Source organism: Panthera pardus, unplaced genomic scaffold (genome assembly GCF_024362965.1).
Source record: "Panthera pardus isolate Hobbes unplaced genomic scaffold, ASM2436296v1 HiC_scaffold_1, whole genome shotgun sequence".
Taxonomy (NCBI): Eukaryota; Metazoa; Chordata; class Mammalia; order Carnivora; family Felidae; genus Panthera; species Panthera pardus.
In genome coordinates, this window is record NW_026526654.1 from 83,812,002 (window position 1) to 83,918,045 (window position 106,044).

At 43.6% G+C, this 106,044-nt stretch overlaps 2 protein-coding genes across 3 annotated transcripts; both read right to left on the reverse strand.

The window, feature by feature from the left end:
- Nucleotides 1–17,677: 17,677 nt before the first annotated feature.
- Nucleotides 17,678–66,448, reverse strand: LOC128776435 (protein POLR1D-like). 2 transcript variants are annotated; one of them, XM_053900695.1, is made up of 3 exons: nt 66,341–66,448; nt 37,787–37,861; nt 17,678–19,503 (listed from the first exon to the last, which is right to left on the reverse strand). In XM_053900695.1, exons 1-3 carry the CDS (start codon nt 66,364–66,366, stop codon nt 19,176–19,178), a joined length of 429 nt encoding a protein of 142 aa, XP_053756670.1. In that variant the 5' UTR covers nt 66,367–66,448; the 3' UTR covers nt 17,678–19,175. The 2 variants fall into 2 exon arrangements, with proteins under 2 accessions (XP_053756670.1, XP_053756671.1); XM_053900696.1 differs by lacking the exon at nt 66,341–66,448 and adding an exon at nt 47,209–47,333.
- On the reverse strand, nt 64,788–66,449 carry LOC109266130 (RNA polymerase I and III subunit D). The gene is made up of 2 exons (XM_019447898.2): nt 66,341–66,449; nt 64,788–65,366 (listed from the first exon to the last, which is right to left on the reverse strand). Exons 1-2 carry the CDS (start codon nt 66,364–66,366, stop codon nt 64,991–64,993), a joined length of 402 nt encoding a protein of 133 aa, XP_019303443.1. The 5' UTR covers nt 66,367–66,449; the 3' UTR covers nt 64,788–64,990.
- Between the last annotated feature and the right edge of the window lie 39,595 nt (nt 66,450–106,044).

A 106,044-nucleotide genomic window follows, 5' to 3' on the forward strand; every position in this document is an offset into this window, starting at 1 on the left:
CAGTGAGCTTGAAGAAATGTCAATAGGAACTTTCAAAACTGAAATGCAAAGAGAAAAAAAAACACACAAAAAACTCCACCAACCTAGAATTCTGTATCCAGTGGAAGTCTCCTTCAGAAGAGGAGGATAAAAACCATCTCAGACAAACAAGAGTTAAGGGAATTTGTCACCCATAGACCTGCCTTCCGAGATGTTCAAAGTTCTTCAGAGAGAAGGAAAATAAGGTAGGTGAGAAACGTGGATCTAGATAAAGGAAAGAAGAATATTAGAGAAGAAATAAAGGAGGTAAAAGAAAATATTTTATGTTTCTTACTCTTAACTGATCTAACATGAAACAGTATTTTCAAAATAGTAATAGCTGCAATTATTCAGTGATTATAGCTTATGGATATGGGAAATAAAGGATAGCAAGGTTATAAGGGAAGGGGAAGGAGAATTGAGAATACTGTGATATAATATACTTTCACTACCCTTAAAGTGACACAATGTTACTTAACGGTGGATTTAGATTAGCTCTAAGCGTATTTTGCAAATTCTAGGACAAATGCACAAAAAGGTTAAAGAAAAAAAGAGGGGGAAGGACAAAGATCTAAAATCACTAACATAAGCCTCCGCCTTAGGAGACAAGAGAAAGAAGAGTAAATTAATTCCACAGTGAGCAGAAGGGAGGAAATAATGAAAATTGGAGCAGAAATCAATCAAATTAAAATGAAGAGATCAACAGAGAAAACCGATGAAACTGAAAGCTTGTTTTTTGAAAAGATTAATAGAACCGATAAACTTCCAATTGGACAGATGAAGAAATGAAGAAAGAAAACACATATCGCTAATATAAAAGAAAAGTGGATTATTACTACAGATCCGACAGACATTAAAAGGATAATAAGAGAACATTATGAGCAATTATTCCTATATATCTAAAAACTTGGATGAAATAGTCCAATTCCTTGGAGAATACAAGTTATGAAATTGATATGAGAAGAAACAGAAAATCAGAATAGTTCTGTATCTATTAAGAAATTGAAATGTATAGGGGCACCTGAGTGGCTCTGTCGGTTAGGCATCTGACTCTTGATTTTGGTTCGGGTCATGAACTCATAGTCCATGGGTTGGAGCCCTGAGTCAGGCTCTGTGCTGACATCTCGGAGCCTGGAGCCTGCTTAGGATTCTGTGTCTCCCTCTCTCTCTGCTCCTCCCCCACTCACGCTCTGTCTCTTTCTCTCTCAAAAATAAATAATAAACATTTTTTTTAAATGAAAAAGGAGAACATTATGAACAATTATTCCTATAGATCCAACAACTTGGGTGAAATAGTCAAATTCCTAGAATGGTACAATTTACAAGATTGGTATGAGAAGAAACAGAAAATCAGACTAGTTCTGTATCTATTAAGAAATTGAAATGTATAGGGGCAGCTGGGTGGTTCAGTCGGGTAGGCATCTTGATTTCAGCTCAGGTCATGATCTCATGCTTCGTGAGTTCGAGCCCCACCTCAGGCTTTGCATTGATAGTGCAGAGTCTGCTTGGGATTCTCTCTCACTCCCCCTCTCTCTCTGTTCCTCCCCCCCCCCTTGTGTTTTTTCTCTCTCTCTCAAAATAAATAAATAAACTTAATAAAAATAGAAATTGAAATATATATATATACACACACACACACACACACACACACACACACACCTTCCATGAAGAAAATTTCAAGCCTAGATGGTCTTACTGGTGAATTCAATAAAAATGTATAGAAAAAAAAATCCACTTTTGTACAAAAGTCTTCAGAAAATTGTGGAGGAAGGACCACTTTCCAACATTTCTATGAACCTGGCATTATGCCAATACCAAAACCTAAGACGTTACCAAAAAATTAAAAATTACAGACAAATTTCCCTAATGAGCAAACATGTAAAATTCCTTAACCAAATAATCACATCCAACGGTATATACATATCCATCTGAGTCAGATCAGGAGACAGAAATTACACATGTAAACGGGGAAGTTAAAATTTAAGACATTATTAAGGTGAGATAGGAAAGTAACTATAACATGTAAAGAGAATTGTAGAGGGTAGTCTAGGGCTGAGGGAAAATATCCAAGGAAGGTCAAATAAGGAAAGGTGCCCCCCTTTCTAGGGCTGGCGTTCAGACTTTGTTGGAGAAGGTGTGGCTGTGGCCCACTGAGTTGCCTCGGCAGATCCAAAGTCACTGGGCAAGCAGAAAGCAAGCCTCCTGGGTGAAGGTGAGCTGGGGCTGGTGGGTGGGCACACAGAGGGACTCAGGGTGCCACCAGGTGCACAAGGCTTGGAGTGTGTGGCGTTCACATGGGGTAGCTTTGGGGGCACAGATCAGCTGTCCCCAGCTAGTAGGCTAGCAGAGGGAGTCAGGGCATCCTTGCAGACACAAAGCCTGGAGCGCACAGTGTCCATGTGGAGAGGGCCGAGGGAGGGTACGCCCCGGTCTAGGCGGGGTCTTCAAAGCACCAGGGGACCTTGTGAGCACGCGGCTGGGGAGGAACAGCCCCAGATGTCATTGCAACCACCTCGCCAACTCTCTGCATAACAGCTGGAACTCTTAAGAGAACGCCCCCTGAGTCCTGCACTATCTGTCCCGCGGACAAAGGTTAATATTGTGCTCCCTGCAAAGAAGCGATGCTTCAAAGAATCCACTCTGTTATCGGGGAACATTATCAAAAGGTGAATTTGGAGCTGAGAGGCAATGGATTGATAACTGGCACCGCCCACCTCTGGCTCACCGGCTTCGTTACGCGCTAGACTACACATACTTAAACTTTCTCATGACAACAAACCGATTTGCTATTTCTACCTGTCAAGGCACGGCTGTTCTCTTACAAGGGAAGATGTTTTTACCCTCACCCCGAGTAAGAAGATGCACAGGCCCAATGTCGTGGTACCCACCTCTGGCTGTATTGACTTCTGCCCCAGTTCATTTGCCGTCCCACTAAATATTGTGTTACCTAAAGACTACGTAACCTCCAAGAACGCGTATATAAATGAAAATGGGAAGAAGGAGAGAGAACAGATAGGTGAGTACCTATAAATTAACATGTGCATGTAACAAGAAAATGCACAAGATTGCTGCACCTTCTTCTCTGTAACCAGTCACGAAGCGGCAGTTGGTGTCTATGGTTTCCTTCTTTGTTCGATATTGCTCTGGCTTTCAGCTAGAACCTCACCAGTTCCACGTTCTTTACCTGGCCTAATCCCCCAAATCCTCGTGTCGGCAAGGTTTGGGTTCTCAACCATGCTGTCTCTACGGTGGCTGTGGTGTTCCATTAACCTTCCTAACCATAACCCTTGGGCATGGAAGTACTGAGAGGTGCTACAGAGTCCCCGGGGTTGGAACCCCACACGTGCCTACACTTTCTGATCGGCGATCGGAACCGGTCACTCCAACCGGCAGGCTCACACCTTTCCCATTCTCCTTTTATGCTCTTGGGTTCGATGGCAAAAGAATCCCACAATTCTCTGGGGGCATTTTCATCTTCCAATTCAGTGGAACCGTTGTTGCGTTCGCTAGTGGAAGCAAGTTCCCGCCTCCTCTTGCCCCCCCTGGGGAACTAGGATCTGCAAACCAGCACAGCTCAAAGTTGCCAGGGAGCAAACATTCTGTGAGGAGGCTATAGTGAGAGGATCCCGTCTCACTCCAACCCTTGAGTCCCAGATCTGTGCATGCGGGCTCTGGGGGATACAGCATCATGTGATGGTCTCCGATTGGAAGCATAAACTGCATTCTGTAAAATAGAATCCCACACTTTCAGGGCATTGTTACTCAACGGGCTCCATACATGAAACCGTAATTCCCATTTATGCCTTTAAAAAAGATCAACCAACGAAACAAAAAAACCCCTTGTATGCACTTTAGCCACACAGCAGGGACTCTCCCCAGACTTTCAAGATAGAGCAGAGATTAATGTGTTTGTAGAAGTAACCAGTGAAAAGATAGATGCGGGAAAACCTGACCTTGGGGAAACGGATCTTAACATAAATCTCAAACTTAACATTTCTGAAACCTAGCTATTGTCAACCCCAAACTCTTTTTCTGTTCTAGTCTTCCCGGATCTCAGCAAATGGCACCACCGCTCACCTAACTGCTCAGGTCAAAATCCTAGAAATCATTCTTGATTCTCCTTTTTTTTTTTTTTTTTTTCCATCTCATATCTTCTATCAGAAAATTTAGTTCTTCTAAATCACGTTCTGTCCATATCCACTGTTATCACAATGCCAGAACCACTATACCTCTAACCTTTGATAACCTCCTTCCTGGTCTCCGTTTCCCCTCCATTTCCCACTTGACAAAAGAGAGTAGACTTTTAATCTGCAAACAACTCTCCTGTTTAACACCTTCAATGGTTTCTGTACTCTAGGAGTATAATACAAACACCTCAGGGTATTTTCCCTTGCTGTTACCCCTGCCTGGAACTCTTTTCTTCCAGATCTTCACTTGCTGGCTCCTTCTGCACAATCACATCTTAACGAACATGCCACAAAGGTTTTCCCTGATCGCCCTTTCTAAAAATAACCCTTACGCATCCCGATGCTTTAACTTCTACTTGGATTTATTGCATTAAAAAAAAAACATAATTATGTGACATTGCTTTATTTTTGTCGATTTATTTACAGACTGTTTCTCTTTGCTAGAATGCACAGTTTATGAGAACACGGATTGTATCTGTTTCATTTACCGTTCTGTCCCCAACACCATCCATCCATGGTAATAACCATCGCATCCAAAGCATTAATGGAGATGTGTCTTCAAAGACTATGGATAACGTTCTAGATTGTTTCAAGTATCGATAGTTTATTCCCTTTGAAGTATGGAAAGTTTGTTGTATGTCAGCTGTACCTCAATATAGCTATTTAAAAGCGTTATTGGGGAAAAAACTAATGTGAGGTGATAGATACCAAGCTACTCCCTTTGATGTTTCCTGTACGCAAATTTTTCTAACAAAGTATTCTAAGGATGGAGATGCCCAGATTTTTCTTCGATATGACTTTTACTGCTCGTTAGAAAATTTTGCGTGACAATCAAAGGAATACTGTAGGTATTTACATTTTCTATAATTTTATATAAATGGAAGCAGGAACTAGGTGCCCATTTTTGGTGTGACTTCTTTGACTTAACATAATATTTTGATTCGTCCACATTCATGCATCCATGTGAGTCATGTTTTTACATGAATCAATATTGACTTAATTGCTGAGTAGTACTTCATTGTATAGATATAGCATAATTTGGTCATCTGTTCATTGTGATCTGTTATTGATACACATTTGGGCTGTTTCTGCTTTTTAAAGCTTACAGCAAACAGAGCTGCTAGGAATGAATATTCATGAATAGGTTTTGGTATGAACATATGACTTCATTTCTCTTGGGTAGAATACCCAGGGGTGGGATGACTGGATCGTACGGCTAGTGTATGTTTAACTTCTTTTTTTTTTTTTTTTGAAATTTATTGTCAAATTGGTTTCCATACTGTATGTTTAACTTCTTAAGAACACATCAAACTGTTTTGCAGAGCAGTTGTACAATTTTACAGCCCTGCGATCGACGTGTGGGAGCTACAATTACGCCACCTCCTCACTAACATTGGGTAGGATCGATATTTTTAATTTAAGATTTCTTAATGTACTGACATCTAATTGTTTCACATCAGACCTAGTTGTTGAAAAGACTCGTTCTCCACTGAATCTGTTTTTAATTTCTTTAGTGATTTTTGTTCACTGTATTTTTCAAGATTTTCCTTTGTAGTTGCTTTAGGGCTTACCATAGACACCTTAATTGAACAGAACCAATTGAGAGTTTTACTAACTTAATTCCAGTGAGAATCAGGTCCGTCTCTTTTCCCCCCTTTTGTGGTATTTTTGTATAAATATTACATCCATGAGCGTTACAGACCTGTTGTTATTACTTTATATATTTATGACTTTTAAAGAGCTGAGAGAAGAAAGGAAAACAAGTGTATATTTATGCTTTTGTTATATTAACATCCTTATGTACTATTTCTGGTTCTTCTCATGTGTTCTTATGGATTCAAGTTATCATCTGGAGGCATTTTTTAGTACAATACAGCTTTGCCTCCACCTATCTTCTCTGTGCTGTTGTTGGCAAAATTACTGTATTTCTATATGTTATGGTCCCAACAATACATTACATATACATTGTTTTTTTTTTTATTTTTTAATGCTTATTTATTTTTGGCAGAGAGAGAGACAGAGCATGAGCAGGGGAGGAGCAGAGACAGAGGGAGACACATGTCTGAAGCAGGCTCCAGGCTCTGAGCTGTCAGCCCAGAGCCCGACGAGGGGCTCGAATTCACGGACCGCGAGATCATGACCTGAGCTGAAGTCAGACACTTAACAGGCTGAGCCACCCAGGCGCCCCTATATACACATTGCTTTATACAATTGTTTTTCAAATAAGTTAAGAGGAGACAGGAGAAGAAATAGGCGCTTTTACTGCCTTTCATAATTACATAAATTGCTTTTACCAGTGCCCTTGGTTTGTTCATGAGATTTGAATTGCCATCTGGGGTCACTTTCAGCCTGAAAAACTTCCTTTCGTATTTCTTGTCAGTTGAGTCTGTGAGCAACAAATTCTCTCACTTTTTGTTTATCTCATAATGTCTTTATTTTGCCTTCATTTTTGAAAGATGGCTTTGCTACATATAGGATTCTTGACGAACAGTTATTTTTTCCTTGCACTTTGAATATGTTAGCCCACTGCTTTCTGGCTTCCATTGCTTTTGAAGAGGAGTAAATTAATCTTATTGGGGTTTCTTATCAGTGACGAGTTGTTTTTCTGTTGCTACTTTCAGGATTCTCTCTTGCATTTAAGCTTTCTGTATTTTTACTGTCTGTTTATGGATCTCTTTGTGTTTATCCTACTTGGAATTTGTTGAGCTTCCAGGATGTGTAGGTTATTGTTTGTCAATAAATTAGGAAGTTTTCAACCATTACTTCTTTAAATATTTTTTTTCTTTTCCTTTCTCTCTCTTCTCTTCTTCTGGTGGGTTTTTTTTTTTTTTTTAATATATGAAATTTATTGTCAAATTGGTTTCCATACAACACCCAGTGCTCATCCCAAAAGATGCCCTCTTCAATGCCCATCACCCACCCTCCCCTCCCTCCCACCCCCCATCAACCCTCAGTTTGTTCTCAGTTTTTAAGAGTCTCTTATGCTTTGGCTCTCTCCCACTCTAACCTCTTTTTTTTTTTTTTCCTTCCCCTCCCCCATGGGTTTCTGTTAAGTTTCTCAGGATGGTGTTTCTATTACATGTTTGTTGATCTGCTTCATGCTATCCTACCTTTCTCTGAGGCTCTACTCATTTTTCTTCATTCTTTTTTCTCTCTGTGCCTTGGATTGCATAATCTCTATCAACCTATCTTCGAGTTTGTTAATATTTCCTTCTGCAAGAAGTTGAGATCCTCTAGCATATTTTTCACTTCAGTTATTATACTTTTCAACTCCAGAATTTTTATCTGAGTCCTTGAAAGTAATTTATTTCTTTATCGAGACTCTTTGATGTGACATTGTCACAATTCCTTTATAAAAATCCCTTTATTTTGTAAACCACGGTTTCCTTTAGTTCTTTGAACGTATTTATAATAGCTACTTTGAAGTCTTTGTCTGTTAAATCCAATATCTGGTCACTCTCAAGGGCAGTTTCTGTTGCCTGCGTCTATCCCAGTGTATGAGTCATATTCTCCTGTTTCTCTGTATGGCTCATACTTTTTTTGTTGGAAAGGGGACATTTTAGATAATTTATAATAGCAATTTTGGGTTCCGGTCACCCCCACCCCTGCCACTCAGTGCTGGTTATTGTTATTTTGCTTGCTTATTTGTTTAGCGACTAGCTTTTACTTTAGTGATGTCTATTCACCAACACACACACACACACACACACACACACACACACACACAGTGTTCAACTTCCGATGTTGGTGTGCAGCCTGGGATGAGAGTGGTTTGCCAGGGAGTTTCTCCCCCTGACCATACTCAGCTGGTAAGTTCCACAAATTGTTGGATAATTATTCTATTGTTTTCAACAACGTTCTGGGACATAAATTGTTCCACAGACAAAACCAACCAAATTCCAGCTTCTCTGAAGGAATACTTCCTGCAATCAGTGTTCGATAAAATAAAAGGGCTCCTCCCAGCTGTCTTGTCCCTGGGGTTCTTTCCTGCAAACCAGCAGTCTTCAGTTTAGCCCGTATGTGCAACAAACCTAACGGTGTTTTTCCAATTTCCTTTCAACACAACATCCATCATTTTTCAGTGCACCTTAAGCCTTGAACTTCTCCATATTTCGCTTCAAATGAAGTCAGTTTCTTTCTTTCTTTCTTTCTTTCTTTCTTTCTTTCTTTCTTTCTTTCTTTCTTTCTTTTTAAAAAGCTGGCTTCACACCCAGCGCAGAACTGAATGTAGGACTTGAACTCACGGTGCTGAGATGAAGACCCGAGCTGAGATCAAGAGTTGAGGGCTTAACCAACTGAACCACGCAGGCACCCCGAAATCAGTTTCTTTGGGAAGAGATTAGGAGCTATCTATTTGATGGCCTGCTTCTTCCTCTAGGCAAAATCTCTGAGTCAGGACTCTGGAGCTAGGGTGGGGACATTGGTATACTTCTCTCTGAATGATGCTCCCACTTTAGGAGCTGAGCATGAGGTAGAGGTGGGACAGTGGCCTCAAATCTTCTTGGCTTGCCTTTCCTGGCATGGAACCACAGCCTTGTGAACCAGGGCGAGGGCAGTCAGGAACCCAGAATTCTCAGTGGTGACATGCCCAAGGTGGAGCCTCTGTGCCACCAGTGGGAGGGGACTAGTCAGGAGAAGGGAGCCCAACCTCTCAGGCAACTAGCTCAGAACTTAGTCTCGGCAACAGGTAGCTGGGACAGGCTGAAAAATGCTGCCGTTCTATTCCTCCTGGGAAAATAGCTTATTGGCTGGGAGCTGGGGGCAAAGTAAGCCCTGTGTTCTTGTCTGCATCAGTCTGGAGTAGAGTTTCTATCTTTCTGAGCTGGGAGGGAGGAGGAAGGGAGTGGTCTTGATTCAGAAACTATAAGCTCTCACTGGTCTTAACAAATTTTTGTGGATTAAAAACATGTTTCTTTACTTGTTGTCGTGCCCTCCGACCACTTCTAGAGACTTTAGTTACTTATTAAATAATTTTCACTGGGGAAATCCTGCTAGCTTTTTAAAATAATTTTTTAAAGTTTTTATTTATTTATTTTGAGAGAGACAGAGACAGCATGAGCTGGGGAGGGGCAGAGAGAGAGAGAGAGAGAGAGACAGAGAGAATTCCAAGCAGGCTCCGTGCTATCAGTGTAGAACCCGATGTGGGGCTCGAACCCATGAACTGTAAGGCCGTGACCTGAGCCCAAACTGAGAGTTGGACACTTAACCGACTGAGCCTCCCAGGCGCCCTTAGTTTTTTTGTTTTTTTTTAATTGGAATTGCATTGGATTTATATAACACGTTTTGGGAGTATATATCTAAAAAATATTGAACGTTCCAATTCATGAACATATCTCCACTTATTTAGATCTTTAATTTCTCTCAGCTATGTTTTGAATATTTCAGTGTACAGATCTCGCACATCTTTTGTCAGATTTATCCCTCTCCTTTTATTTCTTTTTTGATGTTTTTTAGATTTTTAAAAATTTTACTTTTGATTGTTGCAAGTATTAGGAATATAATTAATCTTCGTATACTCATTTTATATCCTGCCTCCTTGCTAAACTTGCTTAATGGTTCTGGTAGCTCTTTCTAGACACTCTAGGGTTTTCTATGTAGAAAAGCATGTCAGTTGAAAAAGCAAGAAAGTTTTCATTCTTCCATTCCAATCCGAATGCTATTTATTTTTTCTTGAGTTATTGCACTTGGCTAGGCCCTCCAGGATACTGTTGAATAGTAGGAGTGAAAGAGGCATCCTTGATCTTACTGAGGACAGCATTCAGAGTTTCACCATTAAGTAAGAGTAAGGGGAGAGCATAATTTATGCCTTTCTTTTCTTTTTGTGCACTCTCCTAAAATATCAACCGCGTATAACTATTGTAACAAGTGCCAAAAGTGTGTAAAAGAATCGAAACCCCAGTGCCTCATCCTGACGCTGCCCAGTTCTTTTCTCTTACATGGGCTCAAAAGGGACTCATGGAGATGACAGCTGTAGCAGGGGCCTCTGACTCCATGCTTGCAAAACTCTCACTCTGGACGACCCAGCGTGCAAAGAAGGTCATAGCTGGTGGTTCCCCGAGGACAAGAGGATGAGGGTATTGGCAAGGATCTTTCATTTTTGAAAGATATTTTACCTGGGTAAAGAATTCTAGGTTGACGATTGTTTTCTTTCTTTCTGTGTTTCAGAGATGTTTCGCTGCCTTCTGGCTTTGTTTCTGGATGAGATATGCTTTGAACTTTATATGTGCTTCCCTGAATGTACCGTGTCTTTTGCGGGAGGGGCTGCTTTTGACATTATGTCTTCATCATTGGTTTAAAGCAGTTTGATTTTGATGTGCTTTGGGGTGGTTTTCTTCCCTTTTTTTTTTTAATGCTTCGAGTTCATTGAATGTCTTATGTCCACGTGTTTATAATTTTCATTATATTTGGAAATTTTGTGGACAGTATGTGTTCATCTATTTTTCTCTATCCATCACCGTCTTTGAGGATTAACATTTTTTTTAATGTTTATTTATTTTTGAGAGAGAGACAGAGACAGAGTGTGAGCAGGGGAGGGGCAGAGAGAGAGAGGGAGACACAGGATCGGAAGCAGGCTCCAGGCTCCGAGCCGTCAGCACAGAGCCCGGCCGACGCGGCACTCGAGCCCACGAACTGCGAGATCATGACCTGAGCCGAAGTCGGACGCTCAACCAACTGAGCCACCCAGGCGCCCCAGCATCTTTGAGAATTTTAAATACAAGTGTATTTGGCCACTTGAATTTATCTCAGAGCTGAATGATGCTCTGTCCTTTTTCAATCATTTTTCTCACATGTTCAGTCTTTTCTACAGTTTCGTGAACATATGGAATAACATTTACTGTCCTTAGCTACTATTCTATCACCTCTCACATCTCTAGGTCATTTCCTGTGGGTTCATTTTTCTCCTCATAACGGCTTGTATTTTTCTGCTTCTTTGGATGTCTGTTGATTTTTTCTTTGGTGCCAGACATTGTGAATTTTGCCTGGTGGTGCTATTTATCTTTGTATTCCTATAATCATTCTTGAACTTTGTCCTGGAATGCTATTAATTTGCTTGGAAACAATTTGACCCTTTTGAGTCTTGTCTTTAAACTTTGGTGGATTCAGAGCACCATTTAGCTTAGGGCTCAGGTCGTGACCTCACAGTTCGCGAGTTCGAGCCCCGCGTCGGGCTCTGGGCTGACGGCTCGGAGCCTGGAGCCGGCTTCGGATTCTGTGTCTCCCTCTCTCTCTGCCCCTCCCCTGCTCATGCTCTGTCTCTCTGTCTTAAAAATAAATAAAACATTAAAAAAAATGCTTTGTGGGCTTCGTTGAGTCATGGAGGCAAGATATATCTAGAGTGACTTATTTGCCTGGAACAATCCAAGTTTACGCCTGCTGCCTTGATGTAATTTTCAATAGCACCCCTTTCACGTAGAGGTGCCTAGCCTTGGAACAAGAAATTATGTAGTACCCTACTCTACCATATTTGAGTGTGCTTCCCTACCCACTCATTGAGAAATCTGTAAAGCTAGCAAGTCTGAGTGGTACCAACAGCAAGAGAAGGCTTCCTAGCTGTTTCAGGCTGCAGTGTGGATTATCCTCAGGCCTTACGATCTAGCGAATCCAATGATATTCAGTGCGTCTGTAGCAAATGGAGATGCTCTGTGAAGCCTGGGGCAAACTCAAATGGGAGAATTACAGTTTAGGTCACAGTGTTTAGGAGAAGAGCCACACTGCCCTGGGCAAACAGCTACCCTCCTGTTGAGAAAAGGCTTCCGGATTGCAGCTGGGTCTGGGTAGAGACAACACACTGCTCCTATAATCCCGAGTGGCCCTATGACCTGAACTGCCCGTTATGAACTGGATGTCATCCCAAGGTCAAACATTTGGGCATGTGAAGCAACGCCCCAGTTTCAAAAGTGTTAATATGGGGGTCAAGTTCAAGCAGGTCTTGAAGGCTTAGGTAAGATTCAGAAGCAAGTGCCTTAGACTGCCAGTGCTCCTACTCCTGCTGTCCCGCCCCTCTTCTTTTGTTCACCGCCCCCACCCCCACCCCCGCCACTTTCTGGCCTCGTAACAAGCTCTCTCTGCTGGTCATAGGAACTCCTGCAACACTCCAGCCACACATGGATGAATCCTTTCTGGCTTCAGAGTTGAAGTAGTTTGTCTGATCGGCCCAGCATTGCTCATATGCCCACCCCTGTGGCTGGGGTCGAATCTGTCACAAAGCGAAGACTGGGGAGAAGTGATGGGCAGAGAAAGTCCTTTCGGTCCTCCCCTGGGTCGTGCATGCATTCACCGTTCCCAAAGTGTCCCAGTCTCTCCCGGTGTAACTGTCCTACAAACAAACTCTCTTCTTCACTGGTGGGAGAACCAGCAGTGTCACCCCCAGTCACTGCTTCTGGAAGTGAGGTCGTGGGGCCAGAGGGCTCCAGGATCTCCAGCCCATTTCGCTTTACTTCCTGCCCTGTCTCAGTGTTCACTCACTGCTGTAGACTCAAGGATAAATCACACCGAGAACCAAGACATTATATTCAATCGTAAGAGGGAAGGGAAGAAGAAAGAGACCGAAAACTCAAGGAATAATCTTTGATTCTTCATCTGGTGGGTGATGTCACCCACACAGCGGCTCCCAGCGGAGGGTGTGAATGGCGCCAAGATCCAGCTTGCACTCAGCTCGCCAATACACAAAGTCACAGACGTTAGCGATGCCATGTTCTCACTCACCCAGAGGCGTGTGTCATACGGACTAGGCGTGTGTCTGGCCTATCTGGCCATGGCTGTTTAAAGCTTCAGTCACCCTCCACCAACCTTTATGCCTAAACATGATCGTGCACAGAGGTGTACCAGGATTTCTCTTCAGCTTCCTCCAGTTCCCAAGATATGATGTCAGTTTCCTTTTCATAGTCATGATCAAATTCCCAGTTCAGCGGTTGCAGCTGAGAAGAGGCAGACCTCGCATAGGGCCGTCTTAACTTCCGATTCAGTGGAACCACTATTATGACCCCTGGTCGTACTGATTCTCCCCTGAGTACTAAAACAGAGCTGTGGAACTCAGAGACTTAGGGCTGGGGAACACCCGTTTCTGAGAGTGAATCATTCGTTTTAACTTCGAGGTTTGCCACATCTTCCTAGTGGTTTCCAGACCTTTTGGTGTCCAGACCTTTTATGAGAGAAAGAGTAATTCATTGGTCACTCATTCACAGCAGGTACCCCATCCTGCAAAAGAACATCCCAACCTTATAACGAATGGACGGGACTGACTACAAGGCAACATGGGAAAATGAATGTAATTAACATGTAAGGAAAGAGCTTTGTTATCTACATTTTTTACATTGATATTATTGCTGTGTTTGTCAATATGGTTCTATAACAGTGTTATTAAAACAAAGGCAAGAACAAAAAGACAACTAATTGAGGATAGTTTCAGCAAATACCTAAAGATACATACTAAATTGGATGGAAATCTCAGTATGTGGCTTTTAGAAGTAGCATTTCTTTGTCAACGAAGACCATTTCAGTGAGTCCTGGAAATACGGAGTCATTTTACCCTCTTGCGAATTGTTTTTCGAGAGTATTTGTATCAACATACTCTGGTTAGCAGAATTACTTTTTAAAAAGCCCAGCTATTTTGAAAAAGAAAAAAATCCTTTTAGTTTGCATTTTTTAATTTATTGGTGAGTTGAACATTTTTCATGTGCTTACTGGATGTTTGTATTTTCTTCTGAAAAAATGTTCACTTATTTATTTTCGAGAGAGAGAGAGAGAGAGGGAGAGAGACAGCAGAGGAGGGGGAGAGAGAGAGAGGGAGAGAGAGAGAATCCAAAGCAGGCTCCGTGCTGTCAGCCCCCAGCATGGGGCTCGATCTCGTGAACCATGAGACTATGACGTGAGCTGACATCAATAGCTGCTTAACCGACGGAGCTGCCTAGGTGCCCCTGGATGTTTGTATTTTCTGTGAACATTTCATCTATTGATAACTTTTTTAAAGCATATTCTTAGTGTGTTTCTAGTAGTTTTACGTGATCTGGCCATATATGACGTATTGTCTTCTGTGCTTATGTTTGAGATTCACACACATAGTTTTGAGGTTCACTAGACACATACGTATTTTTAGAACTTGTCACAGTGAAAATTTTGACTTCAAAAAAACATTGAAACTGAAAGCTTTTGTGCTGCTTTTGTGCTAATGAACCACCACGGACCGCTTCCCAAATGTAGAAAATTGGAATGCCTGCGGGCAGGGCCAGACAAATTTGGAGAAGCAAACAGTGAGCTTCAGGAATGCCCTCTACCTTTAAATGTGGTGGATACGACCGTGGCTTATAGACGACTTTGAGGCCGGGAGTTAAATTGCTCCAATCTGGGCCCAGCGTGTGCTGGTCCCATTTGCTTCGCTCTCGTACGGACAGAGTGAGTGAGTGAGCAAATGGACGGCTTGCTCTCCACGTAGGATATAGGATTAAAAACCAGGCTTGCAGTTTTTTGTTTGAAAATCCACACTGACCTTTGAAAGACTATCCTCCCCGACTGACAGGCCTGTAACTTGGGAGTAAATAGAGGCTTGTAACTGGGCGGTATATACTAGTTCATCTCGAAGGAACCACATGCCCGGGGAGCGAATGAGAAAAAAACCATCTACGAAGGATGGCGGACAAGCGCTGAGGGCGAGCTATCCATCTGGCTGGTGGAGAAAGATGTTTCTTGGGTATTTCATAAGGTATATTTATAGGGTTCATGTTGCACACAGGGAATTTTCGTGTTACGAAAACCAAAGGTGAGAGCTACAGGGCTAGACGGATGGGACAAATAGCTCAAGTAATTGACGATGCACCCAAATCTGTTTATTATTGGCCTTTTCATGATAATGCCCAGGGCCTTCTACTGAGATTGATAGCGTGGTGACCCAAATAGAAACGACTTAGTTATAAAATTCCCCTGAATTCTGCTGTGTCCTGTTGGCGGTTTTAATGTAGATTAAATAATTTACATTATAAAATAAGTATTAAATAATTAAATATTAATAATAACTAAATAATTCACTTCTTTCCATGTCCCCGTGGGCGTGAGTGCATGCCTCTTAGCAGCCTTTTCAAAGCAGAACGTTCTGCAAACTAGCCTTCTCCGATGAGGGCAGGGCTTATTCCAAGACCTGCTGACGCTCCCTGGGTGATGGGGTGTTATGTAAGGTACCAAAGAGGCCTTGAAGCGTAAGATTTCTTAACTCCCAAGTCTTGCTATTCTTGTGGATGGAAAAAAGGAGGGGCTGGATATGAAATAACCTAAAATCTTTGCTTCACATGGGAGTGTAATTCCCCTTCGATATTCCCGTCAGCTGCCATATAACCATTTAACCAGAGAACTAAGTTTTCCTTGTGGATTAGACGGCTCGGCCGGCCTGCAGTAAACGCTGGCCCGGGACACGTGTTCCTTGGGTGGGGCTTGGGCATTCAGGCCGCCAGGAGTCCATTTTAACCAATCAAATGCGTGAGTTATTTAAGCTCTTCAGGCTCTCAAGTTGGGACTCCTTGGCCCATTACACACCGAGACGTCCCAGTCCTGTGTTTGGAGAGAGCTGAGTTCAGATAGGGTTTGGCATAACGTACAGGAAAAGAATGTAGGTTTGTAGATTCAGACAGTCCTGGCTTCAGACAGCCTCTCGGCCCCTTCCCAGATCCGTGACCGTGACCGGTGCAAACTGTTTACCCTGTCCTGTTTCCTTAGTTACAGAATGGGGCAGAGCACCTTCCTTGGACCCAGATAGAAGCTTATCTTAAACGTTCTTGCTACACACACACACACACACACACACACACACACACATACAAATGGGTAACTGTCAGATAATGTACGTGCTAAGTAACCTTCTTGTAATCATTTCACAATGTTTACTTCTGTCAAATCACCACATTTTACATTCTACACTGACACAATGTTATATGTTAACTGTATCTCAGCAAAGCTGGGGGAAAAAGCCTGACAAGTTTGGCCCATGGGTGATACACAGTGTTACTGTCCACATAGTTTAGTTCAGCCGATCAGTTCCTCCTGGTGATAATATTTACAAGTTTAACATTCCTTGAGAGAGTGTGAGGCTTCCCTTCATCAGGGATTCACCTTATGGGTTTATTAAACAAGCACTGACTATGGGCCAGCTACTCTTTAGGATCCGAAGACAACGGCAGGACCTCTGGAATGGCGGAGATTATGTCAGTACGATATAAAAATGTGAGTGACACGCTAAGTCACATCGATCATCAGCGAAGGAATGATAAATTCTCCCAGGAGATTTGAGGCAGCTCTGTACCCCCCGCCCCGCCCCTCCTGAAACAAACCAACGGGAAAATTCAAAACTCCACAGCCACCTTCCAGACCCCACCGATCCTTCCAGAATCCGACCTGAGGAAATGTCCTTTAGCATTCTCAGCCTGCTCGAAGAAAAACCACCCGCTCTGGCTCCCTCTCCCAGGACGTGTGGGCCATTTGGGAGGACTGACACTAGCAGGTCAGTGGCCACGGCCGAGACCGTCACTTTTGGTTCACATGTCTCCGAGACCGCATTTCCTAAAGCAACGAAAACAGAAAATGAACTCTGTGAAGTCGCACTTGTGCTCAAGTCTTGCGGCTTCCCAGTGGAGGCATGAAAACTTAGGGCTAACACTTGGTCCTTCTGTCTCTACTTAATTGGGGACTCAGTCCAAACATCTTAGTGTACAGATGGGGACGATGAAGGGAAGTGACCAGGTAGGGCCCTCCCCCCAGCCAGCCAGCCAGCCAGCTGCAGAGGCAGGCTCAGACTCAACTCCTAGAACTCCTCTGCTGGGCTTTGTGAGTTCCACATACAATTATACTGGAGAGCAGACAGTATCCGGGGCGGAGGAGGCTCTCCGGGGTGGGGGTGGGGGTGGGGGGGCGGTGGTAAGCGGAGAAGTAGGAGGTGGCTGGTGTGTGTGACATCTCAGGACCCATCGCTTCTGCCGACATCCACGGTCCAGATATGGAACAGGAACAGATCAATTTGCTTTTGACATTTCTATACAGGAAACCATGGCTGCTCTTAAGTTTTAAAGATTCTAGTAACATTTTCGGAGGTGGAACAATTCCTTTTTTTTTTTTTAATGTTTATTTATTTTGCGAGAAAGGAGCACGCGGATGGGGGAGAGGCAGAGAGAGGGAGAGAGAGAATCCTAAGCAGGCTCTGTACTGTCAGTGTGGACTCTGAGGGGTGCTTGCTCTCACGCTTGGTGAGATCGCGACCTGAGCTGAAACCAGGACTCTGAAGTTCAACCAACTGAGCCACCCTGGTGCCCCTGGGAACAATTTCTTTTAAAGGGAAGGTGATTCTGTAGAAGACTCATCCTGGAACACAGTTTAATAAGAAAGGTTCAGTATGGTTAGGCTAACGAGCCTTCCTGTGTTAGAATGTGCTCGTTATAACCATCTTCTTCTAAAGAACAAGAACCTGGCAGTTTGCTCTAAATACGGAGAACGTAGACAGTTGAAACAGTACAACTTTATTTTACTCAATTATAACAAGATTTTTCAAAAACTCACAACGCTACGCTATTTCTGGCATTTAAATAGAAAACATTGCAAATTTAGCACAAATAATGTAAGCGAATGCAGACGTCGATTTGGATAAAGTCCTGAAAGCAACGTGTGCCGCTGCGTCGCTACAAAGTCATAGGATGAGGCCCTGGGGTCTCTGGTGGGAGGCGGGAGGGTCAAGCGAGGCCTTGGGTTCGTCCCTCCTGCGCTTTTAGCTCGGAGCAGACTGAGGATGTGGCGGTGGCTCGCTGGGGAAGCAGCACTCGGTCTAGTCTAGTTTCTCTATAAACACCCCAAAGCTAACTTTTCGGATGTGCTCCTTTCTGACCCTGAGAAAGGGCTTTTCTTGGCTGCCAGGAAGCAGGGAACAGGCTGTGGCGGGTGATTATCTGAGAGCAGCCAGGCATAAGGTCAGGCGCTATGGAAAACTGGGAGGGGACCAGACAGACAGATTCTTCTTCCTTTTGTGGGCTGGGGAAGACGGGACTTCGTGGCTTTTTCCTGAGTATGAAAGGAAGGACGCGGGTTTGCAAAGTCTGTAATTGTACGTTCATTTGGGAGACACCCTGATACCGAACAAAACAAAAAGCAAGAAAACAACACCGAAACCAGAAAAAGGCGTTGTAAACACACTTTTATTTAAAATTAAGGTTTCGGAAACAACTCTACTGAGGGTGGTAATGTAGGTGTTTAGCTCAAGAAGACACAGCACTGAATAATTTAACCTTTGAGGGTTCTTTTGAAAGCACCGCTTAGAACGCACACGTTGCCCCCAAAACTGACTATGGAAAGGTGGTTCATCTGGGGAATGAGTCTGAGAACGCACAAGGCAGCGACAGAGCCACGTTTCCCCCCCTCTGGCTTTTGGTACAGAACACCAAACCCAAAGCCCTGTGGGCACCCTCCCCCACGGCTCGCTCGCAGGAAAAGGAAACCGGCAAGGAGTCTCTCGCTGCGTTTCTTCCTGGTACATTTCCAGCCCTTCCAAGGGCCACACCTCGGCCTAAGCACGGTTCCTGGCCGGCTGACTTCTGCCTCTGAAATTCAGCCTCCAGCAAGATAACGTTTAGGATTTACAAGTGGTTTTTGTTTTTGTTTTTGTTTTTTGGAGAAAACTTGAGAAATGACCACGATTGGAACACATGAAACAAACAAACAACCCTGGAACCAGTCGTAACCATCTCGGGGAACTTTGTTTCCGTTTCAGGTTTATTTCGAAACCAACTGGCGGACGAGAGAGAACAGAAACCACACGCGTGCGCGGGGCGCTGCCGCGGTAGCCGAAACCTGCCGCGCCGCCTGCAGACGAGTCCCCGGGCGCGGACGGCCGTGTCGCCGCCGCAAGGGACCGGCGCTAAAAACCACTCCAGCCCGAGGCCCGTGCCCCAACCCCGCGTCCGCACAAGCCCCAGTCCCGGAGGCACCGGCCGCGCGGTCCCGGCCTCACCGCTTGTCGGACCGCTTCTCGTACCTCGGCGGGCCCCTCGGCGGGCCCCTTCCCGGGCCCCTCGCCAGGCCCCTCGCCGGGCCCCTCTCCGGGCTGCTCCGCTTCCGCGGGGGCGAGGGGCCGCGCGCGCCCCGGCCCTGGGAGCGGGGCTTGTAAGGGTGGCCTCGGTGCCCCTTGCGGTGCTCTTCCTTCCGGCTCTGGCTTTTCGCAGGTGCCTTCGTGGCCTCTTTCGGCTCAGGGTCCTGCTCTTTGTGGGAGGGCAGCGTGTTCTTAATCGTGTTAATCAGAAATCTCTTATTCGCGCCGGCGAGGGGGCACTTCATCCTGGGGAGGGAAAAACACAACAGCGTCAGTCCGCGCAGCCCGCGCCCACGCCGCGTCCGCCGATCGCAGCTCGGGCCGAGGGGTTCTGTGAACACGCAAGCGAGTTTCTGAATTTGTTCGGCTTTCCTTGCATGCCACCTAGTGTAAACTCCGAGCACCAGGGGGAAAAGGCAAGACGCTTGGAATTCGGAGACGGCCGGCGGACCCCACCGGAACGCTTCGGCCCCCTCTTCTCCCTGGGACTCACTTTCCCCCTGCGACACAGGGGCCACACGGTGAAAGAACGGAACCACTCAGTCTTTTCCCCTTGAATGATCAACGCCTGATTTGACTCTAATCTGCACGGCGAGCTGCATTTATCAGGGCTTGGTTTTCATTACCAAAGAGTAAAAAGAAGTCCCTCTTGGGCAACAGAAAAGTATGCCTTGCCGTGTCTTGAGTACTGGAGCCAAATGCTCTGTTCTGGAAATAAAAATTGCCCAAAGAATCCATACAAATGCACTAATCGCTTTTTACCTTTAAAAACAAACATCTCTCACACTTGTCACATTAGGACGCTACTCTGTGTTCTCCTGGGGAGCACCTCACACAGGCCCACCCTCTGGGTCAATTTCTGCTCCGGGTACATTGAAGTAGCTCGTGATTCAAGTTCACCCAAGAGACAAGATGTAGCTAATTAAATTACTAGTTGACAGGCTTACGTATACACTGCAGTATTTTTTTTTCCTTTTCACGTGTACTAAATCTCTCATTTTGGAGACCCCCCCCCCTCCCCGCAGGTGAGAGCCTGCATATTTCTCTTGGCCTTGAGCTGTCTGCCACGTGATGGGCTATTTTAGGAGGCTGATCCCCTCCCCCCCCCATCACGTTTCTCAGAGCGGCTGGTACTAAACAAAAATGAATGCAAGATTCTATCATCTCCCATGTTTGTAGCAAACCGATTCAAAGAGAAGCCCGCACGATGACTTCAAACTCAATCTACGGGCACCCCACTGGAGTGACCTTGTAGCTCAGCACCCCCCACCCCCATCAGTGAAAAGAGAAGCAGACATCAACCTATTGCCACTTACAGGGAGGTCAGACCTCCTCAAGCAACCAGAACGGCATCGAAACCGGAAGTGAAATGACAGGTGGGGGAAAAAGAAAAGGAAACGTCTCCTGTGGCAAATGAACAGCTCTTGAGCCCAACGCGGACAGAGAAAATACCTGACAAGAATCAAAGGTGGTGTGGGCACTCGTCGGGCCAGGCGGGGCTAATGCTCAGGCCAGAAGTGTCGAGGGAAAGAACTAGAACAGGGGGGAAAGGAAATGCAGGCAGAGAGGAGCGCGGCAGGGGCGGTGGGAACCCTTGGAGGCGGCAGCAATGGGGGCGGTTTTGTTTTTCTGGTTAGCGCCGGAGTTTAGAAGCCACAGGACATGAGCTGAGGGGCAAAGAAGAAAGGCAGTGACAACGGGGAAAGGAAAACCAGCTCCGAAGCACAGGGGGTAGAACACCACGTGGCTCCCGGTGGCCCCGTGGGGCTTCACGGAGCTTCCAGAAAGAGCACACCAGCCAGCATGACACCACCTCAGGAGTCCCGAGGTGCAGCCACCTGCCCTGTCCTGGAGCCACAGCCCTGAGCAATAAGGGGGCATCGATGAGAGGCCACCCTGCTTGGACCTCCGTGGCACCAGAGGGTCTAACTTCAGGCACCGTTCCGGAGCAGAAACCTGAACCCCTGCAAACTCGGGAAAGATGTGGAAGAGTACCACACGCTGGTGTCACCAAAGCGGCCAGACTGCGGGAGAAAGCGGCCCCTCAAGGTGGCGGGTGACAAGCGACAAGCTGAGAGTGCCCAGTGCTTCCGGCAGGAGCGGGGTCACTCGTCTAAGTGGACCGCATGGGTCTCTTGCATATGGGGGGCTACGGACGGCTGGCTCTGGAAAATTCTGGGCTACGTTCAGTGGAGCGTGCCAGGCCAGTGCCGATAAAACCGGTCAGCTCTTCTCGGGATTAGACCAAGGGGAAAAGGCCAGCACTGCCAGATGGGACAATGACCCAGGATAGCAAAACAAAACCTTTGGTAACCCTGGTGAATTCTGCTTGGTTTTGCTGTCTTCCACGTAAGGCCATCTCCACCCCCACGGGCTTGCCGGAGATGAGCACAGCTCTTCAGCTAGGGACACGCAGGTTCCCACCGAGAGAGTGGGGGCCGAGCCGGAGGGGACAGTTCCTAGCTTCCAGCTGCTTGTGGGACCCACTGACTCAACACAGCGCCCAGAAGGACTGTTCAGAGAATGATAGGGCTTTCTAGGGTCAAGTCCACAAGAAAACTGGCCTTCACAGCTTTTTTTATTTTTAATGTTTATTTACTTTTGACAGAGAAAGACAGAGAGTGGAGGAGGGGCAGAGAGAGAGGGAGACACAGAATCTGAAGCAGGTTCCAGGCTCCGAGCTGTCAGCACAGAGTCCGATGTGGGGCTCGAACCCACAAACGCTGAGAACGCTGAGATCATGACCTGAGCAGAGGTCGGACGCTCAACCAACTGAGCTACCCAGGCGCCCCCATTCACAGCGCGCATAGTAAGTGATTCCACATGAAGACATTGTAACATGTGCAGTGAGGACATCAGGGTGTAAGGAGTGCAACAGTGTTCCTGACATTTGAGGAAATCTACACGGAGAGAGCTGCCCCAGCCTCCAGGGTGTAACTCGTTTTGCTGAACCTCACAGCCCGGTGCTTTATTGCTACACGTGCATGCAACACGGTCCCCGGCTACGCGTGCATACAACACGGTACCCGCTGAGCACACATGCTCTGAAATCTTACCATCTATCCAACTGAACCTTGGGCGTGTCATGTGATCTCCCTACTGCCTCTTGCCTGTTAAGTGTGGGAAATGACTGCAGATCCTGAGAGTGAGAACATGGAGAGTGCTCAGAAGAGTACCTAATGTGTAACAAGCGCTTGGTAAATGTCAATGTCAGCGCTGCTTTATATCCTAGCTCTGCTAACTAGCCGTGTGACCCTGCGCAAGTTACTTAACTCCTCTGTGCATCCGTTTTCCCCATTTGCAAAGGGGAGTGACAGAAATATCCACCTATTGGGAGGACTTACTGAGACAATGCATAAAGCACTTAGCACAGTACCTGCCTGGCACACGGTAAATCTTCAGTGCATATTACCTATGGGTCTATAATTTCTCATCCACAATTCCCAAGTGTTAAAACCTCTGAAAATCAAGTTCTTTCTATGATGCCGAAAACCTGGCCTAACTGGACACTGGGCTATTTATGTCTAGTCTTGATCCCATTTAGTAGAAGCATTCAGAGGTTTGGGGGCAGACGGGATAACGTGTTGAACGAGCACCCCTGGGGGTGTTTGTCATGCACACTGGATGTGCTCAAGTACCTTGCTAAAATGGGAAAACATTTAAATTTAGAAACTTATCAGGATTCAAGGGTTTTAAACAGGGAATGTGGACCGACATTATTCTTCTTCATTCTCTCTGCATGCCACACTCACATCCGTTAATTTAGCAGGGATTTCTCCTTGATGGTGACTCAGGAGAACCTCCTGAAGCCTCAAATCACCGGGGATAATAAGTTAATCACGAACAGAGTGGGCTACCTGATGTTTCTCAATGAAAAAAAAAAATTAAAAGAAGGAAAAAAAAAAAAACCCAACCACCTGAGCCAGCAAGAAAAGCTTAACGATATTTTATAGAAATTTTCGCAAAAATGGGTAGAACTGCAAAGGTTTGGTATTTCTACACCCGGAAGTTTCCCTTTCCAGAACATCTCAGTCCCCCACTGGTGTGGGGGGGGGGGCGGGGGGTGGTCAATGGGCTACGGGGTATCCCTCTGAGCTTATAATTTGCATTTCCTAAATTCTGTGAGCTCTGCAGATGCTTTTCAGATAGAACACGGAGGGCCGGGGTATGTAGGTGGCTTCTGAAGTCTGTCCCAGTTTTGAAATTCTCTGCCCGCAGTTATTTTTCTCTCAAAGTTTTGAAAAGCTATCAGCCAGGATCATGGTGCTTAAAGGCATAACGTTTTTCCTTTAAAAAAATTTAAGTGCGTGTGTAGAGTTATTTTTCTCAAAGTCTTGAAAAGCTATTAGCCAGGATCATGGTGTAATAAGACATAACTTTTTCCTTTGAAATTCTCCGCTCGTGGTCTGTATGTTAACCCTTTAGAAAACGACTCTTTTCTCATTCATCCCATTTGAAAATTCATTTCACCCATCTCTCCATCTGGCGTCTCAGCTCTCTCTTGGTGCCGCTTTTTCGTGTATTTGACATGACACGATGAGCTGGCATTAGGTGCCAACCATTCCAGGGTTTTTCACATCCGCACTGGGGTATATAAGGCCTGCGCCTGGGGCGCGGCTGCTCGATGTTTCTGCACCGCCTACGTCCCTGGCTATGTCCCAAGACGCGCTGCTGGGGTTGGGGACCGGAGAGGCCACGGGATGGGGCGGCTGCTTCCCTGTCTGCAGCTGTGATCCGTCCAACGTCAGTGGTCTCACCCTGGCTGGCTGCTTTCATTTTGGGTTTTAGAAAGCTATCCTAGCTGGCGTGGGAAGAGCCGATTTAAGGCGCCAACGATATAAATGGATATAAAATCCTAAATATAATGAGACTGGTTACAAGTCCACTGGAGAGTACCCACGACAGCACTTCAGGCTTAAGATCCAGCATCCTCCCTCTGGCAAACTCTGAAAGTGACGGGCTTTGCTTCGCTTGCAAAGCCGTCCGCGCAGAAGCTGTGACGAAGGTTGCTGCAAGCCGGGGGAAAGGCGGATTTCTAGAGAATCTGCTATGAGACAGACTCGGACTGATTGAGGCCGGGATTAGAAGCTTTTCATCTCTCCCTCTCCTTCTGAGTGCGCACACTATGTAACCTGATTTGCGAAATAAGGCACATCCTCCTGGTAGTTATCATGCTCGACTTACGAAAAACAGTAGACTATAAAACAAACCAAGAGAACAGAAAGGGGAAGAGATATGTAATTCTTTTGCTGACGTTAATACTTTTTTAAATACTGATTTTTTAATACTTTTTGTCTCTCTACTGCTGAAGGTGGGCAGTCGTGACGTCTAACGTGCTACGGAGTCAGACCTGACACTTTTGGATTTGAAAGTAGTTCCACGGGGGCGCCTGGGTGGCTCAGTCAGTTAAGCCTTAAGCATCCGACTCTTGATCTGCGCTCGGGTCATGGCTCAGGTCATGATCTCGCGGTTGGTGAGATGGAACCCCACGTGGGGCTCTGCGCTGACAGCACTGAGCCTGCTTGGGATTCTCTCTCTGCCTCTCCCCTGCGTACGCGCGCGTCTTCTCTCTCAAAGTTAAGTATTTTTTAAAAATAAAATAGTCCCACGAATACGACCCGTCAGATAGTGACACGCGATCACCAGCCATGGAGGCGAACAATGCTGACGCGAACTTGCGTGAAGTGACTGCCATCCATCACATGACTGACGCGACCTCGTTCCGTTTCTCCAGCCATCAAACACTTTATGGGTGGACAAGAGAGGACGAAAAGCAACTCGTCAGAGATCCCGAGCTAGTGGGATGGGAGCCGGGGGTCTGACGCCAAGGTCCACCCTCCGGGATTGTCCCAGACAGGGAAGAAGGAGCGGAGAGAGAGACACATGCGTGGTGTAACGGGGTGGCAAATCAGCAGGGCAGTCAGGCGAGGAAACGTAGGCGCTAAGCCCATCAGCCCGCTTGCCGCCGAGGCCGCTTTGTCCGGCAGGGGCACCAAGAAGCGAATCTGGACGTGGTGCCAGGTGGGGAGCCGCTGACACGGACAGGGCCGCGACAAGGGCAGACAGCGCCCTAAACGCACTCGATTTTGAGATCGGGGACGCACAGCAGGCATCGCGAAATCATGATTCTTACTTTTCTGGTGAGGGAAGCCGAAGCCAAGTTCCCGTGTGACGCTCCCCAACTCACTCCTGTGTTCCGTGGCCACACTCACTCCCACGCCAGCAAGTGGCCCTCTACCTGCCGCTCGGCACGTTCCTCGGGGCCATCATGGATGTGAGTGAAAAGGACCCTTAGAAAGAAGTGGACTCCCAACGCTCCAGGAAACAAGGGAAATATTTTTAATCTTGACGCTGTGGTTGATTGCAACTCATTTTGTTGTTTAAAGCTGCCACAGCCACCACAACCACCCAGGGGGCCTACAGTTTGCGATGTGGCAATCAAATGCCTCAGCATGTGGCCACCCGAGAAATCCTTTTAGAGCGTCATAAGCCCCATCGCTCAACTGCTAATTCTTAATTACTCTGCGGTGCGGACAGCAGTCCTGAGGCCCAAGGTAGGTTTTCAGCTACTCTGTCCCCAGTGCTGTATCTAAAAGTAATGTGAGATAGGTGACGTGTATGTACATATATGGTTATGCTATTAATTAATTTTTATTTAATTCTTTTTCATGTTTATTTATTTTTGAGACAGAGCGTGAGTGGGGGAGGGGCAGAGAGAGAGGGAGACACAGAATCCGAACCAGGCTCCAGGCTCCGAGCCGTCAGCACAGAGCCCGATGCGGGGCTTGAACCCACGAACCGTGAGATCATGACCTGAGCCGGCGTTGGCTGCCCAACCGACTGAGCCACGCAGGCGCCCCGCTGGTAATTTATTTTTCAAAGTCTGAGAAGGCACAGGGTAGGTCCTGCGGCAAAGACAAAGGCCAGGCTATCTGTCCACGTATTTATGCTCGTTGGGAGACCACCAGGAGGAAACAGAGGCGTGTGACGATAAACCTCAGAAGCCGGAATGGGAGCGGTGGTGTCCCGGGATGCGTGACAAGCCTGCTGTCCTTGGCTTCCTGCTCCCCGAGCCGCACACATCGTGTCCACGGCGATCTCACCCAGCGGGGACGCACGCGGGGCTCTCCGATTCACACGATCTCACGATTCACTCGATTCACTCGTAAGTGGATGTGGAAGGAATGCGGGAAGCTGGGGCAGGAAGGCGCAGGAAGTATGACACATCGGCATCCTGCCGGACAACAATCCACAGAAGAGAGCTAGTGTAGGACACGAGCGTTGGGCCAGGGACGAGAAAGCAAGTGGGGACCCAGGCGTCCGCAAGTGGCTAGCTGGGGCCGCAGGAAACCCCTCTGGGCCCCATGGTCTTCGCTATAGAGTAGAGGTTTTGGATCTCGTGGCCCTGAACTACTGCCAAGAGCCTCATCCACGAGTCACTCTGAAATGCGAGCCCTTCCTTCCCTCCCCGCTGAGCTGTGCTCACCTGCTCACTTGTCCGTGTCTACCAGTGGATTAACACCTTTAAAGCCAGGAGGGAGTCTTCTTTACTGCTGCCTGAGCCGGGCCTCTTACTATACCTACCGGTTGGGGCTCAGGCAAGTGAATTAAAAAAAAAAAAAAAAAAGCCTGCAAAAAGACTCGAGAAATGATCCGCTTTCCGGTATAAAGCTGACTACATACAACAGAAGAACGACGTACAGGATTTTTCACCTTGTCACCGGACCGACTCCGGGCCAAAACAGAAAGGCACCCAAAGATGCCACTCGCCTTAAAACAACCAGGTGAAGAAAACCGAAGAATCGTTTTCTGTCCCACTCAATCCTTGTAACCTTTTATACCGGAATATAAGCCTTTCCCAGGCTAAGGCTGAAGTTCTGCGAGCCCTCGCCGCAGAAATGACATTGGGCTACGGATCAGCTGATGTGAATGCGACCAGAATAAAAACAGCTTTGCAGACCGTGAAGCTGTGCAAATTGCTGAACTGTGTGCCTATAAATTCCTTTACGTTGACTAAAAGGATCATATGGGCCAATATTTCAGCCTCCTTGAGGCCTCTGTTAAGAACAGCTTCTGAAGAGATTCTTTTGCTGAAATACGTGCACAGACGTACAGAGCACCAAATGGCCTCTTTCTTTACAAAATAAAAAATGGCATTTCCACTGCATTTTCTTTAGTTCAGCAGTCTCTTTCTGGCAATGGCTCAACGACCTCGCTAAGATCGTTTCATGGAATGTCCAAGAGGGGAAAAAAATGGCGACCTAGTTCTATTTTAAATTTTAAGGCAAATACGGCCCATTCTCACCGTTACTATCTAACATAGTACTGGAAGTCTTAGCCTCAGCAAAAGACATAAAGGGCATACAAATCGGCAAAGAAGAAGTCAAACGTTCACTATGTGCAGATGACATGAGACCCTATGGAGGAAACCCGAAAGACTCGTTTCAATTCCTTAATTTTAATCAACGTGATTAAAAAAAAATGCTAGAACTGGTATGTGAACTCAGTGAAGTCATAGGATATGAAATCAACGTGCAGAAATCTGCTGCATTTCTATACACCAATAATGAAGCGGCAGAAAAAGAAATCAAGGAGTCAGTCCCATTTGCGGTCACACCAAAAACAATAGGAATAAATCTAACTAAAGAGGAAAAAGACCTATGCTCTGAAAACTACAGAAGACTTACGAAAGAAATTGAAGAGAACACAAAGAAATGGAAAAACATTCCATGCTCATGGATAGGAAGAACAAATATTGTTAAAATGTGGATACCACCCGAAGCAATCTACGTATTTAATGCAATCCCTATACCACCAGCATTCTTCGCAGAGCTAGAACAAACAATCCGAAAATTTGTGTGGAACCACAAAAGACCCCGAACAGCCCAAGCAATCCTGAACAAGAAAAACAAAACTAGAGGCATCACAAGTCTGGATTTCAAGCTATATTACAAAGTTGTAATCATCAAGACAATATGGTACTGGCACAAAAACAGACACACACATTAATGGAACAGAATAGAAAACCCAGAAATGGACCCACAACTACATGGTCAATTTATCTTTGACAAAGCAGGAAAGAACATTCCGTGAAAAAAAGTCTCTTCCACAAATGGTGTTGGGAAAACGAGACAGCAACACGCAAAAGAATGAAACTGGACCACTTTCTTCCACCATACACAAAAACAAATTCGAAATGGATGAACGACCTAAATGTGAGACAGGAAACTATCAAAATCCTAGAGAAGAACACGGGCAGCAACCTCTTTGACCTTGGCTGGAGTAACTTCTTATTAGCTGAAGGCAAGGGAAACGAAAGCAAACATGAACTATTGGGACCTGGTCAAGGTAAAAAGCTTCTCCACAGCAAAGGAAACAACAAAACTAAAAGGCAGCCTGCGTCATGGGAGAAGATATTTGCAAATGGCGTATCTGATAAAGCGTTCGTATCTAAAACCTATAAAGAACTTATTAGACTCAACACCCCCAAAAACAAACAACCCAGTTATAGATAGATAGAAGGTATAGAATAGACAATGTTCCAAAGAAGACATCCAGATGGCTAAGAGACACATGAAAATATGCTCAACATCACGCACAGTCAGGGAAGTACAAATCAAAACCATGACGAGGAACCACCTTACCTACGCCTGTCAGAATGGCTACAATTAACTCAAGAAAGAACAGGTGTTGGCGAGGATGTGGCGACAGGGGAACCGTCTTGCACTGTTGGTGGGAATGAAAACTGATGCCGCCAATCTGGAGAAGAGTATGGAGGTTCCAAAAACAAAAAACGAAACAAACAAACAAAAACAACTAAAAATAGAACTACTCTGTGATCCAGCAATTGCATTATTGGGTATTTACCCAAATGATACAAAAATACAGCTTCAAAGGGGGCGCATGTACCCCACTGTTTACAGCAGCACCGTCAACAATAGTCAAACTATGGGTAGACACCCAGACACACACACACACACACACACACACACACACACACACACACACACACACTATATTCAGCCACCAAAAAAATGAAGTCTTGCCATTTGTAATGATGTGGCTGGAGTTAGAATGTATTATGCTAAGTGAAGTCAGTCAGTCAGAGAAAGACAAATATATGATTTCACTCATATGTGGAATTTAAGAAACCAAACAGATGAGGGGCACCTGGGTGGCTTGGTAGGTTAAGCGTCCAACTTTTCGTTTCAGCTCAGGTCATGATCCCACTGTTTGTGGGTTCGAGCCCCGTATCGGGTTCTGTGCTGACAGCATGGAGCCTGTGTGGGATTCTCTCTCTCCCTCTCTCTGCACCTCCCCTGCTCGCACACACACACACTCTCTCAAAATAAATAAACATTAAAAAAAAAAAAAGAAAGGAAACAGATGAACATAAGGGGAGGATGGGGGAATGAAAGGGAAACAAACCACAAGAGACTCTTAGAGCAAACTGAGGGTTGATGGAGGGAGTGGGGTGGGAGGTGTGCTAGATGGGTGAGGAGCCTTAAGAAGGGCACTTGCTGTGATGAGCACTGGGTGTTGTGTGTAAGTGGTGAATCACCAAATTCAACTTCTGTGGCCAATACTGCACTGTATATTAACTAACTAAAATAAAATTAAACAAAATTAAAATAAAATATATTAAGCAAATATAAAGGTCTTCTAGATGCTTAGAAAAACAAACCACGGCCCACTAGTAAGCAACAGGTTGTCTACTCCTTTAAGATCTGTCCAAGAAGGTCTGCTTGACAGAGATGGAACTTGGGGCTCCCGTGGCTGGGCTGGCTGTCCAAGTGCCCTGGTGCCGTCTGCCCGTGGGAGAGGTGTGAATTCTTCCTGCAGGAGGGTTCCGTTCTTTTTAATAAATAGGGACTGGTAGAGTGGTTTTCAAATTTGTGTGCGCTTTAGAATCACCTGGGCATCTTTCTGAAACCCTTTGGCTCAGGCCATCCCCAAACTCATAATTTTTGGTGGCGGGACACAGACATGAGTAATTTGGGAAGCTTTCCAGATGATTTCAAGTGTGCAGATGAGTTTGGGAACCACTGCATTCGTGGTTAAAAGTTTTTATTCACACACACACACACACACACACACACACACGCTTTAGACGGAGGGAAAACCAGGTGTTCTCCCAGGATGAGCCTGATGGGGAAGATGCTCGCTGTGCCAGCACCAGGGAAGAGAAGCAAGTCGTGGCTGTCCTTCAGTCAGACCTCTCTGCATCGCCCATAGCTGCTAGGCTGTGCTGGACCAGAAGCTGCCTCCAGGAAAAGTACCTACGTGAATGTTTGAGTTGCGTGCGAACTAGCTGGTTATTCAGAGGTGAGTGAGCCTGTCAATTCAAGGAAAATAGCTTGCAGGCTTCATTGCCAATGATAAAACTGGAGTTTTCAAGTGAAAGAAAATTAGATTTTTGGAAAACTGGGAACTTGATAGTTCCCAGAGAGTTATAAGACTCTCTGATGAGATTAGTGGTGATATTTATAAGTGTACTTTTTAAGTATTCTATAATGTGTTGTCATTAGAAGATGACTCATGAGCCAACATTTTTGAGATGGCTAATGAAGGATGTTACAGAATCACGTATGGGGAGAAGACCCAGTTAAAGTGCAAGGGAGACCAAGCGATTTTATTATGACAGAATATGAAAAGTCTGCGTTATTAAAAAGAATGTTAAGAATCTACTACTCGCTGAGATTACTTGCAAAATTTTGATGGAGGATTAAAGAATACCATAATTTTCTGGAAAGGCTATTGAAATACTTCTTGCTTTTCTGGGCATATATTTGTGTGAGGTTGGATTTTCTTCAAATACTTCAAGCAAAACAACAGGTTGTAGAAGCAGACGTGAACTTCCAAGCGTCTTTTATAAGTCAGACATGAGGGAGGTTTGCAAAAATATTAAACAATATCACTCTAACTCAGTATTTTTTTTCCACAAATGTAGTTATTTTTATAAAAGGCATACTATTTCCTTTTAACATGTAATGGGCTTATCATTTTTTATTTTATTTTATTTTTTATTTTTTTAACGTTTATTTATTTTTGGGACAGAGAGAGACAGAGCATGAACGGGGGAGGGTCAGAGAGAAGGAGACACAGAATCGGAAGCAGGCTCCAGGCTCTGAGCCATCAGCCCAGAGCCTGACGCGGGGCTCGAACTCATGGACCGTGAGATCGTGACCTGAGCCGAAGTCAGATGCTTAACCGACTGAGCCACCCAGGCGCCCCAATCATTTTTTAAATGAATAAATAAATCCTTTTAAATTGCTCAATTTAAACTTCAAATACAGTCAACATTGATAGATATAATCCACCAAAAAAAATTTTTGGGGTCCTCAATAGTTCCTAAGAGTATAAAAGGACCCTAAAACTAAAATGGCTCAGGATCACCGTTAAGACAACTGAAAAAAATGTCAGCAATGTCAGCAAGAATTCTTGTCCTGTAGACTAATGGGAACTTAACAAGTTTCAAGCCCTATTCTCCCAGGACCCATCTCTTACAAGTCTGGAATGTTTCGCTTTGCCTGCCATCTTTTTTTTTTTTTTTTTTTTTTTAAGATTTCTTTATTTATTTTTGAAAGAGAGAGAGAGAGAGAGAGAAGGCGTGAGTGGAGGAGGGACAGAGAGAGAGAGATGGAGACACAGTATCGGAAGCAGGCTCCAGGCTCCGAGCTGTCAGCACAGAGCCCGACGCGGGGCTCGAACCCACAAACCATGAGATCATGACCTGAGCTGAAGTCAGACGCTTAACCGACTGAGCCACCCAGGCGCCCCAGCCTCCCACCCTTTACTCCCTTTTCAACATGCTTCTGCTTCCTTCATGGGAAGAGGCTGTCAACTGTCCCCGACTATCCATTCTTCCTTTTTTCTAGAGTAAATGAACCCCAGATATTTATCTGGCACCTGACTACCTGGAGCAAAACAAAGACCGAATTCCTGACCTTGTAGTTGGTGAAGGCATGGAACAAAATTCTGGCCAGTGGAGTACATGCGGAAATGGTGGACACAACTTCTGGGCAGTGTCCTTAAAGGGGCGGGGGGGGGGGCGTGGCTTCTTCCTTCCTTTCTGCTAAGTGAAATGGAGTGGGCCAATACTAGACCATGTGGAAAAGAATCCCACTCTGTGGTTGGAAGATTTAGAAAACTGGAAGGAACCTGGGTCCTTGACAACTCTGGGGGAACTGCCAGCCTAACCGATGTGACACCCAATGGGCACATCCTTCCTCCCACAAACGTCAAGATGACCCGCGCGTGGGGTAACTCTCTCCAGGGAGAACGGAGCTGACACTGATAAACCAGTTCTCTCACCATCGGAAAGTTCTACCGAGTCAGTAAGTGGCAGAAAGGTTGTCAGGATAAACGACTTCTATTTGGAGAGCTGCCTAGAAAGAACTTATGCCCTTGAACATTGCGAACACAGCAAGAGCCCTGACTGATACTTTCATACTCACTTGTCGGGCCATCTGAATTCATGATTTAGCTCCGTACTGATTCTCTCACTGAAGGTATGAGATTGGACCAGCGGCTACAGTCAACCTGATCACAGTCCTGCCTTATACCAAACACCAAAGTGGCCTGCCCCTAACAAAACCGGTACTAATTTGATTCACTTTAGAAGAGGCACCTTATCTCTGTAAAGGACAGAGGGCTGGAAAGAAGATAAGAGCAGATCTAATAACGCTGACTGACTGCTCCATGCCAGGAACCATGCAGAATATTTCTGTCCACTTTATCTCACCAACTTGAGTAACTATCCTTCTAGGAAGTGGGTATTTTACTGAATCTAAGATGATTCCATATGTGACATACAGATTGACTCACACTGGATTACTTCATTTTGTATCATTTCAACCATAAATACATCACAATCAATTTCTAAAAGATAATATCTTCTGAAAAATGAAGTAACAGCAAAACCATTATCACACCTAAAAAAATCAATATTAATTACTTAATGTCATCAAATACCCCAACTGTTTCATAAATGTCTTTTTTTTTTAATTTTTAAATGTTTGTTTATTTTTGAGAGAGAGAGAGAGACAAAGCGAGAGAGAGAGAGAGAGAACACAAGCAGGGGAGGGGCAGAGAGAGAGGGAGACACAGAATCCAAAGCAAGCTCCAGGCTCTGAGCTGTCGGCACAGAGCCTGATGCGGGGCTCGAACCCACGAACCGTGAGATCATGACCTGAACCAAAGTCAGATGCTCAACCGATTGAGCCACCCAGGTGCCCCATAAATGTCTTTTTATAGTTAGTTTGGACAAGGATCCAAACAAGGTATACATTTTATCTGACGTGTCTCAAGTCTATTAGTTCATAGGATTCCCCTCCTTTTCTCTGCAAGTCTTTTGTTACAGGGAATCGGGCTGTTTGTCCTGTAGAATTCCCCACATTGGACTTTTGTGATTTTATTCCTATAGGTGTCAGTTAATGTGTTCCTCTGGCCTCTGTATTTTGTGCAAGCTAGTAGTTCTGACCAGAGATGGGATCAGATTGGGGTTCGATCTCTTCGACAAGGATGTCTCCTAAGTAGTGGCCTGGTTTTCCGCATCGTTTCTCAGCATGAAGACGGGTCCGTGAGTTCAGGTGTGGGTCCGCCTGACCTGTCCCAGAATGGTCCCCAGCAAGTCCGCATCTGGTCAGTGTAGCGGCCGGTGACCTTTGCCTAGGTCCAGTGCGTCCTTAGGGATTGCAAATGATGCCATTCTTTTTCTTTTAAAATTGGGTTTACGAGACAGAATGCACACAGAATACAATTTATCCTTTTAAGTAAACAGCGTTAAGAGTTTTGACCAACGTACGAAGTCAATCAAGACGTAGCGCGTTTCTGTCACCCACCAAGGTCTGCCCTTAACCCCTTCCTTCTGTCCCCATGTCCTGGCAACCAGTGATCTGTTTTCGGTCCCTATCGTTCTGGGTTTTCTAGAAGGCCACATCAATGGAATCTTACACTGTGTATGGTTTTGTGTCTGGCTTCCTTCACTTGGCAGGCTCCTGGGATTCAGCCATGCTGTGTGTTCTTTCTCGTCCTCTTTATTATCAAGGAGTGTTGAATGTACGGCTAGAACCACGATTTGTTTATCCGTTCATTAGTCAGTAGACATTTCAGTTGTTTCCAGTTTTCATTTACTCATCTATTTATTTTTAAATGTTTACTCATTTTTGAAAGACAGAGAGAGACAGAGCGCGAGCAGGGGAGGGGCAGAGAGGGAGGGAGACACAGAATCCGAAGCAGGCTCCAGGCTCCGAGCTGTCAGCACAGAGCCCGACGCGGGGCTCGAACTCACGAACCATGAGATCATGACCTGAGCCCAAGTTGGACGCTTAACCGACTGAGCCACCCAGGCGCCCTTCGGTTGTTTCCAGTTTTGAGCCATCATGAACAAAAGCGCCATAGACATCACTGTGCGCATTTGTGTGGGTGCCTAAGTTTTCAGTTCTCTGGTAATTGGTTAGAAGAAGTCTCTGTGGTGAGTATTTATAAGAAACTGCCAACTATGTTTCGCAATGGCTGTATGATCTTACATTTCTGCCAACAGTGTGTGAGCATTTTAGTTGTGCCACATCCTCGTCTTTATTTGGGACTGTCAGCCTTTTTTAATTTTTATTTTGGATACTTGAGTGCATCCCTAGTGGTGGTAACTAACTGATGTTTTCATTTGCATTTTCCTCCTAACTAATGATTTCAGCATCTCTTTTTTTTAAATGTTTGTTTATTTTTGAAGGAGAGAGACACAGAGTGTGTGGGGGGGAGGGGCAAAGAAAGAGGGAGAGACACCGCTGAAGCAGTGAGCATCTCTTTATATGCTGACTGGCCAACCCTGTATCATTTTCAATGAGGTGTCTGTTCAGATCTTTTGCCTATTTTTAAATTGGATTGTTTGTCTTCTTATTGAGTTGCTAAGAATTCAAACGGTGATCTTATTCTAGCATTCTTTTATATTAAAAAAATTTTTTTAAGTTTATTTGTTTTGAGAGAGAGAGAGAATGTCCAGGAGGGGCAGAGAGGGAGGGAAAGAAGAAAGAATCCCAAGCACTGTCACAGAGTGGAGCCCGACGAGGGGCTCGAACTCACCAACCGTGGGATCACGACCTGCGCTGAAATCAAGAGTCAGTCGCTAAACCGACCCGACTGAACCACCCAGGCACCCCACGATGTCCTTTTACATTTAATAGTTGCAGTTCCACAGGGGAGTTTTCTTTCATCAATGATTTGGTGACCCCGCAGCACAATGTGTACAGGGAACAGGATAAATGTTTTATTCTTCCTCTCTCTTTGCCAATTTTATGGACAATGATTTGGTTCCACAGCATTCTCCAAACGGGACCGCTAAGTTTCTTGTTGTGATTATCATTATGACCTTGTGGATCTGAACACAGTTGAGGTATCTCGGTCTTTATAGCTTTATTCTTCTTGGTGATCAAATTACCCCATCTGGCGGGAGGGATTTCAAGTTGTTTCCTGAGTCTTTCGGCCATCACTACAGTAGTCTTCGAGTGTTTCTTTGCTTTCTCGTATGACAAGATTCTCCGGATCCTCGTATACATTCCCTGTCTGTGTAGTAACGGTGTAACCTTGCCCGCAGAGAGGGCGGACTTCTGGGAGGGGATCTCAGTTCTAGGAGGTAATGTCACACACCGGACAGAAATGTCTTTGTCTAGAGTGGATCTCAGGATGGGGCAGGCCATGCCTGATGGTCTTAGAGCGCAAGCTGGCCCTGCCAAAAACCCCCAACCATGTGATTTTGGGCGGGAGCTTTGGGTCACGGGGTCTTGGTTAACCCTGGACACCGAGGCCAACCACACGAGCAATCAATCATGCCTAAGTAATGAAATCCCAATAAAAACTCTGCATACCGAGGCCTGGGTGAGCTTCCCTGCTGACGATATTGCCATGCATATTGTCACACCTTAATGCTGACTCTATGGGGAGAGGACAACAGAAGCTTCATGTCTGGAACCCTCTCAGACAATTCCCTTTATGCCCCTTACTTTGGCTGACCTGAATCTGTGTTCTTTCCCTGTAGTAAGCCGTAACTGTGAGTCTCACAGTTTTCTGTGAATTGTAGGGACTCATCAGTGACTCAAGGAAGCTGAGGGTACGTTGGGAACTCCCTGAATTTGCAGGTGGTGTAAGAAGGGAGGGCAGTCTTGGTGACTGTGACCTCTAACTTGCAGTTTGGTGAAGCCCAGACACTGCTTCAGATCTGCAGTCAGTTATCTCTCTAAAGCATGGCTTTGTACTGATATTTCCAATTCGAATTTAGGATTATAGGTTTTTTACTTTGATTTTACATTTGCACCCCTTTGACGCTGGACATCTTGGTATTTAGAGCAGGTAAATATTTGCTTTATCCTGTTACATAGTATTTTCCGAATAACATCATCATATTTTTGACAACATGATGATGGAAAACAATTTAAGATTTCCTGGTCGTTCTTTTCAAAATGCAGTCACATTTCAGATCATGCATAGTAGTTCCTTTATGTGCGGCTAAGTCATTCACTAAATGGCTTTTTAGGTCTATTTGTTTTATTTTGCTTGATTTTTAAGGATTGACTTTTCCCTTTATTTACTTAACTTTTACATTTTACGTAAATCACGTGCATGGTTCTAAGAGTCAAATCTACAGAATGAGGTGTGTTCTGAAGCCTAGTTTTTCTCCTCATTTTTAGATTCGACTCTTTTCTGAATCACCCACAATCCTCCATTGTTGCGGATTTTAAATTCTAGATAAAAGATCTAAACTCAGCATATTTAACACATGAATGCCTATGTTATTGCTAAAGTGAAGCTTAAAAATGCTTAGGACTAAATTCTTAAGGGTAAATTCCTCTTTTGTTTCTAAACTTTAAGTTTTAAAGCTCTATTTTGTATGGAAACTGCAAAGGCAACTTAAGTTCTACCCAGCCGAACTGTCACATAGTCGAAATACTTACGAGTAGAATTTAAAAAATAAATTTCAATTTGCCAAGGGCTAGAATTAAAACAGAGATCCTTGGGGCGCCTGGGTGGCTCAGTCGGTTAAGCGTCACACTCTTGATTTCAGCCCAGGCCATGATCTCACGGTTCAGCTGACGGGATTGAGCCCTACAGAGCCCACTTGGGATTCTGTCTCCCTCTCTCTCTGCTCTTCCCCTGCTCTCTCTCTCAAAATAAATAAAAAGAAACAAAAAAACAAAACAGAGATCCTTAAACAATGAACACTGATACAACATTACTCTCGCATGGCGCCTTTGGGCAGAAGATCTACATATCCACCAGGGATTTGGGATCCAAAGGGATGACGGAGCCTTCACAGATGCTCTCCCTCCATACCCCCAGCCCTCTTCCTCAGGGTCGCAGAGTCCCCAGAGCTGGCCCTCAACAGGGTTCCCACTCTCCTGCTCGCCTCTGGGGGATTTCCTCTACAGCCACAGTTTTACATTCCTTTCACCGGCTACAGATTTACGTATCCACATCTCCAGCCGAGACTTTCTCTTTGCTACTGTTCTGTTTTAAGGAAGATCACTCAAGAACTTACCAACCCATAGGTCCCATCGTTTCTGCTCTCGTTTTGCCACGTTTTGCCTCTTTAAGCAATTCTTCAATTGCTTTCCTGATGGGGAGAAAAACAGAGTTGAGAGGTAGTCACACGACTGAATTCTTAAAAATCAGTTTATTCCACATATATGATCTTGTGGAAAGAACAGCTTTTGAAACACAGAATGCCAAAACGGGGGAGAAGTTTTTTTAGATTAAAAAAAAAAAAAACATGGCTGACAGTTTTGAGCAGGTAAAAATTAAAAAAAGAAACTTTGTATATGAAGGGGAAACACACTGAAAATTAAAGACAAAATGACAAGCTGTATCTGTATTTAAAATGTTCAAATGCACTCTTATTCTAAGAAATACTAATGAACTCAACTCTGATAAATATATTTCTACCCATTAGTTAGTAAGAGAGTAGAGAAAGGAGTACTCTTTGCTCGACTAATGGGGACTGAAACTGATAGAACACTTCTTTAGGACAATTTGGCAACATGACAAACAGCCTTCAAAAGAAGACATACCTGCTGACCTAAAAACTCTACTTTATCCTAAGAAAATGGGGACAGTGTATATTGGATAATTTTTATTTCAGATTTCTTTGCATGTATATATTACCCAGGAAAACATTTGGACGGGTGTTATCAAGATGGTAAGAGGAGTGTCTGGGTGATTTTAATTTTTTTTGTTTGCTTTCTGTATTTTCTATTTTTTCTAGAGTGAATCTGTATTATTTGTGCACTTTTTAGCAAGATTTTGAAAAAATAAACCCAGAAAACATACTTATCAATCATATTCTGAGACATTACTCTTTTTATTTTTAACTTACATATAAATATATTATATATATTATAATTATATACATATATATATAATTTACTGTCAAGTTGGCTCACGCACAGTATATACAGTGTGCTCTTGGCTTCAGGAGTAGACTCCTGCGATACATCACTTACATACAATGCCCAGTGCTCATCCTAACAAGTGCCCTCCTCAATGCCCATCATCCATTCTCCACGCCCCTCCACCCCCATCAACCCTCAGTTTGTTCTCTGTATTTAAGAGTCTCTTATGGTTCGCCTCCCTCTCTGCAAATAATTTTTTTCCTTCCCTTCCCCCATGGTCTTCTGTTAAGTTTCTCAAGTTCCACATATGAGTGAAAACATACGGTATCCGTCTTTCTCTGACTTATTTCACTTAGCGTAGTACCCTCCAGTTCCATCCACGTTGCTGCAAATGGCAGGGTTTCATTCTTTCTCATTGCCGAGTAGTATTCCATTGTATATATACGTACAAATCTTCTTTATCGATTCATCAGGTTGATGGGCACACGGGCTCTTTCCATAATTTGACTATTATTGATAGCACCGCTATCAACATTGGGGTGCGTGTGCCCCTAAGAATCAGCGCACCTGTATCCCTTGGATAAATTCCTAGCAGTGCTATTGCTGGGTTGTAGGGTAATTCTATTGTTAGTGTTTTGAGGAACCTCCACACTGTTTTCCAGGGCGGCTGCACCAGTTTGCATTCCCACCAACAGTACAAGAGGGTTCCCGTTTCTCCACATCCTCGCCAGCGTCTGTAGTTTCTTGAGTTGTTCATTTTAGCCACTGAGATCAGTATGAGGTGGTATTTCATTGTGGTTTCGATTTGTGTTTCCCTGATGATGAATGATGTTCAGCATCTTTCCCTGTGTCGGTTGGCCATCTGGAGTCTTCTTTGGAAAAGTGTCTATTCATGCTGAGACATTACTCTTAAGACACTGTAGAAGGTGCTATGGGTAGTAAAATAGGGAGATGATCATCCCTGACTTTAATATTATTTACAATATGTAAGCGGTAAAGTGAAAGAAAAGAGAGGGATAAAGTTGGACACAGATACAGTTCAAAGACAGAACTATACACCTAATCACAAAATTTGGAAACTGGTTATTATACACTGATTCTCTATAAAAATACTTAACCATACTGTTGTACTACTTTACATAACCCTCAAACCGTGTTAATATTCTGTGAATATTTTATGATGCTTATTTTACCGAAGCAGGCACACGGCTTAAAAAAAACAAGTATTATTTAAAAACTTAAAATACAGCAGCCCTCTTGCCTCAACCTTCTCCACCCACTAAAAAAATCCATTTCGACCCTTAAAAAAAAAAGAAATTCTGTTTATCCTGGTATTTATCACCATATTTCTCTTAGGGTGCCGGGAAACTATTTTGCCACCCTCTTGACCTTCAAAAAACACATCTACCTAGTTTTGTATCATTTACATTTTTAATAAACGCTCACCAATAGGGATGGCTTTTATTTTATTTATTTATTTTTTTTAAATTTTTTTTTTTCAACGTTTTTTTTAATTTATTTTTGGGACAGAGAGAGACAGAGCATGAACGGGGGAGGGGCAGAGAGAGAGGGAGACACAGAATCGGAAACAGGCTCCAGGCTCCGAGCCATCAGCCCAGAGCCTGACGCGGGGCTCGAACTCACGGACCGCGAGATCGTGACCTGGCTGAAGTCGGACGCTTAACCGACTGCGCCACCCAGGCGCCCCAGGGATGGCTTTTAAAAACTGCCTTTTCAGTTCACTGAGCAGCTCGACACTTTCTGCTCCACCCTCGAGAGCCCACTTGACCGGGTCCGTGAAGAACGAAACACTGACCACCTTGTGCGCCCTCTCACCCCCCGGACTCACTCGCTCGGTCAAGATTGTGTTTCACAGTTGAGCCTCAGGGCGTCATGAATAGTTAAGTGCATCTGATTACCACGTAGCATCTGTCGGTGGGGAAGACCCTCCTCTGCCCTATGGTCCTTCTAGCTGGACTTAGAATCAAATTGACACGAGACACGTTAGTAGGAAAAATATTGAATTTAATAGCATACATAAGGGGAATCCACACAGACATAAAATTTCAAAGACAGTGAGGCAACATGAAGTTCATATGGGAGGGGTAGGGCCTGAGGATACCAAGGGGAGGAAGGCTATTAGCAGGAAGGTGAGAGGAGGGATGTGGAAAATCCTTTCCAGTTTGTCCAGAGTTAGGCAGTTGAGGGGAGTCCGAGAGCTTTTTCTGTGTCTGCTGGGTTTCGATTACTTTTAACTTGAGATCATCTTTATGCCAAAGTGGCCCATCTTGGGGTAGCCTGCCCTTGACCCCTACACAGTACTTCTTCCATCTCTTTAATAATAATAACAATAATAATAATAATAATAATACATCCTATTGATGTCATCTGAGGGCTTTGTCTCATTCAGTATTTCATGAAAAATGTATCCTATCTAGCTCCAAAGATCCTTTTTCACCTTAATATATGTAAGTTAAAAACTGAAAAGGTAAAAATATTCCAAATACGCCTCCTGCCCCTTCCCATCGGTAAGTGCGGTACTGTATTTTTTTTTTTTTTTAATTTAAAAAATATTTATTTTTTGAAATACATTTTTGTATTACATATTATGTATACGCTTTATATACATGATATATAAAAATACGTGTATATTTCACGTATATTTATTTTTGAGAGAGAGCGCGAGCGAAAGCGGGAGGGGCAGAGAGAGAGAGGAAGACGGAGAATCCCAAGCAGCTGCATGCGGACAGCAGAGAGGCGCTCGAACTCTCAAGTTTCCAGATCATGACCTGAGTGGAAGTCGGAGGCCTGGCGGACTCAGCCACCCAGGCGCCCCAAGTGTGCTAGTTTCTAAATTAAAAACAGCTGATCATCATACTTAGACCCATCCATGTGTGCCCTCTCCTCCTGACAACAGAAAGTTAAAAATCTTCAGGGAAAAGTCCGTTCCCCAATTATGAACAAACCGTGTATCAGCTGCAAATAAACGAGAATGCATTTTCCCAAAAAAACCCAGGTTAAAATGTTTGCCTGGCTCTCTTGGACCAACCCACAAAAGCCTATCTGGGTCAGAACACGGTTGAGATGCTGTACGTGTTCGGGAAACAATACCCCGTCCAGAACCGTGCAGAGATCCCGAGGGCACATTCTAGGCACCTTCGAGAGGCGGACCCTGATTTTTCTACAGTTTTGACTTCATGTAAAACCATTTCCGGCACCGTCATGAACTTTATCTGCCCCGATTTCTCGGAGATCTGATTTACAACCGCGGTCAAAGAGAAAAGCAGCTGTAAGCATGAGAAAGGCTGCTGGGGCAGAAGGAATTCCCCGTGGGCCACACTCAGTCCCCAGCCAGCGTGGGAGGCGGGACCCCACTGCCAGGGCTGGGGTGCGGCCAGCTTGCTGTAATTGGTTTAACAACAGCTGACGTTGGCGTTGGCGTGGAGCTTCGCCTTTGGCCAGGTGCTGTCCCATCTGAACACGACGACATAGTTACAGCAACTAGTTTACAGGTGGGGGAAGTGTCACGCTGCCTAACGTGCCCGAGACGGCCCCTGCTAGTGATCCTGGGGGAGGTGGGTGGGGAGCCTGGGCACTTACTTGGAGAACCGCAGAGGCGGAGGAAGGAAGGACCGCGCACTATTTCGCCCTAGGAATGTTGAGCATGTGCTACCTCCCACCCCCAAATTCTCCTGCCTGGGCTTTCCTTCCAAATAGGCAAAGAAAAGTCCCTAGCAGTCACGTCTGTTGCCCTGAAATAACAACATCATCTTCAAACTCAACGGGAAAAGACTAGGAAGTCGGGTAGTTTGCCTCACTGCTGACTGTAGCCTTTGGTTTTTCCTGAGACTCTTGCTGACGAATTCTGGGGTAAGGAAACAGTTGAGCCAGCTTCTGTTGAACGTGATCACAGAGGCTTAAATCATCAGAGATGATGATGAAACAGCAACCTCAGGAAACAAGATAGTTATTTAATGAGATGATGACACGTAAGTGAAAGCTGCCTTAAAATACGGGAAAAGCAAACAGCAGGAGAATATGGCAGGACTAAGTACACAGAGAACCCGAGCAAGTAAATAATTTATTCAGACACACGTTTAGTTCTGGGTACTTTTTATACTTAGATTCTTAACATCGCCAAGTTTTCTTTGTAAGACAAATTCATTCTATTAGAATATAAAATTCAATGTGAACAAGAAGTCCAAGAAAGCCAGCTCATTAAGCAGACAGTTTTCTGGGCACGGGAACAAACTAAAATCAATTTTCAACAATCCACGTGGGTATCATCTACACCCGGTTTTCCATCCCAGCTTAGCTTCCTCGGGCCTGCCTATTCATTCCATGAGCCAGCTGGTACATGCTTAAGGAATGTAAACTGATGATAAGAGCAGCTTAAGTAAAACCCAAGCGGGAATGCAAATCTGGTGCAAAATCATCTTAAAGCCCAAAGTCAACAAATTAGTTTTGAGTTATCTGGGTCTATGTTTCTTTTTCCTCACATAAATCAATCTGAGAGTTAAGTCTACCCTATGGAAAGGGTGGCAAGAAAACCAAGGCAACTGAAATGAAACAATAGAAATTGAGGGACACTGGGGTACCTGGATGGCTCAGTCCAACGTCTGACTTCGGCTCAGGTCATGATCTCACGGTTTGTGAGTTCGAGCCCGACGTCCGCCTCTGTGCTGACAGCTCAGAGCCTGGAGCCTGCTTTGGATTCTGTGTCTCCTTCCTCTCTGCCCCTCCCCGTTCATACTTGGTCTCTCTCTTTCTCTCTCTCAAAAATAAAGAAAACATTAAAAAAAATTTTTGAAAAGGAAACTGAGAGGCAAAGTAGGTAAGAACGTAAGAAAATGAGATCTTTCGAGGAATAAAATCAGAAAAGCTAACCATCGATTAATTGTTCAAAAAAAAGACAGAGCCAGGCCTCGGGATCTGCATTACACTGTGTCTGGAGAAATGCTGAAGGGAAGTGCTACAGACTGAACATGTGTGTTCCCCCAAATTCATACCCTGATACCCTGATTCCCGGTGTGATGGGACCAGGACGTGATTAGCTCACGAGGGTGGCTTCTTTAGCTCCACAAGTCCTGGGAGAGTATAAGGTGGCTTCTTTGGTGCTGCTAATGTTGTTTCGTGATCTAGGTGCACTCGCTTTATGACTGTTTACCAAGCTGTAAGCTTACGATTTGTGCACTTTTCTGTATGGACAATTACAGTCCAATAAAAACGATTAACCACGAAAAAGGTGCCTTTGACCAACTAACCGTGTAGCAGCTGTTGCATGATGGATGGGAAAGGCAGTTCGAAAAAGGCAATTACGTCGTGGAGGACTACCCCGAAGGTCTTGTGTTCAAACAGGCATGACTGTACGATAAACACACGCATTTAGGAAACTGGCACAAACGAGTGAACTGCCCCTGGCCGCCGGTGACTAACACACACCTGACAGGCCCAGCTAATTATCACTGCTGAAGGCCCCCAGTTCATGCTCAGGGTGCTGGGTAAAACTCAAAAGGAACTCGACTATAGCAATCTCAAGGTCTTCCCACGGAGTGGTAAGTTTCGAAGAAAGAAACGGAACAATTCACTGAATCTTCAGGAAGGATTTGATGTCAGACCATAGAAAATTCTGATAAAAAAAAAAAACAAAGAAACAAAACCAGAGACAGAGGACTCGGATCACTGCTGGACATGTGCAAACAGCGGTCTACAGGCTCATGATCAGTCAGCAGTAATTAGCAGTTAGTTGAGTGACCATGTGGATTGGCAGAAGCCAGAGGAAGAACTGGGGGTTCTGTATTATTCAGTGATTTGATTATAGATATAGAGGAAGAAATTCAGGCCAAACTCATTTAATCTCAGAAAGCCACATTGGGCGGGTTCCCCTATCAGCTGTCAAGACAGGTAAGAAAATTCAAACCGTGGAGAAGGTTTTTGAAGATAAAACTCAGTAGGAACGTTGAGATCGTCTGGGGAAATGAAAAGAATTGTTGGTAGACAAAAGATGGAGGCTGAGGAAGTTAATTCTGTAGATTATGTTAAATGTGGCCAACCTCTATCGAGTACATGCTCTGTGAGATGATTTATACAGTGATCAAGGCCCTTCCCTGTAGAGGCTTATATGAGGGACTGTATATCAAATAAACATCTGTATGTGTACATCAGAAATAAAAATTACTTAGGGGAATGTGGGGAAGGAACCTCAATATATCTTTATTTGCAATATAACAGGGAGAGTTCTGAGAAAAGCTGCTTAATTTTTAAAAACAACTTATGTCTGGGGCGCCTGGGTGGCTCAGTCGGTTGAGCTTCCGACTTCGGCTCAGGTCACGATCTCACGGTTTGTGAGTTCGAGCCCCGCGTCCGGCTCTGTGCCGACAGCTCGGAGCCTGGAGCCTGCTTGGGATTCTGTGTCTCCCTCTCTCTCTGCCCTTTCCCTGCTCACGTTCTGTCTCTCTGTCGCTCAAAAATAAACAGACATTAAAAAAAAAACCAACACCAAAAACCCTTATGCCGATAAAATACCAAAGGTCAATGGGGGAGCATGAATTTGAATGCAGGATTAATGAAACTTGGTGATTTCATGCCAACGTGGACCAAAAAATAAGAAAGTGGTAGGTCAAGCAACGCTGGGAAAAATCAAAGATGTGGACCGCTTTTTACTTTGATGACCGTAACCCCACAAGGTTGCCATGAGGATAAAGTAGTTTATTTGGTTCCAAGTGTTCCGATGAGAAGCACAAGACATAGGAGAGGTGCTTTTTGCTTGACTAAACTCCTAGAGGTCAGGGAACTTGTCTTTTGTCATCCCAGTTTCCCCCATGTCTGTCTGGCACATGGTGGGTACTCAGTTAGTTCTGGGGAAAGAATGGGTTCTGGGTGTGAGTGGGACAGGACAACAATGCAAGGATTTACCAGTAAAAACGCTGTATCGGTAGCAGGAAGAGGAGGTGACGGGGGAGGCAGAAGCGGCGGGACAAGGACGGTGAAGACAAAGCAGTGAGACCGTGCGTCACGGAGCAAAGAAACGTGATGAAGGGAACTGGCGGCCACCTTGGGCCGCGGTGAGCCACACGGCTCCTTGGGCCGCGTCCTGAGGGGGCCGGGCGTGAAGAGCAGCGCCCAAGCGCCACAGCCTGGGTGGCGTCGTGCATCAGGTCCGAGTGGGAAACCGCAGCCAAGGACTGGGGGCGCAGAGGCAGCTGTCAGAATGCGGCACGGCTGGAATTTTTCCCACCAGGATGGAGGTCTTCCCCCCCCTGGGGCTGCCTGAAAGTCTCAGCCAGCGGTCACTTCTAGAAAACACTTTGCCCTTTGTGTGCCACCAGAAACGAATGACCTTTGTTTGGCTTCTGATGCCATTCTTTTGCGTCCTTCGGAGAACGGGAAAAGCCCGTTTCATTTGTCTGTTACCGCTCTCTAAACCCCATCGCTTAGTGGAGACGCCGACTGCGCTTTGAAATAAAAGTCCTCAGGGTTGGAGTCTGAGCACGCTGACACTGCGATCCTGGGATGTCGCGGTGGGGGGCGGGGGGGGGGGGGTACTGGACCGTCCCTGCGAGGCCTCACCAGACGTCCCGTGCCCCACACGGCCAGCCCAACTGCAGCACTCTATCTGCCGTTACGGGCACGGTACGGCTTTGCTCGGGCCACGCTCCCCGTCCAAACTGTTCTGTTCTGCACTCCGGACACATCCTGGTCACCATTCAGATCGCATGTTACCTTCTCTGCAAGACTTCCCTGATCTGCCTGCTTGCTCCATAGCAATGGGTGTTCCCACTCCTTTCTCTGAGGCCCACCGAGGGACAGATAAAGTCGCACAGACGACACTCCTAAATATTTACAGGTTATAAAATAAACTAAAAACCATTCAATAACATATGTTCATTCCTCCTGTGATAAATACACCTTCATTATAATAAAACAATTTTAAAAATGCGCAAAGCTATTTTTTTAAATGACTGAAGGCAAAATGCCAGAGATGACAGTATTAACTTACTGCACACATTGATAATTCTGTTTATGAGTTGGTAATATTTGGCTGGGTACAGAAATAAAGACACACATCATTCATACATTATGTATTTATAGTCTAAAATGTATTTTCTCGCCTTGATTTTGGCAAAATCACTCTACTGGTAAAATCCAGATTTTTACATGAATTGTGTTCTCTGAATATAAATTAGATTCTATTATGTTCTAGTAATCTAAAGTATTAAAAAATACATAGCTGCATTGAATGTGGGTAAAATTTTAATATATCTGCCAAAAGGTTAATTACCTTAAATGTCAAAAACTGAAAACCTAAGTTTGGGATGCTGTAAAATTTCCCGGTAAAATACTAAAATGATGAACGAGTCGGTGTCAACCTTCTCATACGCTCTGTATCCAGCTGCACATTTACATATGTGCCAAGTATTATGACTTAAATTCCCGATGTTATTCAGCCCCCACATCTACCCCGAGCCTAGTACTATGCTGAGTCACGAGAACCTGCAGACCCATGCACCGAAACCCTCAGACAAGCGGGAAAATGGAAGCTCGGCGCGACGAGGGAACAGTATTTTCTTACGGTATAATCTGCTGCTTTTGTGGCGAGAAGGTTCGACAGGCTCACACGTCTTTTCTGTCCAACCACCTCCGTAGCTCAAATCCCTCCTGTAGGCGAAAGCAGGTTCTGCTTCAGAGTCAACAGCGGTGCGACCCGCGGATTTCCACGTATTCAACGGTTTCCTTTCATTCGACGATACAGCTCATAACACGAGGGGGGGGGGTGTTTCTCGGGTTACGAATTGCGCTGAGTGTGATTCACACACCTAGTGACGGCGGGGCCTGTGTGTGCCTGTGATCTATGGGGCTGTCTTCCTGCCCAGGTTCAAGGCAAGCCTCCCTCGCACGTTGATATAATTTAGCATGTAATATGCACCTCTGGGGGGGTGATGAAAGCTAATGGCAACAGTGGCTACATGCCACGTATCTTACGCCACGTATCTTACGCCTAAGCCTCACAACCCCACTGTGTAACTACTGGTTTACTGATGGAGAGGTAAGGAGAAAATAAGGAAAAAAGCCACAAGAGCCAGTAAAGGATGGGGCTGGGGGGTGAACTCTGGGGCCCAGGATCTTGGTTAACCCTTACATCGCTGTACTTGAAGGTGTGTTCCCAACCCTCGAGAAGCTCAGTCTAGTGAGAGAGAGGCATTTGAGGGAAGACAGCAACATTTTACTGTATTGATTTGTACTTCTGACAAGAACTGTTGTGGTGAAGGTAACACGCCGGGCCCTTCACCTGGACTTTGATATTCTCCAATCTCCACAGCTCCCATTATAGTTGACTTCTGAGGGTGGGTAGTTATTATAGAGAGATGACTGCTTCAGTTAATAGGGAATATGTGGGCTGACTCTTAGAGGGAAGCCTTATGGCTCAGTTCATAAGACACCTCATCACAGGAATGGCTTCAAAATGAAATGACCTCATTTTCAAAGTAGTTAAGTATCTTTTACCATATTTATTCTTCAATCCTGATGCAGGAGCCACCTGCAGAAAATACAGGGGTCCATTTTCAGTTTCTACTGTGAGATCTGATTACATAAGCCCTGATAAATTTTATATACTATGAAGAAAAGCATCTCTTACTAAAAAAACTTTGTGGGGGTGGGGGTAGGGACACCTCCGGTAAAATATTTCCCCGTAAGATACTAAAATGATGAACGAGTCGGTGTCAACCTTCTCGTACGCTCTGTACGAGGATGAACTTAGAAAGGAATAAACTCTAAAGAGAAAAGCCCATGAATTCTACCATTCCAGGAACGGCAGCATATCTCTTTGATGGGGCAAAGGTTAAGTTCAAAGATACACGCATGCTCTCCTGAAATATTACTAGCGAGAAATAAACCCAGACAGAGAATCTCAAGTCAAAGTTATTTGTGAGCAATCTCAATCAATGAAAGCATTTTGTTATCTCCTTAAGAGAACGGACGCATTGAAGAACAAAACTGACGAAAGGAAAACTGCAAGGAAAAAAAGTGCTTAACGTCTAGAAAGATGGCTATAGAAGGGAGCCAATGAGACAGCCAAGAAAAGCTAATATGGCAGCTGCTTAAATTTGGTAAAGGAAAGGAAAACCTGGCAGAACGCTACAGAAGCCGAAATATAAAATAAAACTCACTCTCATCAAACAGCCATTCAAAATGCAAAAAAGAAAAAAAAAATCACAACAGTGTACAAAGGAAAAAATCACAGCATAAAGCCTCTAAAGTCTGTCTGCAGAGCTCTCTTCAGGGAGGGCTGGCGTTGGGCACGCCGACCTTCGATAATACACGGCATTCCAGAAAAGCCACCTCACCAAGAGCGTGGTCTGTAAATCACTGTCTGAATCCAGCGAGCTCCGCTGCAACACAAGCGACCTGCAGTTCTCTGCAGACTGTCCTGCACAAGGCTTCTGAGCCCCTGGATCTCAGCCCCGAGGACGGCCTAGTCAGCAGAAAGCCTGGTCAGCCCGCGGAAGCTACTTCCCTCAGGGGTGCCAAGGCCGCAGTAAACTGCCCCCTTCTAGGATTAGGAAGCATACTTAGGGGCCAAGAGCCAAGGAACGGAAAAACACGAAGACAGAAAGTTCCAGAATGTGTAGGACTTCCTGGTCGTTTCATGCTCTTTGAAAAGGTGCTTTCCTTTGAAAACCCACCTTAGAAACTCTTCTCCTGGAGCAGCCATCTCACGATAAAAAACTGACCTGCCATCCAGGGAATCAGGCGCTTTTTAGGAACTGAACGGGAAGAAGACATACTGAGACGTCTAATTCTTAGAAGTCCAGCGATGCACCAGGAGGTGAGAGGAGGAGAAAGCCTATGCTTCACAGCCATCGACACAGGCTCAGTGACCACCCCGGGGCGCTCAGCGCAAGGCAGAGTCAGGCCTAGAGAGGCCCGAGAAGATGGAGGGCGCGTTGAAGAGGGGGGAACCCCCGGGCGAGGCGTGCTTTCCTCAGGCCGCGTGCACTGCCAGCCCCGGGCCTCATCTTGACCGCCCCATGTTCCCTTGGCTTTCGCACTGGGTATCAAAGAGTGCTTTGAGAGATGTAGCAGTTTCCCCTACAAAACTGGCACAGAGTTCCTGTGTACGTCTACACACAGACAGCATTTTCTACATCAGTAATTAAGTACAAGAATCTCACATAAAAATAATTCACTGAAACCAAGCAGTACGTCCCGGACTCTATAAACCCTCCAGCGTTTCAAGTTTCAGGCTGCCTTTCAGGTGCCAACTTATGTGACAATGAATCGAAGTAGAACAAGGCCATCTTCCAGCCCACGCTCCAGTTGAAAAAATCCTTGGTTACTCTGCATACGAGTGCACTGGGGGGAAAAATTCCGTACTAAGGTAGCGGTGAAAAGGAACTAATTAAGCAGGTGGGCACACACGCGAACGTACCCTTGGGAGTGGCGTCCCTCTGAGGTAAACCTTTGTAAGAGGTTCAAGGTACTCAACCTCGATGGCTCACCCAAACAAGTCGGTCCAAACGGCGCAACTGTGCGAACAAGGTCTTACGTGTCCTTCTAAAGCCCCCAGAGAGGCTTCCCTTGTGGCTGCCAGGAGCTGCCGGGTCCTGGTGCAATGCAAAGGGAAATAGGAAAGCACGGTCTGGAGGAAGTGTTTCACGATGCATTCTGCTAAATGTCAAAAAACTGAAAAGCGGACTTGGCCTGTCCCTTTACCGCTGCCGTGCTTTTACGGAGCTGCACCTACGAGAGTCACTGTGTCTGTGACTGAAATACAATCCACCCTTCAGGACGGAGAAACAGCTGTGGTTTAACCGGATGACGCGGGGCTAATGAAGAGGTTAGGACTGTGTTAAAAATGGAATAGGTATCCAACGGAGATGGAGGGGCGCAATCCTGAGAGATATTAACGTGCCGATTACCCAAGCAGCATAATCTGGCCCGTTCCCGATGTCTGATGTACTCGTGGGCGTGTAGAAAAGGGCACTGTGTTTTCAGTAGAAAAGCTCAGAACCGGAATTTCACATCTCACTTGACGCAATCAAAGCCCCAAGTTCACAATTCTCCCTTAGCATTTGCTTGATAGGAAGTGGACCGTATGCTAAACTCCTATATCGATTCCTCAAGAGCATTTCCGGAGAGGCCTCAATTCTAAGTATTTACAGGGCTCTTTTTACTATAATATGGAAGGAGAGAAACCGGGATGGAGAGACAGACAGCACGAGCCGGGGAGGGGCAGAGAGAGAGCGAGAGGGAGACAAAGAATCCCAAGCAGGATCTGCACTGCCCAGGCAGAGCCCAAGGTGGGGGCTCGAACCCACGAGGCTGTGAGATCGTGACCTGAGCCGAAACCAAGAGTTGGACGCTTAACCCACTAAGCCATCCAGGTGCCCCTAAGGAACCTTTAAATATAATAATATGTTATGAGAACGTAAAGTAAAAGTTTCCCAAATGTTAAGAGTCTAATTTTATTATTTAAAGCCAAGGAAATTATGGCTTAGAGAGGTTAACAACTTGCCTAAAACTAAAGTTATCTTTTTTCTTTTATTGGAAAATTTAACAAAATTCTCAGTATTTCTCACCCTCCCCCCCAACCTAAGATGGCATTTTTCCATCATCCTGGTAGGGATTACCAGGGGACAGACTACAATTAGGATATTTTAGCCCAGGGTCATTGCCTTTAGAGAACAACTCTGCAAAGAGCGGCACTAACACGATCCCAGTGCTACTGCGTGTCTATAATCGTGTTGTAAAACACACACAAGAAGCAAACCCCACCCAGCAATGGCTGATGGGAAACTTGGTCCTGGCCGAATTCAGGAGTGGTAAAACTAGAACTCCCTCGGCCTGGCAAATGTCTCTTCAAGTAATTTACTATGATTGCTCAATCATATAAAACCGAAAACCTACATAAAATTACCTAAATTATTCACTTCAAAGGTTTTGATAGATCAAAACCTTTTAATATGCAAACCCATGTTTTATGTTGGCAACCGGTGGGGTGCAGTGGGAGCCCACTCCACTAGCCAACTGGGTGTTCTTGGGCAAATCATACACCTTCCCTGAGTGTGTTTCTCTCCATAAAATGAGACTAAGCCCTAGCTCACAGATGCACCGTAAGGAATGAAAAAATATGAGAAAGCATAAAGGGCTTTCTTTATTTTGATCTTTCTTGGGAGGGGCAATGTAGTTCACCTAGGGATTTGAATTTGGCAAAACATTTTTCAATCTCAGTATCTCCTTCTTTAATTTATATTCTGTGAAGAAAAGCTTCCAGAATGTTCATGTTTTTAATCCTGTGTATTATTCTGTTTTGATGATATTATTTATTGGTCCAAATAATAAAGGAAATTATTTATTTACTTTGAGAGAGAGACACACACAGTGTGGGGGGGGGGGGAGGGGGAGAGGGAATGAATCCCAAGCAGGCTCCGAACCGCCAGCACGGAGCCTGAGGCAGGGCTCGAACACATGAACTGCGAGATCATGACCTGAGCTGAGATCAACAGTCAGATGCTTAACCATCTGAGCCACCTGGGCGCCCCAAGGAAATTCTATCTTTCTACAGCCAGAGGAAATTTTGTGTGCACTTGGCAGAGGTAACCAAGTCCTTCGGTGAAACCGAGTGAGATTTTAAAGGGCTAACAGGGAGACGGGCGGAGAACCAGTCAGAAGAGAACTACTTCAAAGGGCCAATGACCCATGAAACACATGATCAGAAACGAATTCTACGAAAGCCCCCTATCTTGTATGTACAAAAAGAAAGCCAGTGGTCTGGTCTGGGTTCTTCAGCTTTTCAAAGAGTTCACTGCGTTCATTCTCAAACTAGGTCTGCTCCAGGCAATACGGGCGGACAGGTTAACATCCCGGTGAACGTGTGCAACATAAGAACACACGTTCAGGATAATTCAAGCTTCAGAGCAGAGTTTCCTACCTGAAAAATCCAGATCGAGTAGAGTTATGAATTAATTGTTCTGTAAACATTCCCTATGCCATCTCTTGGTGCTTTTCAGACAGGGATTATGCAGTTCTTACTTTCTAGATCTGAATCAAGGACATGTTCAAGTCTCCTTAGGAAAATGACAAAGCCACTAGAACACTGTAAAGAAAAGGATGTGCCCCAGTCCTGCCACTTACTAGCTCGGTGGTCTTGTGATCTTGGTTACCTTATCTGTAAAATAAAGATACTTCTGTTCTTTCAGAGTTCTTACGGGGATCAAATACAATCATATATATAGTTACTTTGTAACTATAAAGCAGTGAACAAATGTAAGACATTATTTGAAGAAATCTACTCCTGAAATAAGTAAAAATTAAAAAAAAAATAAATTTAAAAAGTGGTTATAAAGTATTGATAGTTATGTGTTAACTAAAACACAAAAGTATTATATAATAGTATCTATAATGTGTATAGCAATTAACAGCATAATACATTATCTCGTGGAGCCTCAGAAGAACCCTTGAAGTTATTGTTCCCTTTCTGTTAGGCAACTAAGGCTTAATTAAGAAGTCTGACTCATCCAAGGTCAACCAGTAAAGGGTACACCTGAGTCTCCCCCAGACCTTTCTGACTCCACCTCCAGAGCCCCGTCAATTAACACACACCCTTATTTTCCTGCGTCTGTGAAGATGTTTTCTACATTTTCAGGACGAGGAAGTGCTGCTTTGGTACAACGGGGATTAAACGACTAGAACGTAAAGATAATGCCAATGAAGTTTAATAATATGGGAAACGGTACTTTCACAAACCAAGTATCAGTAAACCTGTATCTGGATTCTTAACCAGAGACTAACTCTTTGACTCTTTTCATGGTTCAGATCAGCCTCATTTCCATCATGTTGCAGCCTGGACTGGGAAATAAACAAGCACTTGGAAATAAACAAGACAAAACAAGACAGTTTTGTGTCTCGAGTCCAAGTCTGGAGCATACGTTCTCACAAAGCTTTGTCATCTTCATATGTACCTGAGGGAGGTTAACACAGGCAACATTACGGACGTAAGAAGCTGAGCCTAAGGAGTCAGGCTGTCCTGGGTCAGACCCACTTACTACTCAGATACCCTTGGGCTGCTTACTTCTCCAGGCCTCGGTTTCCTCTTCTATAAATGGGAAAAACTCTCTACCTTGAAGGAGGAGTAAACTGGTTTTCCCATGTGGCTAGGCAAATCGGTCTTCTTACTTTACGGTCACAGTTACGTGTCTGTTTGGCCATCTGCTTCTGGCTAGGGAGAAGCCCAGTTGGCTTCCTCGTGTCCTGGCTTGTTCTGAAGCACACTGCTCTCAGGTGGGGACCAATTTATTAGAACACGAAAACAAAAAGGGAACCCTTGGCTCGCAAGCTGCAAGTCTGGGCAGCCGCGGTGAACGCCTGTGGCACTTCAAGACAGACATTTTCAGCACAGTGTCTAATCAGAAGGCCCCAGAATCTCCGATTTCCTCCATCCACTTAAGAACAAAGAACGATCTTCACCGTGTCAATAAAGAAGCCAACCAACCAACCACAGGTAGCGATTTGTAGAACCAAGTCCGGAAGGCTTCGATGATAACATCTGATGCAGAGTGTGACTCCACTGCATTTACTCTGACACACAAAGAACATGATGGTGACACTCTTTATTCTTCGTTTTCAGGGAATGAAATGGTAATTGATGCTTACATTTTATATTTTAGAGTAATCATTTTTTAATAAAAATCCCGCTAAGTATTCCAAGCCCCAGAATTTGTGCGTAAGTATGCAGAACAGAGTAAGCAAGCCAACCAGGATAATAATTTTAGTTGCAGAATCTCCACGATGTGTGATCCTTAACTTGCAGTCTAAGCTCCAATTAAAATGGATTCTGAGATCCCATACAAATTAGCAGGAATGGTGGTGTAGAAATTAAGAGCTGTGGACCAAATGTTCACAAGGATCCAAGGAAAAACTGCCAGAGTCTGCTCATCTTATTGTGGAGCTAATGTGATTTAAAAAAAAAAAAAAAAAAAAAAAAAAAAGGCACACCAGACATCCAATTTTAGAATGTCCCATTTATTCTTTGTTTTTGGCCTTGTGATTTTCTGATTTATAAGAAATAAATATTTGGTCTTTATCTGTTCCTAGCACAGAACTTCTAAAACCCTTGGAATTTCCTAAATGTTGAGGGCAAGAAAGGTATCTTTTGTCATGATGAGCTCCTAGGCTTTCTAAAGATGGGGGCTGGCTAGCCCACCCCCAGCCTTCTGGGGCAGGGAGAGGAGCTGGAGATTAAGCTCAGTCACCAAAGGCTGACGAATGGAGTCTCTGTGAATACCCAAAAGGACAGGGTTCAAAGAGCTTCTGGATTGGTGAACATGTGGAGATGCGAGGAGGGAGAAGGCATGGAAACCCCCCGCCCGACCCACACACCTTATACTACGTACCTCTTCCTCTAGCTGTTCATCTGTATCCTTTATAACAAACTGGTAAACCTAAGTAAATGTTTCTCTGAGTTCTGTGAGCTGCGCTAGCAAAGTAATTGAACCCAAGTAGGGGTTTATAGGGATGACAGCCTGTAGGTCAGAAGCGCAGGCAATGGTCTGGACTCACGATTGGCGATCTAACTGAGAAGCGGCGGGGCGCACAGTCTGTGGGAGGAAGTCCCAAACCAGTGAGATCAGACCCTGTTTCGGGTAGAGCGTGTCGGAACTGAACTGAGTTCATTGCGCGCTGCTGTTGGAAAACACACACTGGAAGCCTTCGTGCTCTATCAGGCCTATAAAGACTGGGGTTCCCGACACATTTCCATCAAAGCAAAGGAGAAGTCCATTTGCGATGGCAAAACAAAACGTAAGCAACCCTGCATTAATTCACCCTAGATTTTATTTTTTGAAATGGCGTTCATTTGTGAACTCCCCAAACCTGAGACCATGCCGTAGGTATGAAAGGTAGGGCAGGTGTTCACAAAACCAATCGTGGCTGCCTTGAGGGTCAGTTCGCGATAACGTGAGAGCCACCCACTTGCACATGTGGCCTTCCAGAACCAAAGCCCTACCTTCTTAGCCATGTATAACACAATCAGTTGTTTGGGGTTTTTTTAGGTGAGCTCTGCGGACCCACCTGCCAGCTGGTATATCTACTTGGTAAGATCGGCTTGGTTCTCACTGTGCAGGCTACCCCTTTGGAACTCTAGCTTTGCCCGAAACGATCACGAGCGTCTTTTGCCTAAATGAACTCCTAGATCTGCATCTTCTCCCTGACAGTCCCAAAGGTTATAGGATATTTTAACCTTTCAAACTAAAAATTAAGCTCTTAGAATATTCATTGAAGAAAAATACAGAGTCAATCTTCTATTTATGCATTTGACAAACAGTTTTTGAGCATCTACTATGGGCCAGGGTCTATAGACAGATCAGTGAGCAGTCAGACCAAACCTGTGCTTCGTGGAGCTTATGTTGTAGTGGCGGTACTTGGGGAATGTGGGGGAGGAATAGACAATATAGAATAAACGCAATCAATAGGTAAATTCTATATGTTTTATAAGACATTAAGTGCCAATACAAAGAGAATGCCGAGGGTAAGAGTGTTGGAGAAGGGGCCACAATTTTAAACAAGGTGTAAGAATTAGAAGAAACGATACCTTTCTTTCAAGAGTTCAGTAATACATAGGTCAGGAACCAAATGAGATGCACCTTTGCATCCTTAGTATCTAGAACACAGCAGGACTTAAAATGGTAGAAAAAAATGCACATATTTTGTATCTTGCCAAAGCAATCCTATTTGTAATAAAGGCATAGATTCATTAGACAAACCGATCAGGAAAAGGATATAGTATTGCCAGAAAAGGATCCCTTAGACTCAAATCCTTTGCATTCCATCTCATAGTATCCAAAACAAAAATCCTACGACTTTGACCCCATTAGAATTCTGTGGACACAAAATCCCAAGGATAATTGGTGTCGCCCTTCCATACTGCTGCTGCTACAAAATAAAAATGTCCTTTGATCCCCTTCAAGTGGGATATATGCTGCCTTTTCTTTCAGACCAATAGGACAAAAGAGAACTGAAGCATGAGCTAAAGGTGGTTAAGGGATGGTAGGATCAAAGCTCTTGGGGATGGAGAGAAGACATTAATGAAATAGATTATAACGCACAACCGCCCTTATTTATTACTTAGGCTAAGATGCCAATCACCTCAGCTCTTCCTCCCATTGAAGCCACAGGACAGGCATGCTTTCTTGCCTCACTCAGGAATTTTTCTTTTTTTCTTTTAAGTAATCTCTCCGCCCAACGTGGGGCTTGAACTCAAGACCCTGAGATCAAGAGTCGCATGCTCTACCAACTGAGCCGGCCAAGCAGCCCAAGAATTTTTTTTCTTGAGGCTTGTTACTGTGGTGGCTTCTCTGAGTGTGTGTCAGCGGACGGGTGTACAAAATAACGTCATTACAAACCCTCAGTTTTTCTCTGCAGTTTTCCCTTTCCTCCCTGTTGCGCCAGTCATACGGGTGCTGACATTCAATCATTCGGGGCCATTCGTTTACTGAATATTAACGAATGCCTACACGGGCCTGCCATGGTTTCAAGTGCTGGGGACCCAAAGGCAAAGAGGGACAAAGCCGTTGCCCTCAGGGAGCCTGTATGCAAGTGGAGTTAGACAACAAACAGGTAAATACACAGTACGACGTGAGCTGGTGAGGAGGACCATGCAGAGATGAAGCAAGGTCAGGTCAGTGGGTAGAAAACGACGGAGGTTGGTCTGTAGGTGCTCTTGCTGTTCTAGAGAAGGCAGTGGTGGGTAAGGATTGTCCTAAGGCTCTCGCCCTCCTGATTTTCACACTCTTGTATAATCCCACCTTCAGCGTGGGCTGGACTTAACAGACTCACTTCTTTTTTTTTTTTTATTTTTTTTTTTATTTTTTTATTTATTTTTGGGACAGAGAGAGACGGAGCATGAACGGGGGAGGGGCAGAGAGAGAGGGAGACACAGAATCGGAAACAGGCTCCAGGCTCCGAGCCATCAGCCCAGAGCCTGACGCGGGGCTCGAACTCACGGACCGCGAGATCGTGACCTGGCTGAAGTCGGACGCTTAACCGACTGCGCCACCCAGGCGCCCCTTAACAGACTCACTTCTAACAAAGAGAATGGGGCAGAAATGACGAATGTCACTTCCAAGATTAGGGTATAAAAAGACTGCGGCTTCCATCTTGGGTTCGCGCGCTACTTCCTGGCCCCTCCCCTGCTCTGGGGGAAGAGGCCACGGCAGGAGGCAGCCTCAGGTGAGTGAGCTTGGAGGTCAGTCACCCCCCATTCTGGCCTCCAGGCGACTGCAGCCTGTGAGTCGGGTTCGTCCAGTTAAGCTCCAGCCAGATCCCTGACCCATGGACACTGAGACATGGTTTTAGTTCTCAGCACGAAGTTTTAGGACAATTTGTTACGCAGCATCGGGTAAGTAATACATTGGTCAAGGATGATTCTCTAAGGAAATTACCTTGAAAAGGGATAGGCCATGGGAAGACTTAAGGGAAGACAGTGTAGGGAAATAGGGGGCGAGTGCCAAGGCTCTGACACAGAAAGAAGCAAGGCGGATAAGGAAAGAAGTGAGAAGGCCAGTGAGGTCTGTCACGGGTAACGAGACATAACCAATAGGAGGAAGGCCACTATTCGAATCACCACTAATTGGCTTAAACAATAACCAATAGAACAGTAATAGTAATCGCTAGTATTTGAGTATTTAAGTACACTAGGAACCGTGCTGAGTGCCGTATTTCATTCATTCTTCACAACAACCCTATAAAGTTGGTATTAGCATTAGTCAATTTTACAGATAAGGAAACGGGGGGTCAGGAATCTTAAGACACTTTCCTGCATTCACAAGTTAGAAAATGGTAGAGCCAAGATTTAAACCAGGCCTCCCACTTCAGGGTTCTTACCCTTCCACACAGTACTATTTTGGAAGGAGGCCTCTAGAAAGAAAGCCTCTTTCACTCTTGAAAGAGGATCAAAAACAAAAACAAACAGAAAAACCCAACCCAAACCCCAAGATGTTGTTTAAGCCAACGGTGCAGTCTCCATCTGCTAGACGCTCTAGGAGGTTTGATTTTCTTGTGGAGCTCTTTTAATAGAATTGGTTGAGGCATCATCTACACCATTTTTGAGGTTGGACTCAAATCCGCATGGCAAACTGAGAAAAGCACACAGGTAGCTTTTCTCTTTGACATACGTTAAATGCCTTACATAACAAACAGGGAACCTACTGAGGGTTTGTATTATTGGATACAATATCAATATATCCTATTTCAAGCAATTTTATGCTTAGCCTGGTTTCTTATTCAGATACCTCATACCAAACCAGATCTGCTATAGAACGTGCTTCCCTTCTGGCTTATTAACCTCTGTCTTGAAGCTTAGAAAAGATTATGGATGCTCCATCTTAATTTCTTTGTGAAAAGAGGAGAAACACAATTTCTCTTCGCTTTTTATCTGTATTCTATAAATAGGAATGCTGTTTTAAAATATCTTTCTTGAAAGCAATGGCTTTAGCAGACTGATAACCTTCCATACAGGGCTCCACAAATTTGTATTATAGTGCTGCCCTGGGCTAGAGGAAACAAAAATAACAGCAATTTTTTGCTTTTAAGTTGTCACCTGGAAGAAATGAGTGAAATCAGCTTGTTTGACACGTTACTGGTATTATAATAACATTAGTAACTAACGCTGATTGACAGCATACTCTATGGGCCAGATATGCCCTAAGCACTTTCGATAGATTATCTAAATTAATAGTTATATTTCTATATGGCAAGTGTTATTGTTATCTCAATGTTACAGATGAGGAAACTCAGACAGAAAGAGGTCAAATAACTTGTCCAAGGCCACATAGTTAAAGAGTCTTTGGGCCAAGGCCAAGACCCAGGCGGTATGATTCCAAAAATGCAACCTCTTAATTCATCCGCTAAAAGATATTCAGGATCCCGAGCACATCAGTTTCTCCTCCTAAGATATACTTACACACACACACACACACACACACACACACACACACACACACACAAAGGAAAAAGGGCCCATTAAAATAAATTCCCCTAATACATATACATATCTAAATGTATATGTATTAGCCAATCTAAAACTTTTACAATATCCTACTGTCCCAGTAACTGAATATTCTTTCCTATAATTATTCTTTACTATGTAAGTACATGCACATATAAGTGATATAATTTTAGACACGGATAAAAACTACACACACACACACACACACACACACACAAACACACAATGCGGAGAAGTTTATTCCTTTAAAGAGGTTCATAATTTAGCTTTTTCACTGCTGAATCATCTCAGTTTTTAGAAAATTCTGGGTACAGTCTCATTTATCCTTGGTCTCTTTTATTTCTCTGCTCAAACGTCACCTTCTCTGAAAGGCCTTCACTAGCTACTCACTCTCTCACCCTTCCCATCCCTATCCTTCTTTTTCCATTTATACCACTACCTTAAGTCACATCACGTATTTATTTTATGTATCCGCTGTTAAAAAATAAACTGCTTGTGGGTCAGTTTGTTCCCTGCTATATCCCTACTACCTAAACTGTGCATGCATATAGTATGTGCTCAATAATATTTATGGAATGAATGAATGAATGAAAAAGAAAGAAAGGAAGGAAGGAAGGAAGGAAAGAAGGAAGGAAGACAGGAAGGTTCCCTTTGAGGAGAGCAACTTGTTGAGGGCCAGCAGCAGCAAGAGCCAGTCCGCTCAGTGCCCTGACCTCCTCTCCCCACCCCCAATCTTGTCACCTGTAGCCCTGGGTTCTCAGCCTTGTTAAAGATGTGAATTCCGACACGAGCGAGGAAACGAGGTAAGGGCGAGGTGCACACTGACTTCTGTAAGCAAGGACAAGTTGGGGAGGAGCGGAGATGATAAATCCCGCCATACTGGTTTCGGTTGTGAGGGAGTGGGAGAAAAACAAAGGGGTAAAAGACACGGAAATGGGGCCATTTGCAATCTTTAGTTTACCTTTACCGCTATACACAATCTGTCTCCAAGTATTTTCCTTCTTTCTTAGCAGTTTTCCTATCCTCCTATCTCCATTCCTACACTTATGCTCTCCTTACATTACATAAATGCCGCCTAATGCACTGTCTTACAATGTTTTCTTCCGCTCATCCATTCTGCACAGGCATGGATGAAACAAAACACAACACAACTCTGGGGGTGTCCCCAAGCTTAGGAATCTTTAATGGCCCCTTTATACTGACAAAGAGAAAACGACTTATCCTGGAACACTCTTATTTATTTTTCAGGTCTGCCACCTTCAATCCCCCATGAGGTGCTGGAAGGCAGGCTATGGCCGTCTTGTTTGCCATCCGCAGTGCCCGGGATGTGGCTGGCAGAGTGGATGCTCATGGAACAATCCTTGTTTCAGGAGCATCTCTCTCCCATTCCGGTCTGTGTTCAGCACATAATACTCTGCACTGCACGTTAAAGCACTTCATCGTAAACGCAATTTGTTTCCTTTTTCACGTGTATAACTCTGTCTGCCCTCTCCAAACCACATCAGGCTTTTTAGGACAGACTCCACCATTTCTTAGGGCTGTGCCCCTACTAGGTCCGTATCTGCTGTACAATATGGACCCCGATAATTTAGATATGGAAAGAATTCATTAAAAAATTGCAAATCGCACAATAACTGTTCCTGGATAATTTATAAAGTTCCAAATAGAGAACAACAAAAAACCCCCCAAGAATCTAAGCACAAAAGGCTGGATTTGGGGTCTTTATAAGTATTTGAAAGCACACACTGGTCGATTTGGGTATACTTCCTAGGAGTCCAGTCTAAGGGATGTTACAGAAGATTATGCCGACAAAAAGATTCTTGTCTAGTGATCTGGGGACTATCTATAATTTTAATGTTTCAAGGAAACAAAAAGAAGGGTGGGGAATGGTGGGCCATAGAACTCGATATGGTCTCATATTTCTAGAAATGCGAGACACTCTTTGGTCAGAATGGCACTAAACGGTCTGCTTTTTATGTACACTTTTTTCTTTTTTTATCCCTACAGAGACTTTGTAGGCACCTGTGTGTTATACCAACTAATTAGAGCACTTAGATGTTACAGCTATATGCAATTTATAAATAATTAGTTTGTAAAGTGCTTTGAAAATAGAAAGTGCTGTGTAAGTACTCAAATTATTATTTATTAAAAGCCTTTGGTATGTAATCACTTTATTTAATGATTGGCTCTTTAAAAGGCACAGTGCTTTACAGCTGAACGAGATTTCTGATTTTAAATCATTAATATTCGTTTCAGTGAAAAGCTATTAGCAAATCAGAGGTACGGATCAAGTTATTTTTTCGCAGTTTATATATAAATATATTTGACTCCTGTTTATCTCCCTTACCCTTTTAAGGACCAATTCAATCTTCTGTCAGATGCCACAGACTTTATGCAGATTGTTCCCACTCGTACCCGACTCTTGGTTACCCCTCCAGTCCTGCCCTCAGTCTTTTCCTTCCACCCATCTGCCTTTCTAAAGCTGTTTTGCATCAACCTGTGCATTTACGGCCACTCTAAGCAGATTCAAGATCGCAAGCCGCAAGATCAGTGATGATAAATCTTCTTCGGAGCAACGAAGCCACGTGATATGGAGGTAGTCACGTGAGGGCATTTCCCACATGTACTGCTATTAATTACTTCAGTCTATGATCATCATCCTACACCTCTATGTCCACTAATTAAGCCTTGCTTTCATCTCCTGGAGGTCTTGGTTCAGAGGTATTACACTTCAGTTAAATAACCCTGTTTCCCATCCCCATAGGACTACTCAGAGGCAAACGTTTTTGATTCTCACCTATCCTCTTAGACGTTCCCTGCATCTTCAAGGGCTAATTTCCTTGCAGTGACATTGGCTTTCCAGAATCTCTTCTGGATCACTCTAGGAGAACACTATCCTGGCCCTATGACTTTGACCTTCCCTCATCCCCGCTCCCAGTAACATTCAGCTCGTCAGTGCCCTACAGTGTACTTGCTTGATTGGAAAACCCAAACTAAGTCCTTTTCCGATATAGTGAGTGCTAACGTTTAGCCCTGTTAGGCACTAAACTAATACGCCTAGTGCCCAACAACCTGTTAATGTCAATCAGCACTTTTCTGTCCTCACGTGACTCATTCAATGCCATTTTTTCCCTCTTTGAAAGCACTGGCTTCCACGACTCTACTTTCTATACCTCACTGGCTGCTACTTTTATACCCAATCTTTAGTACTGAGCTTGCCCAGAGCTTGGTCTTGGGCCCACTTCTTTTATCAGACTCCAGTTTCTCCATAGAAATACATACATACATCATTTTTATGGCAACAACTCACTTTTTTAAAATTTGAGTGAGTCAGAGAGAGAGAGGGAGGGAGGGAGGGAGGGAGGGAGAGAGAGAGAGAGAGGGAGAATCTTAAGCAGGCTCCACGCTCAGCACAGAGTCCAATGCAGGGCTCGATCCCACAACCCTGGTGGCATGATCTGAAGAACTCACAAAGTCTCTAACTTAAATATCTTTCAGGGCCTCCAACTCACATATCTACCGTCTACCACGTTCACAATGGAATTTTTGATTCCAGTTACCTTTTCCACTTTCCAACCTATGTCTCCCCTTAAGCTTCCCATTTCAGTAATTTGGCCCCAAACTTAGACGGAGGTCATGTTTTCTCACCTTCCACATCCGATTCCTGAGGTTCAGCTCTCAAGTGTATTTCAAATCAACCCTCTCTTGTCCATTGCTAGCTTGCTGCCCTTCCAGGCCAATGACACTCTTACAGCTTCTCTGCTTCTACTCTGGCCTCTCTACAACTCACTCCTCTACAGTCATCAAAGTATTCAGATGTCATTCCCATTGTACTTAAAACCCAAACCCCTTACCACCCCAGCTCTCCTTCCTACCAAATCCATAGCGTAGGCCCTTCTTTCTCCTCCTTGCTTACCATGCTACCGAGAAGCAAATCTTTCAATACTTTTAATTCCTCAGACCGCCAGCTTTCTGCTTCAGGACCTATGCACAGCTATTCCACCAGAATGCATTCTCTCGTTTTTTGCAGCTAGCCCCTCCTCTTCCTGTAATCTCTGGAGGAGCTTCCCTGACTTCCTTACCAAGATTAGAAATTCGAAATGTCTAATTGTCGGAATTTCTAAACGTCTAATTGTCTATCAGGCATTGTGCTGCAAGCCAGTACAGTGGGCAGACAGCATAAACGCTAACAACAGCCTAGCAAATCCAAGACCGGGAAACCCAAGAGTATAACGAAAGCACACACAACTACCCAAACTAGGGTACGGAGTCGGACATGTTAAGTTCTCTCCTAGAGTACGGCAGGGTAAAAGTGTTCCAGGAAGACGGGACAGCAAAAACAAAGGCCCCAAAGCAAAGAGTGCTGGGGGCGGGGTGCTCAGGTTCAAAGGCTGCCAGAGATTTAGGGTGAATGAAGAGTCAAGGTGGGGTAGGACATGTATGAGACGAGGTTGATGAGATTAACAGGACAGCTTAGAAGCGGTTCGCTAATATTTTAAGTTAAAAAAAAAAAATCATTTTCCCAACATGGAATTTCCTTCTCCCCATCCTTAATGCAACCTTGGGCTATACCTAGATACCCACCTAAGGACTGAAAATGTTATCTGGTCACTCCAGTTTCCTCCTTTTATAATATAAACTCTCTTGACCTACTTAGATCATTTCCGACAAAATATTTTATTAGTGTCCTGAAATTAAAGCAGTAAACTGGTATCTATCCTATAAATGCTGCCACAAAGATCGTGCTAGATCCTACCTAACCTTCCTGTGAAACCATAATTCTCACAATTCTTTCAAATTATTCCCCACCCTTGCCCCTTGCCCGACCTAAGTCATAGCAAAGAATGCAATTCTCCCATGAATTACTAAAAAGTATCCAACAAGAAGCTAAACCCTCCTCCCATTTCCACCTTTTTTTTTTTAAACCAATCCCAGTCTAGCTGGGGTCAGGCTCCACCGCATCTCTCCTTCTCCCCCAATCACAGCCATGAATGCATATTGCATATTCTTTTGAATTCCCTTGATCAAAGTCCTTTCAAGGCCTGTAATTTTCTCACAGCTTACTTTCACTGCTGACTCAATTAAAAGAAAAACAAACAACCCTGAAAGAGCCAATCTTCCAGACGAAGCAACAGAAACCACTCAAATTCGTTTAAATGAAAGAGGGAATTTATTAGATGAATACAAAGGTTCTTGCGGGGATTCCAACAGCTGTAATGGGTAAGAGCTAGAAGCACGCCTTGCTGAAGACACATCGGGTCGTGATCACAAACTTCTATTTCTGGGTTTTTTGCCAGATCACGAAGACAATATCCTAGAGGACAGTCCTCCCTGTATAGTGCGTGAGGGACTAGGATGTGGACTCCTTTCTGCTTGCTTTTTGATCCTTATATTCCTTTATGCTGGCCTCAAACTTGTCAAGCACATGCTGGCAGACATTCATGAGCTCATTCAAGCCTCTCTGAAATGGCTCCACAGCTGGAAGAGTACCTCGAGTCTGAATGCGTAAGTTAATTTTGCTCTCTGAAGGATGGGTTGTAGTGTAACCACAAAATTCCACTTCCGGGTTCTTCATGATCATGTAACGAAGAGAATTTCCTAGGGTATGGTCCTCCTCGTGCAATACAAATGTCACACAGTGTCTATCTGTTCCAGCTGCCTGGACCATTTCCAGGGCTGTCTTCCTCTCGCCTTCAGCCATTGAGGTCTTCAATCCAGATATTTTTCTACACACATATTTTTTATAAAAATGAGATCATACTGAATATGGTTTTGCAACTAGCTTTTTTTTTTTTTTTTTGCATTTACTGTATCACACTGGCAACACATTATACTCTAATGCACTCCAATTACACAGAACTGTTAGGATTAGCCCCTTATTTTCCTGCCTCCACATAGTCTATCAGTAAGTATGTAATTATTGCCTCCGGTTTTTTCCCCACCCCATCGGACCGTCCACATGGCCACAGGGGAGTCCCCTTAACACACAAATGTTTGTTAAAATCTTCTTTTGGCACAGTCATAAGGAAGGGATAAGATTACAACAGGGTGGGCTCTGCTAGGGAATGAAAAGGCGTAGAAATGTTTAAAGGCGTAGAAAAACATAGATCTTTTTAAAAACAGACTGTAGATTACCATCGTGCAGGCCCCACTATGGTTTCCATTTTCAGGAGATTAACTAGAATGGAAATTCCGGGATATGTAAATCAAGCAGGAGGGAGGAAGAGAACTGAGCGCACAGAGTAATTTGGACCGCAGTTACAGGGGCTTAGGCCTGACTGAACGCACCAATAGCAGCACTCGGAGAACAGTGGCCTGGTGCGCGATCTAACGTTAGCTTTATTTACTCTCGCTGTTTTAACTGGGGGTGGGGCAATGTGGGGACTTAAGTCCGGCCTCACAACTTGTGCTCCCTCCAGGACATCTAGTGGTACTGAGCGTTTCTACTCCAAAACATCCATGTGTCTTCCCCTCTCTTCCCAGTCGGGGCCCCCTCTCCCCGCTCAGGCGCCCACTTCTCTCCCCTCCCCTGTCCTCCCAGCCAGGCGCTCGCTGTCTGGTCGGGCCGTGGAGGCGGAGGCCCCGGCCGACCACCGGCCCCTCCGCCACCCGCTCGGGGCGCAGGGCGCGGCCCGCTCCTCCCGCCCGCCTCCCCCCCCCCCCCCCCCCCCCACTGCCCACCCGCCTCCACGGCCGTTACCTCTCCAACTCCTGGTCTTCTTCCATCGCGGGGGCGGCTTCCGGGATCCTCAGGTGGTGCTGCTGGATCGGAGGCTCTAACCCATATCGCGAAACGTGCAGGCGGAGCAGGAAGGAAGGAACGACCGACGGAAGGAGCCGAAGACGGAAGGAGGGAGGAGGAGCCGCAGCGGCGCGGCACTGCCCAGCCGCTGGGCGGGGCGTGTACGTTCCGCCCGGAGGCCCCGCCCACAGGCCCCGCCCCCGGCGCGAGGAGGGCGGCGGCGAGGTCCGAGTTGCTCACCTGGAGTTCCCGGAGCTTAGTCTGTCCGCTGAGCCAGCGGGGAGAGGTGGGGTCGGGCTCCCGTCCCCTCTCGAGGCCGAGAACCGCCCGTGGGCGCTTGGGTTCAGCCCTCGGCACCTTACCCCAGGTGATGGCGAAGGGGGCGGGGCCTTACCTGTCGGCCCCCAAATCACCTTCCTTCTTAGGGCGGAATCGGGCCTTTAAGATTTGCCGCTCCACCCGTGTTACTCCCTGGCGGGACCCCAAGCCAGAAGGGGGTAGGGGGGTGGTGTTCATGGGATGGCAGGTTTAAACTATAGTTGATCGATACACCTTGATGAATTTTACAACAGAATAGGATGGGTTTAAGTCTGAGTTTGCGTCATCCGGGACCTTGCGGCTGCACACCTCAAATGGGTCAAAGGACAAGCGTTCGTAGAGGAGAGTTTGGAAGGAAAACTGCTCTTCTCCCCCCTGCCCCCGCCCTTTCTCTCTTAGGATCTTTCCTACACTTGGAATACGTACGCCCTCCTTTGCTTTGCACTTCCTTTTCCTTTTACCCTTTTAGCTTCATAAACCTCCTTCACCTGCAGAACCTCCCTCTTACCTTTGTTCCCAGGTGCTCTCCTGCCTCCGCCTCGGCAACCTTTCACCACCCAGACTCGCTCCCCGCCCTCCTTTTTCCTTTGTACCTCTCCTCTCTCTCTTCTCCGCGGGTGTTCTTCTTCGCCAAAAACCCTTCTCCCTTCTTCGATCTCCTACTCCCCTCGCCTTTCTCGGCCCGGTCAGCCCCCCTGTCCCTACCACCTTACCCCAGAGTCCTCTCACCCCCGACACACCTATATTTCTGCTTTCCTGCGCCACCTGTTCTCCTGCCCCCAACCCGATTCCCCTAGATGCTCACTGCCTCCCCCCAGCCGTTCCAGTCTCCTCGCGGCGGTCCGCGGTGAGCGCAGAGGCACTTCTTGAGCGTGTCTTCAGCGGGGGGATCAGGCGAGCGGCGGGGACAGCCGAGACCGGGTGGGGGGAGGGCCAGCGGCGAGGGCGGAGTGGGCTCACTCTAACCCGGGAGTGACGGCCCCGGCCTGGCCCGCCCCCCGAGCTCTGGGATAAGCGGAGTTTCTCTCTGGCCCGCCTCCTCCCCGCCCTACGCTGCCGCCCATTGGCCCAGGCGCGTGTCGGGTTGGGCCGCTCGGCCCCGGCGCTCGCCCCCGGGAAGGCAGCAGGGGCGGTTGAGAAGTGAAGTCTTGGCCAGAGTTTGCTTCTTGCCAGGAAATCCGCGGTGGCGGCCGTGGCGGCGGCGGTTCCCCGCGTAGCGGAGGCCGACTGGCTCCCGGCTCCCTCGGCGGGCCGCGGAGAGCGGAGCTGGCGCTGGGCTGCGGCGTCAGGAGCCGGCGCGCGCCCCGGGCGGCCGCGCTTTCCCAGTGAGTAACTTTGCCCTGCCCGCCTGGCCCCGCGCCCTGTCGCGGGTCCCGGGCAGCCGCCTCAGGTGCGGGCGGCGGCGGGGTGCGGGGCAGCGCCGCGCCGGGCGAGGCGGCCGACCTCCGCGGCTCTGCTCCTGGCTCGCCCGGGCTGCGGGAGACGTGGACCCGGACCCGCTGTGGGGCTGGCCGCGCTCGTCCGGGGAGGAGGGGACGGGTTGTCCTGCGCCGGGCGCCCGCCGCCGGCCAGGCGCCTGGGAGAGGCGGGAGGCCCCCGGCTGTTGGCGTTTGGTGGTTCCGGCCGCAGTGTTGCTGATCCTCGCGTCGTTTGCTGTTTTCAGGAGGGGAGAGGTGGGCATGAGTTTCTTATGTCGTGTGTGTGTGTGTGTGTGTGTGTGTGTGTGTGTGTGTGTGTGTGTGTGTGTGTGTGTGTGCGCGCGCGCGCGTGTGCGCGCGCGCGCTGTAAATGAGAGTGGCACTAACTGCCTTGCGTTGGATCTTGTTCTCCGGGAAAGGAATAGGGAGAGATACCCACCGTCCCAGCCTGTTGCCTACGAATTCTCACCTTTCCCTTGAGGCTGGAGCGGGTGGGACATCACACGTCTCCGAGGGGGTAGTTTCAAAATGTGGATCTCCATTTGGAAGCAGTTGCACACAAAGCACCGTTCAGGAAAGACATCACTCGCTTTCAAAGCTTTATGCCATATGTTTCAGGCGAAGGACTTTTGACGAACGCAGTGTTTCTTGTGATGTTTCAGTTTGCAATTAACATTAGGAATCAAGACGTTCGTATCTGCCCGGAGCTACAGTACACTCGGGCATGGGCTTAACTGTATAGATGCTTCTCTTTAAATCACAGAAACCAGAAGTTGAGCGTAAAGCAGTGGCAGAAGACAGTTGTGAACTCCGCTTTATGGGGACTGCCTTCACTTTAAGAATTTCACGTTCTCGCAAGCGGTAGGACTTATTTGTCAATTGGCCTTTGTCCCAGGACAGGTTTTGATTTTTTTTTTCTTGCACCTACTATGACGCAGCACTGATGAAGTTGGATCTCAGTAGATCAATTTATTTTCTTTTGACACATTTGATTCCCACCTTCACAGTCCTTTAGAAAATGGACTTTGATCTAGTATCTGTTTTGGCCAGTCAAAGCTTTGTTGAGCCTTGGAAAACAGAAGTTTTGCCTCTTTAGCTTGAAGTCCCACATGTGGGTTTTCCCAGAGGGGTAAAATGTAGGCCAAATCAGAACTGAAGTACAATAACACTACTTTTAATTTGGCCCCCTTGTGTATTAAGGTTCCTAGTTGGGTGTCTTGTTCCTCTCTCCTCATCAGGTTGGAACATTTTCATTCTTTATTTGTTCAGCACATGATAGAGTGCCTACTGCCTGCTAGACATTGATGGCAGGGGTCAGTTCTTTCCCTGAAGGTGATCACGGTCTTATTTGGAAGTCGATCCATACCTGTTCCACTATATTTTGAACACAGTGCTGTGGGGACTTACAAAAGGGAGCATTTCTGACTGAGGTTTGCTAGGGAAGGCCTCATCTAGGCACTTCTGCTTCACGTTGCTGAGGAATTTTGCCTGGTACATTCCAGGCAAAGAGACTAACGTGTAGGGTGTTGCTTTATGAGATCCACAGGGAGTCTCTGGCTGAGGAACGCAACGTTTGGGGCTGGGGTAGTAGTCAGGGGTTGGTATATTACTCCTTTCAGACGACTCAGCACTTTGCCTTGATTACAGTAGGCACTCAAGCACTTGTTGAACTGACTTGAACAGAGACATAAAGGGTTCTATATGCCAAATTAAGAAAGTTGGACTTGATCCCCTCAGTGATACAGAGCTGCTAATTTTAAGTAGGAGAACGTGTTGATAACATTTGTATTCCAGAAAGATATCTGCAGCCGTCTGGAGGATGGTGGGGGTCCACATGGGAGACAAAGAGGGAACCGTTACACTCTAGGGGTTAAGGGCTCAGGGCTTCTCAGTTCGCATTGCCTGGGTTTGAATCTGGTTCTGTCACTCACTCCGTAACCCCTTTCTTTTTTAGGTTTTTCATTTCATAGGGTTTGGGGGATAAAAGGGGAAAAAAACACGTATATTACTTAGAACAGTGCTTGGCACATAGTGAGGATTTGGTAGATGCTAGCTAGCTGTTACTCTGAAGGCAGTGGAGCAGAGGAAGAGCTATCATGGTGTTGAGGAGGTTTATTTGGTTGGATTAGGTAAGTGACTAGATGTGATTAATAAGAGAGGATTCCTAGGTCTTTTGACCTGAGTCATTGGAGTGTACTGGTTAAGCTGGCCGTGGAGTGGGTGCAAGAGTTGAAGTCCATTGCTTACCCTGTAGAATTCCCATCCTGAGCTTTGGTTTCCTAACATTTAGGAAATGATCACAGTACCTGTCTAGTAGGGTTTGAGGATCAAGTGAAATTACGCACGTAATGCCCTTGGCAGACTACCTAGCATGTTACAAGTACTCAATAAATATTAGTTGTTCCTTTAGCGATGACGACACGAATGAGCTTGTTTCGGAAGGTTGGGAGATATGAGAAGGAGCAGTTAAAAGCAACTGCTGGTAGAAATGGGGAAGAGAAGATAGCTAGTTTTAGGCCAGTCCAGTGAGGTGCTAATGAACGGTTGAGATATCTGTGATGAAGATGTTGGATAGATGTGCTGGACAGGAGCTAGGAAAAGAATGGAAAAGAGAAAGAGTTGACACAAATCCTTTGTGGGTGTGGTTAGCTTTTTGGAAGATTTGGGGAAAAGGGAGGCATTTATAACACGGCGGTGCCAGGAGTGTGGATACTGTGTATTAGATATCTCTATCCTTTTTTTTTTTTTTTAATTATTTTAATGTTTATTCAGTTTGTGCGTATGTGAGAGAGAGAGAGAGAGCTAGCAAGCGAATTGGGGAGAGGCAGACACAATCCGAAGCAGGCTCCAGGCTCTGAACTGTCAGCACGGAGCCCAGTATGGGGTTCAAACTCACTAAACTCGAGATCTTGACCAGAGGTCAAGTCAGACGCTTAACCCACTGAGCCACCCAGGCGCCCCAGGCATCCCTCTATTCTTAAAATGCATTTTGGCCACAGTCACAGGGGAACTCCGGGCTCTTATACTCTGGTTGGCTCTGTGTCCTTCTCTCCCTCCTCTTTCTTTTCTAATCGCCCCCCCCACCCCAAATTAAAATCTTTTTTATTATGCAGTGTCTTTTAACTTTTCTTTGTTTATGGGGCTAAAGTTCATTCAAGGCCCACCTTCCTATATCAAAATCCAACAAGGTTTCTAGAAGAATCAAAGGACTTGTTTCATAGGTTCCACTCAGGAAGCAGTGTTGATTGAAAAAAAAATGTGTGTGTGTGTGTGTGTGTGTGTATAATTTGACTTGCAAAATATACATATATACACACACATGTATTTTACATATACATGTATATGTACACATATGTATATATTGAATGTTGAATTATGGTTGTAGAAGATTTTGCTAGGCCTAAAATGACCCTGTTACAGGGCCTGGGAAATTTGCAAAGAAAATCCCTTTTAGTTTTCCTCTCCTATGCCTCTTTTCCTCAGAAAGTGCAAAACAGCAGAAAAATCTGTGATTATGTAAGTTTTTTCACTGGTGGAATTCAAAGAAATAACTGTTTTGTGTATTAGTCTAACAAAAATTTATTGAGGGAAATTTTTTAAAAAGCAAGTGCTCATGATATACATCACAATAATTGTCACCGAGTTAGTATGCTTTTAAAGAGGCAGGCGTTGTAGGTTCTGTTCTTTAGAAAGTATGCTTCAGATGAGCAAGGATCCCGTCTGTTTGGCTTATTGAGCAGTTCCTAAGCGCTCAGAATCATAAACAGTAATGTATGCATGAATGAATGAAATGGATCCGTTGGCTTTGAAATGTCTTGGCTCACAGATTTCTCTGAACCTTTGGAACAATCATTGGTCAGAAGGAAAACAAAAGAGGGAGTTGAGCCAGCAAGGAAGCTTGAAGCGGTTCGTGTACCCACGGGAAGATGGGGCAACTCTTAACAGAATGTATGGCTCTTCTGATTCAGTGATTTTAGTACCTACTGCTGTAATTATTGACATGAGTCCTTCCTCTTTCACATTTTACTTTGATTAGTTGTGAAGTGTGGGAGGGAGGGACAGACTTTCGCAGGGTTATTGCTTGGTTCAGAGTTGAACCGAAATAGCTGTGTCATAACTTTGTCCTCTCTTGGTCATTAGCTGAACTCCGGAAGTCTTAATTAGAAAAGCTGAAAAGATAAGAGTCTTGCGGGCAGAGAGGGTTTAAGCATAGCTTACACCTTTATCTTTCCAGCCTCAAGATTTAGGCTATTATTTCTGACAACCAGAATCCCTCAGTGGAGAAGTTATGTGTGGGAAAAAAATTTTTTTTCAAAATTGGGGTAGGAGAAACAAGAAAGAGAAAAAAAAATGCTGAAGATAGGCACTAGGCAAGTAAAAACGATATGCAATATATATACAAGTGTATATGTAGTATATATATTTGTTTACTATATGTAAAATACAATAAACAATCACGTGTCCACTTAAAAAGCATACCAACTTCCATATGTAAAACAAATGAGGTTTTAATTTTTCCTCTTAGAGTTCTTTTAAAATAACAAATTGCCCTAATAGGGCAAGTGTATAATAGGAACCATTGTAAAAAATGTGTATATCCAAGTTATGAGGACCTATATCTCACGTAAAATAAAGTCACTACAATAAAGTGGCTACAATAAAGCTTCTAAAGGCTCAGTTGGCTATTACTTTGTTTTATAGACAAAAGTAAGTCTGGGAAATAATTTATATCCTTTCCGCCACCCTCTTGTACCTCCAAATTGGGAGTTTGGCTACCAATCTAAAAAGTTAGTGGATCATCAGAGTTCTTAACACTGTTCGGTCAAACTACATAATTATTGAGCAAATAAATTGGAGTCCTTCACATTTATCTTTGCTGTGTGACCGTTGCTACTTTTCTTTCACATGATTTTAACGTTTGAACTTTGACTTTTGACTGTATTCAGATAAGCATACTTGATGTGATCAGCACTGGGCTGTATGGGCCACAGAAGATCCTCTCTGCCCTTGTACAACTTAAAATCTTAAAAGACATTCAGTCAAGTTATTAATCATCCCAAGCAGGGTGTCTGATACCTTTGACTTCTAGTACCTTCACTCAGCGCCAGTGACCTTCACTTCTACTGTATTTTAACATTATTCCAAACTTGCCACGTTAGAAATCTTAAGTGTATATATCCTGTTCTCTGACCACAGCTTCTCTCCTCTCCTTCCAGCTTTCTCACACCCACACTCTATACTACAGTGCCCTTCCTCTTCGCAGAGACCGCTTGCCAGTCTCTTCGTTCCGCCCCACCTCCCGTACCCCGTTGTATTAACATCTGTTGGCCTGGAGGTCTTCTCTGTCCAGTTTGGAGTCCCTTGTTAAGCACCTGGAATATGCTTTCAGTGCCACCTCTGCCTCTCTTGAACTTGTTTTAGTGCTGTGCCTGCCAGATCATGTCCCAGTTCCATTCGCTCTGCCTTCTCTCCCTGAGTTGCTTTGGTAACACCAATGAAAGGCTAGGCTCTCCATGCAGGTGACTGGCTCTCGGACCCCCCACCCCCACCCCCGGTCAGTTGTGTTTATTTGGCACCGACTGAGTTCTCGGACACTGAGCTGAGAATGTTCCCTCGTCGCTTACCTTCCAGAGGAGATGCACATTCATCAAGTGATGGCACTCGCTGCGGTGACAAAGTACGCTAAGCGCTTTGGAGGAAGAGTGTAGGGCTATGTTGTCCGATACTGTGGTCACTAGCCCGTGTGGCCAGTCTAAATGGAGATTTCCTGTGTGAGGCACACACCAGATTCTGGAGACTTAGCCTCCGCTTAAGGTGAAATATCTCTAGCTTTTATATTGCTTACATGTCGAGATAAGGTGATAATATTCTGGGTATATTGGGTTAACTAGAATATTAAAATAATTCATTCACTTGTTCTTTTTTTCTTTCTGTTTTTTTTTTTAATGTGGCTACAAGAACATTTAAAATGACCCGTGTGGCTCACACCCTGTTTCTGTCGGGTAGCTCTGCTGTAAGGTGTCTTCTGGGGATAAAATGAGGGGAACCAGGCTCTGGGGAGCTCGATGTTCCGGAAACGGTCCCCGAGGAATTCGTCTCTGAACAGATACCTGGCTGAGTAGGTGTTACACAGGTAAACCCTCCTCAAAAGAAGCAGTCAGAGGTGGACAGACAGCCCTTTGAAGGAGGACGAGAAGACGGACGAGAGAGCCAGGAGAGAGAGGCCTGGGATGAGGCCAGGGAGGGAGGCAAGGCCGGATCACGTAGGCCTTGTTGGCCCTAAGTAAGGACTCCGTTCTTCATCCCTCATGGGTTGTTCCAGACCTTCCCCATTGACCAACCCTTTTGTCCAAGCCCCACTTCTGCAGTCTGCAAGTAGTCTGGCCACCTCATAAACGATCTGGTTTGATCTCTCAGGTTTCTGTCCTTCCCCTTCCCAGCTGATGTACGTAAGTGTCAGATCTGTGGGAGGCTAGCTTTTCCACACGTGTTCTTGATCCCATCCTTCAAAGTCCTTCTCAGGAGAGGCTGTCTTTGGTTAACTCCCTTCTGTGTTTAATCCCTTTCCCCCTGCCGGCTTTTCCGTATCAGCTTAAATACGCTCTAGTCTGAAACCTTTAAAACAGAGCTCCACTGACATCCCCCTCGAGTTATTCTTCTTGCAGAATAACAAAATATTTTGGGGCGCCCGGGTGGCTCAGTCGGTTAAGCGTCCAGCTTCGGCTCAGGTCGTGATCTCACGGCTTGTGAGTTCAAGCCCCGCGTCGGGCTCTGTGCTGACGGCTCGGAGCCTGGAGCCTCTTCAGATTCTGTGTGTCTCTCTCTCTGCCCCTCCCCCACCCCCATTCACACTCTGTCTCTCTCTGTCTCTCAAAAATAAATAAACATTTAAAAAAAAGAATAACAAAATGTTTTTTGTTGTTTGATGTTATATTTTATTTAAAACAATATTTTTAAAAATGTATTAACATGTGGTCAACATAAAAGTAAGATATTTGACTTCTTTTCCTATTAAGTATTTGGAATCTGGTTATATTTTACCCTTGTAAGTAGCATATCTCAATGCAGACCCTAAATTTTCAGGGGCTAGAGTAAAAGGAATCTTATCAAAATAATAATTTAACAAGAGTGTTTTATACTGCTTCAGTTTTTCTTGCGGCAAAAAATAACAGAACCTAAGATTTGCCCCCTTAACCATTTTCAAGTGCACAGTACCACAGCAGTGTTAAGTATATTCATACTGTTGTACCAACAGAGGTCTAGAACTTTTCCATCTTGCAAAACTAAAACTATACCCACTAGACAACAGCCCCTGTTTCCTCCTTCCCTGACCCCCCCTGGTTTCTGTGGATTTGGATACTTTAGATACCGCATAGAGGTGGAATCCTACAGTATTTGTCTTTCTGCGACTGGTTTATTTCACTTAGTGTAAGGATCTGAAGGTTCGTCTGTGTTACGGCATGTGACAGAATTTCCTTCTTTTTAAGATGGTGTAATATTAATAACATTGTGCCTTCCTCTGTTGATGGATATTTGGCTGGCCGCTATCTCTTGGCTGTCGTGAATAGCGCTGCATTGAACATGGGTGTGCAAATATCTTTTTGACACCCTGCCCTCAATTCTTTAGGAATCTGATTCTTTAAATACCAGAAGCGGGATGGCTGGATCATAAGGTCATTCTATTTTTAATTTCTTTAGAACTCTATACTGTTTTCCATAGAGGCTGTGCCATTTTACCGTCTCCCCAATAGTATGTAAGGGTTCCAGTTTCTCCACATCCTCACCAACACTTGTTATTCTGTTTTGTTTTGTTTTGTTTTTTTGATTATAGCCATCCTACCAGGCATGAAGTGACAACTCATTGTGGCTTTGATTTGCTTTCTCTGGTAATTAGCAATAATTAGTGACGTTGAGCATCCGCTCGTTATGTTGTTGGCCATTTGTAGCTCATCTTTGGAGAAATGTCTGTTCAAGTCCTTGGCCCATTTTTTAACTGGACTGTTTGATTTTTGTTGATTTGTAGTAGTTGTTTATAATTCTGGGTGTTCGCCACTTGTCAGATACGCTCTTTGCAGATATTTCCCCTGTTTTAGGTTGCTTTTTCGCTTCATTATTGTGTCCTTTGATGTGACAAATGTGATTCTGTGTCCCATTTGTCCGTTTTTGCTTTTGTTGCTATAATTTTGGTGTTGTATTCAAGAAATCCGTGCCGAATCCACTGTCCTGAAGCTTTCCTCCTGTTTTCTTCGAGGGGCTTTGTAATTTTAGGCCTTTAATCCACCTGAATCAGTTTTTGGATATGGTATAAGATAAGGGTCCAAACAAACTATTTTGAACATACTTCTGAGACTTTGCGCATGGAAACAAGAGGAAAAGGTCTGAAATATATGGAATCGTTTTAATTCCATATGTTAAATTGAATTTAATATATGGGGGGGGATTGATGTGAGTAATTAGGCCAGGAGACGGTTCTCAAATGGTAGTGTCGTATTGAGTCACCAGTATGGAAACTGTAGTCTAGGAAACTGTAGTCAGTAGTCTAGGACTAGCTGTAGTAAAAGGTAAAATGCCTGGGAAGAAACCAAGTATCCGAATGCAGGTGATTGCATCCTCTGTCTCTTTATTACAAATGTGCGATGCTTGTGGTCAGTAGGTGCTGAGCCTACCTCGTCAGGCCATTCTGTCAGAGCCGTTTAATAAGATTTCCAAAGTATCCATAACAATTAGATCTCATATGAAATATTTATTACCCTCATTAATTTTTCTAATTTTAGGCTTTGTGCTTTCATTATAGATGAGATACACTGAGACTTCAATAGACTAATTTCAGAGTTTGTTAAAAATTAAAAAGAATTTTTCTAGGTTTCTGACCTTTTCTTTTTCCAGATATTGAGTACATTTGTCAACACATTTGAATAACGTTTTCCACCTTTGAGAGGTATATAGCATTAAGAAAGCTTTCAGGATTTATGCTGTGAGTCTGGATGTTTTTTAATCCTCTGGTAGCTTTTTTCAGAAAGGACTAAAAAAAATTCAGTGACTCTATTTTGCACGATACAGAAGGATGAGAAAATCTGTTAAACATCAAAGTTAACTTTCAACTAAAGTATATTGTGTTAACTTTTTTTTTATTGTAAAGAGTTTATGTGCTATGAAGTTGTTCAGTCTGATTTTAGTCTTTCTAAGTGTGACCATGTGACTGAATTTTCTTTATTTATAGTTTGGGTTTGCCAGAGGCAATAAATCAAACTTGGTGCTAGAGAAAGCAAAGTAGATTATTAAGTAGTTCTTAAAATGTTTATTCATAGTACACCATTCTTTATGTCTCCATAAAAAATTACTCTTCTGGTTACTTGAACCTTTTGAAAAGAAAATCGTTCTGTTAATAAAGAAATTGCTCTTAAAGTACACTAGGGTTTATGAAAGGATATCTTTCTGGAAGATAAAGCTTATTGTTTTTAAAAATAAGATTTCTAGGGGAGCCTGGGTGGCTCAGTAGGTTAAGCGTCCAACTTCATGGTTTGTGAGTTTGAGCCCCACATCAGGCTCTGTGCTGGCAGTGTGGAACCTGCTTGGGATTCTCATTCTCTCTCTCTCTCTCTCTCTCTCTCTCTCTCTCTCTCTCAAATAAATGAGCTTCAAAAAAAATAAAAATTAAAACTTTAAAAATTTAAAAAATTCTGGGGTGCCTGTGTGGCTCAGTTGGTTAAGCACCCCACTTTGGCTCAGGTCATGATCTCACAGTTTGTGGGTTCGAGCCCCGCATCTGGCTCTGTGCTGACAGCTCAGAGCCTGGAGCCTGCTTCAGATTCTGTGTCTCCCTCTCTCTCTGCCCTCCCACACTCATGCTCTGTCTCTCTCTGTTTCTTAAAAATGAGTTAATGTTAAAAAAGTTTTTTAATTAAAAAAAATTCTAATTCATGTTAAAAGTGGTGATATGTCTGTTTTAAAGAACATTTTTAAATCTGATAACTCCTAGGAAGCAAACAGTACATCTATTTGATTTGCCTTGTTGCATACATTAGGACATGGGGGCATAAGGGTACATGCGGTTTCCTTTTCCCTTCTAACACTGTATTTTTTTTTTTATAATTACAGAAATGCCAAATATGGAAAATTTAGGAATTCCTATACTATGCAAAGAAAATGGAAAATGGCTAGTAATGCCACCAGTTACAATTCTTTTAAAATCATTTATTCAAATAGTTGAATATCTATTCTGTTACTTGTGTACCATTCTAGATATTTGGGATACGAAAGTGAATTATAAAAGTTCTTGCTCTGAGAAGTTAAGACTAGTCAGATTATAGTTTTATTACTGTTACCATATTTTGATACAAATATGATATCTAAGTAGTAAAACTTAAGTATAGAGAGTTTTGTGGCAAGGCGATAGTCATTATTACTATTATTCATTCATTATAGGCGAAGGATAGTCTCGAGTGAAAAAATAGTTTCAGCGTTTTTGTGATTGTGCCGGTCCTGAGATAGTTAAGTAATGATTGTGTATTTCCCCTGCCCTCCCTGGATATTTATCGAATGCCTATTGGGTGCCAGGCAGTGTTCCGGATGGTGACCATATAGCAGTGAACAAGACGAGTGGGGTCCCTGTTCTTAAGGAGTTTACGTGCTGTGGGGGCAGGAGGAGAGAGAAACAATAAACAAGTAAGCAGCTTAAGGAAAAGAATCATGACAAACGCCAAGAAGAAAACAAGGTGGTGTGGCCTGCTCTCAGGGGCCTGGTACACAGGTGACTAAGATCCGAAGCTGGTTGTCACATCTCCTCCCCGCCATTAGTTTGTCCTCTCCATCAGGAGAACCTCACTAATACTCGCGAAGAGAAACAGACCAAACGGTGGCATCCCTGCTTCTTGCCCTTGGCCTTTTCCTTCCCTGGACATTTCCACCCAGTGAAATTGCCAAGTAGCAAAAGTAGGAAGGACTTTAGAGGTCAGAAGCAAGGCATCTGGCAAATCGTTTCTCAGATCACTTGGGTCTTCACGAAGCTGAGCGTTTGTAGGGTTTGTACCTGTCAGTATCTCCCAGCGCTTACTCTTTGTGTGTTCTGAATTCACAAAAACAAACCCGACCAGTTATTAGGAGGGAACAAGGGCAAATGATTTTTATCAATCCTTACGGAATTTGCAGTTTTATCATAAAGCTGCTCCTGTCTCTTCAGAAAACCATCATCTGTGTTACCTCATAAAGAACTTTTGATTGATAACATAGTGACCAAGTATCTTTACAATTGATGTGTAAGACTTTTGTGCCCTGCTTTCTCTGGTACATAAGAATTTGGAATGTGACTCATGACTCATCAGTTGACGTTGCGGTGCATTTTTAGAAACAAAGAAGGCCACGGCAGATTTCCCTTAAGCAGCAATAGTGGAAGTAAATACAAGAAAACACAAATGTGTCTGTCTTTGTGGGTGTTGTTACAGTTGGATGTTGAATTGATTCTTAGACACGTGTTACAACACTGGACGTTTCAATGAGTTTGAACAGAATTATTATATGTCTATGTGTCTTGCAATAAAATTCTATTTTTATTATGTGGTAACTGCGTGTCTTCCATTTTTATGGTATGAACTCACTTTGCAGATAAATACAATACTTAATATTTAGGTTTGTGTTTTACTTACTTATTTTTGAAACACGGAGATGAGGCAGTGAAGAAAAAGCATCTTGGGCACAATACTTCATTTTTAGTGCCCCATAAAAATCATCATTTTTGTCGACGATGTTGTGTTTGCTTACTTTGCCTTTTAATTTCATCATGTATGTAAGAACCAAGCTGGGCCACGTTCTGCTTCTACTTTATTTCCTTCTGTACATGCTTCTGCCTTCGTATACAACCACACACATGAAAGTCAGTCTGCCTGGGAGCACCCGGCTGGCTCAGTGGAAAGAGCGTGTGAGTCTTGATCTGGGGGTTGGGAGTTTGAGCTCTACATTGGTTGTAGAGATTCCTTAGAAATAAATAAATAAATAAGTAACCTTAAAAAACAGTCAGTCTGAACAAATAGGTACTTCATGAAAAACAAGCCTCCCTCCTACTCCTGTGCCCCAGCCACTTAATTCCTTCAGAGTTGACTACTGTTACTTTTTTGTATATCCCTCTAGACATATTTTGTGCATATAAACTCATGTATGTATCTATATGGACAGATCTTTTTAGACACATACTGCTCTGTACCTTGATTTAAATTAGCTCAAAATTTGTTTTAATCTGCCCTTCTTTTTGAAATTCTGTTTTTAATGTGTTTGGTGATCTCACCTGAATTGTATTACCTTAAAAAAGTCTTTATCTCTTGAAGAACAGTTATTACCATGCAGGGATTTTTCTCAGTTGGATGGATGGATGGATGGATGGATATATATAAAGGGTTATTTGGCCTTTTTTATTTTGTTTTGCATGGAGCCCAAACCAGGGCTTGAACTCATGATCCTGAGATCAAGACCTAGGTACTTAATCAACTGAGCCACCGAGGTGCCCAATTTGGCCTTTTTTAAAACTATAAATCATGACCCTGTTGTTTACTCTTTTTTAAAGGGATAGCTGAACATAATAAAAATTTAGTCATCTTGATGATAACTTAAGGGAAAATGGAACATTTACTAGGTTCCTTTGACCTGACAAATATAGATATGCAACCATGGAAAAAATATCTATTTAGTTCACTTTAAATTTTGCTGAAAAGCTTGGTTATTAGGGAATACAGTAAAACCTTGGTTTGTGAGCATAATTTGTTCCAGAAACCTGCTTGTAATCCAAAGCACTTGTATATCAAAGCGAATTTCCCCATAAGAAATCATGGAACCTTAGATGATTAATTCCACAACCTATATATATTCATGTAAAAATGATTACAATACTGATATAACATAAAATAATAAAGAATACAAAATATAAAGAAAAATAAATTAACCTGCACTTACCTTTGAAAACCTTCATGGCTGGTATGAGGGACACAAGAGAGAGGAGGGTTATTGTGTAGGACAACTTTGACTATCACTACCGGAATCACCGCTATCTGTTGGCTCCCTGGCATCTTTTTCTATGCTCGGGGCCGTTGTCTATGCTCGCATGGATGTTGAGTACAGTACAGAATTCATACACTCTTGTCATACACTGTATATAATGTAATTGGCAATAAGGCACAGAGGAAAGGGTCTACGTCTGCAGGCAGCCTCACCTAGAAATGGAGCTAAGCATCCCTAAGCCTTCTCTTGCCTGGAAAAGCAGAGGGCCGTCCATAGGTGCTTTGAAGGGACAAAAAATACTCTAGTGCCAGTTGTGGGCACCTTCCGATGTTCTGAAAAATCACTGATTTCTGCCAAGCACCACGGCCTGAGACCGAGCCTCCAAGCACGGGAGGTGATCCCCCACAGTCCCGCAGCAAGAAAGAGAAGAACCATTGGTGCAGTTGTGATCACGTGACATCCGGCGTCATGTACTACTCGTATTGCAAGACGTCGCTCGTTTATCAAGTTAAAGTTTATTAGAAATGTTTGCTCGTCGGGGCGCCTGGGTGGCTCAGTCGAGTAAGTGTCTGACTTCGGCTCAGGTCTTGATCTCGCGGTTTGTGGGTTTGAGCCCTTCATTGAGCTCTGCTGACAGCTCGGAGCCTGGAGCCTGCTTCAGATTCTGTGTCTCCCTCTCTTTCTGCCCCTTCCCCACTCACACTCTGTCTCCCTCTCTCTCTCAAAAATAAACATTAAAAAAAAATTAAAAAAAAAGTTTGCTCATCTTGTGGAACACTTACCGAACAAGTTATTGCAATCCAAGATTTTACTATATTGTAGTATAAATTATGCTGAATTAATAGTTGTTTAACAAATCTGCTTGCCAGTCAGAAATGTCTCAGTGCATTTTACAGTGTTCATCAATTCTGCAGATTGTACCGTTACTATATTAATGTTTGTAGTGGGCACTCTTAGAGTATCTTTCATTTTGAGAAGTGTTGAGTACATCCATTTTATTCTACAAAGGGGAAGGGGAAAGATGGTCTTTTCCTTGAGTTCAGTTAGAATATGATATTAGAGGGGCACCTGGGTGGCTCAGTTGGTTGAATGTCTCTGGCTCTTGATTTTGGCTCAGGTTCATGATCCCAGGGTTGTGAGATTGAGTCCTGTGTCAATTTTGACAATATTCTACTAATCCACCAGCATTGAATATTTTTTCATTTATTTGTGTGTTCAGTTTTTTTCATCATTTTCTTACAGTTTTAGTTATATACAGGTCTTATCTTCTTGGCTAGATATATTCCTAAGTATTTTTTTTTTTTCTGATTTAAATGGGATTGTTTTCTTGATGTCTCCTTGATAATTCATTATTAGTATATAGGAACAAAACAGATTTTTGCATATTGATTTTGTATCCTGCAACTTGATTGATTTTGCTTGTTCTGACAGTTTTCTGGTGGAGTCTTTAAAATTGTATATATAAAATATCATGTCGTCTGTATATAATGACAGTTTAACTTCTTCACTTCCAATTTGGATGCCTTTTTTTTTTCTTGCCTAATTGCTCTGGCCAGGACTTGCAATACTGCATTGAATAAAAGTGGCAAGAATGGGCATCCTTGTCTTGTTTCTGATTTTAGAGGAAAAGCTTTCAGCTTTTTACTGTTGAGTATGATGTTAGCTGTGGACTTGTCATGTATGGCTTTTGTTATGTTGAAGTACGTTCTCTCTGTGTCCCCTTTATTGAGAGTTTTTATCATAAGTGGATGCTGAATTTTGTCAAATGCTTTTTCTGTATCTATTGAGAGGATTGTGTGGTTTTTACCCTTCATTTTGTTGATATGGTCTGTCACGCTGATTGATTAGTGGAGTTCAACCGTCCTTGCATTCCTAGAATAAATCCCATTTGATTATGACGTAGGATTCTTTTAATGTGTTGTTTGATTTGGTTTGCTAATATTTTATTGAGGATTTTTGCATCTATGTTTATTGGGGTTATTGTCCTATAATTGTCTTGCAGTGACATTGTCTGGTTTTGGTAGCAGGGTAATACTTGCTTTATCAAATGAGTTTGGAAGTGTTCTGTCCTCTTCTGTTTTTTTGGAAGAGTTTGAGGAGATTGGCATTAATTTTTCTTCAAATGTTTGGTAGAATTTACCAAACCATCTGGTCTTGGACTTTTGTTTCTTGGGAGCTAGTAATTGCTTCTTTGCAGAGATTGGCTACTAGAAAGTGTATTTCCCTTGATGTTTGTCATGGGCTATCAGTAAGGATTCTGATTTTACTGTTTTATCAAATCTTTCTTGTAATAATAGGTACCGAGTGAGATGTTTCCCTGCATGGGTTGTGTATTTATTTTGTATGATGTTTTTGGACAAGGAATTGCCCCCCCCCCATTAAAATTTTATTTACAAAATGGCAATTTAGGGGACTCCTTCATGGTTCAATTACTTAAGTGTTGGGCTCTTGGTTTCAACTCAGATCATCATGTCACGGTTCATGAGTTTGAGCCCCTCGTCAGGCTCCTGGCTGGCAGTGTGGAACCTGCTTGGAACTCTCTTTCTCTCTCCCTCTCTCTCTTTCCCTCCCCCATGTGCACATGCACACTCTCTCATAAATAAATAAGTAAATAAATAAATAAATAAACAAACGAATAAATGCAGTTTAGGTACAAGCATAAGAAAATGGGTTACTGCAAAAAAGATTCACTTCTTATAGCTTAAACAATGTTCCTTTTTTTTAAAGTTTATTTATTTTGAGAGAGAGAGAGTGCATGCACCCACACACAAGCAGGGGAGGGGCAGAGACAGGGGGAGAGTGAGTCCCAAGCAGGCTCCAGGCTGTGAGCCAGACACAAGGCTCAAACTCATGATCATGACCTGAACCGAAACCAAGAGTTGGACACCTAACTAACTGAGCCACCCACCCAGGCACCCCACTTAAATTTTTCTCCATAGTGACCCTTTGAGCCTTAGGTTTTCTTTTTCTTTTTTCTATTTTTAAAAAACTTTATTTGTGGAATTTTAGAGTTTTTTCCACGTTTATATTAAAATAATTAAAAAATAGAACATTTGATAATAGACATTCATAGAAAATCTGGAAAGTGGACAAGAGTAAAAAAAAATAGGTGTAATCCCTCTACCAAATATATACGTGCTTGCTCTGGTGCCCATTTATAATTGTCGGACAGTCTTCCTAATCTCCAGTGAAACGTATGATGAGTGAAGTTGATGACATTTTTCGTAGTCCCCAAGGACATGCCCTAATTCCTCCTTACCCTCTTGTTTCTTATTTCCTTGAAAGTGCCTCAGCCTGTATAGCAAAGCTTTCGTTGCAAGTTAGGGAGATATTTATCCTGCATTTTCAGCACTGTTACCATGTGTATCTTTTGCAGCCATGGGGATGAAACCTGTTGAAATAAAGAGGAGAGAGAGCGACCAGAGTTGAGAAAAGCACTTCATTTTGCAGAACACATTCAGTTTAGGGTGGCCACGTAGAGCACTTGTTCGCTGAAGGGCATTTGCACGGCGTGTGCAGCTGACTCTGCTCTGCCTAAGGCTCCGCGGCCACGCTTGCTCTCCTTGTCTGCACCGTTGCATCGCATGCCAACGGCGTGTTAACTGTGCTGTGGGTTTTTTTTTTCTTTTTATCAATATATATGTTTTTAGTAAGGAAACGATTGCAGAAAACAGAAGCAAATCTGTGTTTGGCAGGGCGATACCAAGAAGATGTGTGTATTAAAATTGCATCAGGACATCAGCCTTTTGGTGGAGGAATACTAAATGATAAGTTCTGTAATGGCATCACTTGCGTGGGCATATGCTATGGGAAGTGGTCATAACATATCCAAGTGGTGATTGGCTCTTGTTTCTAGGACAGTCTTGCTGCTTTACAAGCTAATTCAGAATATGCAGTTGTACCAGTGGCACAGTTGCGTTTTTGTTTTCATTTTAAGCGGTGGCATCAGATGCTCTTCTTGTCCCCCTAGAACTTAACTGAAAGTTCCAAAATGAAAATATGTTGGGACAGGCGAAGAAATTCTTTCAGTAATAGAAAATAGGAATTATATTAAAAACTTTTTTATATGTTTATTTTTGAGAGAGAGAGAGACAGACACAGAGACAGAGCGCGAGTGGGGGAGGGACAGAGAGGGAGGGAGGCACAGAATCTGAAGCAGGTTCCAGGCCTGAGGTGTCAGCATAGAGCCCAGCGTGGAGCTCGAACCCACGAACCGCAAGATCATGACCTGAGCCAGAGTCGGACGCTCAACTGACTGAGCCACTCAGGAGCCCCAGGAATTATGTCTGAAAGGGAGACTTTGGCAATATTCTGTTTAACAAATGTGTTTGCGTTCATAGTATTAATCCTAAATTATGGATTGTTAAGTGAGCCAAAAACTGTTGATGTTATCAAGTAGTAGGAGATGAACAGAAAGGAAAGTTAATATTTTGACACCAGTTTCCTAAGTAAAAGTGCTAATATTTGACAACATGATTGTTTCCTAAGACACTAAATGAAAGTATATTTTCTGCTGGGTATTTACCCAAAGAATAGGAAAACACTCATTTGAAAAGATATATGCACCCCTATGTTTATTGCAGCATTATTTACAATAGCCAAATTATGGAAGCAACCCAAATGTCCACCGATAGATAAATGGATGAAGATATGGTGGATACATACAATGGAATATTAGTCATTAAAAAGAACAAAATCTTGCCATTTGCAACAACATGGATGGATCTAGAGGGTATAGTGCTAAGTGAAATAAGTCAGTCAAAGACAAACACCGTATGATTTCACTCCTTTGTGGGATTTAAGAAATAAAACCGAGAAAAGAGACAAACCAAAAAGCAGACTCCTAAATACAGAGAACAAACTGATGGTTACAGAGGGGAGGTAGGTGGGGGAATGGGTGAAACAGGTGAAGGGGATTAAGAGGACACGATCACAATGACCACTGAATAATGTGTAGAATTGTTGAATCATTATATTATACACCGGAAACTAATATAACACTGTGTTAACTATCCTGAAGTTAAAATAAAAAAGTAAATGATTTTTTTAAAGAAGCAAGTATGCTTTCCATCATGTAATTTCTGGAAAGTAGAAAGAGTTGATATGAAAGTTACCTATAAAATTATAGTGTAACTTTGCTTAATATCGCCCTACATTTTATGTACCTCTTAGTTATTTTTGTGCTATAACAATCTTAGGAACAGTTGCAACTCAAAAGTCAAGTATTAACTAATGACATATAACACAGTGGCTAACATTAAAAAAAATTGACAGTATCAAATGTTGGCAAAGATATGGAGCAGCCAAAACTCCCGTGTTCTTGGTGGGAACCTAAAATGGTACAACCACTTTGGGGAAGATCTGGCAGTTTTTGTGTGTGCGTATGTGTTTTTAAATTAAACTAAGCATACGCCTATCCTGTGGCCCACCCAAACGTATGTTCATAGAAAGGTTTGTACAAGAATATTAACAGATGCTTTTATTCATTGTCACCCAAAACCGGAAACAGCCCAGTTGTCCACCAATAAGCTACACGATACGGTGGCATATTGCTGAGCGATGAAAAGAGACAGACTGCTACCTAACGTGCACCGCAACACGGATGCTGAGTAAAAGTAGCCTTACACGAGAGAGTACATACTCTGTGTTCCCATTCATATCCTGTTCTAGAAGAAGCAAAACTAATCTGTTGTGGAAAAAAAAATTAGGGCAGTGGTTGGGAAAGGGACATGAGGGAACTTTCTGGGGTGGTAATTATGTTCTGTATCTTTTTTTTTTTTTTGAGAGAGAGGAAGAGAACAAGTAGGGAAGGGACAGAGGGGGAGAGAGAGAATCTTAAGCAGCCTCCACACCTAGCACGGAGCCCTGCGTGGGACTCGATCCCACCACCTCGGAATCATGACCTGAACTGAAATCAAGAGTCGGACACTTCACTGACTAAGCCACCCACGTGCCCCTATATCTTTTTTTTAAATATTTTTTTAATCTGTATTTTTGAGAGAAGAAAGAGACACAGTGCAAGTGGGGGAGGAACAGAGACAGAGGGAGACACAGAATCCGAAGCGGGCTCCAGGCTCTGAGCTGTCAGCGCAGAGCCCCAGGCGGGGCTCGAACTCAGGAGCCATGAGATCATAACCTGAGGCGAAGTTGGACGCTTAACCGACTGAGCCACCCAGGCACCCCATCCCTATATCTTAATAGGGGTTTGTGTTACAGGAATGTATGCATTTCTCAGAAACATTATGAATATACAGACACCTAACTTAGAAAATTTTCATAATAAATTGTTAGGAAAATGTTGATTGATGGAACTTTTTACGACTTGTTTCATGCATTTGTTATCATATAAACTTTGTTTCTCTTTGTTTTGGTGATATTTACATATATCTCTATATCTATCTATCTAGGTAGGTAGATATAGATAGATATCGATAGATAGATAGATAGATAGATAGATAGATAGTTAATTATGCTAAATTGTAGCCTTATTCGAGGAGTCGGTACAGAGAAGTACATTTTAGCTCATTAATACAATTGTCTTTCTTTGGGGTTACTGTCACGGTTCTCCTTTTTTTTAAATTAAAAAAAAATTTTTTTTAAACAGAGTGGGACTGAGTGGCAATGTCTTCAGATAGATTATCATAAATCTTGTGGTTTCTCTAGGATTTTTATTGCATGTTGCTTATATAATGCCTTTTTGTTTTTAACTTTAACGATGGGGAAGAGGGAGGGAGTGGTGAAAAGTTCCCTAACTTCAGGTACCACAGAACATGGGCTTTGAACCTGGTTGGACCTGGGTTTGAATCCCATCAGAGTCACTTACAGCCTACATGCTTTAACCCCTCTGATCCTCATTTTTCTCATTGATAAAATGGTGGTGGTAACTGCTTCCTCCGTTTCAGAGGGTTTGTTGAAAAGAGTAAATGAAATGACGTTTGTAAAGCAATTAGTATAGTGTCCAGCATGCGGTAAGAGTAAGAAAGAGGGTTATGAGGGAATACTTCAGTCCTTGGACTTTAAGACTTCCAGGTTGTTTGAGGAGGAAGTAAAGCCATAAGGTAATATTCTTAGATGAAAATAAACCATGCATTTGATGGTCTCCGAATGGACATTTGTGACCCGGGAATGATACTAAGGCTATCTCTGGCTGGATTCCTCCCTAAAGATATTGAATCAGTAGGGCCATACAAAACGACCAGTGTGATAAGGCTTTAACGCTCAGAGTGGTGCTGGAGAATAAGTTCAAGTAGCAGACATTTTTAGCCTCCATTCTTTCTCTCCTCTATATACGCCGGATACCTTATCAGTAATGTTGAATTAATGATCGGTTTTAAAAAATATTGATCATCCCCTGGGTGCTAGGCGGTGTGTTTGGCGCTAAGGCTATGATGCTGAACAGAACACAGGCCCAGTACTCACAGAACTTCCAGTCTGGTGGGGGAGGCATTAAATAATCATACAGTTAAGTAATTACCGTGATAAGTACTAAGAAGGAAATGTTACACGACCAGGTAACAGGGGGCCTGTCCTGGTCCTAGTCGTGGGTGCCATACGGAACATTTTTTTTTTTATTTTTTTAGACATCACATTTTAAAAGACAAGAAGGAGCTAGGAGAGGATAGTGGGAAAGAATATTCTGGGCAGGTGATATTTGCAAAGGTCCTAAGTTAAATAGGGGCATGACACTTTAAAGGAACTGATAGGAAATCTGTGGAGTAGAGAAGTGAAATTGATGAGAACTGTGGTAAGAAATGAAAGTTGGAGAGTGAAGTCGAAGCAGAAGTCTACAGAGTAAAATCAGTCAAACTTTATACTAGATTAGGTGTGGGAGGTGAGGGAGAGGGCACTGTCAAAGGTGACTTCTGAGTTTCTGGCTTATGTACCTGTATGGTGGGTACTAGAGCCCGTTCTCCAGGGGAGGACCCAAGTTTGACAGAAATGATCTTGGGTTTGATCTTCATCCTGTTATGGTGTCTTCGAAACAACCAGGTATGTGTTTATCATGCTGTGAAGGACAACACCTACCCCCCCACTGCCCCCCGCCCAGAAAGCTTTCCTTTTGTGGCTTTTTCCTTTTGTGAAGGTTACATTCAGAACTTTGTAAAACTTCTTTCTTTCTTTCTTTCTTTCTTTCTTTCTTTCTTTCTTTCTTTCTTTCTTTCTCTTTCTTTCTTTCTTTCTTTCTTTCTTTCTTTCTTTCTTTCTTTTTCTTTCTCTTTCTTTCTTTCTTTCTTTCTTTCTTTCTTTCTTTCTTTCTTTCTTTCTTTCTTTCTCTGTAGCTGAATCTTGTAGGTATAATATAATGTGGGAGTCTCTTCGCTCCTTATCTGCCTGATAATCATGCTCTTTCTACACTACTGGTGTCCTATAGTTCAAGTTCTCTTTTCTTCTCTTAGATTATTACTCTTATGACTTTTTAACTGGGCTCCCTGCATTCTTTCAAATTTCCCCTTAATTCTTGTTTCACAGTATATCCAGAATAAGTTTTTGAAATACAAACCTCATCTTATTATTGTCCTTCTTAGTACCCTTCCATATCTTTTTGTTTATAAACATCCAAATCCTTAACATTGTCCCTAGCCCTTGGTGAATTACTCTTACCCCTGCAGACTTCCCACCTTTTCCTTGTGCTTTCTACTGAGCTGTCTTTAGTTGACCTTCCTCAAGTATCACCTAAAGCATCACATTCCCAGGGAAGCTTTACTTTGAACTTCCTTGTTAGGCGCTTCTAACAATATATCATGTGTTCTTATTGTTTTATATATACTTGTGCCATTGGCTAATTAAGTAATCTTTGTACTGGACTAAGACCTGTGAGGGCAAGGCCTGTTTAGATCTCCACAGTAACCCTCTCCCCTGCCACAGTGCCTGGCACGCAGCCTATGACCAACAAATGTTTGTTGAATGAATCATGAACTTTCTAGCGCCTAATTTAGGTACCTGTTATATGCTATGTTAGTTAACTGATAGGGGGAAACAAAAGCAAGTGTTTTCTTTTTTTAAATACCAGTGTTCTACTGTTAGGTTTTCTTCATGTCGACTGTTTCCATGGAAACAGCAGCCAAGATTGTTGGGGTTGCTGTAATACTCTGTGGGTGACATTTGCTGCTACCATTGTTAACCAAGGCGCAGAAGTTTAAATTTTTAGATATGTCTCTTGACTTTGAGATCTAAAATGTAAAAATTTAATTTGGGGGAGAGTTGTTACGTACTCACTTTTCCCCAGTAATCTTTTGAAGGTCTTCCTTTCCATTAAAATAGTTTGCTGGACAGTTCTAGAAGAGTTGTAAAGCATGAGCGCTGTTCTGTTTCTACCAGATAACTTTGTGTATTTTCGTTGTATTGTCTATCACTTATTTTCTTTTCTAATGAATGCTTGGTTAGTAAGTCTTACTAATACACCTTTACGTAGTTAGAACATAATTATAGTGCTTGTAACATAAGTGAACCTGTCTTATCAGGAATCAGAAGTTCAGATCGCATTCAGGATGCTAGCAGGGGTGGAGGCATTCACATCCAAAATTACTTCTACAAGTCAGAGCCACTGATAAGAAAGCAGGTGGGTTCCAGATCTTGAGACATTTATTTAAGAGGTAGGAGTAGATGGCCTTGGATGACAGCATCGTTGCAGCGGAGAGAACACGAAGTTTCCTTTTATACCTTAAAGGCCCAGGAAGAAAGCTGTAAGCATGGTTAAAACATTTCTTTATATATCCTTTAAAAATTTTTTTTTTTTTAACGTTTATTTATTTTTGAGACAGAGAGAGACAGAGCATGAACAGGGGAGGGGCAGAGAGAGAGGGAGACACAGAATCTGAAACAGGCTCCGGGCTCTGAGCTGTCAGCATAGAGCCCGACGCGGGGCTCGAACTCACGGACCGTGAGATCATGACCTGAGCCGAAGTCGGACGCTTAACCGACCGAGCCACCCAGGCACCCCTATATATCCTTTTATATACGAAGGTTACATTCAGAACTTTGTAAAACTTTTATGCCCCATGGTAAATATAAGTGAATGTTTTCCAAGAAGCTGTTCGATATGGATGGACAGCTCAAAAATTGAGATGCTAATTGAGTTTTATGTTCATTCAAGTTGATTTTGATATCGGAATGATGAAGCAAAAAGTCACTTGAATTGTGCGGATGTAAAAAGGAATGTTGATTTTTAAAGACCCCATCTTATCACAGTAACAATAAAAACGAATTTTTTTAAAATTCTGAGACATTCTTGTGAGAATAAAAAATGAGGCCCATCTAGCATTTTGGCCCTTATACAAGTAACAGTATGTATTGTCTTCTGGCCATTAGTCTCCATGATGCTAACTAACAACAGAAGATAAATAATTTCCCTGTGAGTCTATCATCCATTTATCTATATGCACATACATGTGTGTGTGTGTATATCTGTATCTATGTAGATGAGTATGTACATATTTTGGTTTGTGCAACCTCCACGTATTTATTTTAAGTGTATATCCTTTAAAAATTAAAGCTCTGGAATGAGACTGCCTGCTTTGAATCATATTCAATTACTCACTTTGGCATCTTGGGCAAGTTACTGAATATTTCTTATTTTCAGCTTCTTCATCTGAAAAATGAGGTTGCTGCTGCTAATGATGATACCAGACTCCTGAGGATTAAATCTGTTCACTCCCCATCTCGGTTAATACCATGTCTGACACAAAGTAAACGCTTGATGAATATCAGCTCTTACGATGATCTCGTCCGTCATTGCTTTTTTCTATGTCAAAATTGCTCTCATGAGTTAATCCCTGTTTAATTTACACTATTTGTCTCTTCATGACATCAGTCCTGTCCCTGTTGTTTAACCACAAAAAGTCCTAATTATTTTGTCCTGTCCCCGTGTTCTAGTTCTTTTCACTTGTTCTCATTTTAGTTGACTACCTCTCAATCTTTTTCTGGCTAAACTGTGCTTTTCTGTAGCATATTGGGCCTTGAATTTCAGGCAGGGCGGGCCCTAGGTGTTTACCATGGTGGTTTTGTGTTTTAGTTTTCAACAGTGGCGAAACTTCCTTCTTCCACACTACCCTGTCCCACTGCCCCACCCCCCACCCCCCAATCCCTACCCAGGGCTGTGCTGAAATGTTTGAGCCGGAACAAGCTTGCTGATTGTCTAGCCCGGTGCCTTTGTTGTTCCAAGCAGAAGGTGACAGCCTAAGACTCCACCTCCTCCTGATGATGGGCATTTTTGGTAAATCTTGAAAGACGTTTTCTTCCTCAACAGAAGGTAATTAACAGAGTAAAATATTAAATAGGTCATTATATTTGGGCTTTGGGCAATATCAGGAAACTCTTATATTTATGACTGAGAAGCTAACCTTGAATTACAGGGAGTGTAGTTGTATTTTGATGGGAAATACAAGGAAAGTTCACGTATAGCTTTTGTTTTCTTTGATATGTCTGTGCTGGTTTTGATATGCCGACTCCTTACCCTCCGGCTTCTCGCCTTTTTTTTTTGAACATCCTAAAGTGTTGCCCAAATCCACCCCTCTTTTGACCGTTGCTACTCATTACATTAGTTCAAGTTCTCATTACCATTCATCTTGACCATTGCAGTCACTTTCTGTTTTGCCTTCCTACATTATTGCCATATCCCCTTGCCTGTACCAGCCCCGCTGCCATAGTCCTCTCCCCTGACACGCAGACCCATTCACATCATTTCCCTCTAGCCATCATCTAGAGTTTGCCTGAAGGCTGACAGAAGCCTGATTACTTTTGAGGGAAAAATACGTATTTAAGGGAGGAAGGTCTGAGTCCCTCTGTGAGAGACTCTCCTGCCAGCCGGTTAAACTTTGCAAAGAGGCATCTAGCCAGTGTATAATGATACTGGGGGTATGCTGGGAAAGTCTCCTTGTTAAGTCAGCTCCTCTCAGATCCATTTCTTTGGAAGTACCTGAAATTAATTAAAGATGTGTTCCTTTAATGTTTCATTTTGTCTTCTGTTACGTGCAGATGTCCTCAGAACAAAGTAATGTATTAATTTTCATAAATTGGATACAAATCACTTTGTCGATTTATTTTCCTTAGATTTTGTTGGAAAAAGAAAAGACAGGTAAGGGTAGAGAATGTGATTTCGAAATAGAGGAAGGGAAGGACAGAGATGAGGAGAGAAAAGACTAAGAAAATAAAGTTTATGAAATACCATTGATCTAAGGTTCTGGAGCTGCCTGTAAGCTTAACATCCCTCCAGCGGGTCCTTTCCTTTTCACCATCTTTTCTATTAGAATTTGTTTTTAGATATACAGTTGATCTAGCTAAATAATCTGTAACCTCTGTGGACTAGATTCTTCGGTACCCATGTAGATTAAAAGGCGTCCTCACAATCTATAAGTACAAATAATTATATAAATCATACTTAGTTGAAAATATATTTATGTAATGGATTTTTTACCTTTAAGACTGTTCTCTAAGCCAAGAGTTTTCCTTTTATGGGCACTTAATGTGTGCCTCTGCTTTTCACATTCTAATGAAATGAATTAAAATGAAGAGAATGTGCATTGAGAACATTTTATCTGCCAAGAGCCACAAATACAACTGAACTTTTCGTTTGTTGTTATTTCCAGTTTTGATCATATTTGTTCTCTTAAAAACTATTGTGAAATATATAGGTTGAAAATGGAGACTTAAATGTGTTCAATCCATAGAATTGTGGATTACGTACCCAGCTTTATTTGCCTCGTACACAGCCCAGCACATAGCAGGCACTCAGTAAATATTTGTTAGATATAATTTAATACATTAAAGATTAATGTAAATAATGTAATTAAAAATTAAATTAAAGGCTGCAGAATAATATCTGTGGCCATAAAATTCTAGATCCATTCAGAAGCAATATCCTCAGGTAATATTTTGAAAAGATGAATGCATTTCTCAAAAGCCATAAATTTCCTTGTGTTCTGTGTATGGGTAGAATTATTTAACATGGCATAAAATAGACATGGAATAACACCTTTACGTTTGGAAAACTGGCTCTCTCATGCTTAACTGAAGCTCTCATGAGTAAGTTTATATATGTGTATATTTTATTAATAACAGTAGTTTCGCAGGCAAAATGACAGGTTTCCCCGCTCTTCAAAAGTTCATGTTCCGCCATTTTGCTTTGACAAAGGACTTCAAGAGTACTTGTTTTCACTAACCAAAAGAAATCCAAAGAGGATTTTTACTTTTACAAAAAAAAAGAAAGAAAGGAAGGAAGGAAGGAAGGAAGGAAGGAAGGAAGGAAGAAAGAAAGGTGAAGAAAATAGCACTCAGTGTTTGTTTTGCATGAGCAATTACCAGGGACAGCGCACATCTGGATTAGCCAGAGTGGCCCTACACCCCTTCCCAGAGAGCTGCACTCAACATCTTGCCGTCAAGCCACCACAGCTCTGAACTGTGTGAGCCTGTGTGCTTTGTCTCGGTTTAATTTGTGCATCTGTCGGCAAGATGTGTCCTAAGGTATCAGAAAAGCCTAAGAGAAGTTATTTGGGGGTACAGGAATGGCCCGCATTTTTTCCACATAAACTAATGGTGATCACTTCTTTGCTTTATGCCATTTCTACTTACAGAAGATTGCGTTGGAATGCTCCACGTCCAGATAGTGGGGGAAACCTGTATTTGAAATGGAGGAATGGGGAGGAATTAAATTAATTATGAGTCATTGGATCTCTGGTGGTGAGCAGATTGGGATAGGTGCTAAATGGATTAGAATGGTCCAAAAATAGTAACAGTAGATGGTTGCAGTTATATCTGAGATGTAAAGAGGCTGAAAAGTTAGTTGGTGAAGTATAGGATTATAGGGGCATAGAATAATGGTGCTTACTTGTTTTGAGTTGATTAACAACTGTTTGGTAGGCTCTTCGTTGGGATGGAGAGGGTCAAAATAAGACCCTTTGGTCTTAGGGACGTTACAGATAGAATTCCACAGGCTAATGAGTCCCTTTCATGTAAAAAGCTGAGATACAACTGAATGAGCTCTTTTTTGTACTCTCATATGTGTTAACCTTAAAAATAAAACAGCAAAAATGGGTTTATTCAGAAATAGCAGAGAATTTTAATTCAGGACATACAAGCTTTGGCAAAACAATAGGCAAGCCCCACAAAGGAGAGGAACGTTATTGTATGGAGAAGGAGGAGGAAGTTGGGAGGGGTTGTTTTGAACAAAAGTCCCTTGGAGAAAAGCTAGAGTTCAGGGTGATGATGGTTTCTCATTGGCTGACTTGCTGGAGTAGCTGATTCCTTGTAGGAGATGCGGTGTCCATCTTTTCCTGTTGGGGCCTGTAGTTGATGAGTCTTTCCTGTTAAGGATTCTTCTGTTGTAGTCTGTAATTGACGGTTCTTCCTGTAATTGACCAGTGAGTGGTATGGCTCCTACTTTTGGCCTCCTCACTCTACTTAGTGAGCTTTCCCTTTATTAATTTTCACTGGTGTTTGGTGGAATTCTGAGGCTTCAGTTATTTATCCTGGGAGGCATGGAGGGATAGGCCCTGTTGAAATTCACATGTCTGGCTTCTTTGGGGTGGTAGTCTCTGGGTGAGTGCGTTTATGGACATAGGGATTTCCTGTAACAGGAAGTTGCTGTTTTATTTAACCCCTTTCCTCTGGAATCCTCTTTTTTTTTTTTTTTTAATGTATATATATTTTCTGAGAGTGAGTGAGAGAGAAAGCACGTGTGAGAGGGAGAGGGGGAGAAAGAGAGAGAGAGAATGGATGAATCCCAAGCAGGCTCCACACTCAGCACAAAGCTAACATGGGGCTCAATGGATCCCCAGGGGATCCTGACCTGACCTGAAATCAAGAGTCAGATGCTTAACTGACAGACTCCCAGTCGCCCCTGGAATCCTCTGGAATCCTCTTGGTCTAACTAGCTCCCTTTTAAGGCCTCATGGGGATAGGGTACTGAAATCTTCCACTTTCAAGAAAGTGTAATCTCGACATTTATATTTAGCATATGGAAGGGGATAATAACGCTAAGAGATCCTGAAGATCTTTATGCTGTGCCCATGTCACATTCCCACCATTGAATTGTAGGAAACCTGCAAATTTGCTAAGAAGCTAAGGATACCTGTCCTCACATGCCTCATTCCTATGTAGGTACTCTTATTTTCTTTCTTTCCCTTCATTTATCAATTTTGCACACTATTCTATTAATTTGAAGACTATGCCTTCTTAAATAAACAAGTGAACTTGATTTTTATAAGTTATACATGGCCGTTTTAGAAAACTTTAGAAAGTAGTCACTTGTGGTCCCCATCACTGCTTTTAACGTTCTGGATGTTATGTTTTAAATTAAAGGATAAATATATTAAGTCTAATGTAGCTACTTTTTTTTATTTGACCAGTTTAACAATGATTTATAATTAACTGATGTAAATTAGTGTAATGTGTGGCTTAAACATTTTTAAGTAGATATTTTTAAATGATAAACGTATTTAGTCTCTCCCCCCAACCCCCCCCCCCCAAAAAAGACAATTGCCTGAGCAGATTAGGTAGTTAGAAGATGATAGTGTTTGAGGGAGAATACTTTTAAAATCAATAATTAATTTATATTAACTCCTTTTCTCATCAGAAGTTAATATACTCAGAAATATCATTTTTATATCTTTTTCATTTCTCCTTTAACTTTGAAATTTGATATTAGGAGTCTGGGGCATTTGTGAATTATATGGTGTGAAGACTGACTCCTCTACTGCCCTTTTCAATGATTAATTAGCACACTACAGACAATATTTGCTGTTTACGTTTGAGTAGTTCATAGCATTTCATCTACTTTAAAAACGATGTACATATCCTTAATGTAATTGTACTAAGACTACAAGTTGTTATATGATTAATATTTCACTCCCCCGTATACATAATATGTACAACACAACACAATGCTTTTCAAGTGCATTATTGTACTTCTCCAACTACTGTAAAAATGTAGCTAGAAGGACACAGCATCCAGAGGAAGTAATAAGCATATGGTACTGAGCTGTTTATGCCATATGTTGATGTACTTAATAACAAGAAATGCTATAAATGTAAGGTGCTTATTGACTACTTTATAATTGCTTGTTATGTGAATTCATTTAAAAATTGTTAAAGGGAAGTATAATTTTTAAATTTCTCTATTTCTTAACTAAAAACCTTAGGAAATACGGTTATTTTTCGTATTTCCTAAACTGGGTTTCCTACTGGTCAAAACACTATAGGCATTCTTAAAAGTGAAGAAACATTTCTAAGGTGTTACGATGAACTCTGAATATATGTAGTACATCAAGGGAAAAGACAGAAGGCTCGGCTCCGTAATTGTGTAAAAATATTGTTCTGCTTAATTTATTTTGTATTAGCTTATACCGAACATCTATCCAACTTTCTGGGTTTCTTTTCTGAAAGTGTTAGTATTTATGTATGTGTGTATAGAATAGTTTATAGATTAACTCAGATTAAATCAAATAGCTTCTAGAAACGGGGTAGATTCCCATATTAGACTACTAAGCAACAGATATTTTTAAAGTAAAAAATTATAATAAATTTGAAGAAAGAAGCAACAATATAAAATGTTGAAGTAGAAAATGACTGTCAAATTGTAGCATGTGTATGTGTGTGTGTAATTCTAAATTTTAAGTTTTTGTTTTCAACAGAACCATTAGATTTTTCTGGGGGTGTTATTTAGGGCTAGGATATAGGAACCATTAAGAATTATGAAATCTTGGGGCACCTGGGTGGCTCAGTTGGTTAAGCATCCGACTTCAGCTCAGGTCATGATCTCACAGCTCATAGGTTCGAGCCCCACGTCGGGCTCTGTGCTGACAGCTCAGAGCCTGGAGCCTGCTTCGGATTCTGTGTCTCCTTCCCTCCCCCACTCACGTTCTGTCTCTCTCAAAAATAAATAAACGTTAAAAAAAATTTTTTTTAAATAATAAAAAAAAAAGAATTGTGAAATCTCTTGTTTCTTAGATTGTCTCTGTCTAAAATGTCTTTCAATATTAATAAAACCACTGAAATATCTAATGGTAATTATTACCACTTTTTAAAAGCTTTTCATAATGTTTAGCTAGAGGGCAAAAAGCCCAATATTTAAGGGCGAGTTCAAAAGCTGTGAGTCTTTGAGAAACTGAGCAGGAATCTACATCTCCTATTTAAGAATAGATTTAAAGAAAATTCCCAGAAGTAACCCTATTCTGCAGTATGATTTGATTTTTTTCATCTCCCTGTAATTCCTTGCCCCAGATTGTATCTGAAAATGCCAAATCTCCTAGGTAAAATTTACAAGTACAACTAACCTGTATATCTGTAAAGTGTAAAATGTTACAGGAGTAATTTGAGGAGACACATGGTAATGCTGTCAGGGCAAACACCATCAAAGGGATGTACGTATGTATGTAATCCAGATAATATATATAAAGGTGTATATGTGTATGTATAAAATCCAGAGTATGTAATCCAGATAATATATATAAAAGTATATATGTGTATATATAAAATCCAGAGTGAGAGGCTTACCAAACAAGTAAAAACCTGATCCCTTATGCCTGATCTGTTTGGCACTTACGTTTCAATGATACCTTAAAATGTTGGCATTTTGGTTTATGAACGACCCACTTCTACATTTGGATAGAGTGATTTATTTCACTGGAACCATAACCGTTTGTGTCCAGATGGCTTCACTGAAGCCACGTACCTTGTGGTGGTTTTTTCCCAAGCCTCGCCAGGCCTGGCTGCTTTTCACATATGGTTCCTAATGAGTGGGGGTATGTGAATGCCCAACCGAGAGCAGATTAGTAGCCACAAACTACGAGTGTGGGTATGTGTGTGAGAGAGAAGTAACAGGTGACAAACATTTAAGGGAAGTGGCAGTTGAGACGGTCGGAGAGCTCTTTGTGGAAGAATCACGGGTATGTATATTAATGAATCATTGGGTAAACATTAATGGCTAGTATTTTCCATTTAAGAAGATAAGGAAGTCTGTAACGTAACAGGGCAGAGGCTTAGGAAATTGGCGGGACGAGTAAGGGGAGTGTGATGTTGGGGGTGCAGCGGGACGGAGTAGGTGAGGCGAGGTGGAGGTCAGGGAGAGAAAGGAAGGAGAGAGGCTGGAAGATCCTGTCAGAGAAGAGAGACAAACTAGCAGTCCCTGGACGCATAGTGGTATGACATACGTGTTCAGTGAGGGGTTTGAAGAAGCTTCTGGCTAGAACACAGAGTTTGGAGGCTTAGGGGTGGCAATAAGAGTCAGACATACCCTGTTAAGGCACTAGGCCTTTCTTCTATAAAGAGATTTTTTTTTTTTTTCCTGGAGAGAAACGATAGAATCCTCGTCCGCTATGAAATCACCTTTTGTGATGGGGAAGTGCAATGAGACACAGGAGGTATGATTACAGTAGTAACGGGGACCTGATTTAGAGCAGAGGCAGTAGGAATAAAAACGCTAGAGGTGGAGTCCAGATTTGGTGAGGCAGGTGAAAGCATTCTCTCTCTCAGTCCTGAGATTGTTCTTAACCGTGTGCAGGCAGGTGCGAGGCAGGACACGGTACTTGACCTTTAAGGGAGGTCCTGTAGGGCAGACGCATGCCGGCAAGTGGTTGCCTTTACCACAGCGGTGAGGAGCGAATGAAGTCATAATAAAATGGCGGCGTAAGGGACAGGACGAGTGATTTTGTTTGGGTGGATGAGAAAAGAGCCTTGTAGCAGAGGGTTCACTTGAACTGGCCATTAAGTGGACAGGGGCTCTGCAGCTCAGCAAGGCAGGAGAGGGCCTTCCAAGTGGAGAGAGGACTTGCTGAGGTCAGGAAGTTGTAAGTAGTTTGGCGCAGCCAGAGGGTGGAATGTGTAGAATCGTGTCAGGAGGTGAAACGAAAGGAGGCAGATGTAGAAGGTTTCGGTAGCTGAAGAATTTGGCTTTCGCTTTGTGGTAGCAGTCGGAGCCTACAGAAGGGTGTGAAGAAAAGAAGATCACCGTTGTGGGGATGCTGGTGCTGTAAGGGGTGGACAGTTGAGGAGGAACGGGACTGGGATCCCTGTCGAGGGATTAGTAAGACGACAGGTGCGACAAGCCATGTGGCCTACTCTGGGAGGAGTGGTGGGGATGGAGGGTAGAGAACGCACAAGTCCCATGTTCTGGAGGGGGAAATCGGTGGGAACTTGGTGACTGGGGGTGGAAAATGAGGCAGAGAGGGAGAGAAACAGGATTCTCTGGTTCTAGTCAAAGGGTACTGGGCGTCTAGAAGTGCCATTAGGAAGTGTGGTAATAGGATCATTTAGAGGGAAATAATGACATGGGTTTTGAACATAAGTGTGAGTCAGATATACAGGAACTGAGACAATTATTTAATAACTTGGGAGAAAAATAAAGGTAGATCTGTTCTCAGAGTGTGTTCGGAACAAATGGTAACCATTTTATTAAAAACTATACAAATAAAGAAAATAGAGGCATATCTTTATCTCATCTTATCATGGAGGAAGGGTAAGAGTAGTGGAAGGATGTTTAAAGGGAAAAATGTATTCATTTGCATGAAAATGGACAACTTCTTTATGTCAGTGGGCACACAGGCCCACGGGATGCCTGGGAAAAGAAATTATGATCTGATAAAGAGCTTTTATCTTAATATATGGAGTTCATATCAGGAAAGAGACTAAAATTCAATAGAAAAAAAATGGGGCCAAGGATATAGAGCCCCTCACAAGACAATTAAGGCTGATAATCATATGAAGTTAGCTACAGCCAAAGAGATGCAAATTAAAGGAAAAATGAGATGTTACACTTGTATTTTCAATGGTCAGATTTATAAATATTAAAAAGAATAAAATTGGGGCACCTGGGTGGCTCAGTCGGTTGGGCGACCGACTTCGGCTCAGTTCATGATCTCACGTCCGTGAGTTCGAGCCCCGCATTGGGCTCTGTGCTGAGAGCTCAGAGCCTGGAGCCTGTTTCAGATTCTGTGTCTCCCTCTCTCTCTGACCTTCCCTCATTCATGCTCTGTCTCTCTCTGTGTCTAAAATTAATAAACGTTAAAAAAAAAAATTAAAAAAGAATAAAATTAACCAGGATTAGAACAGTTTGAGAGAAGTTAGCATGCTTATACATTGCTGGTAGGAGCCAGAATTTTGTTGGCTCTCTGGGAGGGCAGTTTAGTAACATAAATCAGAAACTTTTTCACTGGGCCTGGCAACCTCACTTTCTTAGCATTTGCCTAAAGGAAATAACTGCAAGGCTGTCACAAAACAGTGGTACATTGGATGAGAACCAGAACAGACTGGTATAATTTAAGCCCAGGGAGCAAGGAGTTTCAAGGAGAGGAATTAGTCAATTACAGAGAGGTAAAGCGGAAGCTGGCCCTGAGAAGTGATCAGGAGGTCTGGCAGTTAGACACTTCAGACCGCAAAAGCAGTCTTGGGCTGCTGGAGATTGGAAGCTCTTTGTGTAAAAAATTGGAGATTGCACTCATGGTCTCACATTCCAGAAATACTGGGGGTGAAATGAAGGTGGGGGAAGCGGTAATAGTCGACAGATCTCCCGTTTTCACGTTTAAAACTGTGGAGACGTGAACTGCCTTTATGGGGAGGGGAGAGAGTTAGAGGTGGGAGAGAGAGGAGAAAACTGACAAAGGTTGACAAGGGTATGGGATATGGAGCCCAGGTAGAGGGAAGGTCATGTGCAGATCGGGAAGGAGGAGGTCTGTTGCAAGGAGCAAGGAGTTAAGGCTGTGTGTAAATACAGTAATAAACTGGTACATATGGAGGTTTGGTTAAGGAGCAGGATGTGCTATCACCTCGGATAGTCTTCCAGTTCATCCCAGGATTCGAGATTTTCCCCCTTTTCCATTTGGCACAGTTTCTGAAAAGAACTGTCTGTGTTCTAATTGCTGTCTTCCAATTTTCTCTTGAACTCTTTCCAGGAAGCTTTTGCGCTCATTCCACCAAAACTCTGGATCAAGGTCACTGGTGAATTCCGTGTTGCTAAATCCAAGGCTTACTCAGTCCTAATCTTATTTTACTTGCCGGCAGGATTTAACACAGTCAATTCTTCCCTCCTCCTTGAAGCACTTGGTTTATTTGGTTTCTGCACACCATGCTTTCCTGATTTCCTTCCTACCCTGACAGCCACTCCCCTTCAGTTTGGTCCCCCCCTTATCGCCCATTCTTCATAGTACTGGAATGTCCTAGGACTCAGTCTGCTGACTTCGTTGCCACTTACCACTCATCCACTCTCCTTTGGGGATCTTTTCCTGTCTGATGGCTTTCCATACACTGATGCTTCCTAAATTTGTATCGCCGGCCCAATCCTCCCTCTTGAGCCGGGCGGTGTAGTTAGCTGCCTACTCAGAGTCTCCACTTGGAGATCTGATAGCCATATCAAACTTAAGATGTTCAAACTTGAGTATAGCCATTAAAGCTACCCTCTTACAGACTTGCATCTCAGTGACGTTCATTCTCTTTTTTGAGTTCAGACCAGACACCTTGGAATCATTTTTGACCTCTACCCCCCGCCTTTGACCTCTAACCCCACTCCCACCCCCACCCCACCCCCCGTATCAGCCCACACGCTCATCTTATTCTTTGGCAAATCATATTGGTCTGTCTTCAGAATACGTCCAGAACGGAGTCGCTTCTCATTATCTCAGTCATGTCCGCCTGGTTCTTACAACAGTCATCTCTTGCTTAGACGGTTTCAGTAGGCTCCTAATTGCTTCTACCTTTGGCCTCTTCTCAGCATATCAGCCACAGCGATCCTGTGGAGGTACTTAGAGTAAAAGCCGAAGTTGTACCATAAGCCCGCAAGATGTAGTTAGCCCCAGTTACCATTCTGACCCGTTTTCTTCTGTCTGCCTTGTTCGTGTCTTCCACGCTGGCCTCTTTACTGTTCACTGAACACGCCTGGCACGTTCTCCCCTCCAGGCCTTTATGCTTACTATTTATTGCATTCGTCTGGAACAGGCGTCTTTATACCAGATACCTGCGTGGCCTTCCAGTTACTTCCTTTTGGTTTTAACTGAAGTGCCACCTTCACAGTGAGCTTTTTGGCTGATGGCTTCACCTAGAAAGCCACGCTCCTCCCAGCGCTGTGCCTTCCCTGTCATACTTGCTTTCTCTTTCTGGCCTGTTGTAACATTTTTAGCTTCACAGTCATCCTATGTTGTAAGCAAAATACCATCGCTGTTTTACACACTAGGAGCCTGAGATTTATAGACGTTTAAGTGCTGTGCACATCACGGCGTCACGTTGCTAGTGAGTGAGTGAGAGGGCCAGATTTTGAACCCAGACCTCAAACGCTGCAAACTCTAACTCCGGACTCTTCTGATGCTTTTCACTCCCTTGGGTAATTGAGAGTGAGTGGAGAAGTTGCGATCCACGATCACTGAAGCTAGGCATTTTTGAAAAGACCTTCAAGTTAAGAATTTATCAGTCGCTTAAAAACAAGTGTTTTCTGCATTTTACTGTGCAGGAAGTTAAATGTTTGAAAGTTTTCATCCTTTAGAAGAGCACAGATGATTTAATTTAATAAAATCAGGACACTTGCCTTTGAAGGTAATAGAAAGAAGCATCTAAATGATACCCAGCAGGTCAAGTCTGAGATAAAACCGAACCAGTAAAAACGGTGGCTCCCTCTCACCACCTACCCTGCATCGTTCAGGTATGTGCAACACTTGGGAACTTGTGACACCAAGATGTTAGACATTGCCCCAACTCAGCTGGCTGGTAAGGAGTGCAGGTGGGAAGAGCCCACGTGTTGCAGGAGTCTATCTTCCCTGGAATAAAGTTCTTTCCACAGAGGTCTTTCGTTACTGGCAGAGGTTTGCCTGGATACTTAGCCGTCCAGACACGTTTAGCATTCCATATGGTAAGTTTCTTTTTCAAAATAGTTTTATATCAATTCTGTTTTTAAACTACTCTAAGGTAACATAATTTAGTAGGACTTTCTAAAATACAGCTTTTGGGGGCGTCTGGGTGGCTCAGTTGGTTAAACCTCCAACTTTGGCTCAGGTCACAGTCTCGCGGTTCGTGGGTTCAAGCCCCACATCGGGCTCTGCACTGACGGCTTGGAGCCTGGAGCCTGCTTCGGAGTCTGTGTCTCCCTCTCTCTCTGCGCCTCCCCTGCTCGCTCTCTCTCTCTCTCTCTCTCTCTCTCTCTCAAAAATAAATAAACATTAAAAATAAAATAAAATACAGCTTTAGTATCACTATCTGGGCCTGTAGGAAATGGGAAGGTAATGCAGTTTGGTTTTGGCCTTTATCTTTTTTTCCGCATTTGAAAGTTTGTCAGTATAGCTTAACGGTTCAAAATTAGAAGACTAAAGGTAGACGGACATTTGAGACTTGTTCATTCTCTGCTAGCCACAATTTAACCTCCATTTCATAGGATAAGATATTGAAATTAACAGAAGCAATAACAAATGTGTGGACTAAAAGGTAACTATGACCTATCACTAAGTATTTGGTTATATATGAAAAAAGAATCACAAGAATTTTAGGTCTACATTTAACTCCGTGCATGTGTGTGTGTGAGAGAGAGAGATCAATTAGTATTTAGGAGAAGCTGACAGTTTATACGCAGGAAGCCAAGGCTTCGGAATACATATGATATACTAACAAATAGTAGACGTTGGATAAACATTTGGTGAATGAAAGAATTAATTACGTAGTGACCTAGTTACCCAGCTGGCGTAGAGCTTAGAGCCTAAGTTTCATAGCTTCTAGCATTTTCTGCTCACCTTATTAATTTTCTGGATTATTAAATAGGGTACATATGACTACAAGTGGCACCTTGAGAACGTTATGTTTTATTTTTTAATTTATATTTTGCATCTTAAGAATTTTAAAATGGTTTTTCAAATACCACAGGAAGAGAGAGACGAATAGCTCAGTGTGCTGAATTACAGCTTTATATAGAAAAACGAGAGAATCGTATATGTGGAATTGTTGGAAACTGCTCTTTGGTCGTTTTCCTGGCGACACGGAATAGGAGATAAGTTTTGATGAATTTAAGAACAGGATTTATGTAAGGCTGTCATAGAGTATGCTAAGCATTTCTGTACAGCTAAATAAGACCTGCTTCTTGCAGTAGGAAAAGGCTCTGGGAAAGGAACTTTATTCCAGGAAAGACAGACGCCCCCAGTGCAGGCTCATCTCAACAATTTACCTTTTTGAGTTTGTGTCTTCGTTGAAAGTCGTGCTGGTTATTGACTGGTACTTCTTGTGAAAGAAGACCGTCAGAACCCGTCAGTGCTCTGTACTCGTTCTCACAGTGTGACCCGGGAATCCTTACTCTCTTCCATTGGGCCCACGAGGTCGAAACTGTTTCCCCAGCGATGCTAAAACATTATCTGCCTTTTCCACCATCATTCTCTGACGAGTGTCTAATGGAGTTTCCAGAGGATGCATGTGATCTCACAACAGATTGAGAACAGAAACAGATTTGAGACTCCAGGTTTGCAGAGGTGAACAACAACTGCCTCTCTTCTCACTGTATTTTTTGTTTTGGAAAAAGAAATGTTATTTTTCATAAGAATCTCGACAGGTAACAGGTTTGTTGTTTTATTAACAAATGAATACTTCGAGATTTTAGTTAACTGCGTTGTCATTTCAAGAATATTATCTAAGTGGAATAATGTACGCAGCCTTTCGGGACTGGCTTTTTTCACTCCGCATCATTCTTTGGAGATAATTCCAGGTTGTGTGTAGCAATCATAATTCATTCTTTCTTATTGCTGAGAACTGTTCTGTAGTACAGATGTACCATGGTTGTTTACCCACCCACCCGGTGAAGGATGTCTGGGTTGTTTCTAGTTGGGGGCCATTGCAAATAAATATGCACAGGCTAACGAGTGAATGTAAGTTTTCATTTCTCTGGAAAAAGCTGAACAGTAGCTGCACGTTAGTTCTTTAAGAAACCGCCAGACTTGTCCAGAGTGGGTAAAGGGTTTCTTAGGTGTAAAAGTTTGACATCCACTGCCTTGTACG

Coding starts and splice junctions, on each gene's coding strand:
- LOC109266130 (XM_019447898.2), bottom strand. CDS start 66,366: ATGGAAGAAGACCAGGAGTTGGAGAG. Junction 65,367..66,340: donor GAAGACCAGGAGTTGGAGAG/GTAACGGCCGTG, acceptor ATATGTGTGTAG/AAAAATATCTGGATTGAAGA.
- LOC128776435 (XM_053900695.1), bottom strand. CDS start 66,366: ATGGAAGAAGACCAGGAGTTGGAGAG. Junction 37,862..66,340: donor GAAGACCAGGAGTTGGAGAG/GTAACGGCCGTG, acceptor TCTCCCCATCAG/GAAAGCAATTGAAGAATTGC. Junction 19,504..37,786: donor ACGATGGGACCTATGGGTTG/GTAAGTTCTTGA, acceptor TTCCCTCCCCAG/GATGAAGTGCCCCCTCGCCG.